Raw genomic sequence first — 114909 nt, forward strand, 5'->3', positions numbered from 1 at the left:
GATTTCAACGTGATCAAAGTTTTTTAACCCAAACACCGTCCGGCGGTGTCTGGCCGTAGCTTATTCCCCTTCCTTCTGAAAACACATGCACGCTCAGCCAAACCAAGTGTGCACCAGATTGTCTGGGTCTGAGTTCTCTCTTTGGTACTCCGCCTTGGTATACGTGGAAGACATATTGCATAGTAGTTGTCCACCCAGCATCCGGTATCAGGGGGCGATGTGTGATACGTCCACCATGACATAGTAACATCCAGAGATAATCCTGACACAGCCATTGGTCCATCAATCCTCTGCGGCTCCAGGGATCATGTCACGGCGCTATTGTCTAAGATTCCCGAAAAATTTTCTTTCTTCGCACAAAAGCCACCAATATCACCTAATAAAGCGTAAAAAAGAGAAAATGTCAAATAGGATAAAATTCAGTTCTTCTAAAACCCCAATTCAGAGCTAAACCCGGAGGATTTACTAGCAGAGAGGTGCGAGGCGTGTACGGGAGACAACAATAAGCAAAAGGAGGCGAAATAAAATGGAAATGTTATTAGGAATCCGCGGAACGTAATTAGCGGCAGCCATTACTATCTGCGGCCACAGAAGACATTGCTTTACGTTTAGGCCAATTCGTACCAGGGGTGAAAACGGCCGCGAAAAATCAGGTTGGGGCCATTTTCACAGAATCCTCATACATTACAATGTATAAAGGGATCCGTGAAAGCAGAGCATGACTAGAGATGGATGAACCGACTTGCAACGAACCAGAATATTCCAAATTGTTTATCTCTGGTGAACTGACATGGCCGCCGCGTTATAAATCATCAGAAGACTACAATATAACTCACCGCCACAGGCATGACAAGGAGAGGTTCGAGGAGGAATAGACGATCTCTAGGCTTGTGATCCTGAGATGTTTCTGTAATAGATAGATATATTGATGACATCCCATTGTATGGATACAGTGTCAGACTGCCTAGGGCCACATGTACAATTCACTCAATGTCACCTCAGCCGTCCAGTATGTCTATAATATAGAAAAATAAACTGGGCTATGTCTTAAATAATCCACCCAGTATATAAGTAAGAAGTACAATGAGTGTGTACTGTGCTGGGCCAGGGTTAGTGGTGGCCCCCCTGGCTCAGGGGCCCACCATGGATTCACCTGTGGGACAGTCCAAGCCTGTATGAATATCAGTTCATTCATCTGTCCAGGTTGTTTTGGCAGCTAACACCTGAAGACCTCAGCGGCCACAGAAACCAATGACGTCACTTATATACACTCACCGGCCACTTTATTAGGTACACCTGTCCAACTGCTCGTTAACACTTAATTTCTAATCAGCCAATCACATGGCGGCAACTCAGTGCATTTAGGCATGTAGACATGGTCAAGACAATCTCCTGCAGTTCAAACCGAGCATCAGTATGGGGAAGAAAGGTGATTTGAGTGCCTTTGAACGTGGCATGGTTGTTGGTGCCAGAAGGGCTGGTCTGAGTATTTCAGAAACTGCTGATCTACTGGGATTTTCACGCACAACCATCTCTAGGGTTTACAGAGAATGGTCCGAAAAAGAAAAAACATCCAGTGAGCGGCAGTTCTGTGGGCGGAAATGCGTTGTTGATGCCAGAGGTCAGAGGAGAATGGCCAGACTGGTTCGAGCTGATAGAAAGGCAACAGTGACTCAAATAGCCACCCGTTACAACCAAGGTAGCCAGAAGAGCATCTCTGAACGCCGCACAGTACGTCCAACTTTGAGGCTACAGATGGGCTACAGCAGCAGAAGACCACACCGGGTGCCACTCCTTTCAGCTAAGAACAGGAAACTGAGGCTACAATTTGCACAAGCTCATCGAAATTGGACAATTGAAGATTGGAAAAACGTTGCCTGGTCTGATGAGTCTCGATTTCTGCTGCGACATTCGGATGGTAGGGTCAGAATTTGGCGTCAACAACATGAAAGCATGGATCCATCCTGCCTTGTATCGGTAACGGTTCAGGCTGGTGGTGGTGGTGTCATGGTGTGGGGAATATTTTCTTGGCACTCTTTGGGCCCCTTGGTACCAATTGAGCATCGTTGCAACGCCAAAGCCTACCTGAGTATTGTTGCTGACCATGTCCATCCCTTTATGACCACAATGTACCCAACATCTGATGGCTACTTTCAGCAGGATAATGCAATGCCATGTCATAAAGCTGGAATCATCTCAGACTGGTTTCTTGAACATGACAATGAGTTCACTGTACTCCAATGGCCTCCACAGTCACCAGATCTCAATCCAATAGAGGAGCATCTTTGGGATGTGGTGGAACGGGAGATTCGCATCATGGATGTGCAGCCGACAAATCTGCGACTGCAACTGTGTGATGCCATCATGTCAATAGGGACCAAAATCTCTGAGGAATGCTTCCAGCACCTTGTTGTATCTATGCCACGAAGAATTGAGGCAGTTCTGAAGGCAAAAGGGGGTCCAACCCGTTACTAGCATGGTGTACCTAATAAAGTGGCCGGTGAGTGTACATCACCAGGTCATATCCTGTGCCACGGGCATCGCAGGACTTCCACCAGCAATGGCACCACAGCGGTGCACCAGGGGCTGGTGAGTATAATTTTTTTTTTTGTATGTTTCACCTTCCCTGGTCTCCTCCCTGATGTCGGAAATTTGTGGACAACCCCTTTCAGCTAAATTCACCTTTCATCTTACCTCTGGTCGCTGTATTGCCAGCTTGGAGGCATCCATCTTTCCCCCATTCCTTCCCTGGGGACCAGGAGTTCTCTCCTTCCACACACCTGATATCCCGGCAGACCAAATACCATCGCAACAATAAATTACTGACTCCTCCCTAACACACCAACTCCAAAGACCCCAATAACAAGCCCCCCATCTGACACACGGCCAGTCCTGTCCATCCCACACATAATAAATGAGAGAGGGAGGACAGGAGATTGCTCTGTCCCTTGTCATGACCTCGTAGAAGTGATGGCTGCTTTGAAGGCTTTTCCTCTTAGGAGTGGTCCCTTCATCTAACCTAACGCCCTTCTCCAATTAAACCCTTCCATTCCCTCCAAACCCCACCAGGCAATACTTTTTAACAAACCTTTAACACAAAACCCCCCACAAATTTAAGGCTCAATTCACATTTGCATCATGACTTCTACTATAAATACAACCATGACAGTGTCAGCAGTGACGTAACTACTGGGGTAGAAGTGGTAGCAGCTGTCACAGGGCCCGGGACATTAGGGGCCCGGCAACAGGCGCTACCACTGGTTTTTTTGTTGTTTTTTTCAATAGGCCGTTATCGGCTGGAGTTACTCCAGCCGATAACGGGCCCTAGATACAGTGGCGTAACTAGGAATGGTGGGGCCACGTGGGAACTTTTTACATGCCCCCCCCCCCCCCCGATGACCTCAACCGACCCCCTCCTAAGCATTTCTGCGCGTTCTATTGTGCCCCATAGTGGCCCCTGCACACAGTATTATGTCCCATAGTGACCCCTGCACACAGTATTATGTCCCATAGTGACCCCTGCACACAGTATTATGTCCCATAGTGGCCCCTGCACACAGTATTATGTCCCATAGTGGCCCCTGCACACAGTATTATGTCCCATAGTGGCCCCTGCACACAGTATTATCCCCCATAGTGGCCCCTGCACACAGTATTATGCCCCCTAGTGGCCCCTGCACACAGTATTATCCCCCATACTGGCCCCTGCACACAGTATTATCCCCCATAGTGTCCCCTGCACACAGTATTATCCCCCATAGTGGCCCCTGCACACAGTATTATCCCCCATAGTGTCCCCTGCACACAGTATTATGTCCCATAGTGACCCCTGTACACAGTATTATCCCCCATAGTGGCCCCTGCACACAGTATTATCCCCCATAGTGTCCCCTGCACACAGTATTATGTCCCATAGTGGCCCCTGCACACAGTATTATCCCCCATAGTGGCCCCTGCACACAGTATTATGTCCCATAGTGACCCCTGCACACAGTATTATGTCCCATAGTGACCCCTGCACACAGTATTATCCCCCATAGTGGCCCCTGCACACAGTATTATGCCCCCTAGTGGCCCCTGCACACAGTATTATCCCCCATACTGGCCCCTGCACACAGTATTATCCCCCATAGTGTCCCCTGCACACAGTATTATCCCCCATAGTGGCCCCTGCACACAGTATTATCCCCCATAGTGTCCCCTGCACACAGTATTATGTCCCATAGTGACCCCTGTACACAGTATTATCCCCCATAGTGGCCCCTGCACACAGTATTATCCCCCATAGTGTCCCCTGCACACAGTATTATGTCCCATAGTGGCCCCTGCACACAGTATTATCCCCCATAGTGGCCCCTGCACACAGTATTATGTCCCATAGTGACCCCTGCACACAGTATTATGTCCCATAGTGACCCCTGCACACAGTATTATCCCCCATAGTGGCCCCTGCACACAGTATTATGCCCCCTAGTGGCCCCTGCACACAGTATTATCCCCCATACTGGCCCCTGCACACAGTATTATCCCCCATAGTGTCCCCTGCACACAGTATTATCCCCCATAGTGGCCCCCTGCACACAGTATTATCCCCCATAGTGTCCCCTGCACACAGTATTATGTCCCATAGTGACCCCTGTACACAGTATTATCCCCCATAGTGGCCCCTGCACACAGTATTATCCCCCATAGTGTCCCCTGCACACAGTATTATGTCCCATAGTGGCCCCTGCACACAGTATTATCCCCCATAGTGGCCCCTCTACACAGTATTATCCCCCATAGTGTCCCCTGCACACAGTATTATCCCCCATAGTGGCCCCTGCACACAGTATTATCCCCCATAGTGGCCCCTGCACACAGTATTATCCCCCATAGTGGCCCCTGCACACAGTATTATCCCCCATAGTGGCCCCTGCACACAGTATTATGTCCCATAGTGGCCCCTGCACACAGTATTATGCCCCATAGTGGCCCCTGCACACAGTATTATCCCCCATAGTGGCCCCTGCACACAGTATTATCCCCCATAGTGGCCCCTGCACACAGTATTATCCCCCATAGTGGCCCCTGCACACAGTATTATGTCCCATAGTGGCCCCTGCACACAGTATTATCCCCCATAGTGGCCCCTGCACACAGTATTATGCCCCCTAGTGGCCCCTGCACACAGTATTATCCCCCATAGTGGCCCCTGCACACAGTATTATCCCCCATAGTGGCTCCTGCACACAGTATTATCCCCCATAGTGTCCCCTGCACACAGTATTATGTCCCATAGTGACCCCTGTACACAGTATTATCCCCCATAGTGACCCCTGTACACAGTATTATGTCCCATAGTGGCTCCTGCACACAGTATTATGTCCCATAGTGGCCCCTGCAAACAGTATTATCCCCCATAGTGGCCCCTCTACACAGTATTATCCCCCATAGTGGCCCCTCTACACAGTATTATCCCCCATAGTGTCCCCTGCACACAGTATTATGTCCCATAGTGGCCCCTGCAAACAGTATTATCCCCCATAGTGGCCCCTCTACACAGTATTATCCCCCATAGTGGCCCCTCTACACAGTATTATCCCCCATAGTGTCCCCTGCACACAGTATTATCCCCCATAGTGGCCCCTGCACACAGTATTATCCCCCATAGTGGCCCCTGCACACAGTATTATCCCCCATAGTGGCCCCTGCACACAGTATTATCCCCCATAGTGGCCCCTGCACACAGTATTATGTCCCATAGTGGCCCCTGCACACAGTATTATGCCCCATAGTGGCCCCTGCACACAGTATTATCCCCCATAGTGGCCCCTGCACACAGTATTATCCCCCATAGTGGCCCCTGCACACAGTATTATCCCCCATAGTGGCCTCTGCACACAGTATTATGTCCCATAGTGGCCCCTGCACACAGTATTATGCCCCATAGTGGCTCCTGCACACAGTATTATCCCCCATAGTGGCCCCCTGCACACAGTATTATCCCCCATAGTGGCCCCTGCACACAGTATTATCCCCCATAGTGGCCCCTGCACACAGTATTATGCCCCATAGTGGCCCCTGCACACAGTATTATCCCCCATAGTGGCCCCTGCACACAGTATTATGTCCCATAGTGGCCCCTGCACACAGTATTATCCCCCATAGTGGCCCCTGCACACAGTATTATGCCCCATAGTGGCCCCTGCACACAGTATTATCCCCCATAGTGGCCCCTGCACACAGTATTATCCCCCATAGTGGCCCCTGCACACAGTATTATCCCCCATAGTGGCCCCTGCACACAGTATTATCCCCCATAGTGGCCTCTGCACACAGTATTATGTCCCATAGTGGCCCCTGCACACAGTATTATGCCCCATAGTGGCCCCTGCACACAGTATTATCCCCCATAGTGGCCCCTGCACACAGTATTATGTCCCATAGTGGCCCCTGCACACAGTATTATGCCCCATAGTGGCCCCTGCACACAGTATTATGTCCCATAGTGGCCCCTGCACACAGTATTATGCCCCATAGTGGCCCCTGCACACAGTATTATGTCCCATAGTGGCCCCTGCACACAGTATTATCCCCCATAGTGGCCCCTGCACACAGTATTATGTCCCATAGTGGCCCCTGCACACAGTATTATCCCCCATAGTGGCCCCGGTACACAGTATTATGCTCCTTAGTGGCCCCTGCAAACAGTATTATCCCCCATAGTGGCCCCTGCACACAGTATTATGTCCCATAGTGGCCCCTGCACACAGTATTATGCCCCATAGTGGCCCCTGCACACAGTATTATGCCCCATAGTGGCCCCTGCACATAGTATTATTCCACATAGTGGCCCCTGCACATAGTATTATGCCCCATAGTGGCCCCTGCACACAGTATTATCCCCCATAGTGGCCCCTGCACACAGTATTATGTCCCATAGTGGCCCCTGCACACAGTATTATGCTCCTTAGTGGCCCCTGCAAACAGTATTATCCCCCATAGTGACCCCTGCAAACAGTATTATCCCCCATAGTGGCCCCTGCACACAGTATTATGTCCCATAGTGGCCCCTGCACACAGTATTATCCCCCATAGTGGCCTCTGCACACAGTATTATGTCCCATAGTGGCCCCTGCACACAGTATTATGCCCCATAGTGGCTCCTGCACACAGTATTATCCCCCATAGTGGCCCCTGCACACAGTATTATGTCCCATAGTGGCCCCTGCACACAGTATTATGTCCCATAGTGGCCCCTGCACACAGTATTATGTCCCATAGTGGCCCCTGCACACAGTATTATGTCCCATAGTGGCCCCTGCACACAGTATTATGCCCCATAGTGGCCCCTGCACACAGTATTATGTCCCATAGTGGCCCCTGCACACAGTATTATCCCCCATAGTGGCCCTGGTACACAATATTATGCTCCTTAGTGGCCCCTGCAAACAGTATTATCCCCCATAGTGGCCCCTGCACACAGTATTATGTCCCATAGTGGCCCCTGCACACAGTATTATGCCCCATAGTGGCCCCTGCACATAGTATTATGCCCCATAGTGGCCCCTGCACACAGTATTATGCCCCATAGTGGCCCCTGCACATAGTATTATTCCACATAGTGGCCCCTGCACATAGTATTATGCCCCATAGTGGCCCCTGCACACAGTATTATCCCCCATAGTGGCCCCTGCACACAGTATTATGTCCCATAATGGCCCCTGCACACAGTATTATGCTCCTTAGTGGCCCCTGCAAACAGTATTATCCCCCATAGTGACCCCTGCAAACAGTATTATCCCCCATAGTGGCCCCTGCACACAGTATTATGTCCCATAGTGGCCCCTGCACACAGTATTATGCCCCATAGTGGCCCCTGCACACAGTATTATGCCCCATAGTGGCCCCTGCACACAGTATTATCCCCCATAGTGGCCCCTGCACATAGTATTATGCCCCATAGTGGCCCCTGCACACAGTATTATGCCCCATAGTGGCCCCTGCACATAGTATTATTCCACATAGTGGCCCCTGCACATAGTATTATGCCCCATAGTGGCCCCTGCACACAGTATTATCCCCCATAGTGGCCCCTGCACACAGTATTATGCCCCATAGTGGCCCCTGCACACAGTATTATGTCCCATAGTGGCCCCTGCACACAGTATTATGCTCCTTAGTGGCCCCTGCAAACAGTATTATCCCCCATAGTGGCCCCTGCACACAGTATTATGTCCCATAGTGGCCCCTGCACATAGTATTATGCCCCATAGTGGCCCCTGCACACAGTATTATGCCCCATAGTGGCCCCTGCACATAGTATTATGCCCCATAGTGGCCCCTGCACACAGTATTATGCAACATAGTGGCCCCTGCACATAGTATTATTCCACATACTGGCCCCTGCACATAGTATTATGCCCCATAGTGGCCCCTGCACACAGTATTATCCCCCATAGTGGCCCCTGCACACAGTATTATGCCCCATAGTGGCCCCTGCACACAGTATTATGTCCCATAGTGGCCCCTGCACACAGTATTATGCCCCATAGTGACCCCTGCACACAGTATTATCCCCCATAGTGGCCCCTGCACACAGTATTATCCCCCATAGTGGCCCCTGCACATAGTATTATGCCCATAGTGGCCCCTGCACATAGTATTATGCCCCATAGTGTCCCCTGCACACAGTATTATGCCCCATAGTGGCCCCTGCATACAGTATTATTCCACATAGTGGCCCCTGCACACAGTATTATGTCCCATAGTGGCCCCTGCACACAGTATTATGCCCCATAGTGGCCCCTGCATTAAGTATTATTCCACATAGTGGCCCCTACACACAGTATTATACCCCATAGTGGCCCCTGCACACAGTATTATCCCCCAGGGCCACTATGGGTCATAATACTGTGTACTGGGGCCACTATGGGGGCATTACAGTGTGTGCAGAAATGCGGGTGGGGGGCTGGGGGGGGGGGTAGGGGTCAGTTGGTTGAAGTCTTTGGCGTCGGTCGGGGGGGGGGGGGGTCCATGTCAAAAGTTTGCCACGAAGCCCCGCTGTTCCTAGTTATGCCACTGAGTGTCGGCTTCATCTCATGATAGACACCACCTTTGCTCAGCAGGTCTCATTGAGTTTTATCATTTTTACACCGGACATCTGTTCTAATATTCGTCCTGATAAATATACACACTCAGTAATATTAGACAGCTGTGTAAGGCTGAAGTACTACAAGGCCCTGAGAAGAAATAACATACGGGGGACTGATTTATAAACTTGAGCAAATTAACATAATTATAACTTTCCCAGCTTCTCTATCACTTATCTGCCGGCCACTCATTTACCAGTTGTGCAGGGCCTGTGCAGGTCAGGTACAGAATCACTATACATCACTTGGAGAAGACAGCAGCCACACAGGGATCGGAGGGCAGAAATTTTAGAAATTTTAGCAGACAAGAGGTTGTGGACAGACGATGGCAAACTTATCAAGAGACTATAAGGCTGTTTTGTTAATAAAACTGATGTTTTCAGTTCTCCGTTGGGTAGTGAGCCCCGGTATCTGCTCGGGTTTCCTAGGTCTTGACCCTGGCCCTGTGTCCCACCATTAAGCATCACTCGAAAGATAAGATACCTGATAAGCGCACAATATATAGGATTGTGACATTTCTTGGAACAACGAGCGTGTGATCATCGGGCCGGCCTCCATCTTCACTCCATATCACTTTGGTTATAGTCTGGTACATTTTGGGAGACAAATGACCCTGTTCTCCATTGCAATCTACAGAGGAAGTAAAGACAGACATGTCAGAGAGTCCTACAACAATAATAGACACAACCAAAGAGTGGAAGACAAGTTGTGCTATGGCAGGTATGGAGTCTGAGCACAGCCTGTCTCGGGTTATATTAAAGGGGTATTCCACTCAGAAGCAGTTATTATGTCCTATTCATTGGGTGGTTGACATATACTGGATTGTTGGGGGGGGGGGGGTGCTCGGGATCTGCACCACAGTGGTGGGTGAGCGCACATATGGCTGTACCAGTCATCTCTATAGGACCGCTATGGATGGAAAAAAATTGCTGTGTGCAACATAATCTCTAGGGTTGGAGGACCCATTTGCTGCTTGCACCACAGTAAGATTTGAGTGTGCGGCACCCCTGTTATTTTACAATTTTTTAGGACAGCACCAAATTTATAGTTATTTTTTAGGTTTTGCAACTTTTTTTTTTTTATATAGACTTTATCGGTATCGTTTCGGGTCTTTTTGGTGATGTAATTTCTTTTAGAAGGTAAAACAAGCAAAATCATTCAATGCATTCAGCATGGGGGTTAAATAATGGGTTCATTTACAGGGGTTATGCCATGAAAAATATATATCCATTATCCACAGGAGTCAGGCCCCCACAGATCAATGGATACCCCACAGGTCCTGAGAATGGGGGGGGGGGGTATTTTACTCCTCTCATGAAGGTGGCAGAACTAATGGGAATGCTCCCAAACCAGAATAGGTTTGGTATGTGCGATACGGCTCAGATGTCGACTGTATTTCCCAAGACCAGACCCTGAGTTGGGCCATGGACTCCCAGCATCATAGTCATCTTAGGTGCTAGTAGTCCCTGCCTCCCCCAACTCTACTGTTTCCTATAGTTACAGTGTTGGCCAAAAGTATTGGCCCCCCTGTAATTCTGTCAGATAACACTCATTTTCTTCCAGAAAATCATTGCAATCAAAAATTCTTTGGTATTATTATCTTCATTTAATTTGTCTTCAACGGAAAACCACAAAAAGAATAATCAAAAAGCCAAATTGGATATAATTCCACAGCAAACATAAAAAAGGGGGTGGACAAAAATATTGGCACTGTTTGAAAAATCATGTGATGCTTCTCTAATTTGTGTAATTAACAGCACCTGTTACTTACCTGAGGCACCTAACAGGTGGTGGTAATAACTAAATCACACTTGCAGCCAGATGAAATGCCTCTGGCACTGGACTGCTTGACCGTGTGCATGGCATTATGAAGTCTGAAGACTACCAACACATTGTGCAGCATAATGTAGGGCCCAGTGTGAGAAAGCTGGGTCTCCCTCAGAGGTCAGGGGTCTTCCAGCAGGACAATGACCCAAAACACACTTCAGGTCAGCACTAGAAAATGGTGGTGAGAGAAAGCCCTGGAGACTTGTAAAGTGGCAGCAATGAGTCCAGCCCTGAATCCCATAGAACACCTGTGGGGGAGGGGAGATCTCTTGGTGGCAGTTTGGAGAAGGCCCCCTTCACATCTCAGGGGGGACCTGGAGCAGTTTGCCAAAGAAGAATGGTCTAAAATCCCAGCAGAGCCTTGTAAGAAACTCATTGCTGGTTACCGGAAGCGGTTGTGCGCAGTTATTGTGTCTAAAGGTTGTGCTACCAAGTATTAGGCTGAGGGCGCCAATACTTCTGTCCGGCCCAATTTTGGAGTTTTGTGTAAAATGATCAATGATTTGACTTTTTTTTCATTCTCTTTTGTATTTTATCATTGCAAGCAAAATAAATGAAGATATTACCAAAGAGTTTGTGCTTGTAATCATTTTCTGGGAGACAACGAGGATTATCTGACAGAATTGCAGGGGGGCCAATACTTTTGGCCAACACTGTACCATGTTTCCAGTATGGGGGGTATCGGGACTCCTGGCATTATAGATGACTATGATGATGAGAGTCCAGGTACTGGATGTCCGCTCCACATCTCACAGACCCACCCGCGCCGTGCCCCATGTACATGTATGTGTGCTGTAAGGGTTATATACAGGGAATATTGATATTAATGGCATCCATTACCTTCTATCACGGTGATATTCTTACTCTCCACGCTGACCAGGTTAGAGGCATTAACCGTGTAGTTGCCAGTGACATTGTACAGAACAGTGAGTGTCTGGTTTCCATCGCTCAGCCAATGTCCATCAGGCAGGTCTTCTCCATCCATGGTCCAGACAATTCTCTCCGGATCTCCAGCACAGCCCACAGTGAAGGATATGGCGTCATTGGTGTCATTACGGGATAGCCAACTGATCCAAACTTTATCTGGAGGAAAGGAGAATATTTCTATAGGTTTTTTTTTTCCATTAAACATCTGAAATATTATGGGGTAAACATTAGCCCGAGTCAGGAACCAGCACAAACCAGTATAAGGTCCAAACAACCCAGTTATGGGGAAGGGATGGGACAACCAGGTCTTACATGTCCAGTGACCCCAACCCCATAGTATAAAATGTCACTTTCACATTTCTCCAGTAGGCACTACAGGCCTCCATTAAAGGGCTCCCATGGAAGTGTATAGGGTCTGCTTCAAAGCATTGTGTCTAGTGGCGTAACTAGGAATGGCGGGGCCCCGTGGCGAACTTTTGACATGGCCCCCCCCACCAACGACCTCGACTGACCCCCTCCTCCGCACTCTATTATGCCCCTTAGTAAGCCCTACACACAGTATTATCCCCCATAGTGGCCCCTGCACACAGTATTATCCCCCATAGTGGCCCCTGCACACAGTATTATGTCCCATAGTGGCCCCTGTACACAGTATTATCCCCCATAGTGGCCCCTGCACATAGTATTATCCCCCATAGTGGCCCCTACACACAGTATTATGTCCCATAGTGGCCCCTGTACACAGTATTATCCCCCATAGTGGCCCCTGCACAAAGTATTATCCCCCATAGTGGCCCCTGCACACAGTATTATGTCCCATAGTGTCTCCTGCACACAGTATTATCCCCCATAGAGACCCCTGCACACAGTATAATGTACCATAGTGGCCCCTGCACACAGTATTATGTCCCATAGTGGCCCCTGTACACAGTATTATCCCCCATAGTGGCCCCTGCACACAGTATTATGTCCCATAGTGGCCCCTGCACACAGTATTATGTCCCATAGTGGCCCCTGTACACAGTATTATCCCCCATAGTGGCCCCTACACACAGTATTATGTCCCATAGTGGCCCCTCCACACAGTATTATTCCCATAGTGGCCCCTCCACACAGTATTATGCCCCATAGTGGCCCCTGCCCACAGTATTATCCCCCATAGTGGCCCCTACACACAGTATTATACCCCATAGTGGCCCTTGCCCACAGTATTATCCCCCATACTGGCTCCTGCACACAGTATTATCCCCCATAGTGGCCCCTGCACACAGTATTATCCCCCATAGTGGCCCCTGCACACAGTATTATGTCCCATAGTGGCCCCTGCACACAGTATTATGCCCCATAGTGGCCCCTGCACACAGTATTATGCCCCATAGTGGCCCCTGCACACAGTATTATGCCCCATAGTGGCCCCTGCACACAGTATTATGTCCCATAGTGGCCCCTGCACACAGTATTATGCCCCATAGTGGCCCCTGCACACAGTATTATGTCCCATAGTGGCCCCTGCACACAGTATTATGCCCCATAGTGGCCCCTGCACACAGTATTATCTCCCATAGTGTCCCCTGCACACAGTATTATGTCCCTTAGTGGCCCCTGCACACGGTATTATCCCCCATAGTGGCCCCTGCACACAGTATTATGCCCCATAGTGGCCCCTGCACACAGTATTATCCCCCATAGTGGCCCCTGCACACAGTATTATGCCCCATAGTGGCCCCTGCACACAGTATTATGCCCCATAGTGGCCCCTGCACGCAGTATTATGCCCCATAGTAGCCCCTGCACACAGTATTATGTCCCATAGTGGCCCCTGCACACAGTATTATCCCCCATAGTGGCCCCTGCACTCAGTATTATGTCCCATAGTGGCCCCTGCACACAGTATTATCCCCCATAGTGGCCCCTGCACACAGTATTATCCCCCATAGTGGCCCCTGCACACAGTATTATCCCCCATAGTGGCCCCAGCACACAATATTATGCCCCATAGTGGCCCCAGCACACAATATTATGCCCCATAGTGGCCCCAGCACACAATATTATGCCCCATAGTGGCCCCTGCACACAATATTATACCCAATAGTGGCCCCTGCACACAGTATTATGTCCCCATAGTGGCCCCTGCACACAGTATTATGTCCCCATAGTGGCCCCTGCACACAGTATTATGTCCAGGATCGACAAGTAAATAGGGCCCGTAACGGCCAATTTAAAAAAAAACGCAGTGGTAGCGGCTGTCACCGGGCCCCCTAATGGCCTGGGCTCTGTGGCAGCCGCCTCCGCTGCCTCTATGGTAGTTACGCCCCTGCTAGGGCCCATGGTCTGTCTCCAGGAAACAGGAAGTGACCGGCTATTTTGGGCTTAGTGGTGAGAGTTTGAATTGCAAGATATATGGTAACTTGTACATCCACCATCTCCCTAGGAAACACAACCCTACAGACTGTATGTACGGTAATTGAACTTGATGGACATATGACTTTTTTCAACCGTACTGTTAGTTATTACTGTCTCCCCAGAACCAGGTGTCCTCCATTATCAAACCTTCACACCTCCACCATACTCCTGACTGCTCGGTGTCTTAGCTGTCGGACCCCCAGGGGATAACGTGCCGAGATGGGAATACCCCTTTAACAGCAGATTGATCTAGCATGGAGGGACACGAGATACATTCTGGGACGCTTACCATGGATGACATATCTGATCAGTCGCTGTGTCTCTGTACCCCCACCGCCGTTCTTGTGAATCAGGGTATAGAGGCCGCCATCGCTCTTGGCTACGTTGTGTATAGTGACATATCCGGCGGATTCATTGATGCTTATTCTTCCAACATACTTATCAGGTATTTGATGACTAGAACTGCAGCGAATGAAGATGGTCACCTTACTATCGTGATAAATCTTGTAGATGTTCTCTGGTTTACAAGGCTTAAAGGAAAACGATATAGCTGAGGAAACCGCCGCATGTCTGAGCTCTTCGCCATTGGTCAAGATCTGCGAGGTGACTAGAAGAAACGCTGCAAAAAATAAGAGAAAATATCTGTATTACCAATGGCTTATGATACTATATATATATATATATATATATATATATATATATATATATATATATATATATATATATATATATATATATAGTGAATGTGATGCAGGATTCCCATATAGTGCCGCCATACCTCACAGTAACACAGTCTCATGTACAATACAGCGGGTGCATGTGAGGAGGACTACCATATAGTGCCGCCATACCTCACAGCGATACAGTCTCATGTACAATACAGCAGGTGCATGTGAGGAGGACTACCATATAGTGCCGCCATACCTCACAGTGATACAGTCTCATGTATATATACATGGCATGACTATGACCTTCATTCTTCCTCTCTTCATACAGGTATATAATCTGCTATTGAACCCACCTCTGCTTGCTGTCTGAATTCTTCCTTCGATCATCTGCTGTAATATTCAATGGTATATAATCTGCTATTGAACCCACCTCTGCTTGCTGTCTGAATTCTCCCTTCGATCATCTGCTAATGTAATATTCAATGGTATATAATCTGCTATTGAACCCACCTCTGCTTGCTGTCTGAATTCTTCCTTCGATCATCTGCTGTAATATTCAATGGTATATAATCTGCTATTGAACCCACCTCTGCTTGCTGTCTGAATTCTTCCTTCGATCATCTGCTGTAATATTCAATGGTATATAATCTGCTATTGAACCCACCTCTGCTTGCTGTCTGAATTCTCCCTTCGATCATCTGCTGTAATATTCAATGGTATATAATCTGCTATTGAACCCACCTCTGCTTGCTGTCTGAATTCTCCCTTCGATCATCTGCTGTAATATTCAATGGTATATAATCTGCTATTGAACCCACCTCTGCTTGCTGTCTGAATTCTTCCTTCGATCATCTGCTGTAATATTCAATGGTATATAATCTGCTATTGAACCCACCTCTGCTTGCTGTCTGAATTCTCCCTTCGATCATCTGCTAATGTATATAATCTGCTATTGAACCCACCTCTGCTTGCTGTCTGAATTCTTCCTTCGATCATCTGCTGTAATATTCAATGGTATATAATCTGCTATTGAACCCACCTCTGCTTGCTGTCTGAATTCTTCCTTCGATCATCTGCTGTAATATTCAATGGTATATAATCTGCTATTGAACCCACCTCTGCTTGCTGTCTGAATTCTCCCTTCGATCATCTGCTAATGTAATATTCAATGGTATATAATCTGCTATTGAACCCACCTCTGCTTGCTGTCTGAATTCTTCCTTCGATCATCTGCTGTAATATTCAATGGTATATAATCTGCTATTGAACCCACCTCTGCTTGCTGTCTGAATTCTCCCTTCGATCATCTGCTAATGTAATATTCAATGGTATATAATCCTGTATTTCACCTCTGTATTTCACCTCTGCCTGATTACTGAACTATATCCTAGCATTTCATCCAGGCTGTATATTTTTTGCACTTCCATGTCTTCTTATCTGCACTAGTGTCAGTCTTTTGATCTTCACTGATTTTATTGGTGTTTCTGGCCAAGTGTTTACTTGGATCCACACTGCCAGTCTCCTCATGTGTCACAGTTTGTAGATTAATTAGTTAACGACTTAAATTAGTGCTAGTCTGAAGCTGTGCTTTCCTATATAAGTAGATATAGCTTATGGGGTGCATCTCATATGCGGGGGCATCTCATCTGCAGCATGCATCTTAACCGAATTGCATCTTAACCGAATTGCATCTTAACCGAATTGCATCTTAACCGAATTGCATCTTAACCGAATTGCATCTTAACCGAATTGCATCTTAACCGAATTGCATCTTAACCGAATTGCATCTTAACCGAATTGCATCTTAACCGAATTGCATCTTAACCGAATTGCATCTTAACCGAATTGCACTTATACATGGCACTTAAACAGGGCACGAAACAGGCTAACCATGGCAGAACACCAGGTAAATTTCAACCTAAAACAACAAGTTTTACCTCATGGTATCCTGTATCTGCACTGTCTCTTACTATCTTAGCCATTGGCTTCCTGCAGATCTCTCCTCCACCTCCACCACCAGTCCACACCATCCATATCAGTCCCTCTCTTCTTCCTTCTCCCATGTACAGCTCTCACACACTTTTCACACTCTGTAATCACCCCTTTACTTCTTTTAGCAGTGACACCAAACATAAGCGCCCACATAAATCCCTGAACCACCTTCTGTCTCTGTCCATTCTGCTCCTCCTCGCTGCTGGGGACATCTCTCCTAACCCCGGCCCTCCTTCCTTCACTAACTCTTCTCCCTGCACACATAGAAGGCCTACAAACCTCATCAATATTTACCGTGTTCCTTCTCCTCATCTCTCCCCTGTCTCTTTTAGCTGCTCTCTCTGGAACGCCCGCTCAGTGTGTAACAAACTAGAATACATTAATGACTTATTCCTTATTAAATCCCTTGGCCTGCTCGCCTTTACTGAAACTTGGATCCAGCAGTCAGATACGGCCTCCCCTGCTGCTCTGTGTCATGGTGGCCTACAATTCGTACACACCTCTAGGCCTGATAACAGGCAGGGTGGTGGGGTAGGATTACTGCTGTCACCACAGTGCATTTTTCAGTCCATTCCCCCGGTCCCCTCACTCACATTCTCCTCATTTGAAGTCCATGCTATCAGACTTTTCCGCCCACTCTCCTTACGTGTAGCTGTGATCTACCGCCCACCTGGCTCACCCTACCAATTTTTGGACCACTTTGCTTCTTGGCTTCCCCACTTTTTATCCAGTGACATTCCTACCCTCATCATGGGTGACTTTAACATCCCTATTGCCCCCCCTCACTCCCCGGCTGCCTCACAGTTTCTCTCATTAACCACTTCTCTTGGTCTCTCACAATGTTCTTCCTCCGCCACACATATAGACGGTAACACGATTGATCTAGTCTTCCATCGACTCCTCACAGTCTCTAAATTTTCTAACTCTTCTCTGCCGCTTTCTGACCACAATCTTCTATCTCTCACCATCAGTGCTCTCTCCCCTTCACAAGACGCCCCTACCCATCACACATATAGGAACTTGCGTGCTATTGACACCCAGCACCTCTCAGATACTCTACAGTCCTCCCTGTCCCCCATCTCTTCAATCTCCTGTCCCAATCTGGCCACCAGTCACTATAATGATACTCTCAAAAATGCATTGGATGAGGTTGCTCCCCCCTCCACTCGTAAAGTCCCACATAGGAGGCAGCAGCCCTGGCACACGCCACAGACACGATTTCTTCAGCACTGCTCTAGGTGTGCCGAACGTCTATGGAGTAAATCACGCTCACCTGCAGATTTCCTCCACTTCAAGTTTATGCTTAAAACATATAGCTCTGCCATTTACCTTGCCAAACAAGACTATTTCACCGCCCTCATCTCTTCTCTCTCCAGCAACCCTAAAAGGCTTTTTGAAACCTTTCACTCCTTACTCACACCCAAGGTGCAGACGCCATTCACAGACCTTAGTGCTGATGACCTGGCCATGTATTTCCATGATAAAATTGATAAGATCCGTCAGGAAATTACTGCCCAAGCCCCAGGTGGCATTGACTCCCACACCTACGATAGTACTGATCCCCTCACCAGCCGCACTTCAGACTGTCCATTCTCATCTTTTGAACCTGTCACAGAAGAGGAAGTTTCCCAGCTACTTTCTTCATCTCGCCCCACAACCTGCAGTAGTGACCCCTTCCCCTCACACCTTCTCCAATCTCTGTCCCCTGCTGTCACTACTTACCTTACTAAAATATTTAACCTCTCTCTCTCTTCTGGAATCTTCCCATCCTCCTTCAAGCATGCTGTTATAACCCCGCTACTGAAAAAACCCTCCCTGGACCCATCCTGTGCTGCTAACTATCGACCCGTCTCTAACCTCCCCTTCATCTCTAAACTTTTGGAACGCCTGGTTTATTCTCGGTTAATCCGTTATCTCTCTGCTAACTCTCTGCTTGACCCCTTACAATCTGGTTTCCGCGCTCTGCACTCTACTGAAACAGCTCTCACAAAAGTCTCCAATGATCTCCTAATGGCTAAATCCAATGGCGATTTCTCTCTTTTTATTCTTCTGGACCTCTCTGCAGCTTTTGACACTGACCATCAACTTCTCCTCACTATGCTCCGCTCAGTTGGCCTCAATGACACTGCGCTCTCCTGGTTCTCCTCTTATCTCTCAGGCCGCACTTTCAGTGTATCATTTGCGGGCTCTGTTTCCTCTCCTCTTTCCCTTGCTGTTGGGGTTCCTCAGGGCTCGGTCCTCGGCCCCCTGCTCTTTTCTCTCTACACAGCCCCCATTGGACAAACCATCACCAGATTTGGCTTCAGGTACCATCTTTATGCTGATGACACCCAATTATACACATCTTCCCGTGACATCACCCCTGCACTCATACAGAACACCAGTGACTGTCTCTCTGCTGTCTCTAATATCATGTCCTCGCTCTATCTGAAACTAAATCTCTCTAAGACTGAACTACTACTGTTTCCACCATCTAACAGATCTGTGCCTGATATATCCATTGCAGTCTCAGGCCTTACTATAACTCATAGGCAGCATGCCCGCTGCCTTGGGGTCATATTTGACGCAGACCTTTCCTTCACCCCTCATACTGAATCACTCGCACGTTCATGTCACCTCCACCTCAAAAACATCTCCAGAATATGCCCTTTCCTTACCAGAGATACACTAAAGACACTTATTGTCTCTCTGATTCATTCTCGCCTTGACTACTGTAACTCCTTACTAATCGGTCTTCCCCTCACTAAACTCTCTCCTCTACAATCTATTCTGAATGCAGCGGCCAGGCTCATCTATCAGGCTAGACGCTACAGCGATGCCTCCGGTCTGTGCCAGTCGTTACATTGGCTGCCTATTCAATATAGAATAAAATATAAAGTTATCCCCCTCCTCCACAAGGCTCTCCATAATGCCGCACCTCCATACATTTCCTCCCTCATCTCTGTCTACCGCCCAACCCGTGCTCTCCGCTCACTCAATGACCTAACACTTACATCCTCTATTATCAGAACCTCCCACGCTCGTATACAAGACTTCTCCCGAGCTGCACCACTTCTCTGGAATGCTCTACCCCGGACAATCAGATTAACTCCCAACTTCTACAGTTTCAAACGCAAACTAAAGACGCATCTTTTCAGACAGGCCTATCACAATTCCTAATGCACAAAATTGTCTGAACACTGTATAAGCAATACCGCCCCTGCTACCTCTTGTGTCACCCTCTCTACCTCATAGATTGTAAGCTCTTTTGAGCAGGGCCCTCAGTCCCATTGTGTGATATGACGTTCTTTGTTATGTATGTCTGTATCTGAACCCTATAAATTGTACAGCGCTGCGGAATATGTTGGCGCTATATAAATAAAATGTATTATTATTATTATTATTCATGTACAATACAGCGGGTGCATGTGAGGAGGACTACCATATAGTGCCGCCATACCTCACAGTGATACAGTCTCATGTACAATACAGCGGGTGCATGTGAGGAGGACTACCATATAGTGCCGCCATACCTCACAGTGATACAGTCTCATGTACAATACAGCGGGTGCATGTGAGGAGGACTACCATATAGTGCCACCATACCTCACAGTGATACAGTCTCATGTACAATACAGCGGGTGCATGTGAGGAGGACTACCATATAGTGCCACCATACCTCACAGTGATACAGTCTCATGTACAATACAGCGGGTGCATGTGAGGAGGACTACCATATAGTGCCGCCATACCTCACAGTGATACAGTCTCATGTACAATACATGTACAATATTGAGGAGACACAGTCCAGATTAGAGCTACAGAAGAGGGATCTTCACCGGTTGGCTCCCGGCGGGTGACTAATTTGGGGTATATGTAGTTACTCACAGTTACTGGGCCGCGGTATCCGATAGCCGGACGCAGACCTAATACACGTGGCCTGGAAACCACGGAGCACTGGACATGACCGGAGGCCTTCTTTAGGTCCATGAATGCAGAAAGGCTCCTTTCTAGCTGCTCCTTTCTGTCAGGTTCTCTCCTTCTTGGAGGCAGTAGAAGTATGGCGGTATTATCCCCTCTGTATGGACTGGTGAATGGTCCTAGGAGACTCTGTATCTTACATGGCCTGTGAGATTCACCATGTAGCTCCGAGGTGTGGCAGGAGGAATCTGCTTGAGTTGGACTAAGAGAAGGTGCTGTTACCCCACACACTACACGACACTTCTCTGCAGAAGCTTGTACTGTGTATGGTGTGATTGGGTTCCTACATCACATGCACCTACATAGAGTGAACCATAGGTGGCAGCAGAGTATCGGTAGTACATGGCAATAAACACAATGTATGCAAACAGAAAATGCAGATAATACGATAGTGATATCCAGTATTAGTACATTGTGAGAGACATTACACTACATAGCATACAACTACTACTCATATAATGGCAGGAAGGAGTGTACTGGGATACTACAATAGTTCATGAGTGGTCCACAATGGGGGATAATACTGTGTGCAGGGGTCACTATGGGGGATAATACTGTGTGCAGGGGCCACTATGGGGGATAATACTGTGTGCAGGGGCCACTATGGGGGATAATACTGTGTGCAAGGGCCACTATGGGGCATAATACTGTGTGCAGGGGCCACTATGGGGGATAATACTGTGTGCAGGGGCCACTATGGGGCATAATACTGTGTACAGGGGCCACTATGGGGGATAATACTGTGTGCAGGGGCCACTATGGGGGATAATACTGTGTGCAGGGGCCACTATGGGACATAATACTGTGTGCAGGGGCTACTATGAGGCATAATACTGTGTGCAGGGGTCACTATGGGACATAATACTGTGTGCAGGGGCCACTATGGGGTATAATACTGTGTGCAGGGGCCACTAAGGGGGATAATACTGTGTGCAGGGGCCACTATGGGGCATAATACTGTGAGCAGGGGCCACTAAGGGGGATAATACTATGTGCAGGGGCCACTATGGGGGATAATACTGTATAGAGGGGCCACTATGGGACATAATACTGTGTGTAGGAGCCACTATGGGGCATAATACTGTGTGCAGGGGCCACTATGGGGGATAATACTGTGTGTAGGGGCCACTATGGTACATAATACTGTGTGCAGGGGCCACTATAGGACATAATACTGTGTGGAGGGGCCACTATGGGGGATAATACTGTGTGCAGGGGCCACTATGGTGCATAATACTGTGTGCAGGGGCCACTATGGGGGATAATACTGTGTGCAGGGGCCACTATGGGACATAGTACTGTGTGCAGGGGCCACTATGGGGCATAATACTGTGTGCAGGGGCCACTATGGGACATAATACTGTGTGCAGGGGCCACTATGGGACATAATACTGTGTGCAGGGGCCACTATGGGGCATAATACTGTGTGCAGGGGCCACTATGGGACATAATACTGTGTGCAGGGGCCACTATGGGACATTATACTGTGTGCAGGGGCCACTATGGGGCATAATACTGTGTGCAGGGGCCACTATGGGGCATAATACTGTGTGCAGGGGCCACTAAGGGGGATAATACTGTGTGCAGGGGCCACTATGGGGCATAATACTGTGTGCAGGGGCCACTAAGGGGGTTAATACTATGTGCAGGGGCCACTATGGGGTATAATACTGTATAGAGGGGCCACTATGGGACATAATACTGTGTGCAGGGGCCACTATGGGACATAATACTGTGTGCAGGGGCCACTATGGGACATAATACTGTGTGCAGGGGCCACTATGGGACATTATACTGTGTGCAGGGGCCACTATGGGGCATAATACTGTGTGCAGGGGCCACTATGGGACATTATACTGTGTGCAGGGGCCACTAAGGGGGATAATACTGTGTGCAGGGGCCACTAAGGGGGTTAATACTATGTGCAGGGGCCACTATGGGGTATAATACTGTATAGAGGGGCCACTATGGGACATAATACTCTGTGCAGGGGCCACTATGGGGGATAATACTGTGTGCAGGGGCCACTATGGGGGATAATACTGTGTGCAGGGGCCACTATGGGGAATAATACTGTGTGCAGGGGCCACTATGGGGAATAATACTGTGTGCAGGGGCCACTATGGGGGATAATACTGTGTGCAGGGGCCACTATGGGGGATAATACTGTGTGCAGGGGCCACTATGGGGGATAATACTGTGTGCAGGGGCCACTATGGGGGATAATACTGTGTGCAGGGGCCACTATGGGGGATAATACTGTGTGCAGGGGCCACTATGGGGCATAATACTGTGTGCAGGGGCCACTGTGGGACATAATACTGTGTGCAGGGGCCACTGTGGGACATAATACTGTGTGCAGGGGCCACTATGGGGCATAATACTGTGTACAGGGGCCACTGTGGGGCATAATACTGTGTGCAGGGGCCACTATGGAACATAATACTGTGTGCAGGGGCCACTGTGGGGCATAATACTGTGTGCAGGGGCCACTGTGGGGTATAATACTGTGTGCAGGGGCCACTGTGGGGCATAATACTGTGTGCAGGGGCCACTGTGGGACATAATACTGTGTGCAGGGGCCACTATGGGGGATAATACTGTGTGCAGGGGCCACTATGGGGGATAATACTGTGTGCAGGGGCCACTATGGGACATAATACTGTGTGCAGGGGCCACTATGGGGGATAATACTGTGTACAGGGGCCACTATGGGGTATAATACTGTGTGCAGGGGCCACTAATGGACATAATACTGTGTGCAGGGGCCACTATGGGACATAATACTGTGTGCAGGGGCCACTATGGGGCATAATACTGTGTGCAGGGGCCACTATGGGGCATAATACTGTGTGCAGGGGCCACTATGGGGTATAATACTGTGTGCAGGGGCCACTATGGGGCATAATACTGTGTGTAGGAATGCAGTTTGTGCTGGGGGGGTTGGTGGGGATCAGGGAGCAGGAAGGGCCACAAGTCAAATGTTCGCCTTGGGGCCCCACCATTCCTAGTTACGCCACTGCCCCTACTCAAATATAGACGCCAGACCCCTACTTAAAAGTAAGTCCCAGACACCCTACCCAAATACAGACCCCCTACATGAATACAGAACTGCTACACAAATACAGACTCCAGTTCCAACCCCCTACACAAACATGGGCTCCACACACAAACACAAGCCCCTTATACAAATGCAGGCACACTTCTGTGTGGCGTCCATCCATCTTACTCACCACACACCTCACCCGATCATAAATAAGGGGCACTCCGCTTCCACACTCCCTTCCAGCTCCCCTGTTACACTCGGTTATTGGTAAACTCCTGGTAAGTTGATATATCTGGTATGTGTGTACCTGTGAAGAGGTGAAGGCGCACCTTGGATCCTAACCCATTCATCTTCCTAGGTCTTCTAAAATGTGAACGTTCCTGCCGGCGCGCTCCTCTACTCTCTGTATAGAGACCGCCCCGCTCTGATCACTACTACACAGGTCACTGCTACAATGCAATAAACCTTGTAATACGCCTACTGAAGAGACTGTTGAGAAACAGTATCATGTTTCCATAGTGTGAAATGTCTTCTTTGCAAACAAAAGTTTTGGCTGTTTTCCAACAGAGGAAGTGTTGGTGCAATTTCATTGAAATTAGAGAAAAATCCCTGGACAGAAGTGTTATTATTGCTAAATCTTTAACTTCTCCATATTTTGCAGGACATACATAGTGTATATAATACATAGAATTCATAGTACATAATACTACCGTAAATACAGCAATACGTCTGCTCCTGTATTTATTTTTTTTGGATGAGTACAAATTTTGCATTGACTGATATAAGAACCTTCTAAGGACAGACTAGATGCAGGCCAGCTTGTAAGTAGAGATGAGTGAACACTGTTCAGATCAGCCGATCCGAACAGCACGCACCCATAGAAATGAATGGAAGCACCTGTGACGCCGGCCGGCCGCAGGCAAAGTCAGCGTCACAGGTGCTTCCATTCATTTCTATGGGAGCGTGCTGTTCGGAGCGGCTGATCCGAACAGTGTTCACTCATCTCTACTTGTAAACAAAGTGTGACCCTGGGCCCCATTTGCTAATATACCAACTACGCCATCATATTCCTATAGCCAACACTTCCAGCCCCTTTAATAATGCCACATTTCTGCCCAAAAACAATAATAACAATCCCCATTTTCCCACACACAATGCAAATAACCACCTTTGCACCCCCTCATCAGTTATTATAGCGCCCCCCTTATAAATAATAGCCCCTATTTATAAATAATATTACACCCTTATCAGTAATAGCCCCCCCTTATCTGTAATAGTTCCCTTTTATTAGTAAGGGACACCCCTTAAATATAATACTGCTCCCTTATAAATAGTAACCCCTTACTACTAGCCCTCTCATAAATAATACAGTTGTTACCCTTATAAATAATAGTCCACATTATCACTAATAGCCCCCTTTAAAAATAATAGCCCACTTAACAATTTTACCCCCCCCCCTTATAAATAGATCTCCTCTTAGAAGTAATAGTACCCCCTGATAATAGGTTACTTATATACTAGTAACCCTCCTTCCTATTAGTCTTACCACCCTACTAATAGTCCCATATATATCATTTCCCCTTATAATAGTCCCCTTATATATAATAGCCCCCTTTATATTTGACAGTTTCCCCTTATATATAGTAGCCTATCCTTATATATAATAGTTCCTTCCTTATAAATAAGATCCCCCTTATATGTAATAGTTCCCCCTTATACAGTGTCAGACTGAGGAGTTTAGTGTGCACCAGTGGAACTTGTTCTGGGGCCGCACCCAACAGATTCCTGCTAGCAGCTTACACTACGGCTCCTTCACTGATATCTTACATATGTGCTGACTATCCGGCGTCCCCTATAGTTCTTTGCAGACCCCTATAGGTTCATGCACAGGACTGTTTGGGGAATGACACGGCCATGGAGCACTACATGTATGTGCAAGATTATAGTGAGGGAGCTGTGATGCAGACATAGCACACAGGGCTGCCAGCAGGAATTTTGAACACCTTTCCCCCCCAGTATAATACGTATAATGCTCTACATGGCATATAATGCTCCACAGTATAAAATTCTCCCCTGATCCCTTCATAGTGGCCCCACAAGGCATATAATGCTCCACAGTGGCCCCACAAAGTCTAAAATGTTTCCATGCACCCCTCCATAGTGGCTCCATATAGTATATAGTGCTCCACAGTGGCCCTACACAGTATGAAATGTTCCCTGATCCCTTCATAGTGGCCCCACATGGTATATAGTGCTACACAGTGGCCCCACACAGTTTAAAATGCTCCCCATAGCCCCTCTATAGTGGCCCACCATGTTATATAGTGCTCCACATTGGCTCTACACAGTATCAAATGTTCCCTAAGCCCTTCATAGTGGCCCCACATGGTATATAGTGCTACACAGTGGCCCCACACAGAATAAAAAGCTCCCCTGAGCCCCTCCATATTAGATCACATGGTATATAGTGCTCCACAATGGCCCCACACAGTATAAGATGTTCCCCTGATATCTCCATAGTGGCCCCACATGGTATATAGTGTTCCACAATGGCCCCACACAGTATAAGATGTTCCTCTGATATCTCCATAGTGGCCCCACATGGTATATAATTCTCCACAGTGGCCCCACATGGTATATAGTACTCCACAGTGGCCCCACACAGTATAAGATGTTCCTCTGATATCTCCATAGTGGCCCCACATGGTATATAATTCTCCACAGTGGCCCCACATGGTATATAGTACTCCACAATGGCCCCACACAGTATAAGATGTTCCCCTGATATCTCCATAGTGGCCCCACATGGTATATAGTGCTCCACAATGGCCCCACACAGTATATGATGTTCCCCTGATATCTCCATACTGGCCCCACATGGTATATAGTACTCCACAATGGCCCCACACAGTATAAGATGTTCCCCTGATATCTCCATAGTGGCTCCACATGGTATATAATGCTCTACACCGTATAATATGCTCCCCAGAGTCTCAAAATAGTATAATCCTCCACAGTAGCCCCAGACCGTATATTACCCCACAGTGGGGTACCTTCTTAGGGTAGACTAGGTGGACCGTGGGGTCTTTTTCTCTCGTCTTTCTTTGACATTTTTGTCTCTTAATCTGTAACAGTTGTTTTACTTTTTAGAATTTTGCAAAATAAATTCGAAAAAGTTAACAAAGTTGCCGTTGGGTTGAGACAGAACACTGGGTGACTCTATAATCTGTAACTGGTTTTAGAGGAGGGGTGGGGGTGGGGGGGAGAGGCTGAGAAGAGAAGGAAGAGCAAAAATAGTTATGTGAGGGAGCGGCAATGAATTCTAAGCACAGAGATGCATTGTATAGGGCAGGGCGGGGGGGGGGGGTGTTAAAAAGAGAAGTGGGAGGAGAAAAGATTGTGAAATATATTGTGAAATATGTGATAGTTACCTCTGGAGTGTTCCTATCTGATGATAAACCACGTAATTGTAGAGAAGTGACTGTCTTCTGTGCCGGAGTGAGACTACTGGTGTATGTCAGTAAATTTCCAGTGAAACTGTATAAGCCCGCCCCATCTAGGCGGAGTACCCTGAAGCTGTGCAAGCAGATAGGATGTGTAACCAATGTAGGAGGGTGGATTGCTCAGAATAGGCTGACATGTATACTTGGGTAGTTACCCCATATCTGACTATTAGGTGACCTGTGTTCTGACTTGGGCTCAGTTACTAGTTGTTCATATTCATGACACGTTTGCTCAGAACTCCAGAACCATCGAGTTCTCTAAAATATTAATAAGATACTTGTAAGAGGCGCTGATACTTTGGGATCTTTGGACTTACAATGTGTGTCACGACCAAAGCTACCGAGGAGCCCGAGCCAATTCTGTTTACTTAGTAAATCTCTTTCTTGAGGAGGGGGCATCGCTGGGGAATTTATCAATCCCATGCCTGTCAACTTAGGAAGGACAGACAGAGGGACAGAATATGCGGCGTGCATAGCGAATTTAGCCCCATCCACTTCTACATTTACTTTGTCCATTCCCATCCATTTTTCTTTGTGCCCCCACACATTGTATCACTCATATAGCCACCCTATAACATTACATGCCTCCAAATTGTAATGTTCCCCTTCATATGCCCCCACAGTATAATGTCCCCGTCCAGTTGCCCCAGCTTAATGTCCCCTTACAGTTGCCCTCAGTTTAATGTCCTCCTGCAGTTGCCTCCAGTTTAATGTCCTCCTCTAGATGCTCTCATTTTAATGTCCTCCTCCAGCTGCCCCCAATTTAATGTTCCCCTCCAGCTGCCCCAGCTTAATGTCCCCCTACAGCTGCCCCCAGTTTAATGCCCCCCCTTAAACTGCCCCAGCTTAATGTCTCTCTTCAGCTGCCCCCAAGTTATTGTCTCTGTCATGGAGCAAAGGTATACGTCCTTCCTCCGGAGGATATCTTGAATCAACACGGACGCAAGAGGTCGGGAGACAACAGCAATTTATTGTAATCCACAAAGTTAGTAGCCGGCGGCGGTCACATCAACCGTAACAACAATAAGTCCACATAAGTCACAATCCAATGATAGCTTTGGTTCCTTGGTCCTGTAACTAAATCCTGGCTCTCTGCAGAGCTGTGCACAGGCCGGCTAACACATACTAACTGCTGCTACATACTATATACTAAGACTGTTACATCCTATATCTGTGGGTGGGAAGGGCTGAGTCACAGATCCTTCCCCCCTCACCTATACCAAGGAGAGCAGACTCCCTGTCTCCTGTGGACAATGCACCGTCCAACATCTTCTTGGGGACACTGATCAGATTATCTCCACCCATTGTCCTCACTGGTCCTCACTAGTTAGAGGTATTTGCATACAATGTGCTAATCAGCCAACTACACATTGATGGATACAACAGGTTAGAGAATACATTCCACACCAAATATATATTACACATGGCCTATAGTATAGACTCTAACCATCCCGTGACAGTCTCCATCCAGCAACCCCCAGTTTAATGTCCTCTTCTAGTTGCTCCCAGCTTAATGTCCCCCTTCAGCTGTGTTCTCCTCCAGCTGCCCTCAGTATAATGTCCTCCTCCAGCTGCCCCCAGCTTAATATCCCCCTTCAGCTGCCCTCAGTATAATGTCCTCCTCCAGCTGCCCCCAGGTTATCGTCCCCATCCAGCAACCCCCAGTTTAATGTCCTCTTCTAGTTTCTACGAGTTTAATGTCCTCCTCCATCTGCCCCAGCTTAATGTCCCCCTCCATCTGCCCCAGTATGTGTATAAGTTGGATCCATGGCATCACTAACTTTTTTGGGAGGTGCTGCATCCATAGAGATATCAGCACTATAGGCATGAGAGGAGATGGGTCGGGGTCTTCCTGGAGCCTAGAAGCCTGCTTTCACCAAGGTTTTATTAGGCTACCCGCATAACTTGGCTCCCATTCAGCTCCCACTGATGTGATATTAATGACCTATCCTAAGAATAGGCAATCAATATGGCTAGCAAGTTGTGTGCATTATCAGTGTGCTAGCCGTAGTCTTCATGGCTAGCCCACTGACCCATCACATTCTTATGACCCCACACATATGAGGCTATGAGTCTGGGACAAAAGTCAGAACAGGTCCTGAAAATTTTGCAGCCTGAAGAAAAATAATGGGTCCATTGAGGCACAGGCGGCACGTAGATTTCACCCATGTGCCATCTATGCTGTTTTACCATATACCTGGCACATGCATGTAGCCTAAGACTGTCTTAATGTCATGGCTGCTGCATAAGGTGGCCAATGATCGCATGACTTCTGTTTTACTTGCATAAATGTGTGGCCACTGCATGCAGGTGGGGATTGTTCCATGTTGCAGCCACGGTGGTAGAACACAACATGGAAAGGGATGAAATCCTCATCGAAACTCTACGCTGTGGATAGTAAATGTTTATCCGCTATTGTGTGTCCTCCTATAACAGGTTTTGTATGGACTCCTGTAGAATATATGGGTGATATAGGCAGGGTGTTTGTCTATCAGGGACAGGTTACTATGTCAGGAGTGATTTAGATACTAAATAAACATAGGATGAGCCTTGCAGAGCTGTAATTGTATGTATCAGAAGCCCTATTGTGTAGCTGCTGATTTGGATACAGTGTCCTAAGGGCAGTTGAAGTATTGTACTGCCCTGAATATCTTAAGTGAGGCACTGTTATCTATCTAGAAGCGGCTGCATTGTGAGTAATCACTGATGGAGATAGTTTGTGTCATTACACTACTCTGCACCCTTTTAACACAAGTTCTGGCGTCTTAATTTTAGTGCAAACTATTAAAAGTTACATTTTAACTTTGAGGGCACCCTTGAGTGTGCTTAAAGAAAATTTCGGTGAACCCGTGTCCAGTGATATAGCGTAGTCTGTGGAGAACATTCAGCCTTGACTACATAGAGACTAAAGTACTACCAGTTGATTTCAGCCATTGAGTTGTAGCAATCCTGTGGACTGTCACCGATCAGAAGTCTTCTTGTAGTCCAGGACTAATGATAAGAGTTTTCCAGTGGCGTAACAAGTGTCTTGTGTGTCCTGGTACAAACTTTTATCCAGGGCCTCACAGCCCCTCCCAGGGGCCGCAATGGGACATAATACTGTGTGCAGGGGCCACTATGGGGCATAATACTGTGTGCAGGGGCCACTATGGGGCATAATACTGTATACAGGGGCCACTATGGGGAATAATACTGTGTGCAGGGGCCACTATGGGACATAATTCTGTGTGCAGGGGTCACTATGGGGGATAATACTGTGTGCAGGAGCCACTATGGGGCATAATACTGTGTGCAGGGGCCACTATGGGAGATAATACTGTGTGCAGGGGCCGCAATGGGACATAATACTGTGTGCAGGGGCCACTATGGGGCATAATACTGTGTGCAGGGGCCACTATGGGGCATAATACTGTGTGCAGGGGCCACTATGGGGGATAATACTGTGTGCAGGGGCCGCAATGGGACATAATACTGTGTGCAGGGGCCACTATGGGGCATAATACTGTGTGCAGGGGCCACTATGGGGCATAATACTGTATACAGGGGCCACTATGGGGAATAATACTGTGTGCAGGGGCCACTATGGGACATAATTCTGTGTGCAGGGGTCACTATGGGGGATAATACTGTGTGCAGGAGCCACTATGGGGCATAATACTGTGTGCAGGGGCCACTATGGGGAATAATACTGTGTGCAGGGGCCACTATGGGACATAATACTGTGTGCAGGGGCCACTATGGGGGATAATACTGTGTGCAGGGGCCACTATGGGGAATAATACTGTGTGCAGGGGCCACTATGGGACATAATACTGTGTGCAGGGGCCACTATGGGGCATAATACTGTGTGCAGGGGCCACTATGGGGCATAATACTGTGTGCAGGGGCCACTATGGGACATAATACTGTGTGCAGGGGCCACTATGGGACATAATACTGTGTGCAGGGGCCACTATGGGGCATAATACTGTGTGCAGGGGCCACTATGGGGCATAATACTGTGTGCAGGGGCCACTATGGGACATAATACTGTGTGCAGGGGCCACTATGGGGCATAATACTGTGTGCAGGGGCCACTATGGGAGATAATACTGTGTGCAGGGGCCACTATTGGGAGATAATACTGTGTGCAGGGGCCACTATGGGACATAATACTGTGTGCAGGGGCCACTATGGGACATAATACTGTGTGCAGGGGCCACTATGGGGCATAATACTGTGTGCAGGGGCCACTATGGGAGATAATACTGTGTGCAGGGGCCACTATGGTGCATTACTGTGTGCAGGGGCCACTATTGGGAGATAATACTGTGTGCAGGGGCCACTATGGGACATAATACTGTGTGCAGGGGCCACTATGGTGCATTACTGTGTGCAGGGGCCACTATTGGGAGATAATACTGTGTGCAGGGGCCACTATGGGACATAATACTGTGTGCAGGGGCCACTATGGGACATAATACTGTGTGCAGGGGCCACTATGGTGCATTACTGTGTGCAGGGGCCACTATTGGGAGATAATACTGTGTGCAGGGGCCACTATGGGACATAATACTGTGTGCAGGGGCCACTATGGTGCATTACTGTGTGCAGGGGCCACTATTGGGAGATAATACTGTGTGCAGGGGCCACTATGGGAAATAATACTGTGTGCAGTGGCCACTATGGGGCATAAAACTGTGTGCAGGGGCCACTATGTGGGGATAAAACTGTGTGCAGGGGCCACTATGGGGCATAATACTGTGTGCAGGGGCCACTATGGGGCATAATACTGTGTGCAGGGGCCACTATGGGACATAATACTGTGTGCAGGGGCCACTATGGGACATAATACTGTGTGCAGGGGCCACTATGGGGTATAATACTGTGTGCAGGGGCCACTAAGGGATATAATACTGTGTGCAGGGGCCACTATGGGGGATAATACTGTGTGCAGGGGCCACTATGGGGGATAATACTGTGTGCAGGGGTCACTATGGGGAATAATACTGTGAGCAGGGGCCACTATGGGAGATAATAATGTGTGCAGGGGCCACTATGGGGTATAATACTGTGAGCAGGGGCCACTATGGGAGATAATAATGTGTGCAGGGGCCACTATGGGACATAATACTGTGTGCAGGGGCCACTATGGGACATAATACTGTGTGCAGGGGCCACTATGGGACATAATACTGTGTGCAGGGGCCACTATGGGGCATAATACTGTGTGCAGGGGTCACTATGGGGAATAATACTGTGTGCAGGGGTCACTATGGGGAATAATACTGTGTGCAGGGGTCACTATGGGGAATAATACTGTGTGCAGGGGTCACTATGGGGAATAATACTGTGTGCAGGGGCCACTATGGGACATAATACTGTGTGCAGGAGCCACTATAGGGCATAATACTGTGTGCAGGGGCCACTATGGGGGATAATACTGTGTGCAGGGGCCACTATGGGACATAATACTGTGTGCAGGGGCCACTATGGGACATAATACTGTGTGCAGGGGCCACTATGGGACATAATACTGTGTGCAGGGGCCACTATGGGGGATAATACTGTGTGCAGGGGCCACTATGGGGGATAATACTGTGTGCAGGGGCCACTATGGGGGATAATACTGTGTGCAGGGGCCACTATGGGACATAATACTGTGTGCAGGGGCCACTATGGGACATAATACTGTGTGCAGGGGCCACTATGGGACATAATACTGTGTGCAGGGGCCACTATGGGACATAATACTGTGTGCAGGGGTCACTATGGGACATAATACTGTGTGCAGGGGCCGCTATGGGACATAATACTGTGTGCAGGGGCCACTATGGGGGATAATACTGTGTGCAGGGGCCACTATGTGGGGATAATACTGTGTGCAGGGGCCACTATGTGGGGATAATACTGTGTGCAGGGGTCACTATGGGACATAATACTGTGTGCTGGGGCCACTATGGAACGTTATACTATTTTGTTGGCCACTATGGGATATTATACTTGGTGAAGGGGTATTATAGTGTGTGTTAATGGGGTGTTATACCATGTACGCTATACTTTGTGGGGATGAGACCAAAGTCCAAAATTTGCTATGGGGCCCATTCGTTGTTAGCTTCGCCTCTGTTGGTGCTATACAAGCACGCTAAATAAATAAATAAATAAGATTGGTAAGAGAAAAACCTCCCATTGAAAATAATTGGAGGCAGTGGCTGAAGCAGTAGAGCGGGTGCCTTACATTACATCCTTACATACATGTCAGCACCTCTACCAAGTACGGACATGCTACATAGCCGTCATTGAGTATGTGCACATTACCTCGGGGGTTGTAGAGAACTGCAAGCTACCTGACATTTTTATCTACGCTGCTTAAGCTGAAGACAAAGCAAAACTGAAACTGGAAAGTTTGGCACGTTAGTTGTGAAGGCGCTCTCAGCAAGTTTCTATGTGAATTACTGGGATTAGTGCACATTTACATAGTGGAATACAGGAAGTCCAGTAGCGACGTGTCAGGGCGTCTTGAGTAAGTTCTTGCACTTATTTTATGCAGTTCTCTTTTTGTTTTCACTTTTTTAGTTTTGATGTTTTTGCCCTCATACCCAGTGATAGTAACACATCCTTCTTCTGGGACCCAACAGCCCTGATTTGTGCAAACACTATATCTTATAAAGTAACCTGATCCACTCTCCCCCTCACAAGGGAACCACTAGCCCAAGTGACCTTCAGGGGATGGCGTCTGGAGAAGAAAAAAAGACACAGCGGTGCTTTAGCTGTTGAGGAGTGCAGTACTGGCAGGGACAGAGCAAAAATAAAAAAAAAAAAAAATTAAAAAAGTTTTTGCTTTTTTTTTTTTTTTTTTTTTTTTTTTTAATGTCGCTTTACCTCGGTAAAAAATGTAATAAAAAATCAAACATTAGACTTGGTGTTGGTTCGTCGTAATCTGTCTGTTCACATATGTACGCCTCCTAGTGTTCATTCATTTTAATTACGCAAACAAACAAAAAAACCATCATGGTGTATAGTTTTTTCATAGAGTTTTTGCTCCCACAAATATTCGGGGGAATTTATTAAGATTGACCTACTGATGTGATAATAGACTGCTCCAAAGAATAATGGGACCCCTCCAATAACACCTCCTAGATCTGAAGGAATGAAATCTTCTCATTGAATACTTTGTTCTGTATAAAGTTGAATGTGATGACACAAATATCATCAATGGAAATCAATGGAGGCCTGGATTTGGAGTCACCCCAAAAATTAAAGTGGAAAAACACTACAGGCTGATCCAATGCTGATGTAATGTCCTTAAAACCTGTCAGTATGAGGCTGAGTAGTGTGTGTGGCCTCCACGTGCCTGTATGACCTCCCTACAGTGCCCGGCCATGCTCCTGATGAGGTTACAGATGGTCTCCTGAGGGATCTCCTCCCAGACCTGGACTAAAGCATCTGCCAACTCCTGGACAGTCTGTGGTGCAACATGACGTTGGTGGATGGAGCAAGACATGATGTCCCAGATGTGCTCAATCGGATTCAGGTCTGGGGAAAAGGTGGGCCAGTACATAGATTCAATGTGTTCATCTTACAGGAACTGCTGACACACTCCAGCCACATGAGGTCTGGCATTGTCCTGTATTAGGAGGAACCCTGGGCCAACCGAACCAGCATATGGTCTCACAAGGGGACTGAGGATCTAATCTCGGTATCTAATGGCAGTCAGGCTACCTCTGGCGAGCACACGGAGGACTGTGCGGCCCTCTAAAGAAATGCCACCCCACATCATTACTGACCCACTGCCAAACCGGTCATGCTGAAGGATGTTGCAGGCAGCAGATCACTCTCCACGGCTTCTCTAGACTCTGTCACGTCTGTCACATGTGCTCAGTGTGAACCTGCTTTCATCTGTGAAGGGCACAGGGCGCCAGTGGCGAAGCTGCCAATCCTGGTGTTCTGTGGCAAATGCCAAGTGTCTTGCATGGTGTTGGGCTGTGAACACAACCCCCATCTGTGGACGTCGGGCCCTCATATCATCCTCATGGAGTTGGCTTCTAACCGTTTGTGCAGAGACATGCACATTTGTGGCCTGCTGGAGGTCATTTTGCAGGGCTCTGGCAGTGCTTTCGCCAATGATAAAGCCCCTTTAAGTGTTCCCTTTATTTTTTTGAGAGGTGTATATAGAATTTCATTATTATCAGTGTGACCACCAGGTGGCAGCAGCAGCATCAGCTTGTTTACACATACACATTCCTAGAGCTGATCCTTTCTGGTACATTTGTGACAATTTTTGTTAAAATTCAATTTCTCCTTGTAGTTAAGGGTATATACGTCCTAATGTGTATCTAATAAGTATCTATTACCAGAAGGGGGGTAAATGTATAGGGCACATATCATAAATGACCACGGTCCTAGAATAGTTGCTGAGCTCCTTACTCTCCAGATACTTTGTATTCTGATTCTCCCCATATACAGTGCAGTATATCCTCCACTAAACTGTATATACCAGTGTCTACATCCCCCCATATACAGTGCAGTACATCCTCCACTATACTGTATATTCCAGTGTCTACATCCCCCCATATACAGTGCAGTACATCCTCCACTAAACTGTATATTCCAGTGTCTACATCTCCCCATATACAGTGCAGTATATCCTCCACTAAACTGTATATACCAGTGTCTACATCTCCCCATATACAGTGCAGTACATCCTCCACTAAACTGTATATACCAGTGTCTACATCTCCCCATATACAGTGCAGTATATCCTCCACTAAACTGTATATTCCAGTGTCTACATCTCCCCATATACAGTGCAGTACATCCTCCACTATACTGTATATTCCAGTGTCTACATCCCCCCATATACAGTGCAGTACATCCTCCACTAAACTGTATATACCAGTGTCTACATCTCCCCATATACAGTGCAGTACATCCTCCACTGTACTGTATATACCAGTGCCTACATCTCCCCATATACAGTGCAGTACATCCTCCACTAAACTGTATATACGAGGGTCTACATCTCCCCATATACAGTGCAGTACATCCTCCACTAAACTGTATATACCAGTGTCTACATCTCCCCATATACAGTGCAGTATATCCTCCACTAAACTGTATATACGAGGGTCTACATCTCCCCATATACAGTGCAGTATATCCTCCACTAAACTGTATATACCAGTGTCTACATCTCCCCATATACAGTGCAGTACATCCTCCATTATATTATATATACCAGTGTCTACATATCCTCATATACTGTGCAGTACATCCTCCACTAAACTGTATATACCAGTGTCTACATCTCCCTATATACAGTGCAGTACATCCTCCACTAAACTGTATATTCCAGTGTTTACATCTCCCCATATACAGTGCAGTACATCCTCCATTATATTATATATACCAGTGTCTACATATCCTCATATACTGTGCAGTACATCCTCCACTAAACTGTATATACCAGTGTCTACATCTCCCCATATACAGTGCAGTATATCCTCCACTAAACTGTATATACCAGTGTCTACATCTCTCCATATACAGTGCAGTATATCCTCCACTAAACTGTATATACCAGTGTCTACATCTCCCCATATACTGTGCAGTACATCCTCCACTAAACTGTATATACCAGTGTATACATCTCCCCATATACAGTGCAGTACATCCTCCACTAAACTGTATATACCAGTGTCTACATCTCCCCATATACTGTGCAGTACATCCTCCACTAAACTGTATATACCAGTGTATACATCTCCCCATATACAGTGCAGTACATCCTCCACTAAACTGTATATACCAGTGTCTACATCTCCCCATATACAGTGCAGTACATCCTCCACTATACTGTATATACCAATACCTACATCTCCCCATATACTGTGCAGTACATCCTCCACTAAACTGTATATACCAGTGTCTACATCTCCCCATATACAGTGCAGTACATCCTCCACTGTACTGTATATACCAGTGCCTACATCTCCCCATATACAGTGCAGTACATCCTCCACTAAACTGTATATACGAGGGTCTACATCTACCCATATACAGTGCAGTACATCCTCCACTAAACTGTATATACCAGTGTCTACATCTCCCCATATACAGTGCAGTATATCCTCCACTAAACTGTATATACCAGTGTCTACATCTCCCCATATACAGTGCAGTACATCCTCCATTATATTATATATACCAGTGTCTACATATCCTCATATACTGTGCAGTACATCCTCCACTAAACTGTATATACCAGTGTCTACATCTCCCTATATACAGTGCAGTACATCCTCCACTAAACTGTATATTCCAGTGTTTACATCTCCCCATATACAGTGCAGTACATCCTCCATTATATTATATATACCAGTGTCTACATATCCTCATATACTGTGCAGTACATCCTCCACTAAACTGTATATACCAGTGTCTACATCTCCCCATATACAGTGCAGTATATCCTCCACTAAACTGTATATACCAGTGTCTACATCTCTCCATATACAGTGCAGTATATCCTCCACTAAACTGTATATACCAGTGTCTACATCTCCCCAAATACTGTGCAGTACATCCTCCACTAAACTGTATATACCAGTGTATACATCTCCCCATATACAGTGCAGTACATCCTCCACTGTACTGTATATACCAGTGTCTACATCTCCCCATATACTGTGCAGTACATCCTCCACTAAACTGTATATACCAGTGTCTACATCTCCCCATATACAGTGCAGTACATCCTCCACTATACTGTATATACCAGTACCTACATCTCCCCATATACTGTGCAGTACATCCTCCACTAAACTGTATATACCAGTGTCTACATCTCCCCATATACTGTGCAGTACATCCTCCACTAAACTGTATATACCAGTATCTACATCTCCCCATATACTGTGCAGTACATCCTCCACTAAACTGAATATACCAGTGTCTACCTCTCCCCATATACAGTGCAGTACATCCTCCACTAAACTGTATATACCAGTGTCTACATCTCCCCATATACTGTGCAGTACATCCTCCACTAAACTGTATATACCAGTATCTACATCTCCCCATATACTGTGCAGTACATCCTCCACTAAACTGAATATACCAGTGTCTACCTCTCCCCATATACAGTGCAGTATATCCTCCACTAAACTGTATATACCAGTACCTACATCTCCCCATATACAGTGCAGTACATCCTCCACTAAACTGTATATACCAGTGTCTACAACTCCCCATATACAGTGCAGTACATCCTCCACTGTACTGTATATACCAGGGTCTATATATCCCCATATACAGTGCAGTATATCCTCCACTAAACTGTATATACCAGTGTCTACATCTCCCCATATACAGTGCAGTATATCCTCCACTAAACTGTATATATCAGTGTCTACATCTCCCCATATACTGTGCAGTACATCCTCCACTAAACTGTATATACCAGTGTCTACATCTCCCCATATACAGTGCAGTACATCCTCCACTAAACTGTATATACCAGTGTCTACATCTCCCCATATACAGTGCAGTACATCCTCCATTATATTATATATACCAGTGTCTACATCTCCCCATATACAGTGCAGTACATTCCCAACTAAACTGTATATACCAGTGTCTACATCTCCCCATATACAGTGCAGTATATCCTCCACTAAACTGTATATACGAGGGTCTACATCTCCCCATATACAGTGCAGTACATCCTCCATTATATTATATATATTAGGAGCTTCGTACACGCGGTCACATCACTGTCCACACACAAGATAAGAGGCCACACACACAAAGAGGAGTCAGATTTTTTTTCCTTTAATACAAAAGTCAGATGAGTAAACAGGACAAACTCAATGGTCACACGTCTTGTTCCAAAAATATAAGATTTTTTACCATGATTGAAAGACGACAGCCCTTAAAGGGGTCCTCCGCTAAAATGTACATAAGGCAAAACCATTGCACAACTTTACAATAGGCTTTGTGTCTCAATTATTCGCAATTGTTAAGATCTCTGTTTGCTGTCAGTGACTGGAAAAGGCTGAAATCCCATATTAACCTAATCCTACCCACACAGCTGAAGGTTTGTTACAGTGTTTCATCCTCTGTGAGTGAATCACATCAGAAGTATATATATTTCTTCTAACCTGATGGTATATTTCATTCTATCAGGGTGAATAAGAGGTTCCTTCTCACTGATGGGTGTTTGGTACCATTGGATATGAACTAACCTACATTTAAAGGGGACCTTTCACCACATCCAACTTTTGCATCCCTCAATAGGTGCTGCTCCACTGTTTCAGAAACCGTTGGAATTTTTTCTCTAGCCCCCACCATTTCCGAGCAATGACTGCTGGTAATATCAACACAATTACATTGTCCGTATCAGGTGGGCGGTCCCTGTCTCACTGATCCAGTCAAGCACCGCCCACCACACTGTATAGAGTCAGATGCTGAAACTAACAGCAATGATTGCTCGGGAACGGTGTGGGCTAGAGAAAAAATTCCAACTGTGTTGGAATCAGTGGAGCAGCGCCTATTAAAGAATTTCATGAACTGCAGTTGGTGGAGGTGGAGAAAGGTCCTCCTTAAAGGGGTTTTCTCACTATCGCCAAAGGATAAGTGTCCGATCATTTGGTTCCTGACCACTGGGACCCCCACTGATCACAAGATAGATCCCTCAGTCCTGTATAGTGCTGCATGACCACCGGCCCGCTGAGATATCTCAAAGCAGTGGACATGCCTATGGACTATCTCCATTTAAGATTTCTTATAAATACTGGTTGGAACTAATGCGACCCTTTATTCACTATCTAGTGGAAAGCCCCTTTAAACCTGCACAGATACACTGCAGCAAATCATCAGGACAGTGCAGCGGATATGTAACCTTTAGGTCAGAAAGGGTTTCTATCTCCTAAGAGCATACAAACCAATTATCAAGTTGCAGAAGGGTAACTTTACTTTGCACATAACAGCGGAGGGCCCCTTTAAAACACAAACCACTTTTCATAATGGATTAAAACTATAAGACACAAGGTGGCGACAAACCTTGTCGGAGGACATATTTAAATTACTGAAGGGGCTTTAGGGTAAGGGCCACCCTTCCCCTCCCCCCCACCCACATAAACGTGCAGCTTCATAGAATAATAACTAAAAATAACTCATTAACATAATATTTGCATATCCAGGCAGGACCGGGCGCTGATGTCCGCACAGCCCCTTTGGCATCACAGAGTTAAGCCATGCCACATGCTGGTTTGGTTGAATGCAGTCACATGCAGGCAGATCAGGGGGCGCAGGGGCCGGGGCGGAGATGTAATGAAGCCCACCCATGGCCGCCTCCTAGTAATTCAACAGCAATGTGTCTCCAGGTTCCTGGGGGTCTCCTCAGGTCTTGGGTTTTATCTTCAGTCTCCAGATAGGAGGCGCCGACCGTCTGGCTCAAGAACAGCTGCTGAGACGTCTACGTAAGAGAGCGACCGGCTTTGTCTTCTCGTCCTCCTGGTCGCTTTCGCATTGCCTCTGAAAGGGTTAAATTTAGAACTGGTTGTAAAAAAGGGTAAATTGGGAAAAAAATTTATTTTATTTTTCTCCGTACACAACTAAACCTAAATTCAGAATCCTGCTCTTCCCAATAAGAAGGAGGAGCCTGTAGATCAGATTACAACACCTGCTGCACATACTAAGGGTAATAGTCCCCAATAAAGGGGCGGAGCCTATAGATCAGATTACAACACCTGCCGCACCTACTGAGGGTAATACTCCCCAATAAGGGGGCGGAGCATGTAGATCAGATTACAACACCTGCTGCACATACTGAGGGAAATAGTCCCCAATAAGGGGCGGAGCCTGTAGATCAGATTACAACACCTGCTGCACATACTGAGGGAAATACTCCTGTAGATCAGATTACAACACCTGCCGCACCTACTGAGGGTAATACTCCCCAATAAGGGGGCGGAGCCTGTAGATCAGATTACAACACCTGCCGTACCTACTGAGGGTAATAATCCCCAATAAAGGGGCGGAGCCTGTAGATCAGATTACAACACCTGCCGTACATACTGAGGGTAATACTCCCCAATAAGGGGGCGGAGCATGTAGATCAGATTACAACACCTGCTGCACATACTGAGGGTAATACTCCCCAATAAGGGGGCGGAGCATGTAGATCAGATTACAACACCTGCTGCACATACTGAGGGAAATAGTCCCCAATAAGGGGCGGAGCCTGTAGATCAGATTACAACACCTGCCGCACATACTGAGGGTAATACTCCCCAATAAGGGGGCGGAGCCTGTAGATCAGATTACAACACCTGCTGCACATACTGAGGGTAATACTCCCCAATAAAGGGGCGGAGCCTGTAGATCAGATTACCATATTCACTATTACTTACCAGCTCCTCCTCGTCTTTGGCAGGATTACACAGCAGCTTCATTCTGCAGAGTCTGTTACAGGCGGAGACCATGTTATACGAGAGCTGGGGAGGAGAGAGATATGACAGTCAGTGAGGTGTGTGATAACTCCGGTGTAATATCCTCTGGTCTAATCTGATGTATTTCCCTATATGTTCACATAACATGGACGGTTTGCGTTTGATCCGATTCCTCGGTCTTTACCTTCCACTTCCGCCTTGCATTAAACTTTTTGAAATTTTTTATATTGATGGATGAGCGACTTCTGTTGGCGGCCTGCTTCCTGGTCAGCGGCTACAAGAAGACGGAGTCATAGTCAGCCTATATACAATGTACAAACACAGTGCTATAATGCCACCTGCTGGCAGAACATCAGGAACTCCAAAAAATCCAAAAATAAGTGTCCATTCTTCTTGGCAGAACTTTTTGCCCCCCATCTTTTGCGTGCCTTTCCCATTTCTTTTACCCAGTTTGGTCATTACTAGAGATGAGCGAGTACTATTCGAAACGGCCGTTTCGAATAGCACGCACCCATAGGAATGAATGGAAGCGGCCGGCGTGCATTCATTCCTATGGGTGCGTGCTATTCGAAACGGGAGTTTCGATTAGTACTTGCTCATCTCTAGTCATTACTAGGGTTGAGCCGATCTTGACTTTTCAGGATCGATTTTGAAATCCGATTTCCGATCATTTTTCATTCGAACCCGATCTCGATCCCAATTCCGATCCCAATGCAAGTCAATGGGACTTTTTTACTAATCAGAGATCGGATTTTAAAAACAATCCTATTCACTATACAGCATGGAATCTAACCATTGAACGCTTTAATTGTTAGAATCCACGCTGTGTAGTGATTATTTTTAATCACTAAGTAGCCAGAAGATTTTTTTTTAATCCTCTGGCTACTTAGTCCCCCCTGGTGTCCACTTACCTGCAGAGATGGCTGGTCCGGTGCCCGGTGTTCTTGGTCTTCTTCGCCTCGCTGCCTCCCAGGTTAGGAGAGTGTGGGCGGGTACTGGAAGGTGATGCGTCACATCTCCCCGCCCTGTACCCGCCTACACTCTCCTAAGTCACAAGCCCCGCCATCTTCCTAGCTCTTTAACACTAACTGGGTGGCGGGGGCAGCAAGGCGAAGAAGAACGAGAACACCGGGCACCGGACCAGCCATCTCTGCAGGTAAGTAGCTACTAGAGATGTAAGCTAGTCTCCCATTAGAATGAATGGACGCAGCAGGCGCGCAGGGGGTTAAGGCTGTGTGCCGGCTGCTTCCATTCATTCCTATGGAACTGCAGCGGAGCCTTCACACTGAGTATACACTCCGCTCAGAATGAGCGGAGCGCATACTCAGTGTGAAGACTAACATTGTTAGCTTTTCCCACAATGCTTGGCCAGTAGCAAAGCATTGTGGGAAATAATCACCAATCTCGATCCCACCTAAAAAGATCGTGTTCGGAATTCTGATCGCGATCGTGAAATTTTCTCCATCTGAATAGCAGAAAAGTTCACAAAAATTGTGCATATGACTAACCTTAATCCAGGGGTGAATGAGACACTCCACGGCCGTCATCCTGTCACTGCGGACACAAAGATTCATCCTGGTTAGTAAAAGCTACACAATGGTGATGTCTGGATAAGGCAAATATTAGGATACTAATAACCATAAGTGATCTCGGGACCCCACCCCACCCCCCCACCCCCCCGACAACCCCGCTTATGTCACAGACCTGTCCTCAGGTCATACCGTGTAATCCCTGACATTTCCATACATGGCCCAGGAGTCAATAACATGGCGTCTTCTTCTCCATCCGACCTACCTGGGCTCTTTCACCAGCAGCTGCTGAATGAAATCTTTGGCCATGTCACTGGTGTCCTTGAAGTAACGGTCATCAAACTCGTAGTTCCCGGACACCACATTGGTCAGCGTTTCTGCATCGGTTTCACCTTGGAATGGCGACATACCACTGAGTCTGCCGTAAAGAGAAAACATTGGTGTTACCAATAGGACTCTTCTGATGCCGGAGAATAGCAATAATAACATCTCCCAATGAGACCTACACAGCCAGTGATGTGACCGTGTGGGGCCACAAAGGGAATTATCAAACTGTGGGTGGCCACAAGGGGGCATTATTATGCTGTGTTGGGGCCATTATAGGTATGGTGGCCAGCCTGAGGCATTCAGGGAATGTGAACAGGGGCCATTGCTCCCTGAAAACAGCTTGCAAAGTTGGACAAAACTTAGCAAGTATGCTTGAGGTTATAACTAACGACGAGTTTAGGGCGGGGCCATAGTAATAGGGGGTGGAGCTTAAATCTGAAAAATTTGCAGCAACACTTTCTTTCGTGTAAAAATACAGATATGTATATTACAGTACAGGTGTATGTCATGATATTGTATACTTACAGTATATAAGTAATAACTCCAATACTCCTGTAAAACAAGAATAAATATAATAAAAATAAGACAAAGTTGTACCTCAAAAATTTTGAAACAACAAAAAACCAACATAGATAATATCTAGGCTATGATGACAGACTCACCACATATCGGTCGGTGATCCGAGGGGTTCATAGTTTATAACTTCTGGAGCTGTGCAACAAAGATATAGAGTAAATGGAATCATTTTCTCCTTTATATTGTCGATCGTTATATTTTCTATAGCTATAGATTATACGGAGTGCTTAGAAATGATAAATGGGAACCAGAAAAACAATATAAAAGACCTGCTATATCAGTCAATATTGTAAACTGGGACTCCAATCAGATTTATTCATTTATAAAGACCCGCCCCTGAGGAGCTTCCCATGGGAACAGATGGGAGATTATATCATTCATGTGGCAGTTTATGACAATCCAATTCATAGTTTATTCCAGTTTATAAATAATTTGCAACAATTAATGTTTCCTTTTTACATGGCACCGGAACTTTTTTTCATAGTGACCGTGCAAGGTTATTACAGCCTGTACTAATATCACGTCTGCTATAAAAAGAGATGCTGTGTGATATTAATAATAAAGGGCCCCACACAGTGCAATCTGCCCAACAGTGGCCACACATTGTACAGTATGCTCCACAGTGGCTCCTGCATAGTATTATATGCTGCACAGTGGGCTCCCACACAGTATCATATGCTACACAGTGGGCTTCCATACAGTATTATATGCTGCACAGTGGGCTCCCATATAGTATTATATGCTGCACAGTGGGCTCCCACACAGTATCATATGCTGCACAGTGGGCTTCCATACAGTATTATATGCTGCACAGTGGGCCCCATACAGTATTATATGCTGCACAGTGGGCTCCCACACAGTATCATATGCTACACAGTGGGCTTCCATACAGTATTATATGCTGCACAGTGGGCTTCCATACAGTATTATATGCTGCACAGTGGGCCCCACACAGTATTATATGCTACACAGTGGGCTTTCATACAGTATTATATGCTGCACAGTGGGCGCCACACAGTATTATATGCTACACAGTGGGCTCCCACACAGTATCATATGCTACACAGTGGGCTTCCATACAGTATTATATGCTGCACAGTGGGCTCCCACACAGTATCATATGCTGCACAGTGGCCCCCACACAGTATTATATGCTGCACAGTGGGCCCCCCACACAGTATTATATGTTTCAGCCAGACAACCTCCTTCTCCTAACACAGTGGAGGCATAGATTGGGGCAGACGTCACACTCTTCTGTCGGTGTAAGTCGCAGTCCCGCGGCCTACACTGACAGTTTTCAACCGTATGTGCCTTTGCAGATACAGCTGAAAGAAGCGCTCGCTCACTAACGGATTCCCCATTAGTGAGCAAGATGGTTAGGGTGACGGCGCATGCGCCATAGGTTTTCCATTTGTTTGCTGGGAGTTGAGCAGATATAACAGACAGTGCTACTCACCTCCCCTGGGCTCCAGCACAGGTCTCCATCCTCATCAGCCTCTTCCGACCTGCCTAGGCATTATCTAGTCACTAGAGATGAGCGAGTACTGTTCGGATCATCCGATCCGAACAGCATGCTCCATAGAAATGAATGGATGCACCTGGTACTTCCACTTTGACGGCGGCCGGCCCCTTAACCCCCCGCGTGCCGGCTACATCCATTCATTTCTATGCGAGCATGCTGTTCGGATCGGCTAGTCACTATTAGTAGAGATGAGCGAACACTAAAATGTTCGAGGTTCGAAATTCGATTCGAACAGCCGCTCACTGTTCGAGTGTTCGAACGGGTTTCGAACCCCATTATAGTCTATGGGGAACATAAACTCATTAAGGGGGAAACCCAAATTCGTGTCTGGAGGGTCACCAAGTCCACTATGACACCCCAGGAAATGATACCAACACCCTGGAATGACACTGGGACAGCAGGGGAAGCATGTCTGGGGGCATAAAAGTCACTTTATTTCATGGAAATCCCTGTCAGTTTGCGATTTTCGCAAGCTAACTTTTCCCCATAGAAATGCATTGGACAGCGCTGATTGGCCAGAGTACGGAACTCGACCAATCAGCGCTGGCTCAGCTGGAGGAGGCGGAGTCTAAGATCGCTCCACACCAGTCTCCATTCAGGTCCGACCTTAGACTCCGCCTCCTCCGGCAGAGCCAGCGCTGATTGGCCGAAGGCTGGCTAATGCATTCCTATGGGAATGCAGAGACTTAGCAGTGTTGAGGCAGTTTTGCTCAACTACACCGTGTGCCGGTCAGCCCATCAGATGTAGCAGAGTCGAGAGTGCACTAGAACCCTTATGCACACTCGGCTCTGCTACATCAGATGTAGCAGAGCAGAGGGTGCACTGGAACCCCTGTGCACACTCAGCTCACGCTAATAGAATGCATTGGCCAGCGCTGATTGGCCAATGCATTCTATTAGCCTGATGAAGCAGAGCTGAATGTGTGTGCTTAGCTCAACTACTCCACCGGCGTAGTTGAGCTAAGCACACACATTCAGCTCTACTTCACGTAGGTTGCCACGTGATGTTCGATTCGAATCGAACACATCGAACAGCCTGATATCCGATCGAACATGTGTTCGATAGAACACTGTTCGCTCATCTCTAACTATTAGCCTTGTACCCTGATTATCCCAATAGCTCCTGAATATGGTATACATGGTAGTATATGGATAGAGAGACTGTGATACATGTACATTACCTATATACTGTGGTGTTCCGCACAGGCTCTTAAATACTGTTCCCTCTTCAATTTTTTGGGCCAATCCAAAGTCGATGATTTTGATCTTGGGGTGCGGCACGTCCTTCTGTAGCAGCATTATATTCTCAGGCTGAAAAACGCAGAAAAGTAAGATTAATATATGTTATATGGGGTAGGCAAGATGGGGGTGTAAGGTCCCTGAGGTTTTAGAATTTAGGGTGTACCTGACTCAGTGTGACCACTAGGTGGCGCCGTCTGCTTACAATTCCAGCGTTACGTGAACTGGCGCACATTTATTATTTCTGCTGACCAGAAAATATTGCATTGTTTATCGACAAAATCTATTCTAGCAGATGACAGGAATGAAATGAGGACAGATGGAAATAATAAGATTTTCCCTCCTCGCTCCAGTGCCGATGAGCAGAGAAGACGCCGCCCAGAATAACATTTCTGGATACCAGATATTCATTCGGTGAGGTCTGGATATAAATTCATTCATCTGGAATATATTAGTATGAAGAGTCCTACAGTCCGGAACACAACTACCTGATAATCTATATAATGTATGAGAGCACTTAGTGGGCAGTATATTGTGTATGGGGGCACCTAGTGGGCAGTATATTGTGTATGGGGGCACCTAGTGGGCAGTATATTGTGTATGGGGGCACCTAGTGGGCAGTATATTGTGTATGGGGGCACCTAGTGGGCAGTATATTGTGTATGGGGGCACCTAGTGGGCAGTATATTGTGTATGGGGGCACCTAGTGGGCAGTATATTGTGTATGGGGGCACCTAGTGGGCAGTATATTGTGTATGGGGGCACTTAGTGGGTAGTATATTGTGTATGGGGGCACTTAGTGAGCAGTATATTGTGTATGGGGACACCTAGTGGGCAGTATATTGTGTATGGGGGCACTTAGTGGGCAGTATATTGTGTATGGGGGCACCTAGTGGGCAGTATATTGTGTATGGGGGCACTTAGTGGGCAGTATAGTGTGTATAGGGGCACTTAGTGGGCAGTATATTGTGTATGGGGGCACTTAGTGGGCAGTATAGTGTGTATGGGGGCACTTAGTGGGCAGTATATTGTGTATAGGGGCACCTAGTGGGCAGTATATTGTGTACGGGGGCACCTAGTGGGCAGTATATTGTGTATGGGGACACCTAGTGGGCAGTATATTGTGTATGGGGGAATTTAGTGGGCAGTATATTGTGTATGGGGGCACTTAGTGAGCAGTATATTGTGTATGGGGGCACTAAGGGGGCATTATTCTGTATGTGGGGGTACTAAGGAAGCAGTATAAATTTGCCTTGGATCTCTCTGTCCTGAACGCTCCCTATCCCCTCCTCTGTGACCTGAGTGATAGCTAGAGCGGCCATTGATAGAGCAGGGCAGAGACTGGGAGGTCTCTGGGCCCTGAAGAAGCCCCCTACTGGGCACTTACAATAGCAGCACCCAGGGCATTAAAGGGATTCTATCATTAAAATTGTATTTTTTTCTGCCTAACACGTAGGAATAGCCTTAAAAAGGCTATTCTTCTCCTACCTTTCGATGTCTTCTCCACGCCGCCGTTCGGTAGAAATCCCGATTTTCGTCGGTATGCAAATGAGTTCTCTCGCAGCACTGGGGGCGGGCCCCAGCACTCAAACAGCACTGGGGGTGTCCCCAATGCTGCGAGAGAACTCTCCAGCGCCACCTCCATCTTCGTCTGGAATGGTCTCTCTTTGCGTCTTCTTCCAAAGCTGGATTCAAACTTCTAGGCCCTGGCAAAGCCGAATGCGCATGCCCACTGGCCACAAGAAAATGGCCACTTACACAGTAAGTGTAAGCGGCCATTTTCTTGTGGCCTCAGGCAAGTGCAGTTTGAACCCAGCGCTGGAAGAAGACGCGGAGAGGCTGTTCCAGACGAAGATGGAAGAGGCACTGGAGATTTCTCTCGCAGCATTGGGGACGCCCCCAGTGCTGCGAGAGAACTCATTTGCATATCGACGAACAACGGCATTTCTACCGAACGGCGGCCCGGAGAAGACATCTAAAGGTAGGAGAGGAATAGCCTTTCTTAAGGCTATTCCGACAAGGTAGGCAAAAAAAATACAATTTTAATGATAAAATCCCTTTAAAAAAATGGATTTGCCACCATACAACCTACATGAGCATCACTTCAAGTATGTTCCCACTGCTGTCCCTATCCTCTATATAGTACTAACTGATGGCACATTCCCTTTAAGCTTGATAAAACACTGTAAAATCCCTTTAAAAGTGGAAAATACAGTGGGAAAATAGGAAAAGGAAGTAGTGGCGGCCCAGTGCCCGATCCTCTCACCTTCAGGTCAAAGTGTGCAATGTGCCTGGAATGCATGTAAGCGACTCCTTTCAGGATCTGCTCCAGGAACACGATGGCGTCCTCCTCCGACAGCGCTTCCTTCTCAGCGATGAAGTCAAAAAGCTCCCCGCCTCTTATCCTGCCGAGGAAGGAGAGCGGGGTCAGATGGGGAACAAATCCTCACCTCATATGGACTATCGAAAAAAGTATGTGACCCCTTATTGACCAACGAGAGGGGTCATCCAATATAGAGAGCCCATAATATAGAGAGCCCATACTGAATACTTTAGCAGCACCCTTCATGTAGCCCATACGATGCCATTATAGAGCTTCAGAGCAGTCGCTCTAGTTCTGCTCACTTAGCATCAGACATGTAATACAGCCACAGGATGAGACAGGCCGGACATCTGATGGTCAGATGTTAAGCATTTATGTAATATGACCCTCCATCTGTTCGACGCTCGGAGGTATTAGGATCGTTGCGGCGCGGTATGTAAATAGAACATTTTTTACGTTTCAGTAAAAAAAAAAAAAAAATTTCAATGTCAATGATAAATGGGACAAGTAAACCGCAAGCAGCTGTGCAAACAAGAGTCCGCCGGGCTGTGTTTACCTCCGGCCCGGACACTGGATTTGTCCAGTATAACAGATTATAACTGGGCAGCAGAAGACAACCCAAAATATACAGCTGGGGCGTAAGAAGATGGGAGGCTTGTATACTGCCGGCCCGGATATCTCCATGGAGAATACACAACACGGCCTACGCCAAGAAGATGTCCACACAAGTCCAACTAAGAACTAACAGCTGTGGACCCCGGCAAGACTCCTTCAAGACAGATATCTCTACACGCCGATTTCTACAGCTCCCATTGAAGCCTATTAAAAGAATGTCTGCCTGAAGATTATAAAGCTCCCCCTAGTGGTGGCTGCAGGCAAACAGAATTTTATCTTAATGGGATTGTCTGTTCAATTGAAGATCGTGGGGGTCTGACACCTGAAACCCCCACTGATCAGCTGTTTGAAGAGACCAAAGACTGAGGATGAGCACAGACCACGGCAGGTGGGTGAGCACAGACTGTGGTACATGGGTGAGCGCAAATTGCAGCACGGGGGCAAGCTCAGACTGCAACATGTGGGCGAGCGCAGACCGCAGCCCAGAGCATGTGACAGCTGATCCACATGGGTCCCTGGTGTCAGATAAGGATAAGTTATAAAACCTATCGAAACCCCCACTGATCAGCTGTTTGAAGAGACCAAAGCTTTTGCATGAGGACAGACCCCAACATACATGAGAGCGCTGCACCCTCTTATATTTGTATAGCAGCTGTGCTTGGTATCGCAGTTCAGCCCAATCACTTGAATGAGACTGACCCGAGCAGACCATGTGACAGCTGATCTGCATGGGTCCCAGGTGTCAGATAAGGATAGGTCATCAATTAACAAAGCCTAAAAAGCTCCTTTAATTCTGCTCGGAGATCCTGCTACTGTAAATCATAAACAAGAGTCTAGGCATAAGGCCACTGATCTGCATGGGCCCTGTAGGTAGAGTTCTACTTTAACACAGTGAAGGAGAAGACAAGGAGATAGAACACAACAGCCAACAATAAGGTGTCACAAAGCAGATTCTCTGTATATATCTGTATATACCTGCGCACACGCTCGCCTCCTGGCACACGTTACCTCCACATGATCCCATTCAGCCTCGGGCACATCTATACTCCGCATCCAAAACTAAAATAAGAAACCTGTTTTCATGCAGTCTCAAGGAAAGCAGCTGGAAATATAATGCAGGAACCAGCCGTGTATAGATACAGATCATTGACCTGAATACCCAAATAACATGGAGCACTTAAAGGGATTGTCAGCAAGGTGCAAGAATGCTGCAAAAGATACCTATAGCTGCGCCCCCGTGTGACTTTAACACCAAACATCACCCAGCTAGAAATACACTTACAGAACACAAGAGCTCCGACTTCACAGAACTGTATTTTTAAGAATATAATAATCAGTAGAAATTTTTAGTAAAGGGACTTTTGCAGAATTTTCAGCGTTTGTGATGTGCAGTGATGGAAGATCGTGCTCTATTACAGAACAGATCGTCATGTGCTTCATTCCAGGGTCCCTATGGGACATCCTTGGTGGCAAATTTCTCATGACTATGTCCCTAGCCTGAGTGTCCGTCTCATAGGAAAGCCAGGCTGTCCGCACTAGAGGGACTGGGTAAGGGACTGACATTCGGTGCCGGGACCCCATTGGTGGGCCTTGTACTTACAACTCCAGGATCAGCACCATTTCGGCCTTGCAGGCGAAGACGTCGTGTAGCCTCATGATATTGGGGTGCTCCAGCTGCTGCAGGATAAACACCTCTCTTTCTACTTGTTCGCGATCAAGTCCTAGTCGGCTCCCTTTGCACTTTCGGGTCTTGATGAACTTCCCGGCGTAGAACGTTCCGGTACTTTTCTCTTTGCATTTCTTGACCTCTCCGAAGTGACCACTGTAAGAGATTGCAACGTCAACACATAAAGAAAAGAGCAATACAACTTACAGTCTATGGTTATATCCCGGGATATTGTGATATATGACCCATCAGTATGGTGCAGAAGGACTGGTCAGTAGGGAGCAGATATGTGCAGGATGATATAGGACTGGTCAGTAGGGAGCAGGTATGTGCAGTATGATATATGACCCATCAGTATGGTGCATATACGTGCAGGATGATATAGGACTGGTCAGTAGGGTGCAGATATGTGCTGTATGATATAGGAATGGTCAGTACGGTCCAGGTATATGCAGTATGAAATATGAATGGTCAGTAGGGAGCAGTATGATATAGGACTGGTCACTATGGTGCAGATATGTGCAGTATGATATATGACCTATCACTATGGTGCATATACAGTATGTGCAGTATGATATAGGACTGGTCACTATGGTGCAGATATGTGTAGTATGATGTATGACTGGTCAGCATGGTGCAGATATGTGCAGTATGATATATGACCTATCACTATGGTGCATATACAGTATGTGCAGTATGATATAGGACTGGTCAGTTATGTGCAGATATGTGCTGTATGATATGACTGGTCAGTAGGGAGCAGATATGTGCAGGATGATATAGGACTGGTCAGTAGGGTGCAGATATGTGCAGTATGATATAGGACTGGTCACTATGGTGCAGATATGTGCTGTATGATATATGACTGGTTAGTAGGGAGCAGATATGTGCAGTATGATATACGACTGGTCAGTAGGGAGCAGATATGTGTAGTATGATATAGGACTGGTCAGTAGGGTGCAGATATGTGCTGTATGATATAGGACTGGTCACTATGGTGCAGATACGTGCTGTATGATATATGATTGGTTAGTAGGGAGCAGATATGTGCAGTATGATATACGACTGGTCAGTAGGGAGCAGATATGTGTAGTATGATATAGGACTGGTCAGTAGGGAGCAGATATGTGCAGTATGATATACGACTGGTCAGTAGGGAGCAGATATGTGTAGTATGATATAGGACTGGTCAGTAGGGTGCAGATATGTGCAGTATCATATATCACTGGTCAGTATGGAGCAGGTATAAATATTTACAATAAATATTTTCGGGTACACGATTACTTACAGTATGACGTATATAGGACATAAGGCCGGCGCTCACTATAGATAACATATGTGTACTTAGCCTGACTAGTAAAACAAGCCCCAATGTACCGATTTCCTTCAACAGGAAGGAGACAGGACATATGATGTGAGGGTGCGATTGATGGGACATCCCGGACAATAGGAAGAGATAACTATTTCCTGTTTATAGGACACCATGCACCGACTTCAGATGATATACCGTACTGTACGCTCACTAAATAATACACATCATCTGATGAATACATCTCTCACAGACATCCGCCTGCGGCCTGACCTTCATGTTCTCAGACTAGCAAGGATTTACTCTCCGGAGGTTAAAGAGTTCCCATCACATTAAATGCTTGTATGACTGTATTGTGAACCCATATGGTGGTATTATGCAAGTACTCTATGGTTGGATTATTTTATTTTATTTATTTATTTATTTTATCTCTGCCTAGCTTTATTTGATCACTATATAGCGGTATAATTTGAGCACTGTATGGTTGTATTATTTGTTTGGTTTTTTTAAATCTCTGTTTAGCTTTATTTGATCACTACATAGCGGTATTATTTAAGTACTGTATGGTTGTTTTATTTTATTTTTTTATCTCTGCCTAGCTTTATTTGATCACTACATAGTGGTATTATTTAAGTACTGTATGGTTGTATTATTAGATTTTGTTTATCTCTGCCTAGCTTTATGTGATCATAACATAGCGGTATTATTTAAGTACTGTATGGTTGTATTTGATTTTTCTTAATGTCTGCCTAGCTTTATTTGATCACTACATAGCGGTATTATTTGAGCACTGTATGGTTGTATATAATTGTATTTAATTAATCTGAGCACTGTATAGACTTAGCATGTAAGCATTATACGGAGGGATTATTAGAGCTCTTTATGGTTGGATGGTAGTACTATTTACTCACTGTTTGATGGGAACATTATATAGTGGTATTATTTAAGTACTTTATGACGGTATTATTAAGGCTTTATATGGTAGTGTTATTTGCACTCTGTATCGTGGTGTTATTGGAACACTGTATTATGGTACTATTTGAGTACGGTTTGGTGGTATTATTTATTTTAGACCAGAATTTGAGCAAAATTCTGAACACTGAGAATAAGATTTTGACTCCGTCTGTATTATGTCACGGACGTGGTCACATCTACACTCCGATAATCCACGTCATTCCCGGCCGTGGTCATACGCTGACATCTTATTATAGATTCTCTTGTATCAGCTCATAATTACCGCCAATAGTATTTTCCACCAGCTCCATTGTATAATCGCAATGAACACCGTATTAAACAGTCTATCATGTCTCCAGTCGTTGGCTGTTTTTCGAAGTTTTTAGTGTGTGTTACGCATTTCAGGACATTTTTTTCCCCCATTGCGCTTTGGGCTTAGCAGAAGTTCCTGAATTATTGATGGGTTTATACATAATTTATAGAGCCTTGCGTGTACTGAAATTGAATGAATCAAAAGGCCTCAAGAGAATGAAGTGATACCGACCAAAGCCGAGTGCGAAGTGCTGAAAATAAAGCTACAGCGAGATTTACACCACGGCGTGGATCGGATACGTGACGCCTGCTTATTGGTGCAATGGTTACAGTAACCCCACTGCAATGGGTAATGGTATCACCGCCATGTAGACCTGTGCTAATAATATACAACGCTCCACAGTATAAGAGACTCACCTGCCCAACTTCTCCAGAAGCTCGTAGAGGTCCTCCACATTGTCATGCTTAAAAGACGTCATGTTCGGATTGAAAACTTCGTCTTCTAAGTTCACCAGCTCCTCATCGTCTCCAGAAATCCGTATTTCTTCCGAGGACTTGGAGAAAGAAGGGACAGCGTTAGCCACAAACAAATAACTCTGCTACGTTGTTATGGGGGAAGAACCGGGGCCTTCACGTTGTCTTGGTTCCCGACCTATGGCCAAAATGCGAGAACCGTTCTGCTCTCCTTGTACTTTACAGATCGCCGAGACTCTTGGAGGAATTTTACACTGATTGTTTGCCAAATACTAAATACATGACGACACTTAACTCTTCTTTAGTCCGATCCGGCCTCTGGGTCTTATTTCCCTGACTTGGATCATCTTCAAAATGACTACAATTCTGCTTGGATTTCCCTAGACTCTAAGACACGTACTTTCCTGAGGTGAAGAAAGCCTACAAAGAGCAGATGTTACAGATTACAGAGCCCTGGGAGCACAAGTCACCAAAATCCCTATTACTCTTGGGTAATACAGGGGGGCATTTTATACTACCTGGTGGTGTAGGGTAATAGAGGGGGTAATTTTAAATTCCTTGAAGATATAGGGTAATGGAGGGGTTAATTTTACATTCCCTAGGGACCTACGATAGTAGAACGGCTCATTTACATTTTCTGGTAGTCAAGGATAGTGGAGGGGCTCATTTTTCCATTCCATGGTGGCCTAGGATAGTGGAGGGGCTCCTTTTCCATTCCATGGTGGCCTAGGGAAGTGGAGGGGCTCATTTTCCATTTCCGATTGGCCTAAGGTAGTTGAGGGGGCCATTTTATATTTTATGGTGGTCTAGGTTAGAGGAGAAGTTAATTTTACATTTACTGGTGGTCTAAGGAAGTGCAGTGGTTTAGTTTTGATTCACTGATGGCCTAGGGTATTGATGGGGTTCATCTTACGTTATCTGGTCCTCTAGTCTAGGGGTGGTGTTTACTTTACCATTCTTAGTGGTCTAAAGTAGTTGAGAGGGTAATTTTACATTCCCTGGTGGTTTAGGGTAGTGGAGGAGCTAATTTTCCATTCCATGGTGGCCTAGGGTAGTGGAGGGGCTCATTTTCCATTCCATGGTGGCCTAGGGTAGTGGAGGGGCTCATTTTCCATTTCCGATTGGGCTAAGGTAGTTGAGGGGATCATTTTATATTTTATGGTGGTCTAGGTTAGAGGAGGAGTTCATTTTACATTTACTGGTGGTCTAAGGAAGTGCAGTGGTTTATTTTTGATTCACTGATGGCCTAGGGTATTGATGGGGTTCATCTTACGTTCCCTGGTCCTCTAGTCTAGGGATTGTGTTTACTTTACATTTCTTAGTGGTCTAAAGTAGTGGAGAGGGTCATTTTACATACCCTGGTGGTTTAGGGTAGTGAAGGAGTTCATTTTAAATTTCCTGGTGGTCTAGGGTAGTGGAGGAGTTTATTTTACATTTCCTGGTGGTTTAGGGTAGTGGAGGACTTTATTTTAAATTTCCTGGTGGTTTAGGGTAGTGGAGGAGTTTATTTAAAATTTCCTGGGGGTTTAGGGTAGTGGAGGACTTTATTTTAAATTTCCTGGTGGTCTAGGGTAGTGGAGGAGTTTATTTTACATTTCCTGGTGGTTTAGGGTAGTGGAGGACTTTATTTTAAATTTCCTGGTGGTCTAGGGTAGTGGAGGAGTTTATTTAACATTCCCTGGTGGTTTAGGGTAGTGAAGGAGTTTATTTTACATTCCCTGGTGATCTAGGGTAGTGAAGGAGTTCATTTTAAATTTCCTGGTGGTCTCGGGTAGTGGAGGAGTTTATTTTACATTCCCTGGTAGTCTAGGGTAGTGAAGGGGTTCATTTTAAATTCCCTTGTGGCTCAGAGTAGATGCTTCCAGGGTCTTACCCTCAAGAAGCTTAATTTGCCACCCACTAAAAACAGGACATCGCCTGAACCAGATGCCTAAGCCCCAATTCCAGTCTCTTTAAGAGTCAGGAATTAGGACAGACGTAAGTACCCTCCCGTTTCTGCCCCAGCCACCTTGCGGGAAACTTATAGCCTATACATTCCCAAGATAGTTTGGGCTTGAAGGTATAAACCAAAATCAGGATGATGGGACCCATTTTACCATGCATGGGGAAGCAGCTTCCAATTTAGCAAGGCCAAGGACCTCCCTGGTTTTGGTCAATGTGGCATGAGATGGCGGTTCTTCTTGATAGCGTACCATGAAGAACCCCCCATCTTCCATACGTCCATCCCTGATTGACCCCAATTTATTCTAATCATTAAAAATGAGGAGAAGTCACAGACTTGGAGTTCGCTTTTAATTATTACTTGCATGGCGAGAGCTGGCTGCGAGGCAGGAGGAGACATATTTCATTACAACACACACTGGGCTCGGCATGTGGCGCCATATGGAGCAGAAGCAATTATGATGTCTAATACCATGGTGGAATTCAAAAAATATTCCAAAAATTTTGCAAACAGGATTAATAATTGTAATAGAGAACTCCTGGCAGCTTCAAACATGTATTATTTTCTTATTAGTCCTTATCAGACTGGTGAGACCCTGACTCTCTGCACCCCCACCGATCAGCTGTTTAAAGGAGCTTTTGGCCAAGAACAGCGCCATCCATTCTGTAGTGGCTGATTGTGGTACTGCCTGTAGTTTTGTTCCATTCATTTGAATAGTAAGTTGCAGTAACAGGTATAGCTGCTACATAGTGGGGGGAGCGTGTCCAAAAGCTGTGGACTCTTCAAACAGCCAGTTGATAAGGACTGTGGTCTAAAACTTGGCAACGAATATAAAAAAAAACATATAGCCCTATATGAAAATACAGATGATACAAGAAGAAGAATCGGTGTGGCATGCATATGGCGGGCCATGGTGTGTCAAATGATCTGGTTGCAATCACACCATGAAGCGAAGCAAGATACAAGGTGCAGGCCCGGGCCTGAAACAAGCCATGCAGAAGTCCATAGGAAGAGAACAGCCAGTTTAGGCTACAAGAGGTTTCTTCTCCGATCACGCCTAAAGCTAAACCCCATTCTGCCGATTTCCGGACACCAAAGAGCAATGCTTTATGGGAGCTCGTATACTTAACAATGATGCCCAGCCATTGAATTGATGTCTCTTTTAACGGGCAAAAACCTCGAAATCCATAGTCATGTTTCGAGGCTCTTTAAATCAATCAGATTGACTTGCAGGATGGCTACCTATAGGTGGCAGTAACAAATTAGGTGTCTTTCTTCTGGAGAAGATCTAATTTGCATGTCATTTCATTGCCTATAGGACTCCCTAAACCAGCTCTCATCTCTGCACTGAAACAGTACCCCCAATACCCTCTCTGTAAACTTAAAGGGGACCTTTCACCACCTCCACCTCTTTGCACCCTTCAATAGACTCTGCTGATTCTGGCACAGTTGGAACTTTTTCTCTAGTTCTTACCGTTCTCAAGTAATCATTGCTGAAAGTTTCAGCACAAGTATGCTCCCTACTGTTGGGTGGGCGGTCCTACTTCAGCCAAGGACCGCCTACCTGAATGCTGAAACTAACAACACTGATTACTCAGGAATGGTGGGGGCTAGAGAAAAAATTCCAACTGTGTTGAAATCAGTGAAGTGGAGCCTATTGGAGGTCACAGCGATTGAAAGGTTGCCTAGGCAGTCAAGGACCATGAGAGAGCTGTGATGTATTTCTGAGAGGTACACAAAATTGGCCATAGATTCTATCTATATATTTTAACCTGTTCGGTTTCTGAATTTCCGAGTGAATTTGCGGTGGGCTTGCGTTTATACAAAGGAAAAGCTGCAGGGAGGAGCAATAAAGCCACTGAGAAAGGGGGAGGGTTCAGACTACTAGAGACCCCCTTTAACCAGTGTAGCTAAACTGGAGCCATTGATTATATCTGCAGCTCAAATGGTCCCAAAAAGATCAGATGAAGCCAAACTTTTTGGATTTATTTCAGGGTTGGTCTCAATGAATGAATCATAGTTTATGCTTGAGAACAAAGTTATTACTAATAAATATAACTGTGGGTGGAGATAGGAAACTGCCGAAAAGCGTTTTTATGGACCTAACATAGCCATACGCCCAAAAGATGCTGCCCAACCTTCCTGGACTGTATGGGAGTCATGTTTCCAAAAAGGGAGACCTACTGGATTTCTGGCTAGCAAGTGGATGGCGTCATAGGAGACCTTCTGACTGGCACCATAGATAGGAGAGCACTGACATCTGGCAACCCATAGACCTTCAATAGTTGTTAGCCAACAGCTAGACCTCCCCATTCACATACATGTGTGCCCCATCCTTTATTACCTTGCTCTTCTTTTATTCGGGGGGTTGGGGGACCTCCCGTACACCTAAGATAGTAGGAAGCCTTTGTTATGTTTGCTCTGGAGTATATACGGACCTTCATGAATTCACTGAAATCCTGTCTTCCTAACTACATCAGGGAAGACAGGCTTGCACATTCCAGTGAGCGCCCTCTATTGGTTTGCAACACTGAGGCAGCAACTGACTTCCTAATTACATCATGGAAGACAGATTTGCATATTCTTCCCATAGTCCCTTGCAAAGTGGAGTGCTAAAGGCTTAATAAGTCTCCACACACCTATATGGTGGTCTCTCCCTAAGGAGTGACAATATCCCCTTAACCCTGTCAAAGCCTCTCACCTCTACCAGGTTATAGTCCTCTCTACATCGAGCTGATGAGATGCAAGTACATCGAAACGGCCGTCCTCGATTGAGAGACTATACCTGGTAATAATCCCAGCGTCATTGCAAAACAAAGGCCTCTTGGAAGGTCGAGCATGACGCTAAAGGGAGCAGCCTTTATTGAGTTGTTTCACTGAAATCCTGTCTTCCTAACTACATCAGGGAAGACAGGATTGCACATTCCAGTGAGCGCCCTCTATTGGTTTGCAACACTGAGGCAGCAACTGACTTCCTAATTACATCATGGAAGACAGATTTGCATATTCTTCCCATAGTTCAGATACCATCTCAGGTTGGGTATCCAGGCCTACAGTTCCAGTTGTGGCCCTTAGGACTCTGTGTATATCATCACCGATGACCTCACTATGCAGTGCTCAGTCCCCGGGATACATCTATTCGGTTTACAGGATATTACAGGTACATGATACACAACATGACAATGCGGGTACTCCAGGTAGCATACTGTGAGAACCAATCAGAGCGAGCACACACAGAATGTGATAGAAGCAGAATAATGCCCACCGAGAGACGTGCCCCCAACCAGCTAAAGCAGAGCCATGGTTAGTGATGCCCAGCCATTGATTACAGATAACGATGCCAAGCCATTGATTACGCTCAATGATGCCCAACTATTAATTACGATCAACGATGCCCAGCCATTGATTTCACTCAGTGGTGCCCAGCCATTGATTATGGTCAACAATTCCCAGCCATTGATTATGGTTAGCAATGCCCAGCCACCTTTAGTATCATAGGCTAAGGAACGGTCTCACCTTTGGCCCTCCTGAAGGGCCCCTTTCCCCCATACTGGCAAGATCTGGTACCCTGCCACTCTGTACCAACAGCTGAAAGTATAAAACATCCAATAGTTAGCCTGACATTGTACAACTGTGTTACCATTACATACAGTAATACTACCGCTATACCAGACACTGGCAACATTACAAGCAAAGCTTCAGGAAGAAAGTCACAAATTTTGTTTTTGCATTTATAGATTACTAGCAGAAGGACCCGGCTTTACACGGGTTTATTTCATTTTTCGTTTGTGTAGTGGCCCCATAAGAATTGGCTCTGGTCTATTTTGTATGTCGTTTGTGTGTAGTTTAGATACGTTTCAAGAATGCTGACATCCAATATGGCAGTCCAGTATAGTACAGTCTATTTATGTAAACCTTGTAAATTAAATGTGAACTTATATTGGCGTATACACGTCATATGACTGACTATTTAAGGACCTGCAAACTGCTATTGACTAAAACAGGTCATAAATAGCTTGGTTGCTATGGGAACCTGGTGTAAAGCAGTGTGTATGTCAAGACTGAAACTGAAGAATGTGAGAGTTTCCATTGGTCTATAAGCATCATGTGATCATGGGTATCATAGTTTGGATATCAGTGAAAAACAATTGGTTGTTATGGAAACCTGGAGTAAAGCTGTGTGTATGTGACCTTGTGTAACAGTATTATCCACATCGCCCTGCGCCTTTAAAGCTGACCTACAGAAGTGAAGGAAAAAGGCTGGCTCGTTTTGAAAACCTGGAGTAAAGCGGTGTGTATGTAGAGACTAAGCGCCTGCGATTTTCTTTTGGCTGATAAGTGACATGTGACCGTGTGTATGGCAGTTGGAACATGACTGAAAAACTTGCAGGCTTCTATTGGCTAATGCAGGTCATTTTTGAAGAATATTGTATCTCAGGAATGGTATGTCCCAGAGAGCTGAGACCTGGTCTAAAACCTTCCCGGACACCTGATGTACCTGTGCACCAAATTTGATGAAGATCGAATCAGTTGTTTAGTCATGCATAAAGAACAGAGAGAATTTAATTTTTATAGATATAAGAGATGTGCATTATATACTGTATCTGTAGAAAGGACTAACACACATAGGAAATGTATTGTATTATAGTAGTTATATTCTTGTACATAGGAGCAATATTATAGTATTTATATTCTTGTACATAGGAGTAGTATTATAGTAGTTATATTCTTGTACATAGGAGCAGTATTATAGTAGATATATTCTTGTACATAGGAGTAGTATTATAGTAGTTATATTCTTGTACATAGGAGCAGTATTATAGTAGTTATATTCTTGTACATAGGAGGTAGTATTATAGTAGTTATATTCTTGTACATAGGAGTAGTATTATAGTAGTTCTATTCTTGTACATAGGAGTAGTATTATAGTAGTTATATTCTTGTACATAGGAGCAGTATTATAGTAGTTATATTATTGTACATAGGAGCAGTATTATAGTAGATATATTCTTGTACATAGGAGTAGTATTATAGTAGATATATTCTTGTACATAGGAGTAGTATTATAGTAGATATATTCTTGTACATAGGAGCAGTATTATAGTAGTTATATTCTTGTACATAGGAGGTAGTATTATAGTAGTTATATTCTTGTACATAGGAGCAGTATTATAGTAGTTATATTCTTGTACATAGGAGCAGTATTATAGTAGTTATATTCTTGTACATAGGAGCAGTATTATAGTAGCTATATTCTTGTACATATGAGCAGTATTATAGTAGTTATATTCTTGTACATAGGAGCAGTATTATAGTAGTTATATTCTTGTACATAGAGGTAGTATTATAGTAGTTATATTCTTGTACATAGGAGCAGTATTATAGTAGTTATATTCTTGTACATAGGAGCAGTATTATAGTAGCTATATTCTTGTACATATGAGCAGTATTATAGTAGTTATATTCTTGTACATAGGAGTAGTATTATAGTAGTTATATTCTTGTACATAGGAGTAGTATTATAGTAGTTCTATTCTTGTACATAGGAGCAGTATTATAGTAGTTATATTCTTGTACATAGGAGTAGTATTATAGTAGTTCTATTCTTGTACATAGGAGCAGTATTATAGTAGTTATATTCTTGTACATAGAGGTAGTATTATAGTAGTTATATTCTTGTACATAGGAGCAGTATTATAGTAGTTATATTCTTGTACATAGGAGCAGTATTATAGTAGTTATATTCTTGTACATAGGAGCAGTATTATAGTAGTTATATTCTTGTACATAGGAGGTAGTATTATAGTAGTTATATTCTTGTACATAGGAGCAGTATTATAGTAGTTATATTCTTGTACATAGGAGCAGTATTATAGTAGATATATTCTTGTACATAGGAGTAGTATTATAGTAGTTATATTCTTGTACATAGGAGCAGTATTATAGTAGGTATATTCTTGTACATAGGAGTAGTATTATAGTAGTTATATTCTTGTACATAGGAGGTAGTATTATAGTAGTTATATTCTTGTACATAGGAGCAGTATTATAGTAGTTATATTCTTGTACATATGAGCAGTATTATAGTAGTTATATTCTTGTACATAGGAGTAGTATTATAGTAGTTATATTCTTGTACACAGGAGTAGTATTATAGTAGTTATATTCCTGTACATAGGAGCAGTATTATAGTAGTTATATTCTTGTACATAGGAGCAGTATTATAGTAGCTATATTCTTGTACATATGAGCAGTATTATAGTAGTTATATTCTTGTACATAGGAGTAGTATTATAGTAGTTATATTCCTGTACATAGGCGCAGTATTATAGTAGTTATATTCTTGTATATAGAGGTAGTATTATAGTAGTTATATTCTTGTACATAGGGGGGCAGTATTATAGTAGTTATATTCTTGTACATATGAGCAGTATTATATTATAGTAGTTATATTCTTGTACATAGGAGGTAGTATTATAGTAGTTATATTCTTGTACATAGGAGTAGTATTATAGTTGTTATATTCTTGTACATAGGAGCAGTATTATAGTAGTTATATTCTTGTACATAGGAGGTAGTATTATAGTAGTTATATTCTTGTACATAGGAGCAGTATTATAGTAGTTATATTCTTGTATATAGAGGTAGTATTATAGTAGTTATATTCTTGTACATAGGAGTAGTATTATAGTAGTTATATTCTTGTACATAGGAGTAGTACTATAGTAGTTATATTCTTGTATATAGAGGTAGTATTATAGTAGTTATATTCTTGTACATAGGAGTAGTATTATAGCAGTTATATTCTTGTACATAGGGACAGTATTATAGTAGTTGTATTACTGTTCATAAGTGTTATGTGATATAGTGGTATTATTAACAATGGTGAATGGTGTTGTCAGTTCCCCACCCCCACTCTTGCTATTGGCTCATTCAATGATGGGTGACCTTCATGTCTGTGGCCTATTCCTGCTCCTCTGATATAAGGATGAATAGCGGCAGGGTTTTCCTTTTCATGTCATTGTATTTGCAGCAGACATGCTAAGCAGTCCTAGAACACGCTACCTGCTGCGGACCCCGGCACAGACCCTGCAATCTCTCAGTAATTATACTTCACATCATTTTATTATTACAGAAATGAAAGATTTAATTAAATGTTTTATCTTCTCCTGAAAGGATCTGGAAATGTACAAGGATCGGGTATACAGGACATTGTCTGGTCTCACAGTCCTGTACACATCTTGTAGGAGACATCTCAGAGCATTAAGGAGACTCTGCCACAATAGGACTGATGAGTTCATTTGCATACGGATTAAAAGTTGGTTTTTCTCTGCAGCATATCTGCACTTCGACACAAGAAAGTTATGTCCATGCTGTCGCTATCTACCTGTACAACAGCATAAGTGGTTTACAAGACATTTTGGTGAAAATAAATTCCCTTTAAGTTTTCAAAGATTACACAGAGTGACATAATACTGCCATAGAGTACTGGAAAACCAATGCCATATGATGTTCAAATCATACCGCTGTACAGTGCACATATAATAGTACCATACAGAGAATACATAATACAACTGACATGAAGGGGTGTACACATAATACTAATGTATATCGCATTTATATTAGTGTCATACAGTGGATGCATAATACAACCGTCATGGTGTGTATAACTAATACTACTTTACAGTGCACATACAGTAGTGCCACACAATGAATAGATAATACAGTCATCATGATGTTATGTAGAAATAATACACCTATATAGTGCACATATAATAGTACCATACAATGGATACATCATACAACCATCGTTAGGCTATGTATAAATAATACCCCTATATTGTGCATATATACTAGTTCCATACAGTGGATACATGAACAGAAACAGACCAATGGATGTGGAAAGAACTGCGCTTGCTCCAAATTCCATAAATTCAACACGATCTTTTGGTCTGTTTCTGTTCGTGTTCATTTCACCTCCTGGAGGTATTGGATGTTACTACTGCTGCTGACAAGCTCCTATGTGCAAAGACACTCCTCTAATGAGAATCTAATCCTGGGGGTCTGCTCGGTGAATCTTCTCAATACAGTGGATACATAATACAGTCATTATGATGGTGTTTATAAATAATACCACTTTACACTGCACATATAATAGTACCATACAATGGATAAATCATACAACCATCATTATTTTGTGTATAAATAATACCACCATATAGTGCACATATACTAGTACCATATAGTGGATACATAATACAATCATCATGATGGTGTTTATAAATAATACCACTTTACAATGCACATATAATAGTACCATACAATGGGTACATTATAAAGCCATCATTAGGTTGTGTATAAATAATACCACTATATAGAGCACATACAATAGTACCATACAGTGGATTCATCATAGAACCATCATTAGGTTGTGTATAAATAATACCACTATATATAGTGCACATATAATAGTACCATACAGTGGATACATCATAGAGCCATCATTAGTCTGTGTATAAATAATACCACTATATATAGTGCACATACAATAGTAGCATACAGTGGATACATCATAGAGCCATCATTAGGCTGTGTATAATTAATACCATTATATAGTGCACATATAATAGTACCATACAGTGGATACATCATAGAACCATCGTTAGGTTGTGTATAAATAATACCACTATCTAGTGCATATATAATAGTACCATACAATGGATACATCATAGAGCCATCATTAGTCTGTGTATAAATAATACCACTATCTAGTGCACATATAATAGTACCATAGAGTGGATACATAATCCAACCGTCATTATGCTGTATGTAAACAATACCATAATCTCCATTACACTTTATGGATATAAATATACTGTACTATAGGAATGTTACTATACATTCTTCACCTACTACTATCTGGATACTCATTATCATATGGCGACATAGTTGCTTTCTTAGAACAAGCCTCTTCATGTGCTAGAAAAGCATTAAAAATGACACGAGACTTAACCCCACGCTCACTTACTTCCTTAAGATTTCTTCAATATTCAGAACATGATCCAGCGACTCCGCCGCTACACTAAATCCCTGGCAGCCTCATCCGTCTGATGTCGATTTCTGGCATCAAAGTGAAGATCTGGGAAGGAAAAATAAAAGATTCTGTCAGTCGGGTGACTGAATAATCGAGAGCCGGAGCAGAGGGCAAGCCATGGGTGTGGGAGCAAAAGTTTATAGCAAAACCACACTGACCCGCTTTCCTGTATAGTAAACAGAGCGGCTGAGGAATACCGCCATATAATTACCAGATAATAATACTACAGGGAGAGGAGATGACATGGGGAGGACGCCACTCACAGGCGAAGGGTCTAATGGATTCTAGATGTGGAGGTGACGAGAAGTATGTAGGGCAGGAATATGGGGGTGGGCACAATGGACGCTGCTCGAGGGGAAAATAAGATATGGGGTTAGGTTACCTCTCCAGGTATCTGTAGAACAATGGACGTCAGCTGCTTGTGAATAGGCAACAGAATATCCAGCTTCACCTTCATAGATAGAGACGTTCTGTAGAGAGAAGAGATGAATGAGCCATCTCCTAAATAATGTACAGCGGACTGATACATAGAGATAGATAGATAGATAGATAGATAGATAGATAGATAGATGATAGATAGATAAATAGATAGATAGGAAATAGATAGATAGATAGAGAGAGAGAGAGAGAGAGAGATAGATAGATAGATAGATAGATAGATAGATAGATAGATAGATAGGAAATTAGATAGATAGATAGATAGATAGATAGATAGATAGATAGATAGATAGATAGATAGAAGAGAGATAGAGATAGATAGATGATAGATAGATAGATAGATAGATAGATAGATAGATAGATAGATAGATAGATAGATAGGAGAGAGATAGAGATAGATAGATAGATAGATAGATAGATAGATAGATAGATAGATAGATAGATAGATAGATAGATGATAGATGTGATAGATAAATATGAGATGATAGATAGATAGATAGATAGATAGATAGGAGATAAATAGATAGATAGGAGATAGATAGATAGATAGATAGAGAGAGAGAGAGAGAGAGAGAGAGAGAGAGATAGAGAGATAGAGAGATAGATAGATAGATAGATAGATAGATAGGAAATTAGATAGATAGATAGATAGATAGATAGATAGAAGAGAGATAGAGATAGATAGATGATAGATAGATAGATAGATAGATAGATAGATAGATAGATAGATAGATAGATAGATAGGAGATAAATAGATAGATAGGAGATAGAGAGAGAGAGAGAGAGAGAGAGATAGATAGATAGATAGATAGATAGATAGATAGATAGATAGATAGATAGATAGGAAATTAGATAGATAGATAGATAGATAGATAGATAGAGATAGATAGATAGATAGATAGATAGATAGATAGATGATAGATGTGATAGATAAATATGAGATGATAGATAGATAGATAGATAGATAGATAGATAGATGTGATAGATAAATATGAGATGATAGATAGATAGGTATGAGATAGCTAGATAGATAGATAGATAGATAGATAGATAGATAGATAGATAGATATGAGATAGATAGATAGATAGATAGATAGATAGATAGATAGATAGATAGATAGATAGATGTGAGTATGGGTTCAAAGGGAATGTTTCATCAGAAAATGACCAACATTTTTAAATAAATTTTTTAATGTGAAACATATTTTTTCCGAATTTTTTTACATCTTTCTTTCAATTTTTTTTTTAAAAATTAAAAAAAAAAAATTAAATTACTACATCCTGCATTTTTCCCATAGACTTCAATGAGTCAACTGCAGACTACAGAAAACAGAATTTAAAAGAAAATCTCATTTTATAGACACATATACACACACACGCAAAATTGTGAAATAAAAACAAATGATAAAAATCTGGTTTAAAAAAAATAAATAAAAACTTGTTGATACGTTCACTTCAATCCGTTGCCCTCATCCACCACACTATTACGGCTATTTAAAGATGGTGGCCACTCAGTACGGCGTGTCACCATAACCGTCAGCTCGCCGCTGTTTTATGGTAAAAGTCATTGTTTCATTGGCTTTTGTTGCGATAAGATATCTGGCTGCCGCAGTGTCACCAGTCGCAGACGTTCGGGTTAACTCTGCTGTATTTGTATCCCTTTACTGGAGCTCATACATATTCTAGGAGCACAGCAGTGATGTAAGGCTGCATTCTTAATATTCATGATCTATTACATGACATCCCGTGAACCAAAGAGCTGACACTCATCAGACGTCGTGATGAGGGGAGAACAAGAGTGATTATTGAGGAGCGAGGATCCTGCGAGCGCCCTCCTCCCTCCCTGTGACGCACGCCGGTGCCCTCCGCTTATCTGGGCACGGCTATCAGGAGTCTGAGGCTGTGAAGAGAGCATCTTGTCTCCGGGCCTTGGACACTTGACTCCTTCTGTGCACACCCAAGGGATCTGGAGTCAACCCAAAAATGTCACTTCAGAAAGAGAAGCTCAGTGTAAAAATACCTTGTAAGACTGCAGGAGCCTAATTCATGATGGGACGTGTGCCAAGCATGGTATCTTCAGGAAAAGATAGCGTACAGGCGCAGGATGAAGTCCTCAACCCTCAGGACTTAACTCCTCATACAGGGATACAATGGACCCATCATGCCACCTAACTGGTTTGGTTTTCTGCCACTCACAACGGCTTCGCCAACCTCCCAGCATTCACCCATTAACCGCATGTGGGGACCAAGACTCAGTTTGAAAGGTAGGGACCTGGTAGTCTGCTCGCCGTTGAGAGGTTGGTGTGTAGCACCAGACGTCAGGCAAGAGAGTAGCCAAATACAGGCAGGCAGATACCGTTCACAGTGGTAGACAGGCCGAAGGTCAGGGCAGGCAGCGCAGGTTCAGTAGTCAAACAGGCCAAAAGTCGATACATAGGAAAAATATCACTACACATCTTAGGAACAAGTAAAGCTGTGAACCTATATTGCTCAGGCATCAGGAAAATAGCGGGGCAACTTTGTTCTGGGCCACCGGAATTTTCTGGGGAGGTCAAAGTGCGCATGCTGATCCTTTAAGTACCAATAAGGCAGCGCACACATGTCCTACGGGAGTTGGGGATTGAGGAGAGGGATAAAGTAGGCGAGTGAGGAGGACACCAGCAAGGAACGGAGGTACATTGGCGTCCATTCCCACTGGGAGGGGCAGTATACTGTTAGGCATGGAACGCAGAAATAGTAAGGAGATGCTGAAGGAGAGTAACCTGATGGTAGGGATTGCCGCCGTCCCGTGACTGTTCGTATAAGGCACCTAACCATGTCCACGTCAAACTGGGTGCATGTTTAGTTACTGAGGCTTCGACCACGCCGCAGCAAGAGATGCCAAGGTGAAGGGTGTGTAACCAACATGACTGTCCACCATACTGCACAGCTAACACGCCAGAGGTCAAGGCAACACAACCTACGAGGCCACACCATGGAGAACCCATTTTTATCCACTCCATTCTACCACCGGCCCATTGTCTAGACTGGATATACAATAGCAACCATCACCTGGGGGGGAAGTATTAGGTTTCCATTTTTTAGCTTCCGGATGTAAACAAGAATCTTCCTATTCACTGACTAGAAGGAAGTGAAACATGAATAAGAAGTAGAACTTATCACTATAGCATGAGAAGGTGTTATCTACGTAGGAGTGGACCTCACCTTTAAGGCAGCCTCGATATTAGAAAGTCTAAAGCTTCATGTACGTCTTCAGGGTGCAAAGTTGGCTAGATCCATCAATTTTTTGGTGGATTGTCCAACCATCTAATGCGTGGAGGCTCAACATATGAAGTTGGGGAAAGAAAGATGGTGATGTTGAATGTCAACATGGCCGATCCTTTGTTCTCAAGAGCGATATGCTACCATAGATGACTAGCCACAGTTTAATCCCCATACGGTACACCTAAATCCTCAGTCGAACCAAGAATGCATGTGTATGTTGGAGTCCGGGGTAATAGCTATTGGCCAAACCAACCTGTTGCCTATATGGCCAACTAGAACCCTCTCCATCTCGAGCTGTGACGATAACATCAACCCATGCTTCCACCCATGGTGCCCATCATAGCAGACGTCGAGAGATCGCCAGGCCTTTGTAGACACTGGATTGTGTACAGGACGCAATACCATGTACTGCCTCTAGGCCCCCATTCTGTACTCCGTGTACATATGACCCAGCTGCAGAACAGACACTGAAGATATGGAGGTCTCAGCATGAGCCTCCAATTACTAAGAATAATTGCAGTATCCGTGACAAACACAGCCCTATCCGCAGCACATCCTGGGGCCTTGGCTCGCACGACAAGAATCAATTATTACAAGAGTCTCGCTGGCAGCTGAAACGTTTACTGCTAGCACATTCAACATATCGGCCTATTTTATCCCGCACATCTATCATGGACACTGAAGCGTCGCTCGCTCAATGCTCTCAGCAGAGTGCGAACACAGAAATGACCCAGAAATCCCAATATTAGACCAAACTAAAAAGCAAGCCAGGCAAATCATAGTAATATAATATCTCATTTGCAAGACCACACCCCTGATTTTAACATCACGCCCCTGAGCAAATGTGAGTAGGGATTGTGGCCTGTATAGAGTTCCTCCTAAATTAGTCATGTGTGTATAAAGACAGCCATGACCCAAAGATCTCAATAACATACATAACAAACATGCAGTGTGAAAATAATAAAATAGTTCATGTACATGACCACACCCATGATTTTATCGCCACGCCCCTGAGCAAATGTAAGTAGGGATTCTGGCCTGTATATCGCGCCTCCTAGATTGGCCATATGTGTATTAAGACAGCTGTGACCCAAAGATCTCAATAACACAGATGACAAACATGCAGTATAAAAATAATAAAATAGTTCATGTACATGACCACACCCCTGTTACGCCCCTGAGCAAATGTAAGCAGAACTTAAGGCAGTAGCTTTCCCTAAGAAGCTGAGATTCTAGGTTCACTCCTTGACTAATAAGGATCTTAAGCTGGTCAACCATGTATAAAAGAAAGCAGTGGCCCAGAAAAAAAGTAAATTATAAAGTGTCTAACTTACATGATGACACCCCTAATTTTAATGACACGCCCCTGAGTAATACGAGTAGAGTTTTTAGAGTCAAAGGAGCTGAGATTTTGGATTGGATAATGTGCCTTGAATAATAATGTCTCACACTTTGGTCATATATGTATCATAAAATATATAAGTTGCATGATCACACCCCTGATTTTAATGCCATGCCCACGAGTAAATAAATACGAGTAGAACTGAGAGCAGTAGCGTTTTTAGAGTCTAAGGAGTGGAGAATCTGGGATACTGCCTATAATCACGTGTCTTCATCTAGACCTAAAAATCCCAATAATACGACAAAAAAGGTAAAAATGTAAATAATAAAATATCTATGGTAATTTGTATGTTGACACTCCTGATTTTAGTGCCACGCCCCTGAGTAAATGTAAGTAGAGACTAAGAAGCAGAGAATCTAGGATCCTGCCTCAAATGATGCGCCTCATAAGCCACATATACATTTAATAAAATATCTACCGTAATTTGCATTGCCACACCTCTGAGTTTAATGCCACACCCCTGAGCACATGTGAGGTTTCAGAATCTAAAGAGCCAAGATTCTGGGATTTTAGAAATCATCTGTTTGTTAAACTGGTCTTACAGCTACAGCATTGACCCAGATATCCCAATGATATATTTAACAAACATGCAAAAATTAGAAATAATAAAAATATTTCATTTACATGACCACACCCCTGATCTTAATGCCACGCCCCTGAGCAAATATGAGCAGAACACAGGGCAAGAGAGTTTTTGGAGCTGAGATTTTGTGAGTTTGCCTTGAATCTTGGGCCTCTTCATCTGGCCATATGTGTAAAGACTATAGTCCAGTTCCGGATCACAATAATTTCGGGATAAAAATAATAGTAGGAATCTACTCACCAGTACAAACACTCAGTAGTTGTAGTCGCGTTTACTTTACTATCATCTGATGTGTTAACATTTTTAGGACAGTCCATGACTACAAAAGTTAAAAACTACACCCAAAGTTGGATTAGTTCTCTAAGTGGAGTTCCCCTTTAAGTGTCTTGAATAGGAAGGATAGATAGATAGATAGATAGATAGATAGATAGATAGATAGATAGATATTAGATAGATATGGGATAGATAGATAGATAGATAGATAGATAGATAGATAGATAGATAGGAGATAGATAGATGGATATTGATAGATAGATAGATAGATAGATAGATAGATAGATAGGAGATAGATAGATAGATAGATAGATAGATAGATAGATAGATAGATAGATAGGAAGATAGATAGATAGAAGATAGATAGATAGATAGATAGATAGATAGATAGATAGGAGATAGATAGATAGATAGATAGATAGATAGATAGATAGGAGATAGATAGAGAGATAGATAGATAGATAGATAGATAGATAGATAGGAGATAGATAAATAGATAGATAGATAGATAGATAGGAGATAGATAGATAGATAGGAGACAGATAGATAGATAGATAGATAGATAGATAGGAGATAGATAAATAGATAGAGAGATAGATAGATAGATAGATAGATAGATAGATAGATAGGAGATAGATAGCTAGATACACGCACAAATATTTCTGTCTGTTAATGTAAAGTTGCACAAAAGGAAGACGTTTTTTTTTTTTGCTTGGTTAAATGTATGTCATCTAAAAACAGCAACAGGAAGAGAATAAGATAAAAATAAAAATGTATGTGAGAAAAAAAAATCAGGGTTTCCACCGACATAGACTTAGAATATTGTGATATCACTTCTACGTTCCCACAGACAAATATATATATATATAAAAAAGGAACACAAATAGAAAAATGTTTTGTTTTAAATTTAAAGTAAATTTTTTTTTTTTCAAAATTGTGAAGAATTTTGTAAATTTACCTACATAAATTTACACAACCCATTAAAAAAACACGCACCTGTGTCATTTCCTCTGACCCCAAACACCCAGCGGTATAACCTGTTTATCCACCTTCACCAACAAGTCAATATTAAGCCGCTCCCTAATAATCTACACCCTGCAATACACCGACAGGGGCCAATGTGATTTAGTACCAGGTGTAACAAGCAGTGTGTGCAGGTGCGAGACTGACATGAAAATGATGTGAGCGGCTCCGGAGGGTGTCGGCACTTTCTAGAACAGCTGGCTTCTAGTTTTTTTTTTGCAAATTATTTCGGTAGAATTCTACAGGAAAACAAAACCTAATATAGATGGCGGAGGTTTCTTGATCAGGAAGGGTACGTCATACCCATTTCAGTGTAGGGAGACTTGTAAGTCATGTAGGCTCTCCTAGGTATTCTCGAAAACGGTATACAAAGATCAGGGCAATATACCGTACCTCCAGTGCACCAAACACTGCCCGAATAATAATAAGGTCACCGGCTGCCTAAACAATGCCCTACGCTGTCCTAATAATACCCACATACATAACCTCAATAATAACACTATACATTGCCCTCATGACCGCACAGTCTAAATTGCCTACGTAACAAGGCAATTCAGTGCTCTTATAACCGCAACACACATTCCAACAAAAGTACTCTAATAATACGATCATAGACTTCCATACCGTGCCCCAATAATGCCACCACGCAATGCTTAGTAATGCTATACTGTACCCCAATATTACCACCATATACTTCCTAACTATGCCATACAGTTCTCTAATAATATCACTACACACTTCCTAAATAATAGTGCCATACAGTGCCCTAAGAATGGCGCTTTATATTGTCTAAATAATAATGCCATACAGTGCTAATATAATAGAACCACGTACATCCTAAATGATAAGGTTGCACAGTGCTATCATGCTACCATATACTTTCTAAAGAAAAATGCCATACAGTGTCCAAATAATAAAAATATACAGTACCTTAATACTACCACTATACACTGCCTAAATAATAATGCCGTACATTGCCCTTGTAATATTGGTCTATAATAGTGCTCTAAAACTACCTTGCATTGGCTAAATAATGTTGCCATACAGTGCTGTCATACCGTTACCATACACTTCCTAAATAATAATGCCAAACAGTGCTGTTATACCGTTACCATACACTTCCTACATAATAATGCCATACAGTGCTGCTATACCGTTACCATACACTTCCTAAATAATAATGCCATACAGTGCTGCTATACCGTTACCATACACTGCCTAAATAATAATGCCATACAGTGCTGTTATACCGTTACCATACACTTCCTAAGTAATAATGCCATACAATGCTGTTATACTGTTACCATACAATTCCTAAATAATAATGCCATACAGTGCTGTTATACCGTTTCCATACACTTCCTAAATAATAATGCCATACAATGCTGTCATACCTTTACCATACACTTCCTAAATAATAATTCCATACAGTGCTGTCATACTGTTACCATACACTTCCTAAATAATAATGCCATACAGTGCTGCTATACCGTTACCATACACTTCCTAAATAATAATGCCATGCAGTGCTGCTATACCGTTACCATACACTTCCTAAATAATAATGCCATACAGTGCTGCTATACCGTTACCATACACTTCCTAAATAATAATGCCATACAGTGCTGCTATACCGTTACCATACACTTCCTAAATAATAATGCCATACAGTGCTGTTATACCGTTACCATACACTTCCTAAATAATAATGCCATACAGTGCTGCTATACCGTTACCATACACTTCCTAAATAATAATGCCATACAGTGCTGTTATACCGTTACCATACACTTCCTAAATAATAATGCCATACAGTGCTCTAATTACACCACATAACACCTGAATAATATTATACCATGCCCCCAAAAAGTACCATACAAGGTCTAAATAATAGCGCTATATACAGTGCTTGTATTCGCCCCCCTTCCCCCCACTCAGCATTTCTCTCTTTTGCCTTCCTTACTCACTGTTCCAGCACAACTAATGCCATAAATTGTGCTGCCTGTTCTATTTTATCCATCTAAAAACAGATCAAAGAAGACAAAAAACAGCCGCGCAGACCTATAGACTCCTCCACACCTGACTGCTCATATCTCCTGAGGCCAGGCTCTGAAAGTGACAGCTCAGCGAGGGTTAAACCCCAGAAGGTAACGCAGAGTCCATTTATAGGTCAACATGTAGGGACTAGATGAATTGTGTATAAACCTATTCTTCACCATGATTTATACCTAGGTGGCGCTGTTTCATTTCATTTTAAAGGAAAGTGTAATTGCTTTAAAGAAACTGTTTAGTCCTATGACAAGTTACAGAAGTTCATTTATTCTGGACAGAGACGTAAGGAGGAACCATGACTGATGGAGGAACTCTGCAGGTGGATGCGGGAGCAGTGCGGTAATATGCAGGAAACGTGGGAACCTGAAGTGGAGCACAAGGAGAATGACTGAGCAATGACCTCATCACCCAAATGTCAAGAAGGAAACGGTATCAGCAACTTACAAGAAAGATCTAAGACTGATAGAGCAAATATACTTCCCTATTGACAGATGACTTCTTACCACACTTATAAGTATACTCCCATCTACTACCGCCATATCCTTCCTAATATAAACGCCGGTATGTGATGTGTGTAACACTGCGATAGGAGGGTGCCCAGAAGGTTACAGTACTGGCATGTTCTCTATCTATGGGCAGTATTATAGTAGTTATATTCTTGTACATAGGAGGTAGTATTATAGTAGTTATATTCTTGTACATAGGAGCAGTATTATAGTAGTTATATTCTTGTACATAGGAGGTAGTATTATGGTAGTTATATTCTTGTACATAGGAGGTAGTATTATAGTAGTTATATTCTTGTACATAGGAGCAGTATTATAGTAGTTATATTCTTGTACATAGGAGCAGTATTATAGTAGTTATATTCTTGTACATAGGAGCAGTATTATAGTAGTTATATTCTCGTACATAGGAGCAGTATTATAGTAGTTATATTCTTGTACATAGGAGCAGCATTATAGTAGTTATATTCTTGCACATAGGAGCAGTATTATAGTAGTTATATTCTTGTACATAGGAGGTAGTATTATAGTAGTTATATTCTTGTACATAGGAGGTAGTATTATAGTAGTTATATTCTTGTACATAGGAGGTAGTATTATAGTAGTTATATTCTTGTACATAGGAGGTAGTATTATAGTAGTTATATTCTTGTACATAGGAGCAGTATTATAGTAGTTATATTCTTGTACATAGGAGCAGTATTATAGTAGTTATATTCTTGTACATAGGAGCAGTATTATAGTAGTTATATTTTTGTACATAGGAGTAGTATTATAGCAGTTATAGTCTTGTACATAGGAGTAGTATTATAGCAGTTATAGTCTTGTACATAGGAGCAGTATTATAGTAGTTATATTCTTGTACATAGGAGTAGTATTATAGCAATTATATTCTTGTACATAGGAGCAGTATTATAGTAGTTATATTCTTGTACATAGGAGTAGTATTATAGTAGTTATATTCTTGTACATAGGAGTAGTATTATAGCAATTATATTCTTGTACATAGGAGCAGTATTATAGTAGTTATATTCTTGTACATAGGAGTAGTATTATAGTAGTTATATTCTTGTACATAGTTGTAGTATTATAGTAGTTATATTCTTGTACATAGAAGCAGTATTATAGTAGTTATATTCTTATACATAGCAGGTAGTATTATAGTAGTTATATTCTTGTACATAGGAACAGTATTATAGTAGTTATATTCTTGTATATAGGAGTAGTATTATAGTAGTTATATTCTTGTACATAGGGGCAGTATTATAGTAGTTATATTCTTGTACATAGGAGCAGTATTATAGTAGTTATATTCTTGTACATAGGAGTAGTATTATAGTAGTTATATTCTTGTACATAGGAGTAGTATTATAGCAGTTATATTCTTGTACATAGGAGCAGTATTATAGTAGTTATATTCTTGTACATAGGAGGTAGTATTATAGTAGTTATATTCTTGTACATAGGAGGTAGTATTATAGTAGTTATATTCTTGTACATAGGAGTAGTATTATAGTAGTTATATTCTTGTACATAGGAGTAGTATTATAGTAGTTATATTCTTGTACATAGGAGGTAGTATTATAGTAGTTATATTCTTGTACATAGGAGTAGTATTATAGTAGTTATATTCTTGTACATAGGAGTAGTATTATAGTAGTTATATTCTTGTACATGGGAGCAGTATTATAGTAGTTATATTCTTGTACATAGGAGGTAGTATTATAGTAGTTATATTCTTGTACATAGGAGTAGTATTATAGTAGTTATATTCTTGTACATGGGAGCAGTATTATAGTAGTTATATTCTTGTACATAGGAGGTAGTATTATAGTAGTTATATTCTTGTACATAGGGGCAGTATTATAGTAGTTATATTCTTGTACATAGGAGCAGTATTATAGTAGTTATATTCTAGTACATAGGAGGGAGTATTATAGTAGTTATATTCTTGTACATAGGAGCAGTATTATAGTGGTTATATTCTTGTACATAGGAGGTAGTATTATAGTAGTTATATTCTTGTACATAGGAGTAGTATTATAGTAGTTATATTCTTGTACATAGGAGTAGTATTATAGTAGTTATATTCTTGTACATAGGAGTAGTATTATAGTAGCTATATTCTTGTACATAGGAGCAGTATTATAGTAGTTATATTCTTGTACATGGGAGCAGTATTATAGTAGTTATATTCTTGTACATAGGAGGTAGTATTATAGTAGTTATATTCTTGTACATAGGAGGTAGTATTATAGTAGTTATATTCTTGTACATAGGGGGCAGTATTATAGTAGTTATATTCTTGTACATAGAGCAGTATTATAGTAGTTATATTCTTGTACATAGAAGTAGTATTATAGTAGTTATATTCCTCTGAAATGAGCATTTTCCCCCCATAGACTATAATGGGATTCGATATTTGATCGAGTATTCGAATATTGAGTCTCTACTAGAAATGAATATCGAATCTCGAATATTTCACTGTTCGCTCATCTCTACTATTCTTGTATACAGAGGCACTATTATAGTAGTAATATTTGTGTACACTGGGGCAGTATTACAGTAGTTACAGTTTATCTCTCTAGACTTGTTTTACCATTCTCTTTAGTAAATGTTTGATCAGGAATGTCTTTGATGTTCCTACAGATGCCGCCTCAGGCCTGGTGTATAGCTCCATGCGCCTCCCGCAGCCCCAGTCATTGTCTTGTGATAAATTGTATTTCCATGAGCAGATACGTTTGCAGGTTTGTTAAACATGTTTGTCCAAGTTAAAGAAAATCAAACAAATCCATATCAGCCTCTTCTGTATATCATGTGAGCGGAAGGAATGGAAAATATATCCAGTAAATCACAGGTGCCCAGTGCCCTCATGGGTTAGGGATGGGGGAAATGGGACCACAGGGCCGAAGGTGACTAGAGGGAAGGGGGGGGCCCGGATTGCACATGTGGAAGGGAAGGGGGGGGTTAGGGTCACTGGGGTCACGGGTGGCTGGTGCTGGGGGGAAGGGGGAGATATAGGAGGTCACTATAATCTCTAAATGGGGCAGGGGTCCGGGAGAGCGGGTGGTGGATAAGGGCAGGGCCGGGGGCACGGGTAGCGGGAAAGGGGAGGGCCGAGGCGCAGCAGCGAGGCCATGGTCTCCCGACCCACCATCCTGTAGGAGGGGCACGCGGCGGCCACAAGGAAAGGGACATGGGGGGGCCTTGTGCCGCGTTGCAGGTGGTTCACGCCAGGGTCAGGGGGGCTGCGGACCAAGTCGCGGGTACAGCTAGTATGATCTATAAATTCATTTATCGTTATTGTTATAGGTTAGTAAATTGTATTCGGCTCATCTTGTACAAAAGGATAAAAGCTAATAAGCACTAAAATAGATGAAAGCTTCTAATGCAATTCCTTGGGGACTTCTGATTCCCCTACAGACTGGCACACAGCATGCCTAGAGCTGGCAGACTGGCATAGTGTACCAGGAGCTGTCAGGCTGGCGCCGTCCCTCTGGGGATATTGCGCTCGCTCCGTTCTCTGCAGCCTGGATTACTGTAGGTTGGCATAATGCATGGTCACGGCTGGTGAGACTGGGAGATCATGGCATATTGAGAAGTCACAGGCTAGCACAGTGTACCCTTATGGAGCGGAGGCTGGCACAGCTTGGCACTGCAGGTTGTAGGTCGGCATAGACCGGGGCACAGTATGGCTGGGTTGCAGACAGGCCTATAGTTAAAGGTAATAGGATGACATAATGGGGCAGAAAACTGGCACAGAGGGATAATATTGTGGCACAGGACCCTTTCCGCCCCAAATGTGCACAACCCCCTTTCAGCGCCACATTTGCCACAGGACGGGATATAGGACTGATCTCACACTCCCTGTGCCAGCTGGGCCTTCATTAAAGGGGTCCATATGTGATTACCAGCTGCTTTGGTAGTAACCTGAGACATAATGGGGCAAATTTATTAAAACTGGTGTATCGTCCGCTGGTCTTAAAGGGGTTGTCCCATGAAGTGAAGTCTGTAGGACCTTTGTCCAACTCCATATTCAACCTCAGCCTAGTTAGTGGACGGGTTGGTGGCGGTTGGCAATCCCATTCACTGGGATGGGGTGCAGGAGAATCTTTATAGGACTGGCGTACGATACACCAGCCTTAATAAATCTGTTCCATTATGTCTCTGGTCACGGCCAAAGCTGCGGGTAGTCACAGGCTGGCATTTGCGGCAGTATATATGTATTATATCGGAGGGACGCCCGGCCCCTCCATGTGACTCATTACAAGTCATTACCCCGGCCTGGATTTACAGGAGAATAAACCAGAATATCCTCTGAAGATACAGTCCTATGAAAAAGTTTGGGCACCCCTATTAATCTTAATCATTTTTAGTTCTAAATATTTTGGTGTTTATAACAGCCATTTCAGTTTGATATATCTAATAACTGATGGACACAGTAATATTTCAGGATTGAAATGAGGTTTATTGTACTAACAGAAAATGTGCAATATGCATTAAACCAAAATTTGACCGGTGCAAAAGTATGGGCACTTCAACAGAAAAGTGACATTAATATTTAGTAGATCCTCCTTTTGCCTCTAGTCGCTTCCTGTAGCTTTTAATCAGTTCCTGGATCCTGGATAAAGGTATTTTGGACAAACAATTCAAGTTCAGTTAAGTTAGATGGTCGCCGAGCATGGACAGCCCGCTTCAAATCATCCCACAGATGTTCAATGATATTCAGGTCTGGGGACTGGGATGGCCATTCCAGAACATTGTAATTGTTCCTCTGCATGAATGCCTGAGGATTTGGAGCGGTGTTTTGGATCATTGTCTTGCTGAAATATCCATCCCCGGTGTAACTTCAACTTCGTCACTGATTCTTGAACATTATTCTCAAGAATCTGCTGATACTGAGTGGAATCCATGCGACCCTCAACTTTAACAAGATTCCCGATGCCGGCATTGGCCACACAGCCCCAAAGCATGATGGAACCTCCACCAAATTTTACAGTGGGTAGCATGTGTTTTTCTTGGAATGCTGTTTCTTTTTGGACGCCATGCATAACGCCTTTTTTTATAACCAAACAACTCAATTTTTGTTTCCAAAATGAAGCTGCCTTGTCCAAATGTGCTTTTACATACCTAAGGGGGCTCTGTTTGTGGCGTACGTGCAGAAACGGCTTCTTTCTCATCACTCTCCCATACAGCTTCTATTTGTGCAAAGTGCGCTGTATAGTTGACCGATGCACAGTGACACCATCTGCAGCAAGATGATGCTGCAGCTCTTTGGAGGTGGTCTGTGGATTGTCCTTGACTGTTCTCACCATTCTTCTTCTCTGCCTTTCTGATATTTTTCTTGGCCTGCCACTTCTGGACTTAACAAGAACTGTCCCTGTGGTCTTCCATCTCCTTACTATGTTCCTCACAGTGGAAACTGACAGGTTAAATCTCTGAGACAACTTTTTGTATCCTTCCCCTGAACAACTATGTTGAACAATCTTTGTTTTCAGATCATTTGAGAGTTGTTTTGAGTAGCCCATGATGCCACTCTTCAGAGGAGATTCAAATAGGAGATCAACTTGCAATTGGCCACCTTAAATACCTTTTCTTATGATTGGATACACCTGGCTATGAAGTTCAAAGCTCACTGAGGTTACAAAACCAATTTTGTGCTTCAGTAAGTCAGTAAAAAGTAGTTAGGAGAATTCAAATCAATAAAATGATAAGGGTGCCCATACTTTTGCACGGGTCAAATTTTGGTTTAATGCATATTGCACATTTTCTGTTAGTACAATAAACCTCATTTCAATCCTGAAATATTACTGTGTCCATCAGTTATTAGATATATCAAACTGAAATGGCTGTTGCAAACACCAAAATATTTAGAACAAAAAATGATTAAGATTAATAGGGGTGCCCAAACTTTTTCATAGGACTGTAGAAGCGGAGACGTGAGGTGATGCCGCCATGTTATTAATGGCGCACCTCGCCATCAGGGGGAGGAATCGGCCCGAGCACAGAGATTACAGGAGGTTTTACCTGAGGGACAGGGAACGTAGGGCATGAAGGAGTATCTGATAGGTACAACATGGAGGAAAGGGAGGAAAGTCATACGGGGGCGCCCCAAACATAGTAGCGGAGTCACCTCAGGGCTAATATACAGCAAAAGCCAAAAAAGGGGGGGGGATGGGGGGGGCAGATTTATTAAAAGGCCTGAAAGCCTGACCGTTTCCCATAGCAAGCAATCACAGCGCAGCTTTTATTTTTCAGGAGAAGGATACATAATGAAAGCTGCGCTGTGATTGGCTGCTATGGACAACAGACGGTTTAATAGATATGTCCCATTAGTTACCAGGATCGGATACAGTAACCTCAGTGTATCACCACAGGATGGGGAGAGTAGTGCTTAGATACACCACGCTGTAAACAGTATCACGGGATTTAATATACTGGCTCAGCAACGTAGTATCACACATGATAGGCTTAGATACAGCATGCGAAATTGGATACACTGGGTCAGCTAACAGTATCATATATGATGGATTAGATACACCAATTTAGAAAACACAGTATCACACAAAAATAGGCTTAGATACACCATGACACACTTACATACACCAGTCTGGTAGACAGTGAAGAGGCTTAGATACGCCAGTTCAGCAAGTAGTGTCATACATGATAGATTAGATACACCAATTCAGAAGACAATAATCATGCGAAAGTAAGCTTAGATACACCATGGCAGACTTACATACACCAATCTGATAGACAGTAAAGAGGCTTAGATACGCCAGTTCAGCAGGTAGCATCATACATGATAGATTAGATACACCAATTCAGAAGACAATAATCATGCGAAATTAAGCTTAGATACACCATGGCAGACTTATATACACCAGGCCAGCACACTGTATCCCACATAACTGGTTTAGATACACCAGTTTAGCACACAGCATCACAGACTTAGATACAACCGTAAATTAGACAGGATCACACATAGTAGACCTAGATACACCAGCTCAAGACATACTAATACACAAAAACAGGCTTAGATACACCATGATAGTGTTCAATATACCGGACAGTACCATGTATAATGGATTAGGTACAATGGCGGAGCTAACAGTATCACGCAAAATCGGTTTAGATACAGCAACTCACCAGAAAGTCTTATTAGACACACTCACTTGATAGACTTTGATACAACAGCTCAGTATACAGTATCACATACAATAGGCTTAGATACAACATTGACAGACAATACACCAGTCCAGCAAACAGTAACCCACTTAGTAGGTTTAGATACACCAGTTGCGCAGACCGTATCACACATGACTTCGGTTTAGCTGCACCAGCCGTCGCCATTGCTCACACTTGTACATGTACAGGTGTTGTGTCTGTCACATAAAGTGACAACTGACGTAATAAAAAGTAGCTGACACCCAAGGTCAGCAGACATATTGTAAAGCTGACCCCCGCCTCAGGAAGTGACAGTCGCTACTACACAGGAGAGTCACCGGCACAGTATATATCCTATATCCTATACTACTAATATATAATTCGGCTGAACAGATTTGGATGAAATTTGGCACATAGATAGATTGTAACCTCAATTAAAATATAGGCTACTTTTTATCCTGGTAAATGACATGGCTTCACAACTGTTATGAATTTATGTTCACATACTATATTACACTGCTCCTGCAGCAGCTTATCTCAGGTCCCAGGGCTGTTATCTCTCTGTGTAAACACACACTAACCCTCAGGGATTCTGTACACACATTTGCATATTATCTGATCTGCTCCAGGCAGTGCTGACACACTGACAAGGACAAAGACCTTTAATCCAAATTGGCAGTTTTTGAATTTTAAACATGCCTGGAAAAAGAAAATCTAATTTGTCGCAAACAGCGAGAGCTATGAAGGAGGTAGAAGTCACACAGTTCTCTTCAAGCAGAGCTGAGGGGGATCATCGGCACCATCAAGACATGCATTATATGGTGTCGGATGCTGGAACAATTACAGACACGGTGCAAAGAACAACTTCAGTGCCAGGCCAACGAGAGCTGCCGAAACACCGGAGCAGGCGGATCATCAACGCCAACAACACGCTCATTATATGACTTCCCATCAAGCTGCTGAGATGCCGGAACAATCACGGGCACAGCAAGAGGAGCACGTTCAGCGACAGGCCAGCTTGACAGCTGTCGAAACGCCGGAGCAGGTGGATCATCAACATCAACAACACGCTCATTATATGGCGTCCCAGCAAGCTGCTCAGATGCCAGAAAACAATCACAGGCAGGGCGTGAGGAACAAGTTCAGCAGCAGGACAGCTTAAGTGCTGCCAAAACACCGGAGCAGGCAAACCATCGATGGCAGCAATTTGCTGAATATAGGCGGATCCTCGACGCCAACAATATGCTGATGAAGTTGCGGGCAGAGGCTAGAAAGACACGAATAGTCACGTCAGCATATATCATCACCTCTCCTGACATGTCCCGCTTATGCTAGGTTCACACCTGCTTTCTTCTTTCCGTTCTGTGCTTTCCGTCTTCTGCATGCCAGAAGACGGGAAGCACAGACCGGGTCCGGCCGTGAGCGGCGGTGAGCGTTTCATGCTCTCCGCCGCGAAACCGGATTTTTTTATCCGGACACAGAGTACTGCATGTCCGACTCTGTGTCCGGATTATAAAACCCGGTTTCGCGGCGGAGAGCGCAAAACGCTCACCGCCGCTCACGGCCGGACATCTCTCTCACCCATTCAAATGAATGGGTGAGAGACTCCTGCAGGTTTCCGTCTCCTGCCTCTGTTTTAGGCAGGAAACGGAAACCTGCAGTACGGAGAGGGTGACGCAGATGTGAACGAGCCCTTAGTAAACACTTGTATTCTAGAGAAAAATCACAATTACAACAGTATTATTCCTCTGTTGTTCCTCTTAGAAAGAACTGACAACTGGGGGCCACCATTTACTTTTATCAAAGGGATTGTCTCTTCCAAGTCTGACAATGTCAGCACTCAGCGGACAATGTCAGTAAGTAGCACCTGCCCCAACTGGTGACACCCCACGGTTAGTCATACATTTCCAGGAGGAATAACAGAGGGACAGAACAACACAGAGTTATAAGAAAAGAGGTTACAGAATTGTAGGGAATACTGTTAGGAGGTGATTGTAATCTCTAAAGGGGGGGGGGGGAAGGGGCCGGGAGCATGGGTGGGGGGTAAGGGGAAGGCCGGAAGGCGCAGTTGTGGGGAAACGGGAGGGCCGGAGGCGCAGCAGCGGGGCTGTGGGGTCCCTGCCCACGGTGCCGTGTGAGGGGCCCGCATCGGCCTCAACGAAACGGCCGTGAGGGGCCACGGGCTGCGCTGCAGGTGCTTTGTGCAAGGGTGAGGGGACAGCGGACGAAGTCGCGGGCTATAGCTAGTAGTATTATATATCCTGAGAATTTAATAGAAATCATGTAAATCAGTAAACTGCCCTGTAGGTGGCGGTGGAGAGAGAGTTTTCCTCTTTCTAGAGGAGAGCTATTTTGCATACTGTTTCCCAGGGAGCATTGCTCCACTCCAGCTGGCTCTCCACAAGGAAGACCCCAGAGTATAATAATCGGAGGCCCAGGGAAGGTGAATAAAAATAACACATACTAATACTCACCTTGCCTCACCTTTCCTGGGTATCCTGGCTCCGGCTGCCTTCAATATCTTCGGCCATCTTCCCGACATCTCGGCTGAGGCCTGTGATTGGTCCTCAGCAGTCACGTGGGGGCGCACTGATGTTATTACGTTGCAGCGCCCCATGTGACCTCTGGGGCCTAATTACAGGCCTCAGTTACATGATGGAAGATGTCGGAGAGGACACTGAGCCCAGGAGAGGTGAGTATATCTACTTGTTAAGGGCCCCAGTGTAAGAACAGTATATGAGCCCCTTGCTCTTAAATACCTAGTAGCGAGTTGCTTTTAAGGTGTCATTGCATCTCTTTACCTATTGGGGGCACAATTTTAGATACTGTAATACAGGCCAGGCAACTAGAACTGTTCGTAGAAGAATCTTCAAGTCTTTCCGTCCCTAAATCTCCATCTATCCTATTGACAGACCCCGAGGACAAGCCCTTCCCAAGGTGTCCCACGTAAAATACAGGCCCTGCAGACTACTATACAAGGACAGCGCAGGGATGACTGAGATAAAATGTGGGATTAGATGACAGACACCAGAGACACGGCGCCTCGCGCATCAGCACACAAATTTCCTCCAAGTTTGGTATTTTCCAGAGACACAATAGATTTGGCTTCAATCGGAGAGGGAAGACATATTTTTAGAGTACTATATTAGGAATCCACTGGAAAATCTGTTACCTAGCAATAAAGCTACGATGATCAAAAACCAAAAAAAAATGTAATATTATAATATATATAAAAATATATAAAAATTATATATATAAAAAAATATATATACAGTATATCAGAGATGACCAGAGGGGGCGCTGTTTGCTATTGCTCTCTCCCTACATCGTTTATCTAGTTGAAGGTAATGGGTGATCTATCGCTGTTCTGAATACTGTATCGTATAATCCATCATGGTTCACTCACTAAATATTGATCATGGCAGGACAGAGCGGTGCGAGAGGCGGCGGACTGGATATATTACTGAGATATTTCCTGCATAAATCAGAGGAGGAGGACAAAGCCAAGGACTCTGACAGCTACACAATACACAATGACCGCAGGATTAGAGCGCAGTACACACGGAGAATGAAGCGGATAAGACAAGCTGTGCCCATCAGGGGCCATGACAGATACAAGAGGTATATAGGTATATAGATACATGGATATGAGGTGTTCTGTGCCAACCTGCATGTGAGAAAATAAACACCACATAACACACCTGTATAATACACAAAGGCAGCAGCGGGTAGTGGTATACACAGAGGAGGCCAAAGTATACAGCCTGCCCCGAAACCAAATAATACAGCCTGGAGAACCAGTACTAGTGCTGTACCCCAAGTGTTATTGTCTTGTACCCCAAGTGTCAGCCTGTCATTGTTCAGTACCCCAAGTGTCAGCCTGTCATTATCCGGTACCCCAAGTATCAGCCTGTCATTATCCTGTACCCCAAGTGTCAGTGTCATTATCCTGTACCCCAAGTATCAGCCTGTCATTGTCCTGTACCCCAAGTGTCAGTGTCATTATCCTGTACCCCAAGTGTCAGCGTGTCATTATCCTGTACCCCAAGTATCAGCCTGTCATTATCCTGTACCCCAAGTGTCAGCCTGTCATTATCCTGTACCCCAAGCATCAGCCTGTCATTATCCTGTACCCCAAGTATCAGCCTGTCATTATCCTGTACCCCGAGTGTCAGTGTCATTATCCTGTACCCCAAGTGTTATTGTCCTGTACCCCAAGTGTCAGCCTGTCATTGTTCAGTACCCCAAGTGTCAGCCTGTCATTATCCGGTACCCCAAGTATCAGCCTGTCATTATCCTGTACCCCAAGTGTCAGTGTCATTATCCTGTACCCCAAGTATCAGCCTGTCATTGTCCTGTACCCCAAGTGTCAGTGTCATTATCCTGTACCCCAAGTGTCAGCGTGTCATTATCCTGTACCCCAAGTATCAGCCTGTCATTATCCTGTACCCCAAGTGTCAGCCTGTCATTATCCTGTACCCCGAGTATCAGCCTGTCATTATCCTGTACCCCAAGTATCAGCCTGTCATTATCCTGTACCCCGAGTGTCAGTGTCATTATCCTGTACCCCAAGTGTTATTGTCCTGTACCCCAAGTGTCAGCCTGTCATTGTTCAGTACCCCAAGTGTCAGCCTGTCATTATCCGGTACCCCAAGTATCAGCCTGTCATTATCCTGTACCCCGAGTGTCAGTGTCATTATCCTGTACCCCAAGTATCAGCCTGTCATTGTCCTGTACCCCAAGTGTCAGTGTCATTATCCTGTACCCCAAGCGTCAGCCTGTCATTATCCTGTACCCCAAGTACCAGTCTGTCATTATCCTGTACCCCAAGTGTCAGCCTGTCATTATCCTGTACCCCAAGTGTCAGCCTGTCATTATCCCGTACCCCAAGTGTCATTATCCTGTACCCCAAGTGTCAGTGTCATTATCCTGTACCCCAAGTGTCAGCCTGTCATTATCCTGTACCCCAAGTGTCCGCGTGTCATTATCTTGTACCCCAAGTATCAGCCTGTCATTATCCTGTACCCCAAGTATCAGCCTGTCATTATCCTGTACCCCAAGTATCAGCCTGTCATTATCCTGTACCCCAAGTGTCAGCCTGTCATTATCCTGTACCCCAAGTATCAGCCTGTCATTGTCCTGTACCCCAAGTGTCATTATCCTGTACCCCAAGTATCAGCCTGTCATTATCCTGTACCCCGAGTGTCAGTGTCATTATCCTGTACCCCAAGTATCAGCCTGTCATTGTCCTGTACCCCAAGTGTCAGCCTGTCATTATCCTGTACCCCAAGTATCAGCCTGTCATTATCCTGTACCCCAAGTATCAGCGTATCATTGTCCTGTACCCCAAGTGTAAGTGTCATTATCCTGTACCCCAAGTATCAGTGTCATTATCCTGTACCCCAAGTGTCAGTGTCATTATCCTGTACCCCAAGTATCAGCCTGTCATTGTCCTGTACCCCGAGTGTCAGTGTCATTATCCTGTACCCCAAGTGTCAGCGTATCATTGTCCTGTACCCCAAGTATCAGTGTGTCATTATCCTGTAACAGACATATGTATGTTGGCTCTCATTATTGCTGTCTCTAGGGCCCGCCCCTTCTGACGTGTGATGTCATCTGAGAATGCTGACATCATAACATGGAGACATCTCCTCATCCTGTTGGTAACGCAAATCAGTCCCCAAACCCTCCTGCACATCGACCCCAGATTTCGCCATGAACTTGAAAGGGTTAACGCTGTCGGTGCCAGGGGACGGTTTTAATTGCAGAGAAACTTTTCATCAGAAACCTAAAAGTTCCCATGTCTTCCAGCCACGCTGTGATCACAGATCCCTCCCCCGCACCGCCATAGTCACCCCAAGAGCTGCTATCCGCGAGCTGTGGGAGAGCGCACATCCGCAGATTCCCTCCGTCACTGGCAGCTGCTTCACAAGCACATAATCTCCTATGAGAGCACAGGACGCAGATTTCTCCGGAAAAAATAAAAGAATAAAAGTGTAATTCGTGTCTCTGTTGGTGCGGGAGATTTACTGAATACTAATGGCCCCAGTGTTTTATCGCCTGGAAGGCGCCGGCTGCGTGGGTGGAGAGGAGCATCACAAATCTAATATGGCTCTCTCCGGCACAGATGAAACAGGGGTTACGTACTAAGAAGTCAGCGCGACAACAGCCCATGGCCATCACGCAGCAAATAACTTTGTAGTGCGCAGTGTGGATATGCGATGGCAGCAGGGGCCGGCGCCCAGAGAACGACATCACTTAGGGGCGCTCGTACAGCAAGAGGACGCCATTTTATATTGTGTTGGAAAAATGGTACGAAGAGACTTTCAGTCTTTAATTTGTGTGACCATGTCCGTGTCAAAACTAAAAATATTGGGGGGTTCACTTCAATGTATTCGTCTATACCGGGGGTCTCAAATAGGCGGCCCCGACCTAACTCTAAAGCTTCCCCAGCTTGTAGGCCGCAAACCAGCTCAGGGCACAGTCGGTGTAGATACTTAACTATCCGTTCCCCAGCAGCTCTTACTCTCTTCCCATGCTCTGGGGGCACTGCTGTGGTACATCTAGACCTGCAGAAGGGGAAGAGTGCACCCCAGAAGCAGTGGGGATACTGAACTGTACGGGGCCACTGCTAGGAAAGATATTAAACTGTGCGGGGCCACTGCTGGGAGGGATATTAAACTGTGCAAAGCCACTGCTGGGAGGGATATTAAACTGTACAGAGCCAACGCTGGGAGGGATATTAAACTGTACAGGGCCACTGATGGAAGGGATACTAAACTGTACAGGGCCACTACTGGGAGGGATATTTAACTGTATGGGGCCACCTCTGGGAGGGATATTAAACTGTACAGGGCCACTGATGGGAGGGATATTTAACTATATTGGGCCACCTCTGGGAGGGATATTAAACTGTACAGGGCCACTACTGGGAGGGATATTTAACTATATTAGGCCACCTCTGGGAGGGATATTAAACCGTACAGGGCCACTGTTGGGAGGGATATAAAACTGTGCGGGGCCACTGTTGGGAGGGATATTAAACTGTGCGGGGCCACTGCTAGGAGGGATATTAAACTGTGCAGGGCCACTGTTGGAAGGGATATTAAACTGATAGATGTGACAACTGATCTACACCTCTGTGGACTATGTTAGTGCCATTTAAATAAATACAACGACTCATGTACAGACAAAATGCAAGATGCCCAAATCACATGATGGGGTGTTCATTCTGCACGCCATGCAAAAAAAAATCAAAAGCTTAAATAGGGAACAAGGCTTCCCTAGGTTAAAGGGGTATTCTAATGAAAAAGTTATTCACTGTTTTTGCTAAATAGGTGGGGATCCGGCTGTCTTTTAATGGTGTGACAGTCGTGTAATCACGCTACCATTGCATTCACTTCTATGAGACTGCAGAGCTGTACTCTGCTTCTCTAAATAATCCCAAAGCGAAGAATCGAGCGGCAGCTCAAACGTGGTACCACTACTCCATGAGCGATGGTAGCCATCTATAACCTGCATTATCAATAACTCATTGGGGCGGCCATCTTTAACCAGTGAGGATCTTCACATAACACAGATATTTCTGTCCCAAGGTGACTACAGGTATGAGACGCCATGCTGCCGGTGTGTATAATAAGTGTCTCTCCGGGCTGAACCTGGGGCACGAAGGAATCTTAGGAGGTAGTGGAGGAGCGACTGACAGACAGCAGCTTATAAGATGACGCTCAGCGGAGTAAGGACAGAACAGCTGGATCTTATAATCTTCTAATGTGGAAAGAAAGAACATTTCTAAGAAATGGTGGAAAGAGAGGAGGACGGGGAGGGTCTGTGTGGCCGCGCAACCTGGGGGACGACAGCAAAGTCACTGCAGAGGATAAAGGAAAGTAGTGAGTCATCCCCGTGTCATCCTGGCCTTACACAGGACCCGACGCTTCTGTCATTACAAAGGACTGAAACTTTACTGTGCAATTTGTTAAGTCACGAGAAATCCGAAGGTCTCAAAACTCAAGTGGGAAAGGTCTGTATGAAGGGGAGCATTGTTCTGCAGCTACAAGGTGTCATGGGAATCGTCACTGCCTTCCCAGAATCCTTTGCGAAATGTGTTCATCATTAACGATTGATATATGTAAGGCATAATAAGTGACCATGGCTCCCATAGAAAATTTTGGAATGGGAACCCACTCCGCTATGGCCACCTTCATGACAGAACATGGAATGAGTATAACACACAGTGATGTCACAGTACAGGGATAATACACACAGCGATGTCACTGTACAGGGATAATACACACAGCGATGTCACAGTACAGAGATAATACACACAGTGATGTCACAGTACAGAGATAATACACACAGTGATGTCACAGTACAGAGATAATACACACAGTGATGTCACAGTACAGAGATAATACACACAGTGATGTCACAGTACAGGGATAATACACACAGTGATGTCACAGTACAGAGATAATACACACAGTGATGTCACAGTACAGAGATAATACACACAGTGATGTCACAGTACAGAGATAATACACACAGTGATGTCACAGTACAGGATAATACACACAGTGATGTCACAGTACAGGGATAATACACACAGTGATGTCACAGTACAGGGATAATACACACAGTGATGTCACAGTACAGAGATAATACACAGTGATGTCACAGTACAGGATAATACACACAGTGATGTCACAGTACAGAGATAATACACACAGTGATGTCACATATAGATATAATGAGCACATTATGTGACATCACAATATACAGTACTGTTCTGTAGAGAAGAGATAATGTATGAGGGGTCAATGGAGTAAAACACAGAACGGTTAGAATACATTTTTAGCGTGTTCGGTTACGTTGACCCTAAGTACAGGATATACTAGAGACAATATAACGTCTATACATCGCAGGCCATCCAACCAGAAGAACACGTTCCATCACAAAGGATCAGAAGGAATGTGTATCATCACCACTTCGGCTACATAACCAACATACTTCACATGATCATCCCCGGAACACGGGATTTACACACAATGGAAAACATAAACATATGTAGTAGCGTGCTGTCACTGAGGTCACATGACCTACCCCTATAGTCATACGCTTCGCGAAAATGACAAACTGGAGTGTTACCAGTGGTGAACTGTAGGGGGTGCACTCATTGAGGCCTGGTATCTGGGTGGCTGTGACAGTGGATATGGATTACAAATTCACATTTTAGGATTGGGTATTGGAAGGAGGGGGCAAATACAGTACAAAGCACTGCCCTGCCCTGCGAGATCCTGAATTCTCAGAGATTAGATTATATTTAGCTCCCTGCCTTGCCGTCACCATTATTCACACAGACGTGATTAATCCTAGAGACCTGGTGGACAGGTTGGACTATCTAGGCAAGGATCCTGGGAACGGCGCCCCCAGGGGGATTAATAGCCTTGACTACGTGTCCTAATCCCAGGCTACAGTGATTTGTCTACCTGAATTCCTACTGTTGTCTAAACTGAGGAAGGGTTGTCAACTAATCCTCCCAACCCCCCAACGCACACATACTTCATACAGCTGGGGGGCCACGTGTTTTCAATAGGGAGAAGACCAGTCATCCTTCAGAGGTGGTTCGGGGTCTCCGTTCCTCCATTCTGCTTAAAATCAGCGCAAGCAGGACTTTTCCCTCCGCTGATTCCGGCGGACCCCATTGTCATCTATGAAGTTTGTGGGATTTTGTAGGTAACCGCTTTTTATGAAGATAGGATTTACATTTTAAGGTCCCCAAGTGGACCTAAAGAATCGAAACCCGAACACTAGTGTGAACCTAGAGTAACGTGTATGGCCACCTTAGCGTTGGGAAGGCCGATACGGAAACAATAATTTACCATGGTATAGGACTAGTATTCACACCACAGTGAGTGGGGATATTCTTCTGACCGTTATCCTGGACTGTCAAAATGTACCGTATATACTCGAGTATAAGCCGAATTTTTAAGCACAGTTTTTGTGCTGAAAAAGCCCCCCCCCCCCCTCAGCTTATAGTCGAGTCAAGCAAAAAAAAATTATTTATTTTTTTGAGTCTATGACCAGCCACAATAGTAATATATAGAATCTCCCATAAAATAGTGAAAGAGAAAAAGAAGCTTAAGAAAATATAATAAAAAAAATAAAATAAATAAAAGTTGTAAATCCCTCCTCTCCCTAGAATACATATAAAAGTAGAAAATGACTGTGACACACAAACACATTGGATATCCCTGTGTCTGACAGTGCCCGGTCTACTGAATATAGGGTATCTGCAGTGCTCCTGTTCCGTCGGGAAGGGGTTAATAGGAGCACTGCAGTTACTCCATATTCAGCCAGGCTGGGGGAAAAAAACCCAGTCCTCAAGCTCAGGGAAGGGGCAGACAGACAACCAAAACACCCCCTCCCCTTCCCCACACCCAGCAAATACTACACCCAAAAACTCCGACCACTTTAATTTTTGAAATTTTCCAGTAGCTGCTGCATTTCCCCCCTCGGCTTATACTCGAGTCAATAAGTTTTCCCAGTTTTTTGTGGTAGAATTAGGGGCCTCGGCTTATATTTGGGTCGGCTTATACTCGAGTATATACGGTAGGTCATGTCCTATTTTCTTCCGTTTTCACGGATCCCTCCATATATATATATATATTTTGGGGGAGGGGTCTATGACCAGCCCCAATAGTAATGTACAGAATCTCCCATAAAATAGTGAAAGAAAAAAAAGAAGCTTAAGAAAATATAATAAAAAAAATAAAATAAATAAAAGTTGTAAATCCCTCCTCTCCCTAGAATACATATAAAAGTAGAAAATGACTGTGACACACAAACACATTGGATATCCCTGTGTCTGACAGTGCCCGGTCTACTGAATATAGGGTATCTGCAGTGCTCCTGTTCCGTCGGGAAGGGGTTAATAGGAGCACTGCAGTTACCCCATATTCAGCCAGGCTGGGGGAAAAAAACCCAGTCCTCAAGCTCAGGGAAGGGGCAGACAGACAACCAAAACACCCCCTCCCCTTCCCCACACCCAGCAAATACTACACCCAAAAACTCCGACCACTTTAATTTTTGAAATTTTCCAGTAGCTGCTGCATTTCCCCCCTCGGCTTATACTCGAGTCAATAAGTTTTCCCAGTTTTTTGTGGTAGAATTAGGGGCCTCGGCTTATATTTGGGTCGGCTTATACTCGAGTATATACGGTAGGTCATGTCCTATTTTCTTCCGTTTTCACGGATCCCTCCATATACCAAATCCATGAAAACATCCAACCCACTGGTGCAAGATGGCCGTGAAAAAAAATGGATGTTTTTTGCACCACTTTCCTGTGCATCTACCCTAATCCTTCAGCATTGGAAGGTATTAATGGTCAATCCCTCAATGAATTTCACACCTGCGAAAAAAAATTTTTTTTATTCCAAATTACCGTCACATTTCGGAGGAGATATTGTGCTTTGGCCTTAATCCCACAGAATGTCACTAGTCTTCTTGAACAAACAGGCACTGGTCTATAGGACCTATGTCCTAGAAAAGTTTTCCTCTTTCCCTACACCATATAGTTGCATACCCTTCTCCAAACTACACAAAATTAAAGGGGTTGGCTAGAATTTTTTTTTTTTTTTTTTTTCCAATAGCGCCAGTCCCTGTCTAGTGGCCAGGAGCCGATACTACAACTGAGAGCTACATTTATGGTTTCCATAAGGACCTAAGCTCTATGCGTTGTATAATACAGGTGTCGGAAGTGGACCCAAACACCTGATCAGTCCAGGGGCTACCTGTTGGATAGGCCATAAACAAAAATTCCTGGACAAACCCTTTAAGGTCAAAATAAAATTGAAAACCATTAAAAAAAAATTAAAAAATTACGACAAAATTGTAGTCCGTGCTGTAAAATATTATACCGTAAAAGCCGCCATGGCCAAATATATATTATAAATTTACCTGAGACTTCACTCCACTCCTAAACTGCCCTTCTCGGTCGATATCGGGGGATCATACAACAAGTGACATGAGCGGGGCCGGTGAAGTTCCTGCCTCTGCTACTTCTCATTGACTTTCCTTGCTGGATTACGACCAGATCCGTCTACTACAGGCAGAATTCCTGACCAAGTCTGAACGTGCTCAGAGCCAAAGAAAGGACAAAATTAGGAGCTCAGAGAACTCTCACCGGGGAACGCCCATGAATCCGTCATCTCCGATTCTCACCACCAATTCTCTCAGACTGGATCCAGATTTAGCCGTGAACGATGCGTCACAAATAAATCAATTCTCTTAATCCCGTCATGACTGGACCAGGCCAAGGTTTCCTTTAGTCATTATGATAATCTGCGGGTGACACATCCGGGAGACATGAAGGGTGTCTGTATACAAATACCTGGATATCCGCCCACAGGCCAATAACCTTATTAGCTTGCTAGGACATTGGCCTCATTGTGTGCGCGAGGTCGAGAAGATCATCTGGTAAGAGATGGATGTGGACGACTGTTGTCCACACTGTACAACAGAAAGTGTATGGATAACAAGGTAATATGTATACGGCCGCCATCTTGTGCCATTATATTATAGACAATAAAGGACCCTGGTGACCAGTCCTTGGAACATCTGCTGCTCCCTGGTGGGACCAGTCCAGTATCACGCAGCAGATCCTGTAAGTTCTTGGTGTGGCCTCCATAGATCTGACTTGTTCCTCCAACACATCCTACAGATGCTCGATTGGATTGTGATCTGGGACCATCTTGATGTCTTTGTGATATTCCTGAATAATTGATGTAGTGTGGCTGGACGGGGGTCACTATCATTAGAGGACACCACTGCCATGATGTTTAGGTAGGTGGTACATGTGACACTAACATCCATATAATGCCCAGACACGAGGTTTCCCAGCAAAACATTGCCCAGGGCATCACACTGTCTCCACCATAGCTCCCCCTGGTGCCATCTCTTCTCCAGGTAAGTGACTTACACATACCCCACTGTCCATGTCATGTAATCATGATCCATCAGCCCAGGTCGTCTTGTTTCATTGCTCCATGGCCCAGTTTTGATGTCCATTGAAGGCACTTTTGGTGGTGGACGGGAGTCAGCATGGGCACTCTGACCGGTCTGTGACTACAAAGACCCATATAATGAAACCGGTCTATTTTAACTCTTTCAGCAATTTGCTCTACAGTAACTCTTCACTCTCTACGCCCCCCACTTTGGGCTTATAACCCTCCATTTTTCCCACAGACATGACACTGGTGGTCTATACCTAGAATAGACTATCGCGGTTCGTATTTCAGTTCCCCTCTGAAGATTCATTTCTCCTTGTAATACGTCATATCATAACCTGCAACAAGACAGGAACGAGCTTGGTATCGTATAGGACGGCTCGGTGGGCTGGTGTGTCTAGAGCATGTCTTGGAAGACACTCAAGGAGAATACATTTCCCCCAAAAATCCCTGCACCTCCATCACAATTCTAGGACATATATCCAGCGCCTCCTGGAACAAAGTGGTTGCCACATCTGGTTGACCATTTCCATGAGCTGGCACCTTCAAGACGTCCCTTACGATCCCTCACCCAACTTCATCCAGCCATCTTCATTCTAACGGTGGCCTAGTAATCCCGGTGACCGGTAGTCTACTGGCCCTTTAAGTGGTGTTGCGTGTGTCAACCTATTGATCCATGTCGCTAACCAGATACCAGGATCTTCTGATATAAAGGGATGTAGATCAGAGGAGGGGAGATTCAATGAAGGTTCATGTTCATGGTAGAGATTTCTTAAAGGGGTTGTCTAAGCCTCACTATTGATGGCCTATCCTTAGATAGGAGCTGAGTTGCAATAATACAGGGTGACAACTACATAGTGTACAGAGCCGACATCTTCTAGTTCCAAGCAGCTGCCGTCTGTCAGACCCCCACTGATACTGATGATCTAAGACTAAGTCATCAATATCCAATACTGGACAACCCCTTCAATTTCTGGCCAGTCTCCTATTATACCCCAGTTGATGACCCTCGGGCTGTTCATGGCTCTGATCTGGTCATAAATGTAATATTTTCCAGGACAATGAGCATCATACGTATTCGGCGCTTTATGTATTGGTGAATATTAACCGCAAGGAAACTTTCCAACAATAGGATTTGTGGTCTATAGAAGAAATCCTCTATAGCACACCATACACCTCGTCTGTTAGACCAGACCAGAATACTGCACAGGAAAGGCTGGATTAGAAAATCTACAACAGCGCCACCCTTGTCTAGAGGTTGAATGTGGTATTGCAGCTGGGTTGTAATCACTGGAATGGCTGTTTACTTATGGAAGAAAGCAGCCATGGTTATTTAATCCATAGAAGTGACATATTAGCCTTAGAATATATATTGGACCTTAGAGTCTAGCAGGGATCAGCAACCTTCAGCATGTCAGCTGCCATAAAACTACAACTCCCAGCATGCTCCAGTCACTTCTATGACAGTTCCAAGTACAGAAGAGTAAGCTATTCATGCTGGGAGTTGTAGTTTCCCTATAGTTGCTGCTCCCTGGTCCCTGGCGTTTGATGCCCCTTCTCGTAGATGATAAGCTCCAGGCCAGATCCATCTCCAGCCCTTCTGGTTGTCATTATTGTGGAATGTTTTTAGGGGTTTCTGGAGGACAGATCTGAAAACCAGATGTTATCAGCAGACGCTACCCACGAAGACAACAAGCCTTTCATCCGTCCGCACAAACAACTTGTATAATCCAACACAAAGTGCTACAAACTCCATTCAGGGCTGAGATAAACGGAGCACTGTCCTGAAGTTACAGTGCAAAATGACACTGGAAATACCAGAAACTGACAAATATTCCCGGAATGAGACATCAGGACGCTTTATAGGTGTCTCGTGAGTTTGGAGTGTCGACAGCCTACCAGTATAAAAACACAAAAATATCACATCATGTGACAACAATACCACCCTGGGAGACTCAGTGTAGACCCTGGGGGGGGCAGGATTGTTATTGCAGTCATACATAGGGTGCCAACATATCCCACAGCGTCGTACAGAGATGTCATCTTATCCCCTTGGGGCTCATAATCTACAACCCAAATGAAGCGGTATTGTCTAGAATATGGGAAGAAACCAAAGTACCTGAAGGAAACCCACACAAGAAGAACAGGCACCCAGGAACCCACCAGTGCTACCAGGCAATAGTGCCAACCAACCGGGGCATAACTATATCATACCTCCCAACCGTCCCGATTTCCGCAGGACATTCACGATTTCAGTGACGTGTCCCGCGGTCCCGGTTGGAGGGAGGTATGTCCAGATTTCAACTCAGATCTGCGTCCGGGGGACGCAGATCTGAGTTGAATACATACGTGACTAAAGCAAGAAGCTGTCACAGCTCAGCTCCTTGCTTTGCCGCTGCACTCCGGCTAGTGGCTGCGTAGGCGCGATGTGATGACGTCACATCGCGCCTACAACAGTATTAGCGAGACTGTGGAGAGAGCGGCGGGGGAGCAAAGAAAAGTTGAGTTTAAGTGGTTTCTGTGTGTAGACATTGAGGTGGAACATGAAACTGGGGGCAGATGAAGGAGGGGACGGCATGACACTGGGGGCAGAGATGTGGGGACATGAATCTGGGGGCAGAGATGGGGGGACATGAATCTGGGGGCAGAGATGGAGAGGACATGAATCTGGGGGAAGAGATGGGGGGCATTAATCTGGGGGCAGAGATCGGGGGACATGAAACTGGGGCAGAGATAGAGGGGACATGAATCTGGGGGAAGAGATGGGAGGGACATGAATCTTGGGCAGAGATGGGGGGGACATGAATCTGGGGGCAGAGATGGGGGGACATGATTCTGGGGGAAGAGATGAGGGGGACATGAATCTGGGGGAAGAGATGAGGGACATGATTCTGGGGGAAGAGGTTGGGGGACATGAATCTGGGGGCAGAGATGGAGGGGGACATGAAACTGGGGGCAGATGAAGGGTGTATATGAAACTGGGGCAGAGATAGAGTGGGACATATAATTTACGGTGACTGTAGGAGGATTATACTCTGTGGGGGCACATGGAAAATGAATGAGAATGGGTGGAGTCAACATAAAAGTGGGTGGAGCTAAATTTACCACGGCACGCTACACGCACTGCACATTTTGTCCCTCTTTCGGTTCTTCAAAAGTTGGGAGGTATGCTATAGGGGGTGCAGAGATAGCAGTTACTTCCATGCCTTGAAACGTGATGGAGCCACAAAAATCCCTCTGCCAAACAAAATATACCACTACCGTAAAAGGCGTGAAGAATTTAGTGGCCACATTAAAGATTTTGGATAGGGGCCCAGGAGCTTTAAGTTACGCCTCTGCTAAGCACCCTATAGAGTAAGGCTTGAGTCTATTGAAGGATCCGTGAAGGCGTGTATAAATAAGGCATGTCCTTTTTTTTGTCTAAAATTGTCCCTGCTCTTAGGAAATCTATAACCTATTTGTTTCAATAGTCATCATGTAACACAACATCGCAACCCTGTCATCCCGGACCACATGATCGTCATTATCTTTGGCGCTGATGGCTCCCGTGACAAGTTGGAGTCTCATGACATCGATCAACAAGTCCGAATCTGCAACGTCCAGCCCTAGTCATTGTGTACGGAAATCCTGATACGTCCCCGAAAAAGTACAAGATAATAAATATCAGCCAGAGGAAGGAAGGAAAAGATCACACCATGCGATATGTTCTACAAGTATCTGATGTTCTATGTACTTGAACAATATGATCTTCTACCGGCCAGGAAATGGTTAAGCGGGCTCTGTGGGAGCCTTGAAGGAGTCCGTGTAGGTACAAATGGCTGAACATAAACCTTACATCTTGTAAGGTCGGTAATGATCGCATTGTTCTCCGGCTCGGATTACTTCCTCGACTGCTCTGTGATCTGAGTACAACACTTCATGGCTGCCAAGATCCTACAAGAAGTGCCAAACCCCTCAGGTGGTCTCCAGTCCTACCCATCCCGAGGAGCCCCCTAGCAGACTCTAGACTCTTTGAAGATCTGCTTACCAGGCCCCAAGATGGCAAAAGGTGACATTCCTGAGAAAAACAAACCAGCATGTCTCCTAGGCTAGAAGAATCCCAAAAAGATTGCATACTACTCAGATCATAGGGCCCGAGAGGGAAAAGGATGACGCCACCCTATCTGTCAGAACGTGTACACCCTATGATGGTGTGAGGTGGGGTGACCATTACCCTAAATCCTCTGTACTTATGGGGAGACTTCTAGATAGCCCGCCAGGTTGGCTTTGGCTCAACCATTGGATCCTCCAGTAGGCCCCGCTGTAATATGGTCCAGTAGAAGACATCCACATTTGTAGGGTACTGTGATCCATTTCTAAGGGGTTGTTAGAGGGTGGGCCCCCAGAATCCTACCCTAAATCCTCTGTACTTATGGGGAGACTTCTAGATACCCCCCAAGGTTGGCTTTGGCTCAACCATTGGATCACCATTGGATCCTCCAGTAGGCCCCGCTGTAATACGGTCGAGTAGAAGACATCCACATTTGTAGGGTACTGTGATCCATTTCTAAGGGGTTGTTAGAGGGTGGGCCCCCAGAATCCTACCCTAAATCCTCTGTACTTATGGGGAGACTTCTAGATACCCCCCAAGGTTGGCTTTGGCTCAACCATTGGATCACCATTGGATCCTCCAGTAGGCCCCGCTGTAATACGGTCCAGTAGAAGACATCCACATTTGTAGGGTACTGTGATCCATTTCTAAGGGGTTGTTAGAGGGTGGGCCCCCAGAATCCTACCCTAAATCCTCTGTACTTATGGGGAGACTTCTAGATACCCCCCAAGGTTGGCTTTGGCTCAACCATTGGATCACCATTGGATCCTCCAGTAGGCCCCGCTGTAATACGGTCGAGTAGAAGACATCCACATTTGTAGGGTACTGTGATCCATTTCTAAGGGGTTGTTAGAGGGTGGGCCCCCAGAATCCTACCCTAAATCCTCTGTACTTATGGGGAGACTTCTAGATACCCCCCAAGGTTGGCTTTGGCTCAACCATTGGATCACCAGAGGATCCTCCAGTAGGCCCCGCTGTAATATGGTCCAGTAGAAGACATCCACATTTGTAGGGTACTGTGATCCATTTCTAAGGGGTTGTTAGAGGGTGGGCCCCCAGAATCCTACCCTAAATCCTCTGTACTTATGGGGAGACTTCTAGATACCCCCCAAGGTTGGCTTTGGCTCAACCATTGGATCACCATTGGATCCTCCAGTAGGCCCCGCTGTAATACGGTCCAGTAGAAGACATCCACATTTGTAGGGTACTGTGATCCATTTCTAAGGGGTTGTTAGAGGGTGGGCCCCCAGAATCCTACCCTAAATCCTCTGTACTTATGGGGAGACTTCTAGATACCCCCCCAAGGTTCGTTTTGGCTCAACCATTGGATCCTCCAGTAGGCCCCGCTGTAATACGGTCCAGTAGAAGACATCCACATTTGTAGGGTACTGTGATCCATTTCTAAGGGGTTGTTAGAGGGTGGGCCCCCAGAATCCTACCCTAAATCCTCTGTACTTATGGGGAGACTTCTAGATACCCCCCAAGGTTGGCTTTGGCTCAACCATTGGATCACCAGAGGATCCTCCAGTAGGCCCCGCTGTAATATGGTCCAGTAGAAGACATCCACATTTGTAGGGTATTGTGATCCATTTCTAAGGGGTTGTTAGAGGGTGGGCCCCCAGAATCCTACCCTAAATCCTCTGTACTTATGGGGAGACTTCTAGATACCCCCCAAGGTTGGCTTTGGCTCAACCATTGGATCACCATTGGATCCTCCAGTAGGCCCTGCTGTAATATGGTCGTTAGAGGGTGGGCCCCCAGAATAACCTTATTTTTTAAGCCCAAGGAGCCCCCTAGACCCTAAAACTTCAGAACAGGCTTCCCAAAATGGCCTCGGAGCACCACTTGAGGCGTCATCTTACTACTAATCTGCAGGGGGCGCACTAATAGAAGAACAGTCTCTTGTCTATAACAACCAATCACAGCGCAGCTTACATTTTCCAAGCATACTCTAGTAAACATAAGCTGTGCCGTGATTGCTTGCTAAGGGTAACAGAGACCGCTTTTTGTCTAGACCGTTTCGTCAATGTCCCGTTGACATCTTGGGCTTGTTACTGCCGTTTAGGTACAAGGATTGACCTACAGGCCAGGATCACAATGGCTGGTTATCTAGGTTGGCCTACAACATGGCCGCCTCCACTCCCGAGCCCTATAAAACCTCCAGAGTCCAAGTCCAGAATGTTTCTGTTCCTGAAGACAATGGACCTCACACAAGACGAGCCTCAGCGTGCCAGAAAGTGAAAAATAAGCAGTCGTGGCCTCCAGATCTTGGCCCACGGCCTCCTCAGATAGTCCTCTGGGTGTGAAGAGGGAATGGTCTGTAATAATAGGAACCTGGCTGGGATTATCTATCGGAACGGAAGATCCCATTAACTATTTAGTCACTGCAACCTACAAAATCATATGGTGAAGTTTGAGTCACTTAAAGGGGCGTTCCAGGCTTTATTTGCAGGCCAAGTGACGTCACGGTCATCGGTCACATGGCCTGTTCTAAGAGATTAGCAACACAATACGGGATTTCTGTATCCGGACACATTACAGTGGTTATTACACATTAGTCCTGCAGGAACCCCCGGAGCTAGCAATCTAATTTCTCCGAACACATAATACATGTTACAGGCAGTTTAACCAGAAACCAATTTACAAGATGGTGCCCATGGGCTTGGTATGCGGGCACAATGTCTATTATGACTTTTCTTACTAAGTAATATTGTGCGCCAGTGGTTTCCTAGTTATACCAATGTATGACATGGGAGACCGGTGGTAGAGGGGCGCGGGATCACCCTGACCACAGAGGCGTTATTATGGCACCGCGGGACTCAGGGTCCATCAAACTTTCTACATAGCAAGCCATTCCTTAATGGTCTCCCAGTAGGTCCCCCGGTATACAGAGGCCACTAGACATGGACCCTATGGGACTGGAAGAACATGGACTAGAATTCCTATAACCCTAAAATGGGGAGTTATAGTCTACAAAATACAGACTGTGTTTTCTGGATTACACTCCAGAGACCCGGACTCCAATATGGCCAATACGGATCATAAAGCTGGACTAAGAGTAGATTCATCCCATGTCAACCTTGTCTATGATATTCAATGTAATATAGGTCACTGTGGAGAGCAGCTGCAGGGAATTCACACTCCTGCAGCTGCTCTCGGGGCAATATCAACAGAATACAGACCCCTTGTGTAATGACGGACAATCCGTCGCCTACTATATAAACCTGGACTCACACACCATGGGGGGAGAATTTAGTAAAACCCCTGTTTTAACCGATCCCTCTGCTGTGGTGAGAAGCGTCTAAACTGCGGCAGGCTCGGGTGTCAGTTTCAGGGCTGCCTCACTCGCTGTCCGGTTCCGTCCACTTTTGTACTAAGTGTCCAGTTGGAAGCAGAGCCAACAAACTGCAGTCTCACCCACAAAATTCCCTAATTTTTGCAAGGTTTTCACAGCGTTTTTTCCTCGCCAGATGTTACCGTAAATAAGTCGAAGTCTACATTTCATTTTTCACCACTTTCATGGCATCTGTGTCTTCTATTCTCTCTACACATAGCACTCTCTACTTACGCCATTTTTAGGATTTTGTATTTTCGCACAGAATTCTTGAAAGAACTTGAAAAATGTATGTCAAAAAATAAAAAAAAAACAAGCAAAATTGTCACATTCGAAAGGAGTCCTAGGCTGGAATCACACATAGCATACAGTTTTTGGTGCACAAGGTCAGAAGTGGATTGAAAAGGAACAGCAAATGTAGTGCAATGTACGGACTTGTGCTTCTTCCCGCGGGATCCACTACTGGCTTTGTCTCAGAAAACTGTGTGTGTTTTCAGACCAACAGGAGGGATTCCAGCAATGACTGTGTATCAGAAAATTGTTCATAATGCACGGTGACTCATGCAAAGGATCTTATATTTAAAGGGGTACCCCCTTCTTACAAAGTGATGGCAGATCCTTAATTGTCAGCCGCAGATCCCTGCACAGCCTGGTGGTCAGGAGTGTCACTGTTTAGGGGAAGGCACTGACCCTCAGGTTTGGAGTGGACTTATTGGTGGTGGTTGGATCCCGCAGATCATATAGATATAATATTGCTACATACATACAAATATTAGTAAAAAAATAAATAATAATAATTAATAATAAATAAAATAAAAATATAATAAATATAAAAATAAAATTTAAATATATTATTATATTTTATGTTATTTTTATATTATTATTATTATTATTATTATTATTATTATTATTATTATTATTTCAAATTCTAGGGAAAAGAACCATCACGGTGACCCGGTCCCCACCCTATGTCCTAGAGGGAGCTGAAACCTGGATGAGACCAGTACAAACCATTCGTCCATATATGAGATCAGCAATTCTGTACTAATCTTTAACATATGGGCTATAAATCACAATGTCATATATGAGCCCTGTTACTTAAAGGGGCTCTCCAACATAAATAAATAAGCCTATATATGTATATCTGTGTATACTTATGCATTCCCGACAAAAAACAGTTTCCATGCTGAGATATACATACGGTTTGCATGACATATATCACACAGTCCCAACAGAGTTTATGGACCTATAAACCTCAATGCAAACACTATGTCCATAAGAGACAAGTCACCTGGAAGCTATTCTTTAATCCCTGAAGGTCCCCTTTAACCCAAATGAATACAGAGATTTAAAGGAGGGCTCCAAATGAGAAGACTCACGGGCAGTAAACAGTTAATAGAACTCTCAGGTTGCTACATTGTAACATTCCAAACACAAACATCCTGGACTATTGGAACACAAACAAGATACAAATGTAACAGTGAAATAAAAGAAAGGGGGGGACACTCACCAAAAGAGTCCAGCTCTAGGGGTCCTCAGCACTGTGGGGTCTGCAGATGATCGCCCCCTCCTCTCCCATGCTCTGCAGGGCTCAGGTCTGAAGTGAAGTGCCTGCAGCTAGTCACTGGTGCTGGGGAAACTTTTCATATTCCTGCCTCCAGATCAGGAGTCAGGGAGGGGAGGGGGCTGCAGCTTTCTGTACTCTATTGCACAGACCCAATGTGATGTGTTTTCGCTGATATCACTGGAGACTCCCTTGGGGGGGAGCACAGGAGGCAGTGCTTGTCCCTGCAGGTAGGGGTTAATACAGTGCAGAGGAGCCTACCTGGCCCAGGCTGGAGGGGGGCAGCAGTGCAGCTCTCTGCAGATGGATGTCACAGCTCATCCTGCATGGTGGAGGGATCTTCATCTGCTGTGAAGTTTGTCTTCTGATCAGGGATGGATCATAGTTGTCTCCAGGGTTGGGGCCTGGCGGAGCCTGAGGGGAGGGGGGTCAGGAAGCTGTTGTAACAGATAGTAATAGGCAGACTTGAATGCAATGTTTGCTGGGGAAGCTGTATGGTGATAGTATGCAGCAACCAGGAAGGGACTGGGCTCTTAAAGGTGCAGCCCCACAATAAGTGCGTGCTGGATGAATGCAACCTGCACAGGAGAGAATACACAGTGCCTGTCAGGAATAGAGAGTCAGTGCTGGGGATCTAAGCGTCAGTTCACATGCAGCAGATTCCATGTGCGTGCTGCAGAGGAATGGGGATCATCAGTGACCATAGACATTTATTGTGGCTACACACACTATGGTTTAAGGGTCAATTCACATGCAGCAGATTCCTTGCAGAAATTTTTGAAACTGTCCCATGTGATTTGCAAAAAAACAGGTGCATGCTGCAAAAATGGGACTTGCAGAAATGTCACCTTCTTGCCTGTATACATATGCAGTACTATTTCTCATCATGTGGAGGCGCTGTTCTGCTTCAATCTAAATGGGGTTTCATATTGATGACCTATTGGATCAGATTCATTAATGAGCTATTTGGGTCAGATTCACTGTTCGGTGCGAGGTCTGGGCTACCATTCAGATACTGATGACCCAACCACGGAGTCAGAAGCCCCCTTTAATCTGTGATATGTTGGGTTGGGCTAAAGGTATCAGGGACATGATGAAAAAACCCTTTAACCCTCAGAGCCAAAAGGGCCTGCAAGGGTCAGAGACCTGCAACCGTCCAATTCCAAAGTTTAGGACTGTGAGATAGGAAGCTGGAAAGAGACGCCAATGGGTCGCAGGTCGGTGAGGGATCTGAAGGCTACAAGCACCCATTATAGTGTAGGACATCTCCAAAACGCAGTCGAAAAGTTAATCTTAGAACCCACCATGCAGATATAAAGAGCAATAGGACTCGGTGCATATCAGATCTGTGAAGATATATCTGACTACCAGATAAAATCGGATCATGAGATACGTGCTCAGCAGCTGATCGTCACATGGTTATCTATGGTGTCAGATGATGCTTAGCTCTTATTATACACTAAATAAACATCAGATGAACCGGCAGATTACAGCAGGATGGGCCCAACCATCTAATGTGTATGAGGGTATCCCGACTCTCCGCAAGTAGAAGATAGGTCAGACATGTTGAATTTCAATATGCCCGATCATTTGTTCTCACGAGAAATAATCACTGCCAAAGGTGTATAGTAGCGCCTTACACTCACATCTCCATTGAGAACACATGCACACTTGGCTGAGCACATGTAGGAAGGGAAGGGTGGGAAGAACGGCTGTGGGACACCTGTATGGGCACATATACATCCAGAACGTTCTGTACATATACACATAAAGAGGTATTCTGTATATTTATATATTGTGTTCTCTGCATGAACCAATAGCAGTTTTAGGTACATGAATAAATAGAGATAGATAGATAGATGATAGATAGATAGATAGATAGATAGATAGATAGATAGATAGGAGATGATAGATAGATAGATAGATAGATAGATAGATAGATAGATAGATAGATAGATAGATAGATAGATAGATAGGAGATAGATAGATAGGAGATAGATAGATAGGAGATGATAGATAGATAGATAGATAGATAGATAGATAGATAGATAGATAGATAGATACTGTAGATAGATAGATAGATAGATAGATAGATAGATAGATAGATACTGTAGATAGATAGGAGATGATAGATAGATAGATAGATAGATAGATAGATAGATAGATAATAGATAGATAGATACTGTAGATAGATAGATAAATAGATAGTAGATAGATACTGTAGATAGATAGATAAATAGATAGATACTGTAGATAGATAGATAGATAGATAGATAGATAGAAGATAGATAGATAGATAGATAGATAGATAGATAGATACTGTAGATAGATAGATAGATAGATAGATAGATAGATAGATAGGAGATGATAGATAGATAGATAGATAGATAGATAGATAGATAGGAGATAGATAGATAGATAGATAGATAGATAGATAGATAGGAGATAGATAGATAGATAGATAGATAGATAGGAGATAGATAGATAGATAGATAGATAGATGATAGATAGATAGATAGATAGATGATAGATAGATAGATAGATAGATAGATAGATAGGAGATAGATAGATAGATAGATAGATTGATTGATTGATTGATTGATAGATAGGAGATAGATAGATAGATAGATAGATAGATACTGTAGATAGATAGATAGATAGATAGATAGATAGATAGATAGATAGATAGATAGATAGGAGATGATAGATAGATAGATAGATAGATAGATAGATAGATAGATAGATAGAGAGAGAGATAGATAGATAGATAGATAGATAGATAGATAGATAGATAGATAGGAGATAGATAGATAGATAGATAGGAGATAGATAGATAGATAGATAGATAGATAGATAGATAGATAGGAGATAGATAGATAGATAGATGATAGATAGATAGATAGATAGATAGATAGATAGATAGATAGATGATAGATAGATAGGAGATAGATAGCTAGATAGATAGATAGATAGATAGATAGATAGATAGATTGATAGATAGGAGATAGATAGATAGATAGATAGATTGATAGATAGGAGATAGATAGATAGATAGATAGATAGATAGATAGATAGGAGATAGATAGATGGATAGTGAGTTCTGTGTTTGCACATATAGGAGGTCTCTGTATAGACACGTGTATATCTGTACATATATATCTCATCCATATACCCCAGCTCAGAGCTCGGGGTCACAGTGTAGCCCCTATATCTTAGTTGCCCGCTCCCTTATTCAGGGGCCTTGTATGTGTTTCCGATTATTTTATCTGCCGCTTTGGCTCTGCCTCTGGGTCGGCCCTTGACCTCTTGTTCCTGGCCGTTGCATTATGTAACTTGTGTTCCTCCGGTTCTATAAAATCCTCCCTGTAATATGATCTGCGGTTATTTATACAGTCTGCGCCATTCAATCCTACAAACACAATCACACGTCCGATAAGCCGGCGGCGTGTGTGTAAGCTCCGCACGATCCCTCTCGCCAAGGAGACTTTAATTCAATTTGGTGTCATGATCAGGCAGTGGAATACAATCCCCCGGGGTCATGTGTGTGACCGTCATACAACAAGCATTATAGTCCATGGGGTCTCTGTAGGTGTCTGCTATTTTAGTGATCTGCCTCTGATGGACCAGAAGCACAGACTCCCTGGCTCGGAAGGGAACGTAGGTTTAGGCTCTGTTCACACTACATCATATATACTATATATACAATGTACAGTATATCTCTTCTCTAGGAAGTATAGCTGTCTCTCTAGTGCCACCTATAGGTAACTACCATATAAGTCTATGTCCAATCTATAAAACAGCCTTGATACATGACTAGGGATATTGGCCAAATTGGTAGACAGCTGTTTCGGGGATCTTGTTCCTCATCTAAACAGAGCAGGGTACTGGTAGACCACATGAGGTGCCTGGGATACAATTCTGGGGGGTACGGGTACTCATTGAGGTCTCATTGTCATGTAGTATAATGGTCCCCTCAGTGCCCCTATAAGTAGTGCAATGGCCCTCATATACAATGGAATGACCCCTTCAGTGCCCCACATGTAATATAATGCCCCCCCAGTGCCCTGGATGTAATATATTACCCCCCCCCCCCAGTGCCTCACATGTAATATAATGGCCCCTCAGTGTCTCCACATGTAATATAATGGCCCCTCAGTGTCTCCACATGTAATATAATGGCCCCCCAGTGCCCTCACATGTAATATAATGGCCCCCCAGTGCCCCACATGTAATATATTACCCCCCCAGTGCCCCACATGTAATATAATGGCCCCTCAGTGTCTCCACATGTAATATAATGGCCCCCCAGTGCCCCACATGTAATATAATGGCCCCTCAGTGTCTCCACATGTAATATAATGGTCCCCCAGTGCCCCACATGTAATATAATGGCCCCCCAGTGCCCTCACATGTAATATAATGGCCCCCCAGTGCCCCACATGTAATATAATGGCCCCTCAGTGTCTCCACATGTAATATAATGGTCCCCCAGTGCCCCACATGTAATATAATGGCCCCCCAGTGCCCTCACATGTAATATAATGGCCCCTCAGTGTCTCCACATGTACTACAATTGCCCTCACATTCAGTAGAATGACCCCCCAGTGCCCTGCATGTAATATATTACCCCCCCCCCCCGTGCCCCACATGTAATATAATGGCCCCTCAGTGTCTCCACATGTAATATAATGGCCCCTCAGTGCCCTCACATGTAATATAAGGGCCCCCCAGTGCCCTCACATGTAATATAATGGCCCCTCAGTGTCTCCACATGTAATATAATGGCCCCCCAGTGCCCCACATGTAATATAATGGCCCCTCAGTGTCTCCACATGTACTACAATTGCCCTCACATTCAGTAGAATGACCCCCCCCAGTGCCCTGCATGTAATATATTACCCCCCCCCCCCCCGTGCCCCACATGTAATATAATGGCCCCTCAGTGTCTCCACATGTAATATAATGGCCCCTCAGTGCCCTCACATGTAATATAATGGCCCCCCAGTGCCCTCACATGTAATATAATGGCCCCTCAGTGCCCTCACATGTAATATAATGGCCCCTCAGTGTCTCCACATGTAATATAATGGCCCCCCAGTGCCCCACATGTAATATAATGGCCCCCCAGTGCCCTCACATGTAATATAATGGCCCCTCAGTGCCCTCACATGTAATATAATGGCCCCCCAGTGCCCTCACATGTAATATAATGGCCCCTCAGTGTCTCCACATGTAATATAATGGCCCCCCAGTGCCCCACATGTAATATAATGGCCCCCCCAGTGCCCCACATGTAATATAATGGCCCCTCAGTGTCTCCACATGTAATATAATGGCCCCTCAGTGCCCTCACATGTAATATAATGGCCCCTCAGTGTCTCCACATGTAATATAATGGCCCCCCCAGTGCCCCACATGTAATATAATGGCCCCTCAGTGCCCTCACATGTAATATAATGGCCCCCCAGTGCCCTCACATGTAATATAATGGCCCCTCAGTGTCTCCACATGTAATATAATGGCCCCCCAGTGCCCCACATGTAATATAATGGCCCCCCAGTGCCCCACATGTAATATAATGGCCCCTCAGTGTCTCCACATGTAATATAATGGCCCCTCAGTGCCCTCACATGTAATATAATGGCCCCCCAGTGCCCTCACATGTAATATAATGGCCCCTCAGTGTCTCCACATGTAATATAATGGCCCCCCAGTGCTCCACATGTAATATAATGGCCCCCCAGTGCCCTCACATGTAATATAATGGCCCCTCAGTGTCTCCACATGTAATATAATGGCCCCCCAGTGCCCCACATGTAATATAATGGCCCCCCAGTGCCCTCACATGTAATATAATGGCCCCTCAGTGTCTCCACATGTAATATAATGGCCCCCCAGTGCCCCACATGTAATATAATGGCCCCTCAGTGTCTCCACATGTAATATAATGGCCCCCCAGTGCCCTCACATGTAATATAATGGCCCCCCAGTGCCCTCACATGTAATATAATGGCCCCTCAGTGTCTCCACATGTAATATAATGGCCCCCCAGTGCCCCACATGTAATATAATGGCCCCTCAGTGTCTCCACATGTAATATAATGGCCCCTCAGTGTCTCCACATGTACTACAATTGCCCTCACATTCAGTAGAATGACCCCTTTAGAGCCCCACATGTAATATAATGGCCCCCACAGTACTGATGTAAGTGTTTGTTTCACTTGTAAAGTAAGGATGGCACCCGTGAATGTTCATTCTTAGTGGGGGGCAGTGGCTCTCACCATGGCGCGTGTCCTCCCCCCCTCCCCCCCTTCAGGGATAGCGGGGCGTACTCCCATAGGCAAGCATATCGCAGGTTGAGAACCCCTGCCCTAGCCCTGTAGTTTCCATGACCTGGATGCATTTCATACTCTGCTATTAGTCCTGATGATGGGGTACACCGGTCAGCCCCGGCCTGTGGCCATTACAATGATATATATTATATACTAGGTCTAGCCGGTTAGTTACTGGTATGGATCTATATGTATAATATACAGTTTGTATAGATTCTTCCACTACTATAGCGACAATGTCATGTGGAAATCAAGTTTTTTTTTTCATGTAGTGCCCTCTAGTGTCCAAATGGAATACAGCATCCGTTGTGAATTGTAGGGTTCACAACTTTTTCTGATTCCAGGGCCACGTGGTCGTAAGGCTGCCAAGGGGCGTAATAAAACTAAAGAGGTATTGCCATTTGGGATATTAGCAGTATAGCCATTTTGGTCTGACCGGTGGGGGTTACTACTGTGTTTTCGGTGCTGTCCATGTCCCAATTTCATCACTACCTGCATCCTCAGGGTGTAGATATAGGTGAATACAATGGTGAAGGCGGGAGGAGTCTGCGCCATCATTCACCACCTGTGAGGCAGGCGGGCGTCCTGCACTGACATCACTACATTGCATCTGTTGCTCCAAGTTGCTGAGAACAGAAATAATAATAATAATAATAATAAAATTTATTTATATAGCGCCAACATATTCCGCAGCACTGTACAATTTGAGCCTGGCCGCTGCATTCAGAATAGATTGTAGAGGGGAGAGTTTAGTGAGGGGAAGACCGATTAGTAAGGAGTTACAGTAGTCAAGGCGAGAATGAATCAGAGAGACAATAAGTGTCTTTAGTGTATCTCTGGTAAGGAAAGGGCGTATTCTGGAGATGTTTTTGAGGTGGAGGTGACATGAACGTGCGAGTGATTCAATATGAGGGGTGAAAGAAAGGTCTGCGTCAAACATAACCCCGAGGCAGCGGGCATGCTGCCTAGGAGTTATAGTAAGGCCTGAGACTGCAATGGATATATCAGGGACAGATCTATTAGATGGTGGAAACAGTAGTAGTTCAGTCTTAGAGAGATTTAGTGTCAGATAGAGCGAGGACATGATATTAGAGACAGCAGAGAGACAGTCACTGGTGTTCTGTATGAGTGCAGGGGTGATGTCACGGGAAGATGTGTATAATTGGGTGTCATCAGCATAAAGATGGTACCTGAAGCCAAATCTGGTGATGGTTTGTCCAATGGGGGCTGTGTAGAGAGAAAAGAGCAGGGGGCCTCGGACCGAGCCCTGAGGAACCCCAACAGCAAGGGAAAGAGGGGAAGAAACAGAGCCCGCAAATGATACACTGAAAGTGCGGCCTGAGAGATAAGAGGAGAACCAGGAGAGCGCAGTGTCCTCGAGGCCGACTGAGCGGAGCATAGTGAGGAGAAGATGATGGTCAACAGTGTCAATATCCCTTTAAAAGACAAACCTGGGCACAATTTACATTGTGTTATACCTAGTGCAGGGCTTGAGGGGCTGATGTACGGAACATAGAACAATGGCGATAGAATAGCAGTAAATATAGGTATGCCAGCCATATACTGATCTTATAATGGTGCCCGCCATACTGTAACCCAGCACCAGAGCGCCACCAGCAGGGGGTGCTCAGATGTATCTTCCAAGAACTGCACTGAACTCTATGACCCGTGACCGTGATGTCTATCTGACCCATGAATCTACAGACAATGTGTACGCAGTGGCGTAACTACCACCATAGCAGCGGTAGCAGCTGCCACAAGGCCCGGGACATTAGGGGCCCGGTGACAGCTGCTACTGCTGCTGTCATTATTCTCGGAGGTCTTTTCGGACCCCCGAGTATAATGATCGGGGGCCCCCTGCTGGTGGAATACTTTCCACCAACAGGGGGCCCCGAAGCTGCAGCAATGGCTGAGACACAGGAGCTGCATGTAGGTCTGGCTCCTGTCAGCGCTGCAGGACGCTCCCCCCTCTCTCCCCCCTCCCTTTCTCTGCTGTCCTCTGCCCACCAATGAGAGGAGGAGGCGGGGCTTATCCCTGCCGTCCAGCACAGAAGAGAAGAGGAAGAAGCTGCTCCAGGAAAATGAAACTGAAGCTACACAGGTACGTACTGGGGTTACTTATTACTATCAGGCATTTGGGGGGATTACTTGTGTTTTAGTAACTCCATGTGCCTCATAGTAATAGCAGTTAACCCCATCATCTCCCTCACATTAACCCCTGTTTGCCTCACCATAAGAGTTACTGATATGTGAGACATATGGGGGTAATAATAATGAAGATACTTTATTATTACCTCCATGTCTCTCACATATCAGTAACTCTTATGTGAGGTACACAGGGGTTAATGTGAGGGAGATGATGGGGTTAACTGTTATTAATATGAGGCACATGGAGTTACTAAATTGTAATGCACAGGACCAGATTTTTTTTTTATCCACAATTTGTCCTGGTATAGCGGTCAGCGGTGACAGTATTTAGTCCTGTAGGGGCCACTAAGGGACATAATACTGTGTGCAGGGGCCACTATTGGGTATAATACTGTGTGCAGGGGCCACTAAGGGACATAATACTGTGTGCAGGGGCCACTATGGGACATAATACTGTGTGCAGGGGCCTCTAAGGGACATAATACTGTGTACAGGGGCCTCTAAGGGACATAATACTGTGTACAGGGGCCTCTAAGGGACATAATACTGTGTGCAGGGGCCACTATGGGACATAATACTGTGTGCAGGGGCCACTAAGGGACATAATACTGTGTGCAGGGGCCACTATGGGACATAATACTGTGTGCAGGGGCCTCTAAGGGACATAATACTGTGTACAGGGGCCTCTAAGGGACATAATACTGTGTGCAGGGGCCACTATGGGACATAATACTGTGTGCAGGGGCCACTATGGGGGATAATACTGTGTGCAGGGGCCTCTAAGGGACATAATACTGTGTGCAGGGGCCACTATGGGACATAATACTGTGTGCAGGGGCCACTATGGGACATAATACTGTGTGCAGGGGCCACTATTGGGTATAATACTGTGTGCAGGGGCCACTATGGGACATAATACTGTGTGCAGGGGCCACTATTGGGTATAATACTGTGTGCAGGGGCCACTATTGGGTATAATACTGTGTGCAGGGGCCACTATTGGGTATAATACTGTGTGCAGGGGCCACTATTGGGTATAATACTGTGTGCAGGGGCCGCTATGGGACATAATAGAGCGCGCAGGAATGCGTAGGAGGGACTCGGTCGAGATCTTCGGTGTCGGGGGGGGGGCCCCATGTCAAAAGTTCGCCACGGGGCCCCGCCATTCCTAGTTACGCCACTGTGTGTACGTCCTGGTGGTTGGGGGCCACACAAAAAAACATTGTATGCCCTCAAACCTCAGGGTGTGCCCCCCCCCCCCCCAGTCTATAGTATTGTCCCCGACTGTACCCGGGCAATGGAAAGATTGGAGTAAATTCTGATCAAAATGAGTTTTCTGATCAATTCTTGACATATAAAACACAAAATGCAAAAAGTAGACAATAAATATCAGTACGGAAAGGAGTAGAAGGAAGACCTGCAGAGAACATCCTTACCTGTAGAGGGCGCTCCTGCATTTCAATCATCAAGATTGGCATTTAAAGGGGAAATCCATCTTTAAAATTGACACCAATTGTTACTTATTAAAACCAGATAGTAAAATCTGTTACTTTTTTCTAATCTGCTCTTATTTCCTGATTCTTTTCATTCTATTTTCTGTACATGACTGCAGCGGCGGCCATCTTGCTATTCCTCTACTGGGTTAACAGCATTTAGTGATACGCTTTACAGCACTGTCATGGCCATAGGCAGCAATAGTCTGGAGGTCTATGGGAGAGTTTTCTACACATGCTCTGCTCAGGGATGGGAAGTAGAAAAGTCGGGACATCATCTATCGTCTGTAGTGGATGTAGTAATGGGTCAGTGGTGTTATCTATAGCGGTGTTATCTTCTATTGTAATACCGTTTGTGATCTAAATGAGGTGACTGCTTCAAAGAAAACCCCCTACAGAACTGGCAAGTGCCTGTCTATTATTGGGCTTAGTGGCCAGAGTGAAAATTGCATTTTTTTTTTC

General features: G+C 44.7%; 2 protein-coding genes across 4 annotated transcripts in view; both read right to left on the reverse strand.

The window, feature by feature from the left end:
- The window catches only part of LOC142213413 (uncharacterized), a 24773-nt gene extending 466 nt beyond the window's left edge, over positions 1–24307 (reverse strand). The window contains exons 1-6 of the mRNA XM_075281730.1: positions 24265–24307; positions 14581–14910; positions 11802–12044; positions 9618–9764; positions 837–907; positions 1–376 (exon numbers count right to left, since the gene is read on the reverse strand). The exon at positions 1–376 is cut by the window's left edge and continues 466 nt beyond it. Of these exons, the coding sequence (XP_075137831.1) occupies positions 326–376; positions 837–907; positions 9618–9764; positions 11802–12044; positions 14581–14910; positions 24265–24307 (885 nt within the window). The 3' untranslated portion in view covers positions 1–325. The remainder of the gene's footprint in view (positions 377–836; positions 908–9617; positions 9765–11801; positions 12045–14580; positions 14911–24264) is intronic.
- Positions 24308–39255: 14948 nt separating this feature from the next.
- Positions 39256–104948, reverse strand: LOC142214308 (death-associated protein kinase 2-like). Of its 3 annotated transcripts, none has more exons than XM_075283225.1 (15): positions 104736–104948; positions 66157–66244; positions 65709–65819; positions 60197–60268; positions 54682–54818; positions 51624–51845; positions 49352–49490; positions 47028–47157; positions 44411–44459; positions 44274–44300; positions 43687–43839; positions 43401–43446; positions 42077–42166; positions 41854–41937; positions 39256–40975 (listed from the first exon to the last, which is right to left on the reverse strand). In XM_075283225.1, the coding sequence occupies exons 4-15, from the start codon at positions 60227–60229 to the stop codon at positions 40895–40897; spliced, it is 1191 nt and encodes a 396-aa protein (XP_075139326.1). In that variant the 5' UTR covers positions 60230–60268; positions 65709–65819; positions 66157–66244; positions 104736–104948; the 3' UTR covers positions 39256–40894. The 3 variants fall into 3 exon arrangements, with proteins under 3 accessions (XP_075139326.1, XP_075139327.1, XP_075139328.1); XM_075283226.1 differs by having other exon boundaries at positions 104421–104948; XM_075283227.1 differs by lacking the exon at positions 60197–60268.
- Between the last annotated feature and the right edge of the window lie 9961 nt (positions 104949–114909).

The sequence above is a fragment of the Leptodactylus fuscus genome, chromosome 7 (assembly GCF_031893055.1).
Source record: "Leptodactylus fuscus isolate aLepFus1 chromosome 7, aLepFus1.hap2, whole genome shotgun sequence".
Classification (NCBI taxonomy): Eukaryota; Metazoa; Chordata; class Amphibia; order Anura; family Leptodactylidae; genus Leptodactylus; species Leptodactylus fuscus.

Coding starts and splice junctions, on each gene's coding strand:
- LOC142214308 (XM_075283225.1), bottom strand. CDS start 60,229: ATGGGGGAAAGGGGCCCTTCAGGAGGGCCAAAG. Junction 43,447..43,686: donor CTGCTGGTGAAAGAGCCCAG/GTAGGTCGGATG, acceptor TTGTGTCCGCAG/TGACAGGATGACGGCCGTGG. Junction 41,938..42,076: donor ATGCAAGGCGGAAGTGGAAG/GTAAAGACCGAG, acceptor TCTCCTCCCCAG/CTCTCGTATAACATGGTCTC.